Genomic DNA, 126,685 nt, shown 5'->3' on the forward strand with positions numbered 1-126,685 from the left:
CAATTCAAAAGATTATGATTATTTTGGTCATAGTTTCGCTATTGCGTTGAACGCATGCGATCGACGCATTCGTAATGCCTGTGCTCCATTGGCACGCAAGTCAACAGTCATCGGACTTTTTTTCGCGTGAAGCACCCCAACAGACCAGATTCGTTGGATTTCAAACATGTTTGATAATACTCGCTGTGTTCCCATAATTCGTCCGTTAAGGGGGGACATGCTCAACGTACGTCAAAATATTGTATATTATGTATTATATAATAAATAAACTACGCCTACTTATACAGAATCTTAATTAAATATGTTCTTCTTCTTCCTGGTTGAAATTGATGTAGCGGAGCGCTGACGACATCTTTACCTGACAGTATTAGAGATGCAAATAAGAATCTAATGCTGCCCGGTAAGATGTGAACAGCAACTCCTTGAGAGTCGGAGAGTATACTGTCTTGTGATCCATCTTCACGCCACCTCTGCCTTCTTTTGACGAATGACCCTGGAGCAGCCACAGCGAGACAATGTCTTCTTTCTTCTCAAATCCACACATATATCTACTTACTACATTACACTCTAATATATATAATATAATCGAATACAAACAGATAACGAAAAATCAAGTTATATATTATTATTGGGCAAAATTTGAAAGCCAGTACAGTTCGTTTTCATATTGACAATGTATAAGCAAATACATTAGATAGATACCTAGATATTGACATACTGATAACAGTGGTTTCTCCGAATATTTCAACCGATAGTGTCAATCACAGTTTAAAGATTATGTACAAACATTTTCTGTTACATAGTAGTTATCATAACACTATTTACAATAGATGCGTATTATTAATTTAAGTCTATATTATCAGAATGTGTTTCGTGACATTTAATTTAATTAATCACAAATTTAAAGAAACTTCATAACTTATTGACTGATATTAGAATAATTACAGAAGTATGTTGAAGTGAAAGAAGTGTATTGACTAAGTCAGGTACTTGATAGTAAAATCTAATTCAGGACAGCATTATAATATAAATAATATACCATTTGACTGACAATTGTCTTGTAATTATAAATTATATTATATTTTTAAATCTTTTATTTAGTATCAAGGAGCTCAGAAATAATGGGAACTGAAATACCTAACGGGTAAGGAGAAGCAGGCAACCGAATACGGGATACATTCAAACACGTGTCAAAAATACGTCATACGTCGAATACTGACAACTGCTCTCGGTTTATGCATTGACGCTCATTTAATATCGATGTATTACATACACTATTACACGTCTATAATGCGTGGCTAATTTTCGTATGACACATTCAATGCCCTGTGTCAAAATTTACTGTATTGATATTAATATATTATAGCCTATCGGAATTATATTTATTATCTGTTCTGTGTTTAGTATGTACAGTGGCGGTTGTTAGCACGTGGAAACCAGAGACACTGACGGGTTTGAGGGTCGCTTTACGAATATTTTTCCAGTGATATTAACAAAACTGTCATTTTTTCTGTTAAAAATATAGCAATAGTTACATTAATGTTGCCACGTGTTTTTTTTTTAATATTATTGATATTGTAAAAAAGCTGTATCTTTTTTTAAAGTTTAGTACTTTCTCACAGTAACGTTATATTATTATTATAAACATTGTCACTTGTACATGTTAATACCAATCTCTTATACCTACGTGAAGTAAGTATATAATTTTACATTTTCCAAAAAAAAATAAGCCTGAAATGAGGACGGGTCTTTTGCAAAGTTCCAATTTTTTAAATATTGTTTAGAAGTCGATGACAGAATTGAACAAAACAAATGAAAAAATCGTTGTCACTGCCACTCGCATAACGCACTCAAAAAATAGTTATTAAAATTAATTATACGTGGATATTATAATAATTATATTGTGGTGGCTACTTAAATAGTGATGAGGAACATTTTGTAAAGCATGAAAAATTTATTGGAACAATTTTGAAGACACTCAGGCCAATTAGTTGACCCATGCATTAAATTAAATTGAGGAAATAATACATATACAAGCATATTAGTAAAAAAAAAAGTGATAGTGGGAAAAGGGAATTTTTAGGCAATCTTATTCTGTTATTTTTCATGAGGCACGTTTCTAAATTATTAATTTAAAAAATTTAAATAATTAACAAGAATTTAGAGTTAAACAATTAAGTAGGTATCTATACTGAAATCTATAAAATTTCTATAGAGTAATATGTATTTCTAAGGGAAGGTTTTCTATTCCTACATACCTATTTACTTTTAACACACAGATACCTAGTTGTTAACTATTTTATTTTCTATTGGTAAAATTGAGGATACCCCAATGTCCTTGGTATGGTATCATGATGAATAATATCAATAATTAAATAGCTATTTTTATTTAAACTTTATTTGCTACATTCACATAATCTTGATAATGATGTAAACGTAAATTATTTATTATGTAGCTATTAATTCTTTATTGTACAATGTAGTTAGGTACCTAACAAGAAAATAGTGCAGAAATATTTATTACGTATTAACTTCCCTACATGCATAGTTTGTGCAAACGCATGAGCTGTAGATGCAGAAGTCAGTACATATCGAAATTATATATAGGTACTTGATACAATAATTATTATATTTAATATCTAAAACGCCATTTGTAACAGCTAAAACAATAGGTATGTAACAAAAAAACTAATATATTATCATCAGGAAAAAGCGATATTTAAAATTAATAACAGCCGATAAATAAAATATTTGACTAAACTAGAAAAATAGTTTTGGTATCTAATTATGCCGCAGAGGTAACCATGAGCTTTTATATTTTTTTGTTTACGAAAACAGTTTATTCCATGTAGACAATTATAATAAATACATTTTTTTGTCGGCGCATCGGCTTTTCGATCCAAAAATCGTTAATTGAAAATTTGAAATTTTCATAAATTTTGATACACTATTATCACAAAATAAGATTATATGAGGTAATATTAGGTTAGGGTAGGTTAGGTTAGGTCTAAAAAGAAAGTTGTAAAATCGCATGGCCACCTCTGCGGCACATTTAACATCGTTTTTAATGACAATCAAAAAAAAAATGACGCTCGCAGGTTAGAAATAAAATTATGACTTGTTATTCATTAAATTGCTATTATCACACTACTGGAAATTTTATATTAAAGTCATAGACATGTTATGAGACAATAATTAATTATTTTTGTACCCACTTACCTATCTGCTAAGTAATTAAACTATGAACTAATGTGAAATTTCGAGACACTGTTTGTTTAAAATAACGTTTTATTAGGTTAATAAATAGATAGCTATTAAAAGTAAAAAATAAAAATTCCGCCGGCTACTGGGAATCGGTCGAAAGAGTTTTAGAGAATTTAATGAAACAATATTTTCACATATTTTTTTATATCACAGATCACATTTGTGTCATAGTATTATTTTATCCGCCAATTTAATAATTATAATAAAAATATATATATCAAGTAGCGCGAATTATTAATTATACTTGTTCATTTAAAATTAACGGATTTTAAAAAGATAGTTTGATTTACTCACTTGGTCAATTTTGTGTGTTTTTTTTAAAATAACGATTTACTTAACACAGAATGATTTTTCACGTGATTAGGAACAATGGTGTTATACATATGGGATGTAATTTAAATTTTATATAAGTAATACAACCATATTAAAAGTAATTATAATTTTAACCAAGTCAAGTATTTGATGTTAAAATCGTCAATTCTTGTTGTAAAACTCTGTTTTAGTATACATAATAATATATTTATTATCCTAAGTACTGAGTAAAATGTAAAAACACAATTTTTATTGGGTGATTAATTTAATATAATAAAATAATTTTGTCTGATTTTCAAAAATTATGTGGGTAGGTATATAAATAATAAGATCACCATCTAATTCGTTCACCATAAATTGGTTAAATCGTCTAAGTCAATAAACTGATGATTGTCGATTTTTATTATACAATATTACACTATTATTATCATTTTTTTTTAAATAAAATACAATGCTGATATAACGTCTCGAATATTTCTAAAAAATAGCCAAGCTGAAAACCCTTTTTACTTTATATTCTTGGTGAGTGAGATAACAGAATTTTTAAAATATTATATCGTGTTAGATTTTTGAATTGTCACCACGTGTTCATTACTCCTCTTTTCAGGGCGTTTCAGACTCGTTGCAAAGGACATTATCAAGAGATAAAACGAGTCCGAAACGTCAAGGAAACAAGGAGGAAGAACACGCCGCGATAACCCAAAAAAACTAATACAATAACACAATCAAAAACCGTGAAAGTTTCAAAAAATATAATACCTATATTATAAGTATATTGTTACCGTCGCTTGAAAAGATACTCCGCAAATGAATCTATTGAATTAACAGTGTAGCTACGCCCTTTGCTCATGAAAATGTAAACGAACAATAATAAATTGCTCGCGTGTACAATATAATAGTATTTAAAAGCTTAAACAAAAAACTATTACATACCCACTGCAATACTGAAGAAAAATAATAATCACTAGGATATTATAAAACAATAATAATTATTGATCACTTTTTTTCACCACAAATAACGTTCAATATTACGAATAGTGTTTTCTTTATAATTTTCAATAATTCTAGCTTAAATCCAATAAAATGAATTACAGCGGTAGAATTTTTTTATTATTTATTCATGAATAATGCAGGAACCATACAGTAAAATAAGTTTTTAAAAAAATCTAAAAGTACATAAAATTTAACGTTTTTCGTCGGCGTTATAAATTTTCTGTGAATCGACAGTACCCACAGAATAATAAAGTACCTAGATACTTATATTTTATTGTAATTAAAATAATTTCACGAGCCGGTTTTTACAGATTAGAATTGTTAAGTTTAGCCACAGACACTGTACTAATTTAATAAAATTATAATTTATAATAAAAAGTCGTTTTATGGGAGCAAGCGATGTGTTCCCGGCGACGTGTTGTACTTATACGGAAAAAACGTGGGCCACAACGACTGCGATACACGGCGCACGACGAGTCGACCATTCCGGACTGTCCGCAACGCCAAACTGAACAGTGAACTGACTCAAAATATGGCTCGTAAAAAATGATTCACTATCGGTTTCATGACGGCCGTATTACAGCGAACGACGCGACTCCAGCTTCTGGGCGATGATAACGAAAATTAACGATTACATTTTATTATTATTACAGATAACCTATAGTGGTACACAACCCGCGATCCGCATGTGTCCGTTTATCTTATTTATTAACACGAAATATTCGACAAACATTATAGTTTATAGTGCTGGATAAGAAAATGAATTAATTGGCACCACTGATAAATAAAAAGGTTGTGAATTGCTGTAACAGTGTTAATTATATAATACTGTTGCCTACACGTCACCACGGCTATCCAGAGAACTAACCACCCCCTACTCTTTACTATATTATTTCTCTGCGCCGCCACTTCTGACAATTCACACTTCACTGTTACAGTGTGACAGTATATAAGTTGAACTGTGCCAGTTGAAGTTAGGTTACAGTAGTTCACGGTTGGCTTTAATTAAGAGGAATAACAATACAATTGGTAAAAAATATTCAAAAGACTGTCTTGAGTAATAGTCAAATATATGTATCATTTTTGTTTTCTGCACCTATATTATAACCGTGTGATTAATTTTATATTTTCGATATTATCCTAAGATATAAAAAAATCTATTAAATTTAAACCAGTTTCTACGACATTCAATTTTTATGTACATACGGTGAACATTACAAATTATAAATTTAAGACGTTCACAACATGAGATTTAAAATAAAGAAATTATATTAAACAGTGTAAAGAAGAAATAAATATATCCAGTATCACAAAAACAGTATGAAAAGTAATGTAAAAGGTTCAAAAATTATTATGATAGAAGCACATCGAATGAGCCAAGTGGACCCTTTTTTAAAAATTTACCCATCCTCAGGTTGGTCAATATAAATCAACATCCGAACCGATTTGGTTGAACAGAGTTATTGCTCTCCCAATTGGCATCAGCAATGGCAGGCTAGTTCTGCTTCTTGGGAGAACAAACAAGTGATGCTTCTGATTTCTAAGATAGTTATCGGGGACACACAAGTCAATGGCACCAAGAATGGCAGAATTCTCATTTACAACATGTATAGGTCAAAAAAATGCGTGGCTAAATATTGATATCTTCTAGCATTTAAGCTACAGTAAAGCGTCAATTACATTGAGCTTTTTTATGAGCTGATTATTGGCAAATTTAAAAGCGGGCGGTTCAGCTACTGCGATTTCATGATTACACACAAAATTTTCCATTCGCTGATAAGCCACAAGCCAGCGAGCGATTTTGACGGAACGTAGTTCGTTTTTTCACCGGGAGGTCGCTACGCTCCATAACAATGTTTCCATTAAACGTCAAAAATATAAAATTCAAAATGAGTAGTTCGTTTTTCCACCACCATCGCTCTACTGCGCAGACGCAGTAAGCCCACACGCCGGCGTGTAGTGTGAAAAGTTGACCGGCTTTCAACTTTTTTCGGTGGAGTGTTTACAACCTGCTTATTAGCTTATTCGATGATTACACTGGGCGAATTTACAGGCAGATTATAAATTTGCCAATAATCAGCTCATAAAAAAGCTCAATGTAATTGACGCTTATGTAAGCATACCTAAGAGAAAGCCAGTTCACATATTGTATCATAGTGATACAGATAGGTACAGAGTTTCTACCTACTTATGAATTCACGTTTTTTTTTTGATATGCCTCATTAACTATTTTTTTATAGTTTCCACTACTCTAAATAATTCCATTAGAGTGGGTAGGTATCTAATGTATGAGAATTCCACAAAGCTTTCAGATTTTATAGTATTTCTTTACATCTTAATAATAATATTTTTACGATATTTTAATAGATTAATTTGTTATATAATCGAGAATTAACTATACTCTTTGTCAATATACATTTGCAATTGTTGAGTGTGAACATGCAGAAAAGTGCAACATGCGTCGCAATTTTTTTTTAATGGATTAGTACAAAACTTAAATCAATCAGAATTCTAATGTTATATTTATAACTTTGTGTCGTAACTAAAAATTGTTTCGGCTCATTCATAGACACGTGTTTATGACAGAGACTGTATGAGTATATACGTAACCAGACCATACATATTATAATTTAAAAAAATCTAACATCAATAATGTCATTATTACTATAATACAAAATCGCGTCTTCGGGTTGGGTTTGGTTTTGTTTGATCGTACCGTGTAGCACGTATATTATTATAGAGCAGATAATATATTATGAATTTCATTTCAAAATAACTGTAAAACTTACAGCTTATTGCTTATAATTGCAAACATAAATTGTTAATTTTTGGTGTACTTAAAATAAAATAATTATTACCCAATAAACATGTATATAATACAGAACAACTCAAGCCGTGATCATACTATAATAATATATTAATTTTTAACATAATAAATTGAATAGTAAATGTAAATATAATTAAGAATTATATTAGTATTATCCAGACACATCATAATATATAGGTATTTCAGAATTATGATGGTTTAAAAAATTAAGTCGCTGAAGTACTTAGATGGGAACTCAATACTATCAATATTTTTTGAATATGAACCATGTCTGCCAAGTGCCAAAACGCTATTAATTTTATGTTATGTTGTCAAAGGTCGGAGGTGTTTATTCAAGATGGACCGATCACAATATCAAGACTAGTTACCCAACGCGGGTTTTCCACTGACTCACAGTTGCGTTCAATGTTGAGAGTCCTGGATCTGAGTCGTGGTTAAAATTGACGTGATCATATCATCCGAGTCATTATCCTCAGCCTTGACGATGAAGAGTTTTAGACTTACATTGGTTGATAACGATTCTAGTTGTAGTGTTTGGTGAATTACTAAATATAAACAATATGTAAACTGTTGTCATATTCTAGAAAGTATTTCTAAATAAAATGAAAATGTCGACCTGAGTTACCTTAATATCTTAATTAATTAGAGAATTTCTCCAGTTGTAATACTTGTACGCACATAAAAGAAATATATTATATCCACCTACTGAAATGTGTCGTGATAATTTATAATATCATAAAATATTTTAATGGTGTGTTCAGTTAAGTTTGATGGCTTTTGGCTGATGTGAATCAGGTCCACTGCGGAAATAACTAGGAACAGCTATTTTTTTTTTATAGATTTATCCGATATTCATTGAACGAATCTGATGAATGAATATGCTTACTTCCAGCGGGAAAATAGAAGATCGATTCGGATGACGGAATTAGGTACCCTAAGGCCTTTTAATAGTCCAACTAAGTGGAGGACGCCACATGACTCGCCATACTTCAGTCACATTAATAGCAATTCATTATATTAATAACATATTCAAATGCTTCACATTCCTTATTACTACGTTTAAAATTCCCACACCTTACATACAGTCAAGAATTGGACGTTAACGGTGTCCCTGCTTTAGTTTTTTTTTCTGTTTCCTTTTAGTTTAAGTTTAAACAATATTTTATAAAGTTAAACATATTATACTAATTCTTAATTATTCATAATAAATTTTCCAATCATTCAGTATCGATTTATCCTAAAGAAACAACAAGAATTCGCTTCAAAAAATTGGTAACATGAGTCACCAAAAGTCCAAACAATTACAATTTTGTATCATTCAGATTAAGGAATCTCTTTTTACCAGTAATATTAAAACATGCGGCCTTTAAATGTCTTAAACTGACACCATTTACAATGTAAATACATATTTACTTAAATGAATGTATTATCATCTTAAACGAGGCAGAGACAGTGAAAAGTTTTAGAGCATCTGACTCAGGTCATTTTGGGCGTGTGAAGTCTCGTGACAGAATACAGTTTGTTTTGGGAATTGTGACAATACACGGCGTAATTTATATTAATTTGGTTTAGTGAACTGACTAACAACTAACTCTGCTGTGTTAACTAGGGTGACATGCCGTCCCCAAATTAGAAGGGACAGTCTTATGACATTATTAATGGACAAGGCACTCAATACAGTAGCTAGCAAGTAAATTCGCGTATAGCGACATTCGCACATGTATAGCTAGACGTCACGCAATTTCCATTATGTGATATCATGCATCGGGAGTTTATAGCAATATCACCTTTATTGTAATGGCGTTAGAGCAGTGTTTCTATTGTCAATGTTCATTTAAGCGAACCCGTTCGAACCGAACCATTCGGCAGACCCGACAAAAAGCATCAAGAATTTATAGCAATATCACCTTTATTGTAATGGCGTTAGAACAGATTATGCCATTCGGCAGACCCGACAAAAAAGTGAGTGTCATTTTTTTTCCAGATGCTTCATCCATAATATTAATGTCATTGGGACAGTCACAATAAATGAAAAAGTTTTCTAAATTCCCTTAAAAATGGTTCACAAGTTTTAGACTTAATTACGCTCACATTTCGCAAAAAATGGCGGAATAAGATCTAATTAAACTTATCAACCAAATGTTAATACTATCGACCGAGGGTACTTGATGGAATTTGAATTTAATTTCTAATGCATTTAAGTTTTGTACTATTCCATTTGAGTCGTTTTTGCGACCCGGGTTTCGTCTTCCGGCATCTTCTTCAATTATATATTAAACCTAATACTTATTTCACATGATTGAAAAATGGTAAGGACCGGTTTCGTTCGCTTAGAAGGATATTGCCAAATGGTTAACCATTAGGTATTTATAATTTTATACAAATACGTTTTTTCCCAAAAAAAAAATATAAGCAGTATTTTGTAAAACTACAAAACACGAAGAACTTAGGAAACGTTCAACAGACATATGACAAAAATTTAAATTAAGACTATTCATTCAGAGAGAAAAATAGGTTTTTTTTGTACTTTATGTCCTGAAATACTGTTCTTGGACATTTTTAGTATCGTTGAATTGATAACTATAGAAAGCAAAGGAAGAACCTTGACGCACTGGAACGACCCAGTGAAAGAGATTGCTAGGGACAGTCTTCACTCTGCTGCGAGAGAACCAGAGGAGCCTGATGAGTGAAGTCTTAGTCGTACATAAGATAACTGGATTTCAGGGTAGTTATGATCTTCAATCACGAGGGAACGGCCGAGAAAAGAGATACATTAATATTATCTGCTTTGGCAGCATTGAATATTATTATGCTTTTGACGTCATGCTTTGGTGCGATTATCTGCACGATTACGATATTCAAACTGTCATGTTTAATAATGTTACATTTACGAGTAGATTGTACGTATTAATATTTCGCACAATTAACTGCGAGTTGTAGTAACGGCAAGAGATGGGCATATAGCATCGATATAAAAAAAAAATGACTCGTTGTTCGTGGAGCATTGCAGACAGTAATGCTCCAGTTTTATTAGATTCCATTAGAATAATAATTTGATATTGATTTGTATCAAATATCTGATATTATCAGACGTACCAGCACAGAATATTATATAATTAAATTATACGATATGGTTCTAATTCTAAATTGCTCACCTGCCTTTTTTCTTGTCTTTCTCTTGTATTCGGGTTGTAATTATGTATTGCGTATTTAACAAGTGTTTTATTTGAACAATGAATTTGATTTCAATACTATACGGCCATCTATTTACTAAACAAAGGCTCACGGCGAATTGTGATACGGTCAACTGCATACGTACAAATGAACACGTATAAATATAAGTAGGAAAATATTATTTATGATTTATTGACTAAAAACTTCTTATAATATTAATCAATGGACGGTGTTTATATCAGTGCGTCCCTAGAAAGTAAAACAAATTTGAAGCTTGATATAAATGAATCTGAAATATGAAGTAACTTACAGATAATTAAACCCTTTTCCATGGTTATTCGTTACATACATTTAATTAAATAAGAGGTGTGTATTCTTCAACCTTTTTGATTGTGTCGCCTTTCAGTTAACCTAAAAGGTGGTCACATCAGCGTCGAGCTGCTAGCGGGCGAAAGCCATTTAATTAAAATAATTTACATAATGATAAGACTTCGTTAAAACCTGAAAATGTCACCGTCTATTTAATATTATATTATTAGCTCTTAGCTCTGGATTAGTAATTATATAATTAGTATATAATTAGCTTCTTCTGTCTATACCTAAATACGACAGTAAATGTTGGAAGTAGGTAATTATAAATATTATTAACAGATAAACTATATTGTCAAGGCTGTCCAATGATCGCGAAATGGTGACTTATGTTGTCTTTTTTGAGTGGAAGCATAGTTTTTTTTAAATTTATTATCTGGAACAGAAATACGTCTTGCCCAAGGAACTAAAATACCTAACGGGTGTGGAGAAGCAGGCAACCGATCTCGAGTGTGGAAGAATACGGGATAAAATAATTAAACACGTGTCAAGAATACGTCAAACGTCTAATACTGACAACTGCTCTCGGTTTATGCAATGACGCTCATTTAATATTGTTGTAAGTATTACACCCACGATGGCCGCGTGGCTTAAAAGCCGGCCTATTGAGTCGAGGGTCCCAGGTTCGAATCCTGGGTCTGGAAAGTACACATATTGTTTTTCAATTTGTGTATGAGTCAGAGTATGGACCTAATAGGTTGAGCAAGTGGCTGACATCCATTTCTCGTAAAAATAAAATCTGTTAATACAAACCTCCACTACGTGGAGGCCCATATGATCCTATTAGGATCGGACATGGTCGAAGAAGAAGAAGTATTGAAGGTTGCAACACACACTATTGCACGTCCATAATACGTGGTTCATTGTCGTAGGACACTCACACATTCAAAACCCTTCGTCAAAACGTACTGTAATGGGATATAGCCTATCGGAACTGTTTATTAATCTGTTCTGTGGTCCTGTCACTTTGATGAGACTCACTGCGTAATTACGCCGTCATTTACGACAAGGAGAAAATATTGCAATCACCATCTTTCAGTCAATAATGTCCCACCGATTAAATTTTTAAAGAAATAAAAAAAAACAACAAAATAGTTACGTAAATAAAATTATTAAGGTAAAGTAAGAAGGCCCTCTAAAAGAAAGTTCGCTTATATAAATTGAGAGATTGAGACTCTGTGAACCTCAGAGTAATAATAAAAAGAGAAGAGAAGTGTATTTTTCAGCTATATGAAGCCGTGTTTCTTGCGTATAACGCACAGTATAACCTCAATTTTATTATTATTAACTTAACTATGAAACGTTATACCATCATGTTGCTTCTCAGTACGGCTACCGAATTTAAACACAACATAGTCAACCATATTTTCTACTAAATTAACAATACACATAATAACATTAAAATAATTACCACTAACTTTACAATTAACACAAAAACAATAAATTTCAGCAATACGTGCTCGCAGTTTATGAATGAATGGAGTCTAATATATATATGTCTATAAATTTAGGAATTTGAAATTTTGTGTGAGCATAATGTAGATAGAAAACATGCTTTATAAAGAAATACTATCAAAATATCATTTTTGGTCAAAAGTGCAGTAGAAGTGGCAATTTATCATTCTATCATTTACACCCAGTGTGAATTGTAAATTACGCATTAAAAAAACTGTAGATTATGGAATGCGTGCAATTGAATACAGTTATGTACTAGTTCGGCCCTGACCAGACCAGCAAACGAATTTTCAAATCGGAAGACGGTGGTGCGGGGAGGATTGTGCAATCTTTCCATAAAAGTAATTATTGCAGAGGACAGGTCGACGCGGGCAGTGATGTAAAATTTGTCGCTGATCGAATCGAGTAGGTAGCTCAGTTCGACGCATATGTGGTCATCCAGGAACGATATTGTTGTATAGACATGGTAGAAATAATATCTACCATAATTTCATGCAAGTAAGCGATTCGCTTTTTTGAAGAAAACAGCTATATCGCTCAAGCGTGATCGCAACAAATTGATATATTTATTAAATAAAAAACTATTTTACCATGTAAAATTTAGAGCTCGTGTAGTTTTAAAAAAAATATAATATTATGATAAATAGTACCTATCTAAATGATACCTACCACACGGAACGTCACTGCTAGTAGGGTCAATAAAATAAATTATGATTGACTAATAAATTCTAATTGATGATATAAGATAGTTTTTATTTATAACAATAATAATATTCTGGACCCACGTTGGTCGCCAGTTATAGTATGTAATAGTCTTTATAAAATAGAAACACTTCCGGTTTTAGTATTTATTTCGAGTTCACAGAGATTAATCACCAATAACAGAAAATACTTCAAACGGTACACGGAGATAGATTAACAAGATAAGATGACTAGCTCGATCAAATAACCAGATGAAATTGCCAAAGAATTAGTTAAGGTCAGGTAGGTATCACATTTGAAAACTAGATACCACACTTATCACTAGAAATGAATATCGATAGTATAAGGTGCTTAGTCTTAAAATAGTGGAGCTGTGTGATGAAAAGGGTCAGAGCTAATCAGACTAAACTGACTGGCTGTGAGACATCTGGGAAAGTTTATTGAGAGATACTAATTATGGAGATAACATAGAGTTAAATCCTAATTCGTTTACATAGTGCTTGCGATGTCCAGTCAATGAGAAGCGCCGTCTATGAATCTTTTTTCGAAGTTACGCCGCTGTATATAGAGTTAAATCCTACATAGCGCTTGCGATGTCTTGTCAATGGGCCGCGCCATCTATGGATCTCTGTTCGAAGTTATGCCTGCTATACCTAATGATTAATTTCTATTAACACAGTGTATGAATAGCTGTTAACAAATCTCTTTTTGCATTACTAATTATTATGGAACTGACACAGATTAGAGTTACTGTTCATAATAATATATTAAAAGAATATATAAATAATAAAATTAAAATAAATAATATATTAAAAGAATAAATTCACCCCTTCGAAGATTAGGCCGAAACTGGCCTCTGACGATCTATAATATATATATATTATAAGTTGGTTGCAACGCAGACAAATAATATTTACATTATTTATTACGTTGTATTTTACTATTTTAATCTGTTAATGTTTTATATTAATTATTGAATCGGTAGTGTAACTAAGTTAAATATGTTTGTTCGAATCCTAATCGGTCAGATTTATTGTTTCGGAGGTTTTAAAACGCCACGATAGCCGAGCGAGAGAGTATGAGAGTGTATTAGTTGATACAAGAATACACTGAATACAATAGTTAGGATGATAACGTCAGATTACAATCGCGGATAATGATGTACCGGTGAGATCGAGATGATCAAGAGATTAGTCGAGTGAAGAACTCGTGACAATAGTAGTACGTCTCGTGACGGATTCGATGAGTTGAGTGAGGATTCATAGATTGTCCTTCTTAATTATATTAATGCAGTACATATAATTACCAATCAAAACAAACACTACCTACTGATATTGTTATTATTGAGGAAACGCAGAAAAATATTATTGCTCTAATGTTTTGTTTTAACAACAGAGCCTACATATTAAAGTATGACATTCATTTAATGCTGAGTAGTATAATTGTTACACAACCTTCAACACGTGGAGGCCCATTATTATGATCCTCTCACGATTGAACATGGTGAAGTAACTACTATTGTACGAAAAAAATTTCTTGGCTACTCCCATTTAGTAAAAGAACAGCGCCTGGAAGCGTAGCCAAGAAGATGTTTTCGTACAGTACTTTTACATACATAAATTATAATTAGAAAAATATGTAGATCTATATACTATTACAAATTACAATCATAGTAATACTATTATGATAGCAGTTGAACCATTGAGTCATGTTGTTTGTAATCATATTAATTATGCTGTCTTCGATTACCTTAGGTACGCATTAGAAGTAGGTAAGAAGAAGAAATTAATCACAGACGTTGACGTAAATAATTTATACTTAATTAACCAAGTAACTATTCATGTTGTTAAAAAACTTTTTTGTATTAAGTACCCCATGGCCCCCACAAGGGGGGGCTGACAGGGCTCTAGCCTGGGGGTCCAGCGTGACGAGGCGACCAAATAAGTCAGATAAACACACATCACAAATTTGCTCTAATAGTAAAAAAGTCGCCTGCGGCGCTATTTTCCTTCAGTAATAATAATTATATTTTAAAATATGTGATTGTGCGAAGGAATATTTAATTGTGTCATTACTTGATATTAACTCCATAATTCGAGTGGTTGTAGGTAAATATTAAAAATACACTAAATACCCTTAAATTGATGGTGAACGCCATTTGGAAAACTCCACTGTAGAGCGTCACACTGCCTTTAATCTTGGCGATAGGTAGGGGGGCCCGACATAGATCATAGCCTTGGTGCCCGCTTCAGGATGTGGGGGCCATGAAGTACCCTACCTACGTATTAATCAGTCTACATTAGGTTAAATTAATGTATTTTTCAAATGAACACAATATTGCACCGATATTAAGTTGTAAAAAATAAACTATCGCTGCCGTGTGTGCAAAGCAACATAGTAAGTAATAAAGTGCGGTCAATCTGGAAAGGAAACTGGTATACGAGTTACCAACCGCGGTTGCATTTCGACAGGAGCTTTTTTAGTTACAGCTCTGGTTATAAAGTACAATTATTTATTAATATATGAACCATAGAGGAAAAGTGTCGCTTCTGACAACTCACTTTGTATTTTAAACTAAGTTTTTACTATTCTATTGAATGGTAGGTATAATCAAATCCAAAAATGTATTAATAATATTGAAATAGCTACACATTGTCGCGGATACTTGCCAGTTTATTTAATATTAAAATATTATTATTCTCAACGCGTATAGGAACATCTCCTAACGACTGTTTGCTACAATGTTGTATATGCATATTGTTAAACCACTCACTGTCACATTTGATATTGACCTAAAATAAATGATTCATCTTTTATAAAAATATAATTTTTATGGAGGCGAAAAGATCACGTGACATATTAAAATGCAGCTATCAGCCACATGCATAGACTGCAAGGTAGACTATGTATGCAACCCCCAAGGGCAAGAGAAGACCTGGATAGCCGAAACTGAGATGGTGGGACTGCGTCACATGAGGCTTAAGAATTCTCGGTCAAAACAACTGGAAAGTGTTGGCATTGAATCGTCCAGGATAGAGGAAGATTTTGAAGGAAGCCAAGACCCGCCAACGGTTGTAGTGTCATAAATGATGATTACTTCACAGCCAAAGTGTTTTACGGATATCGGATCTGTGGAATATAATATTTACAATAAAACCATACGTTTTTAAAACAACATAGTCATAATGACTATTAATCTTTAATTGCATTTTCGCGTAAGTGTTCTTTTTGGAGATAATGTGGTTAGGCTCTCAGGAACAGATATATAATTTTAAAACTTTTCTTTCTTATATAGTGTACATATGTTGCATTATTTAAGCGGTCAAATGAAGACGTAATGCTGTAAGGACATGACATAGAGTTTATAATGTGCACCGTTTCTTATTGCAATATGGGTAAAGTACATTATTCATAGACATGCCCAAAGTTTACGGGTCCTTTTATTCTCAAGAAATTGCGTACGATAATATTAAGTTAAATAAATATTGTGGGTAATTTTTCATCGACACGTTTGTCTCAGTAAATAATATAATTTTATAACACATTCTGAAATGCAATGGCGGAAAGGATATTCGAACTGGTATCCCACCTACCTTGTTGCAAGGAAAACCCACAGGCTTTTTCCAAAAGATATCTGGGATTCTCTAAAAAGGACAACAAGAAAGAAATCTAAATAAGACAGCGCTATGGTTTACGTTTACAGGATGGTGTCTCAAAGTGGGGGGGTGGAGATATCTTGGGGACATATCTGACCCAAGGTCAAAGGAAGCATTGTGGTGTAAATGGGCAATTAGATAAATAATATAGACAGCAGCTTGGTACCACACCAGGTTCTGGTCTGGTTACCAGGTTAGTGAATCCATTATATCTAAATATTATAGCTTCATCATATTTCAATAGTTTTATAAGTATATTTCAGTTTCAATTCCACACAAGCTTTTCGAAATCCAAAAATTACACTCTACATAAATGATTTGTGAAATGAAAAATTACACTTTCTTTAGGCAGAAGTAGAATTTTTCCGCAGGAGAGGCGCTGAACAAAATATCTTTTTAAATGGGGGAACAATGTTTGGAAAACTATGATCTCCAGCAAGGATAAAAATTATTATGGAGATACCTTCACAATTTATAATTGACATACATACCTAAGTATACTGTTTAACAGGATATTATATTCCGTGTTAATGTGAGTAGTGGGTATATATTAGGTGGCAAGGCTAATTATATTCAGACAGGGGCCCAAAGCTTCAAATTATCGTAGTACTAGAAACTGCGTAAACTGTTTGTTAAAAATGATGATTGTTGTAAAATGATAATATTATATTAATTAATTTGAATGAAATATTGAATCGAAAATCTTTATTTACCGAGAACAGGTTACCGTAGTGCATTCGAAGATAATCAATAACCAGCACTACCGTTGTAACTCGCTATTCAGTGCACCAGCCTGACTATAGTCGGCCTTGATAAGTGAGGTTATGGTTCTAGGCGTAGCGCAGGGTGTAGACCTCTTCCAAGGGTTGGCTGTCTGCTTAGTAAAAATGCGAAATAGCCAAATTAAATATACGCAAATAGCGTACTATTAATTAATGCCATTATACATGGTCTCAGGTGTATCACTGGTATCAGTTATCTCACTGCGACAAATTCAGGTGTGCCGAGCGAGCGGTCAGTCAGTGGTCAGGTGGGAAGGCCGAAGACCCCACCGCTGAACGTTACGTCCTGCAAGTTTTTAAAAACAAACAGGTTTGTTCACCTCCGATCAGCTGGACGGAGCTGGTTCGCTAATTAATGATGCAACCGCTGCAAAAGCACTTGACCAGTTTGCGTAAGGCTAAGGCCACATGGGCAGGTGCCTTGCTTGGTGGCTACGTGCTAGGTGACATATCTTACGGAACGGACGCACACTATCGCAATGGCCACACTGCACGCTTCGTGCCTCGCTATGTGATTATTAGTTACCTAGTGAGTCTCCCGGCGAACAAACGTGTTGGTTATTTGTATTGTGTCACCTAGTGATTTTGCAAGATGGCGGATGTTTCTTCAGTATGACAAACGTCAAACACCGTATATTTTGAGGTTATGAATAATGACGCATAATTGACATTATGCACCCAAGCTCGAATTTGAGACTTGTGAGAAGTAGCTTTCTGGATAGTTTTGAGAGTGACATAATATCGTTGTTGACTTGGGCGCTCCCAAATGTCAAATGAATTAGTACCTAAGCACGTAGCGTGCAATGTGGCAGTAGTGTTTTTAGTAGACAAGCATAGCGCCTAGCTCAGCACTAGCGAAGCACCTACCTATGTGGCCTTAGCCTAAGGGTTAGATGTTACGTAATATTGTGCAGATGAGGATATCTTGAAAAGTTTTTTAAACGATTATACTTAGACAAGGTTTGTTCCCACATGCAAATTATTGCAATACAATTTAAAGCTGTTTTATGCGCGAATCCAAAATAATTTCCTGGGAAACTTATGAGAGATAATTTATTCTTAATTTAAAAAAAAATATCTACACTATTGGTTAGATAATTCAGTGCTGGATAAAGTCAACTTAAGGCTATACTTCAGTTGAGGCATGGTCTAAAAAGATCGTGGCTACGCGATGCGCAGATTGTGCAAATGACGCGAGCCGAACGAAATATAATTTGTCATAAAAATCCAACATGCGTCCATTTAATGTTATGGTTATTGTTATATTACTAATAATAATAGTATATTCATTGACATGTTTTCTTTTTTTAGTCATCTTTACACGATTTAAGAATATTTTCATCCGACGCCATGACAAAACAAATCGACGTGCGGACACCTCTACTGTCCGTCTCCGATTGTCGACTAGTGAGAAATTTCATCACACCTACTTAATTTTTTTTTGCCATTTCACAGCAGATCTTATGATGGGCGTCCTTTGTTTGGTACCTCTTAAATGATTGCATTTGTCCAGCGATTGTCCAATCGCTGAGCGACGTGTTCAGTTCATCACCATTGTATCAGTTTGGCGACCTATATCTAATAATATAATATATAATAATAATAATAATACGCTGCCGCTACGGGAAAACAATGTGTAATGTCGTTTTTCTTGGTGTTTAAAATATTATCACACTGATGCTCCCATCCCGTAGCACATTTTGAACCATTATACAGACACTGTCTGCTTATCATCTGCCGAAATCACCAGAACAACAATGAGGTCATCTCACGCGTACCTCAATGAATCATTTTATACATACCTACACATTTTCAGATCATGTCAAAAGCACGTGTTTTTTGTTTTTAGCGGTTGGCACCATGTATTTTCTATAAGAATGTTGTCTATTATCTATGGTCTGCAGGTTGGGTTCTGTTAAAAATATTATTCAATTTTCAGACTAGTTACTAGGTTACTCCATCACTGAATTTACAGAGACCGTGTTCGTTCAAAATATTCTGCAAAATGACGAAACCATAGACTAAATAATTTGTCGTCGTGACAGCGTGACAGTACTGTCGACGAGCATCTCAATATAATCACAACTTTGTGCGTAAAGGGTCTCAAGTTGTACCTACAATATTTTGGCCGCCCTGCATCATGCTTATATGGGTAAATGCGAATGCTGACGGGCGGTACCTAAAAGCGCTAATGCATAACCAATTACATATATTATTATAATATATATATTATACACAGTCAATATCAGCTGTAAAAAATCAACTCTAATTATAATTAAATTAAAAGTGCATGTAAGTCGGGACTCACGATGTCATACAATTAATTATAATAACAGATGTGTTAAAAATAATTAGTTTAGTTTTAAATCACTAAGGAATCTTGACATTAAGTTTGAATTTTGCTAAACCAATTTCAATAGACAACGGTCTCTACACAACAATAGTATAATATTATTATTATCTTACATACTGACCAGTAAGGGATGGTCTCTCATCATTTGTAAAATGAATATTTTTCAAGACAGCAATTTATTGTAAACTGAAAACGAAAACTAATTTAACATTGTAAGTAAGTAATTGATATAAACATAATAATCCAGCAATACTGACGATTTTTTGGTACAGTTCGGTTATGAGGAATACAGCGGCAAACACGTTTTGAAAATAGCCGATATATTGGATTATTTGTTGGGTTAACGTAACCAAACCTAACCTAACCTAACCTAAACCAACCTGAACTAACCCAATCTAACAAATAATCCAGTATATCGGGTATTTTCAAAATGTGTTTTCCGCTGTATTCCTCATAACCGAACTGTACCGATTTTTTTATATATTTGAAAAATTACACAGGTGCCTACCATTTTATGATTTACAGCGCTTGAAATGGAAAATTTTACGAAAATATTAACCTGTTATAGAAATGAGTGTGTTAGGAACCGGAACGGCGCCCCGGTCAATTTTGAGCCCTGATCATTAATGAATACTAGGTGAGGTGGGTTGCATTACTATAGTCTATTTTATACTCATGTTTATGACTTACCAAGCGAGAAAAGTGAATTTAAGTACATATTATCTCTTTTATTATAATGGTTTATCAGAACTCATATTATATGGAAATATATAGGGCAGCAGATGCGTGGGTAGAAAGAGATTATACTACACAACCTCCTCAATATTGAAGGCGTTTGTTCTGTATTACGACTGGCAGAAGAAATAAAGATGGACCTACTGCAAATTTGTTACCAACTATGTCGCCCCTTAAACAATCATCCCAGTTCTAATGAATTTAAGTTTTGTACTATTCCATTTGTTTATTTTTGCGATCCGGGTTTAGCCTTTCGGCATCTTCAAGTTTAAGTTTATCCCGGATTATTCCTTACTCGAGATCGGTTACCTGCTACTCCTTACCCGTTAGGTATTTCAGTTCCCATTAATTCTGTGTTCCCTTGGTTGAGACTTTGATTAATCACTGAATTATCCATATATGAAAGCAATGTAATAAATGAATAGTTTTTGCAACATTTTAAAGAATCTTTATTATGTTTCTGTTTTAAAATTTAAGGGGTAAAAGAATATCTTCACTTATATCTGAAGATCAGGGTTCATAACAGATTGTTGAGTCCCTGTTGGTGATAATGAGTATTTTTAACAATAAGTAAAACAAAAAAGATTTACTTACTAACTGCTTATTTTTCTGTGGAATTTTTATGCTGCTGTGACTGGTAATTAGACCAAGATGTGTATCAGTTAAAACTAAAACCTGTCTCTAATGGCCAGTTAGCTGCACTCATTACTGGAAGATGTATCATTCATTAGGTACCTACTTCCAGAAATAAGTAATTGCTTCTGTCAAAATAGTCAAACAATATTATTATGTCTGTCGAAAACAACGAATTCCATTTATCTTACTACAAGGGCACTTAACATATTGTGTCTTATCAATTACGATCAGATCAATCAAATGTAATAATTTGTAAACGTATTATTTCCTTTACTATATATTATTTATTTATTTAGGTAGGAAGGTATTTGGAGATAATGGTGTATGATCTAGGGCGCACACAAGGGGTGGGGGTTTCGGGTCTGGACCCCCCCCTAGAAACGGAAAAAATGGAAATCAATTAGGTAAATGTCATATTAATCGTTCTTTTTTTGTCAGGAAGTACGAAGCATTGTTTTTTCCCAATCTTTCCATTTTTAATAATGTATGTGAAAAAATAAAATGAATCGGCAACCTACACATGGGTATAAATCAAACTTCATTCAAACTCAGTTTATTTCTTATTTAGTTATTTTTTATTAAAAGTATTTTTTCTGTTATATTTTCGCTTTTGCAAGACCTCATGACTGACGATCGTGACGCGGATTCGACAGTCAAACACCCTTCTTAAAGGGTCAACCCCACTCCTCTCGGCATTTTTGACACGCAACGAATGTTTGCTTTAATGTTTCGATGCGGTATGTCTGAAAGACAAGACAGCGTGGGTGACACAAATAAACACTAATGACATGACACTCATAATTATGACTGTTAAGCCATGCGCATTCGAAAGCCACTTGTGGATGCGACAATTCGCAATAACACGTAGGTGGACACGCGTAGTTGTACCTTAAGGCCGGTTTTTACCGCTAGATTCAAAGTGTGGAGTTTCTGGGTATGAAGTATGTACCGATAAAATGTTTTTTTTTGTTATTTTGCTGTTGAAGTGGCGAGAATCTATAAGTACCTAGTAGGCGGGGTAAATGCGGAATTCAGTGTCACATGCTACATTTTGTTAACCCCGCCCCTTATGGTGGCCTTAAAAATCAATAATTATGAAAAAAATACTGTCAATTACAATACACACTGACGTGGAATGGGCATAGGTACTACTACATACTAATAACAACTGTATATTATTAAATTCCCTACCAAATCACATTTGCTCTAATAGGAAGCAGTACCGCCCAGATAGTACCTATATACCTACCTACTTATTATATTGGTAGGTACCTAAGTCAGTACTACTCTCTTTTTTATGTTGATTTATAATACACAGTGTACAAATATACTTTCTTCTAAAAAACTACAGTGGGTGTGTACTGACACCCCCTTATTATGACTGCAGCTGGAAGCTGGGCTTAGAGTATTCTCTATAGTTTGACAATAGGTACTGCTAAGTAAAAATAATATAAATATTAGGTGCATTTTCACGATGTTTTAAAAACCAATTTCATTCAATTAAGCAATACTGTTTAAATGCCTTTGTAAGCGGACGGCACTGGTCCTGATCGATGCGAATTAAGTACTTAACTAGATAGTTATTATATTATATGGTGTTTTATTTTAATTAATGAATGCTTACAATATGTAAGGGCATGATTCGCAATATTTGTCTTTTTTTTAAACACGTGTTTTAGACATACAAGTGCAGGAAGCTCGTTGACCGTGCTATGCATTTATAGTTCAAACGACGTACCAAATCATAACTCATCTGTTTACACATAATATCGTCTCTGTTCTGGCAGAACACACTAACTGGAGAATACTAGTTTTGAGTAATTTGACTTTGAAGTTGTTAAAATGTTTGAAAAATGGTCTATCATGTGATTTTATTAAGTAATCGTAAAAAGGATGACTTTAAAAGAAAAACTGTTTATTTATTTAGAAGGTTTCCAGACGGTAAAGTTTGAAATAAGGAACATTTTGGTATAAATAACCCAATATGTCACTTTTTCGAATTAGTGTCTTCTGCCAGAACAGTGACGATATTATGTTTCATACTCGATCGGTTTATCGTTAATCCAAAAAGATGTGGTCCAACACAAGCTGTTAAGTGCGGATTTTATGTATATAGCTACTTATATTACGTATTTATTTATTTATTTGAAGTAACGTTTAAAAATAAGAGTTATAAATATACATCTACATTTAGTTGAGTGTAAAATTAGCCCAACGGTCTCTAAATTCCAAGGCGTGGGTGATCTGGTCTGGAGAGAATAATAAAACTCTCTTATTCAATGGTCCGAGAAACGGAGAAATATTATGTTATCAGTTTTCTGGTGGGTTCATTTTATTATCGCATAATAGTATAAGTCTTGGATAAATTCTGTTGAATGTTATTATTTACACATAAATATGACATTTCAATAACAAAATAAAATAATGTAAGTAAGTATTATAAATATACTGTAGGTATTATGTCTAGAAAAATAGTAAGACAGCAAATTGCCCAATGTATGTATTTAATAAATGTACATAATTATTATTACACATATAATTGTATGGTTTATTAATTATATTAGCTTTTTCTATATTGTTGCATTTTTTTCGTCCGCTGGATAAACGCATCGCAGTGCATGCGGCGTAGCGTGCGCATTGCATGCCTCAAACCGTTTTCAAAATGGCGCTTGTTTTTCATGAGGAAAGTACTAGCTGTACAACAACACGTTCGTTTTCCTGGCTGAATGAAAAATGTAGAATAGTAAGTTATACTATAATTTTATGCCGAATAAGTCAAACATACTATAATTTTGATGGATACAAAACGACAAATGAAGCGCCTAGTTTCAAATCCCCCCTAAAACGGTTTTTGAAAATTTTTGAGTTAGATATATTGTATTTAGATGGATATTTTTGTTACCTATATGATGGCCAAAGATTTAACTTTAAAAAATGCCAAAAACCGTCGATACGTATGATCAAAAATTAAGGTAAATTTTAAAACCCCCTAAAATGATTGGATGTGCTTTTCAAATACCCGTCCTAAAATGTACGAATTAAATAACAAATACATAAAGTTCACAGATATACCTAATGTACGCGAGTTTTTCTCATTTTTCTCAAAACTACCTAAAATCGTTTTAGGGGGCTTTGAAACGAGGAGGTTCAAATATTCTGTATAAGTACTTACTTTAGTGTTTTTTTTTTCAAAATACTTTAATTATTACATATTTGTATTAAAATCAGAATTATAAAAATAATTAAAAAAGAACAAGAACTTTTCATATACAACGTTTTAAAATTTTCTTTTGAATCATATAAACTTGACTAGCTTAAACGATCAAAAAAATTGTATTTGATAGAAATAATGCTGAAATGTCATTTTGACACTCATATTGATTTCCATAGTAACGCACGTATATATTATTATTTCCTAGCAACCAATAATAGTGGATTAGATTACGGATTTCTTCCGAAATACTCGTAACTTTTCATACAAAACAGAATTAACTGAAAATTAATTTAATTCTACTTAAAGATGGCTAAAAGTATTAAAAAAAATGCATTGGCATCGTGTTCTGATATATTCTAATAGTTTCAAATGTCTAGCAAGTCGGGAAGTTAATTAAAAATCGATTGCAAGATTTGTACCGGACAAACAACCACCGGAATAAGAATACGACCTAATAAAAACGTTGTAATATGACAACATTTATTAGTAGACAGTAATACGTGGCGATGTAATTAAATTTTGACCGTTTCAAAGAATTCTAAATAAGTTAATCTAAAATAGTTCTGCATTGTATGGTGTTGACTACTAACTCATGACCAAGCCTGGTGCATCGATCGACTGGCGCCAGGTCAGAGTGCTACATAGTATAGATCAGGTTTTGCGATGTGAATACGATCCAATGCAACTTACGTCAGAATATTTATTCCCGTAGTTAGATTGCGAAATTATATCATCATAATATATAATCGGTTTGATATTGCGACATCGCACAGCCGGCAATAAAAGTATGCGATCTTAATGATATCCGTTGAAAAACACGGGAGACCGTGTTTCACTGTTAGACATTTAGAAACCAGAGGTTACAGAATATAATCTCAGTTTCGATATTCCTTGACGCAGGTGACGCGATCGATTCGTCAGAAGATTTAAAAGGGGGCCTCAAAATAGTGAAAATCAGTCATCAAATTACATTAAATTAGATATACAAAGATTTTTAAAAAGATACGCATTTCTCACAAATTGATTATAAAATATCGTCCTAAACAAAAAAAATCCGGCAAACATATAAAGCAAAAAGAAAACAAATTAAATACTGACATTATTATATAGCACTTGCATGAATATTCATCATCATTTAAGGCACTACAACCCTTGTTAGGTATTGGCCTCCTTGAAAAACTTCCTCCATCCTGAACGAGCCAGCGCCGACACTCTCCAATTGCTTTGACCGAGCATTTTTTAATCTCCCGTGGCACAGTGTAGCCATCCAGGTCTTCACTTCGTCGCTGTAGGATTGGTTTGTCGAATAGACCAAAATGTTCAGGAGACGAAAAACAAATTTCATAATCCTATATTTAAATACACCGAGATATTTAAATTGTTATTTTTACAGCATACGAATGATGTATGTATTACCATTACAAAGTAATTTAAAGAAAAGAATGGCTGTGGTCCATTTAGATACAAAAAAACATTCTGCATTAAAAGGTCGATTTCGACAAAAACGGATATTCGATAAACCAATCCTATAGCGAGACTTGCTATTGGGGGTTGCGTACATAGCCCGCCTCACCGGTATATCCTCCGGCATTTTATTCACGTGGCCGATCCAGCGCAGTCTCTGCATTTTCATATGCCACATGATCTTTTCGCCACCATGAAGTGTGTCATAAATCTTCTTAATAATACACATACAACTTATATTAATTGTTTACATGATGTGATTCTAGGAAAGAGGTATCGACATTGATATTTTTACAAGGAACGTCGAGGTCTCAAAATCGGGCAGTACCTTGAGCCTCGACGTCCCTAAACCCGTCACTGATGACAAAAATTATCTTGAAAAAATGGTCCTTAAACATTCGCTCAACCTACTTATGACCTTGCTCTGTGTTCAACACGCACATTGATTAAAATACGCTAATTGCTGCGAAAAATGGTATTTTACTTCACATTTAAAACAACAATCGATCGTTCGGAATATATTATAATATAATATATTGTACATATATATATATATATATATATATATAACATACACCGTATCCGTATTACCACTAATGCATGCCGCTAAACTGCTTCACTATTGCATTTAATTGTGGTTTTTATAATGCATGCTCACGTCGCAAAAATACCAAAACTGAAATGCAGCACGGACTATTGATCAATAATATGGTCATTTGATTCACTCACATTATAATTTATAATATATTCTTATATATATATATTATATCCGTGTGATTATACGGAATGTTGATAAGCCTCTTAAGGAAAGCATCTGATATATTTATGCATTGTATATTTATATATTTTGCTGCAATTTATCAATAATACAAAACTTTAATGAAATTACCTTCCTACTTATGTAGAGATTGGCGTGGGAGGCATCTGCTTCCACTGCCTCAAGATTTTTTTAAGGATCAATACAGACCCTGGAAATTAGGGTTACATGTAAATTGTACGTAAAACATTTCACCGTGGCACAGTTTGCCGTAAGCTTTCTTAGCTGATAGAGATGACCGTATACCTATTTTTTTTTTTTTTTTTTTTTACCTATACGGTCTCCAATTTTATTAGATTCGATATGAACATTAATTCATTTTTCATAGCTGATTTTGACAAAATTCATGAATTCAAGAATGAAAACGTAACCTAACCTAGCAAATAATCCAGTATATCGGCTATTTTCAAAAAAAAAAAAAAAATAATGCTGGCTTCCTGTAAAGTAAGCCGACAAGAACCGTGTTTTATTTAGACATGAATTTTATGTCAGTACTATACGACCCAAAGAGGTTGGACGGTCTTTAATATACGACCTTATATTTCTGATACAACATTTCACGGTGAAGTGTGATACGGCGAACTGCATATGTACAAGTTTCCGGACACGGGACATTACCCCCCATGCCCCCCACAAGAGGGTCTGACAGGGCTCTAGCCTGGCACCCGGCGTGACGGGTCGACCAGCTAAATGAGATAAACAAACATCACAATATTACTCTAATACTAAAAAAATAATATTTAATTTCTTTAATATGTGGTTGTGCGATGCGATATTTTAATGTGATATGATTATTGATATAGGTAGGTACTTAAATGATAATTTACGTGTACAATAATTTAGGAAAAGCTACTGTAGAGCTTCACACTGCCCTTAACTTTGGTGGTATATACAGGGTCGCCAAAGATCCAGGCCTGAGGGGGCCATGATATTTAACCCCGGCCACGGTCTGACTATAGATAGGATTCATTAATTCTTCATGGTAAATCAACTCTTGCCTCAAAGTGCTTCGAAAATCTTATAATAGATTTTTTCATGTATTCTACTCCCAACTAATTCCGGGTATTATAATGTAGATTGTAGAATTAAGACGATAAAAAACAGCGAAAGTTATTTTATTTCTTAACTCGGGTTAATGTCTCATAGTGTGGAACACTACTGTGTGTATTTTGTACAGTGTGCGGCATTGAAAATGTGGGCAGCCGAAAAGCAAGGCGGGTCAATTACCAGACAATAAATTTGGCGGGAAACGCGTTTTACCACGCGACCGTCCGCCATTAAAACAACGTGAAACATATTCTACAAAAAAAAAACTGGAATTTTTAGGACAAAAGAAACGAAAAGAGATTTGTGTCGAAATGTAATGTCAATCTTACCGCACCTTCTCGTGAATTATCGCGATGGCGGTGTCGGAATTAAAAAGGAAAATAACAAGAAATCAATACAATTATTATAAACGGATGTTCGCCGAAAACTATAAATCTTGTTGGTAATGTCATTAGGTACGTTGATTTAAATTACTAAGTTTATAAGCATTTCTTGTCGGAATTATTCGCAATAATCACAGATGGATCGGTAGTTTAGTGGATAAAAGTACTCACGCGAACAGTGACAGATACGAGCTCAAATTCCACATACATAGTCAATTTTTTTTCTAAGACTTTCTAATATTATGTATGTTACTTATAAGGTTTTTAAAAAATATGTAAGGGCTCGGCAATGACATTAATATGGACGAATCATCTGGGAATAAAAATGACACTCACTTCTTTGTCAGGTCTGCCGAATGGCATAATCTGTTCTAACGCCATTAGAATAAAGGTGATATTGCTATAAATTCCCAATGCTTTTTGTTGGGTCTGCCGAATGTTTCGGTTCGACCGGGTTCGCTCAAATGAACATTGATACTAGAAACACTGTTCTAACGCCATTACAATAAAGGTGATATTGCTATAAATTCCCGATTCGTGATATCGCATAATGGATATTGCATGATGTCTACCTATGCACGTGCGAATGTCGCTACGCGATGCGTATTTACTTGCTAGCTACTGTACTGAGTGCGTCGTCCATTAATAATGTCATTGGGGCTCGGACACACGGCATTGCAGTCGACGTGGGTCGACGCAGTTCTTATTTGATTCCAATTGCATACGATTAGAATCACCAATTCGATAAAACAAATCAATTGCAAAGGATGCAATTGGAATCAAATAAGACCCTGCGTCTACGCACGTCCACTGCAATGCCGTGTAACTGCAGCTTAAGTAGGTATTTTCGTTAAAAAAAAATTTAAGTAGGTACCTACATTATTTTTTGAATACTCTGTATTTACGAAAACAATCTAAAATACGCAAACACAAAAGATTATCAGTATTAAATCCGTAGTATTATAATATATTACACAACGTTGACATTTTTTGTAAACATACGAAAACAATATACGTTATTGCCATGTCAATAAAAAATATACAAATCTAGTATACTGTATCCACAGTGTGTTAATTGATTCAGTTAATAATATTACTTATCTTATAATAATTATTCTATTTCTATTATGCAGTTTTCAAACTTGTATCATTGTATATCAAGTATAATGATGGTCGAATGCAATGTAACGTCAATAATAATTAAGAGTTGTCGTTCTATTTTTGTCTATGCATGTCATTTTTACTATATTTTGATATAACGTAATTCGACATTTTATGGACCTCCGGCCAAGTGTATGTTTTCACAGAAACTGGTAAATTTACTGAAAAGTAATTTCGTTTAATATTTGACGGTAAAAATATCGTGTAAAATAGGTTCATGAACTGTCGGGTGTTACCCACTACGCTTACCGAAAATAATCTAATCAATTAGCGGAGAGAACACGCGAATTCCTCAAAATGTTGCCAGAAACTGTGTTAAAATTCATAAAATGCGATATATTATTCGTGACGTAATGCCGATTCCCGCCCGACACCCCCTCGGAAAGCTGGGCACGGCCGCGAGCTTAGCGGGTGGTGTAGGCAGGGCCGGACTGGGGGACTGGGCGTCTCCCGTCGCGTGATCAGGTCGCGTCGCCCATCACAAACCAAACTGTTGCGAAACGCACGCCACACCGCTCGCTTTGCCCGCAACTGGTTGACCGGCAATTATCGCTCTTTATGAACTTTGCTGTCAATTATGTATTCACGCCCTGGACGTAATTAAAAATATACTTTATTAATTTTTAAAAAATCATCATGAGAATGTAAAATCGAATGACAAAACAAAATGACGAGTTTGACAAGTGCAACGGTGACCATTACTTAAAAACTAAAATCTATGGCTATTATGCTAATAGGTAAACATTGATAATACATTTTCGAAATCCACCTTTTGACAAAGTAGTAAAATCAGTGCTCGAAATGGAAAATTTTACGAACCGGAGCGCTCGATAATTTTACGAACATTTAAACATAGTTATCGAATTATTGTACCTATGCATTTTATAAAAATAAGTGTGCTAGATTTTTATTATATAGCATATTTAGCTCGGACGGTAAATTTAATATTTCTACGAGACAAAGCGATAATCATCATGATTTTATGAACCGGAACGGTGCTCCAGTCCATTTCGAGCCCTGGATAAAATGCGATATTTTCAATTCTAGTCAAAAACTCTATCTTCTTACTCTCGGACATATCGCCTTTTTCGCATATAGTATTTGATGATTGGTGGATAAGAATAAAGAGGTGGGCACATTTTTTTCAACAAAAATTACATAATTTCAGAGATCATCAAATTACATATACCAATACACGACTGGTACAATGACACGTGTGTCTACCGAGAGTTCCGAAGTCCTTTGGCCACATAGCCAGAAGGGAAAACAGTACCTACTTTGGAAAAGTTCATTGTTAGCTGACACATCGGTGGTCGATGTCCACACGATGGTCCAATCAAATGAAAAACACTAAAGACCCACGAATACTTTCGGCTAATTGGAAGGCGGAATAAAGCGAACACTGGATACATATCTACGACGCAGTGGCGAAGATCAAACATAAATAGTGCACACTAAACTTTGTCAGTTATGCGTATTTGTTTTCATTGGACTACAATTTGCAGATGGTGTTAGTTAGTTTTCAAAATTCAATTAAACCCAGCGAAACCAAGCCATAATAGATAATGGTGAAAAATGCTCGTCTATCTATAAAATATCTAAAATTATGCATTTAAATCATACATAATTTTGAATATTTTGAAGATATAACAATATTTTTTATCTCTTATAGTTTGAACATATTATACATAATTTTCAATAACATATTAACTAAAATAATAATAAAATTATAACACAATAACACTTCTGAGAAAATGTATTACAACCAGAATTTATTAGAAAAAATCTTTTTGAAAAAAGTAAGACGGGGTGTCGACCTGCATCTCTCCGGGTATCGCGCCCGCCGCGATAATTAGTTCTAAATTCGTCGTAATTAGTATGGCAGCTTTAGCATAAAATTATGTATATGTTCAATACTTTTAGGATATTACATTCTTAAATCTTGTGAGTTATTGGTTGAACAAAAAAATAGTTTATTAAATATTATTGTTTAGTTAGGCAGGTAATATGTATTATTACAATATGTGTAATATGTATTATTAATACAACGAAAACAAATAAATATGGATGAAAAAGTGTGCACAAGTTTGTCATATCGCCCAAAATAAACCAAAACTAATTTGGTTTGGTTTCGGCAGGGTTTAATTGATCTTTAAAAATTAACCAACATCTGTAAACTGCAGTCTTAGTTCAATAAAAACAATAATTACGGATGGCTAACAAAGTTCCATGTGCACTATTTATGGAAGATCTTAACAGCCTACCTCCACCCTTCGCTACTGCAGTATGACGTTTAAAAGAAGTCAAGATCCTCACCAGTAAACGAAAATAAAAAAAAATACAGCATCCTGACGACTGACTCACGAAGTCATGTTTACTAATCACCGGTATGAACCGACCGGAAGATACAAACTATTTCTCGGACAGACAATGTCTTCCAAAATAGCTACTGGCGGTATAAAAATAGTTTTATTTAATATGTACAGTAGGTAGGTACAACAACTCGCGAACTCCGCGTGAAACTTGAAATGATTTTACATCTGCACCGTGCAATACCTTGTATCACACAGTCTCCTTCAGGTTTTTGCTGTGGTGGTTGACATTTTTTGTGTCAGGAAAGTCGGGTCAGGATTCAGAAGTACATAATAAAAATATTGCCAAACTACGTTATCAGTAATTAATTATTATGCTGCGTGTACACGACAACCACCATGTCACAGAGAAGATTTGAAAAACATTACTGAACATTATCCAGGGAACTCAGAAATAATGGGAACTGAAATACATAACGGGTAAGGCGACAGCAGGTAACCGACTCGAGTAAGGAAGAATCCGGTTTAATCTTACACACGTGTCAAGAATACGTTTTGCGTCGAATACTGAAAACTACTCTCGGTTCATGCATTTACGCTCATTTAATGTTGGTGTATTACACACACTATTGCACGTGCATAATGCGTGCTTCATTTTCGTAGGACACTCACACATTCAAAAGCCTGCATCAACATGCGGCGTATTGAATATAGCCTATCGGTATTCTATTTATTATCTGTTCTGTGACATTATCCGTATAAGAGTACATGATTTTATGCCGGAAGGAAATTGTATGTACGTAGTTGAGCGTAAATTCTCAGTTCACCGTATCGGAAACCGATAGCCGTATAGCATCCGGATCAAATTCATCTCAAAATAAAATACTTAATTCAAAATAATTTATTTTATTGTGTTAACTGTCAATTAATTCATGATGGAAATGGTATTACTGATTTAATTTAATAAAACAAAAAAAAATTAGTACTTTTTCCACTTTTAATAAATAGTTATGGACCGGTTTTGTCCGCCTCAGAGGGACATTTTCAACTACTGAATAATCTTTAAAAAACAGGCATCTATCAAAACAGATTCAAAGGGCGACACAACTCATTTTTTTTGTTTCTTTATTAAACACCACAACATGCCGTGAAGCCCAATAGTATTAATAACTGCCAGGCTTGAGGAATTTACATAATTAGATTACGTAAATATATTTTGACCTCACCGGGATCGAACCCAGAACTCCGGGATGGAAGGCCAGCGCCTTACGCACTGCACCACGAGTGCCAGTCAATATCAATATCTCCCAATACATTGCATTATCCGTCCAATAATACTTAGTCAATAACAATGAAATCAAAATTTTTGATAGATGCCTGTTTTGTAAAGATTACTCCGTTGAAAATGTACCTCTGAGGCGGACTAAGCCGGTCAAGATTTATTTATTAAAAGTGGAAAAACTACTAAAAAATTGCGTTTTATTAAATTAAATCAATAATAATTGAAAATAAAATAAACCACAGTAATACAAGAGAAAGACAAAATAAAATAATATGTAGATAAGTAATTGTAATCATATCGTATATATTTATTACAAATTTCTAATGATTGAAAACTGGGTTAGCAAGTAGGTGCTCGTCATTAGTAGAACGCACTCCTCCACCCACTTGGGTACACTCCTGAGTTTTAATGTCGTATTTTTGTAATCCTACTGTTTTACAATTACAAAAAAATATATACTAATTTACAATGTAATGAAAGCAAATAACCGTAAAACAATTTTAATAATTGTCCTAGTACGCTTATTGATTCTTTAAAATTATAATTAACAAAAAGAATGTATTAAATTGCAGTTTTCATATTGTCAATACGCTCACCCTTAATAAAAGGGTTATATTATGTACATTGTACGTAAAACATTTCACCGTGGCACAGTTCGCCGTGAGCTTTCTTATCGGAAAGAGATGACCGTATAGTATACGGTCTCCAATTTTATTAGATTCAATATGAACATTGATTCAATTTTTATTGCTGATTTAGGCAAAATTCATAAATTCAAGAATGAAAAGCTAACCTAACAAAAATAATCCAGTATATATCGGTTATTTTCAAAATTTGTTTGCTGCTGGCTTCGTGTATGTAAAGTGTAAGCCGACAAGACCCGTGTTTTATTTAGACATGAATTTTATGTCATTAGGTACCTACTATACGACCCAAAGAGGTTGGATGGTCTTTAATATACGACCATAATACCATAACCGTTTCCTCGTGTTCAAACACGCGCGTTAACATAATTTTACTCCCTACTTTAATTATAGTTTGTCAATTTATGGCTACGGCCGTATGTTGTAGCTTAACCACTGGGGAATGACAAAAGAAATGGCGTATTTCAAAAAAACACTACCTTATTCTTAGGTCAATAATTATTATAAAGCAATCATTATTCATAAGATGTTTATCACACTTGAATGGTCAAAGACATAGCTTATAATAAGTATCTTTAGAATCATCTTCAAATGTGTGAATTTTGCCGATTTTTTGAATAATAAAATGCCTAATTCTTGTAAAATTTGGGATCACAGAGATTATCAATATAATTTTTTATCGTGAATATTTTACAAAAATTATCTCGTAATAAATTATACTAATGGTTTTATAAATGCGTTTAAAAATTAATAAATGTAAAAAATCTTAACACCACTGCACAGTTATGTACCGAAATATGACTATATTCTAAAACATTAGAGCGAGAGGTTTAAAAGAATACTATTTTATGTAACAAAAATAAATGTTTAAAATAACTATAAAGGATAATAAGGCTTCACAATTATATAAATAGATTATCTACAACGTTTAAGGAGTGTCCAGGATCATGGTTTGAAAATACAATAAAAACTCAATTTTGACCTTCGACGAGCATGTCCCCCCGTATGTTTTGTTTTAATTTGTTTTTCTGTTATTATTATTATTATTATATTATATATTGTAATATTTGTTATAATGTAAAGCTCATGTTGCGTACGTCTTGAATACGCACATTAATAAAACATCGACGGAATATTACAAAGTTCTTCTACGAAAGTATTTTGTTGCGTTACGAGTTATTGCTACCGAATAAAAGTATATTAATTATTATTACAAGTATAAAAATGTCTGCTATGCCAGCAGTTGAATAAGCGGCCCAAATCACTTTCAAGAATTTTTAGTCAAATTCCAAGAAGAAACGAAATAAATAGTTGGCGATTTATTTCTACAGAATCACGTTCATATAAAAACACTATTATGTACAAACATGCCTACTGTAATTAACACGTCAATTAAGCAAGCATTGATAATGACTTCCAAAAACACTGGACTCTAGATGAGAATTATAGTATCTATAATGTCCATCTTAACAATATTCTTGACTTGGCTAAATACCGGTTCTGACAAAAACTTAAAACTATTTCTTCAGATGAGTTTTGACTATTCTGCCGTAATAAAATAAACAAATTAATAATTAAATACTATTTCTTTCATTCAACGAATAAGACACAAGAATTGAGAATGTGACATTCTATAATACTGAATATTCTTTTTTCTTCTTTCGACCATGTCCGATCCTAATAGGATCATATGGGCCCCCACAGAGTGTAGGTTTCTATTAACAGATTTTATTTTTACGAGAAATGGATGTCAGCCACTTGCTCAACCTATTAGGTCCATACTCTGACTCATACACAAATTGAAAAACAATATGTGTACTTGCCAGACCCAGGATTCGAACCTGGGACCCTCGACACTATATACCGGCGCTTAAGCCACGCGGTTATCGTGGGTGTACATATACACACTAGAAAAAATCATTTTGTAGAAGAAAAAAAATACGACACCCGTATCTTGAACCTGTATCTGCTGGATTCGCGCCAGTATGCTTTTCCAATTAAGCTACGGGCATTTTATTGAACTACGATTTTAACTAGTAGTTGTTGCATGAAATTCTTATCGAATTGCGTTAAAATGTTGGGTATCAGTTTTAGTAAGTATATTAAATTAAGATAGGTATCAATTAATTCATTAATTACTAACCGACGTCGCGGAACAATCAAGCAGATACAGGTTGAAGTCCCGTCGGGTGTCGTATTTTTTCTACAAAATGATTTTTTCTAGTGTGTATATATATGCACATTGGAAGGTCGCTCTTCCAATATGCCTGAAGCGTAAAGTGTTCAACCAATGTGTGCTACCAGTGCTAACGTATGCTTGCGAAACATGGACTCTCAACACACGAGAGATCCAAAAATTGAGAGTTGCGCAACGTGGCATGGAAAAGTGCATGTTGGGGATAACGCGCAAGGACCGCAGAAAGAAATGGATAAGAAAGCAAACAAGTGAGAAAGATGTGATAGAGGTCACCAAATTGATGAAATGGCGGTGGGCCGGACACATTTCACGGCGAATGTACGACCGGCGAGGTACCCGAGGGGCAGTAAGCGACCACAGGGGCACCCCAAAACCCGCTGGATTGACGAACTTGTCAGGTTTGGTGGAAGTAGGTACGTGGCAGAGAAAAACAAGGAACCGAAAAGAGTGGAGGGAGCTGGGGGAGGCCTTCATCCAGCAGCGGATCGACCCCGGCTGAAAATATATATATATATATATGCATGTGATGTCTACAAATTATGTATATTCAAATTGATAATTATTAATACACAAAGGTGCTACAATAATCATTCTAAATTATTTGTCATAAAAATGCTCATATTTCTACAAATACAAAACATAATAAAACAAATTTAATATTAATTGTACAGTATGTAGTTAATTTATTAACTTAATTAAATATTTTAGTCAGGATAATTTCGGTACTTACTTTATACGAAACGACGATCGCATAATATGCTTCATGAAAAACCGCCACAGATCAAAACCGGATGAACACGATTACATTTTAGGAATACCCAGCACTCGATATGGTCCGGAACGCACCGTAGCGTGATATCCCCGAGATTACCGCTCCGTCTCGTGGAAAAATTTACAATGGCGCTCCGGTTCGGGAATTATTATGAAAATCATTACCTACATTAATTTACAATTTTTTAATAAAGTTTAATAAAACACTTAAAACACAATTATTTTTAGAAACAATAAGATGTTTTGTTACAAAGATTTTAGGCGATCTTAATATAGGTAACATAAATTCTGGATAATAAGAGTTTTGTACTATTCTATAGGATTTGGGTTTATTATTCGAGGATTCGCATTCCGATATCTTCAATGTCTGTGGACATTGAATGATATTACTAATTGATACAATTAAACAATCGTAAATAGTATATTATGTACAGTGAAACAGTGACGTCCTGCGGGTGTAGAAAAACTATGCACTGTTATCAATTTTGACAACATATTTCGTAGAAATAAGGTTTTTTTGCCTGCAGCGCTAAAAAACATTGCCTACCCAAACCTTTAGTAATAGTGCATATCGGATCTCTAATGACTGTTATTGCATTTATCCTTCTAAGGTAGGTTCGTAGATAATATAAAAGGTGGGTATATTATAACTTATAACAAACAAAAAGGCACACTTTAATATTTTTGGACTACTTCGGTTCATAAACTTTTCTATTTCGAGCGCTGGAAGTCACCGTTAACACATATTTAAATACATATGGTTGTAAAAAAAACGTGATAACTTGCTTAATATTATTTTAACATTAAATTTATTTATTCCGGATGCCGCCAAAGAGTGCGGCACTTCGTACCCTTGTGACACAGCCTCAATCAAGGGTTCCGTCGCCGTGGCCGGCTCTCCCTCACCTTGCAGCGGTGCTACAAAAGCGACCTACGTGCTGCAGGTCTGACATGGCGGGAGGCGCAGGAGTTGGCAATGGACCGAGGGAAGTGGCGCCAACTTGTGCTTGCCTCATGCCCCAATGTTGGGACGTGACAGGGTGGAAGAAGAAGAAGAAGTACAATAAAACTATAGAAATAGGGTATAGGGTTAAGGCTATTTATTTTACGAGAGTAGGCATTTATACAATCTTGACTATAGAAAAATCCTGTCTTATATTTCGGATTATGACATGTAAAAAGATTTAGTATATTGAAGTTACCACATGGCCACATACAAAAATTGCATTTAAAATCAAAAGCATCTTCATCAGTTACCGAGTAAGTACAACATATTATTATGATACTATTGATTGTGTCGCGAGGATAACTCAGGTGTGACATAATTATATTTTTTTAAAACAAACAATATAACAAAACGAAATCATAATTAGTTTTCAAGTATTTACGTCGTCATATAGCTAAATCAGGCATACACTCCCTGTCTTTTGGCGTATGTAGCATACATTACATCAGTAAATCATGTAGTTTAAGTATGAATTTACGACACTAACCGTTAATAACTAGCTGTTTAACTGATGTTATTATCAGAATACAACCCAGGAACAATATAAAAGAAAAATATAAACTATTACAATTTAAATGTCACCAATGCTATGTTGTTACGTTATATTGTTTATGATGTTACATCGTATTGTCAAATGTTGATATTAGATACCACGTTTTACTGCGCGAGATAAATGCCAAAGCGGGAGAGCATGTATATTCCACTCATATATATGCCATTCTAATTCGGATTGAATATAATTAACTGGATAAAAGGAGTTACCACGACGCATAAATCAATCAAATTGATGTACATACTTTTATAAAACACGCATGCATTTTAGCCTGGTTTAACTTCTTGAAGTCATGAAGAATTAATTAATAATCTATCTTTACAGAAATTTTGTATTTCACTTACGGGATGGATGATATTCAAAAAGTGGTTCTACCACTAGATGAAGGCATCTGCTAACTCTATCCATACATCTCGGTCACCACTTCTTCGCTATAAAATAATTCTGCCGAACTTAGTGAGTATCTCACCCGTCAGTAGCACACTGTGAGTAGTGTGTAGCGCTGCCTTAACATGAGTAGTGGAGATTATTCCAAGCACCTGAAAACAAAAGAAAAACACCTGTTAGCTGATGTTATGTTATATTCTTATTTCCATGTGGTTTAACAATGGTGGTTGAAGTCGGGAAAATTTTATTTCCACGCTGACAACACTAGAACATAACAACACCGAGCGATGCGCCTGCGCACAAGCAACTCGACCGATTCCGGCACTACCTCTGTCTGTGAAATTTACGATTGCGCACCTCTGACTCGAATATTTAACTTTAATTTTAAATAATGTAAATATAATGATAGGTATTTCTAAAACAGCTCAAACCACCTAATCAATAAATCGAACTTCCATGTTTATTAAACAAGATACTTAATTAAATTGGTGTGGTTTTTATGTCATATTAAATTTTCCTCACTAATTAAAAAAACATACCGATTCTTATGAGAGCGTGGTGTCGATATGCTTCATCTAAGAAGTGAATATGGATAAAATAAGATGAAGACTATATAATATTTTGTCTCATTGAAAGTATAGACAAGTACTATCTCTGTATATAGAAAAACAGGACCGAGTGTAGATCTCCATGTTTGAATTATAGTCAGTAATCGAAACAAACCAGGGCTCAAAATGGACCAGGACGCAACGGAGCGCCGTTCCGGTTAATTAAATCCCAAAAATTAGCACTATGTTACGTGGAAAAAATAATTTGACCATCTGAGCTAGATAGTTCATATAAAAAACGTTAATACACTTATTTTATCGGAAAATTATTGAGTGCTCCGGTTCGTACAATTTCGAGGACTGAATCACACTCATAGTAAGCGGGCTTATGTGTTAATTTTTTTTCGACCATGTCCGATCCTAATAAGATCATAATTATGGAGCTCCACAGAGTGGAGGTTTGTAATAACAGATTTAGTTTTTTTTTTACGAGAAATGGATGTCAGCCACTTGCTCAACCTATTAGGTCCATACTTTGACTCATACGCAAATTGGAAAACAATATGACGTGTTCTTGCCAGACCCAGGATTCGAACCTGGGACCCACGGCGCCATAGGCCGACGATTAAACCGTACGGCCATTGTGGGAATAATATGTGTAAAAAACATTCCATAAACGTTGTCATTCCAGATAACGCATAATATAACGTATTTAAAGGCCCTTGTGGCACTAGCCACCAGCGTAAAAAAATTAGACCCGTTTCACACGGGACACGTGTGTGGCGCCACTGGTGTGGTGAGATTCCGCATTTAAACATAATATTATGTTCCTAACCGAAAGGGCGCGTTCAGACGGGGACACACGAGTGTCGCGTTCATTTATATGTAAATGCGGAATCTCGCCACGTCGGTGGTGCCACACAGGTGTCCCGTATGAAATGGCTCTTACTATCTATAATAGAACCATCATATTATATTGGCTACCATTGTATATCGTTGTATTCAGTGTTATGGAATATAGCGGGGGTCGGGGCGTAGATTTATACCTGAAAGTGCGGGGGTTCTGTAGTCCACCAAATCACCGTTATGTTATGACGTCCGTAGCCAAGATAATAATAATATGTAAGGCTATATCAATAAATTAGACATACTAACCAAAGTACGCTCCAATTTTTCAATTGTGTGTGCGGATCACAAACTCATTTGTACAGTAAATTTTGTATGCTTACACAATATTCACCATTTATGGTTAGGTAAATGAACTCGTCAAATTATTATGCCACGAAAGAAAGTAGGTACCCAAATAACAACGACACATTATTACTTATATTATTATCAATTGCACAATATTCCTATCCGATAGTCAATGTATGACGGAAAGACCAAATAACACACAAACTGAGTATATTATTCCACATTATAATTTAATAATGATCAGAACCGGTTTCGTCATCCGAGCAGGACATTCTCGATTTTTACGGAAAATACATTCGTACAGGTATTTATATTTAGTAGGTAACAAAAATATAGACCAGGGTTGGCAAACCTTTCTACGTAAGTACGCGTGCCAAATATTATTTTTTGACTGTATGACATGCCGAGCAGTTTTTCATAAGGAAAAAATGAAGAAAAAAAAATTAAGTATAAGAATTCTATTTAAAAAGTTTAAAAAAAAATGTAACTGAGTTTTTAAGTATTACTATATATTATAGTAGTTTGGTTCTTTACGCACAAATTGACGCCAGAATTGCCCCGATCAGATGAGGCATTCTTTCGCTACAGTGGTCTCAATAAATTGTAAAATTATTGTAAATTGGTCGAAATCAGAGATTCGCGGCGCGGCTTCCCCCGCTGCCTGTTGAGGTCAGTGCGATAATATTATGTGTAAATTAAACTTAATACTTATTCTTGAAGAGTATCTGCCTGCTATTTTTTGTACAATGCGTCTCTCATTTATGCATGAATTTAGTCGTTTCCGTTTGTGATCCGTCATATTATTAAAAACCGAAGAAAGTAGGCATGGCTATGTCGGCATTATTTTACCACGTTTTTCTTAGCTCGTATTCTTGTTTGTCCGGTTGTTGTTTATCCAGTACAAATCTTGCAATCGATTTTTAACTAACTTCCCGACTAGCTAGACATTTGAAACATTTATAATATATGAGAACACGATGCCAATGCATTCTTTTAATACTTTTAGCCATCTGTAAGTAGAATTGAATTCATTTTCAGTTAATTCTGTTTTGTATGAAAAGTTATTTCGGAAGAAATCCGTAATCCAATCCACTATTATTGGTTGCTAAAGGGGTAGTCTTAGCAACTAAATTATTAATATATACGTGCGTTACTATGGAAATCAAAATGACAATTCAGTATTCAGTATTTCTATATTTGTTTGTTTGTTTATTTGTTTTTTATTTACTTCATATCAAGTACAAGTTTGAGCATATTGAGCATAATAATTTAACAGAAAATTTAAAAACGTTGTATATAAAAAGTTCTTTTTATCTTGTAATTATTTAATATTAAAATATAAGTACCTACTAAATGTATGATTACTGTAAAACTTTTAAATTATTAAATCTATTTTTCCCTCTTCAACATAAAACATTCGCGTGCCATAGGTTAGTTATCACTGATGTAGACTAATTAAAATAAATATAATATTCTAAAAAATACTTAGATAAAATTACGTATAATAATTATCATATTTTTTAATTAATAAAATATGTAAGTATAATAATATTCTATTCTGTCAGCAAAAAGACTATTTGAATGGAAAAAAGTGGAATCAATAAAAAAACACCATCACACAGATAGATATTGCTATTATACCTTCCTACGTGAGTCCATAAACTATTAATAAAATGAATAGAAATCCGTTAAGATGTATTTTTCTTTTGATAAAATGCAAATACATTACCGGTTTGGCGATCGAGTTCATTGAACGTCCATGCAGAAGGATACAAAAATATTTAACAAACATTTTTTTTCAATTCTCGTTTTTGCGTTGACATTGATTTAATATTATTATTTCGCTAATTCTATTGGAGCTGCCAGAACGTGTGGGCACACCATTACACAAAGTATATAATGATAATAATTAATAACACGAAAATATCTCGCATTGTAGGAATGTAATTATCTTAATTTGAAAGAAGGAAAATGTAATATACTGAAACATAACGTAAACATTCACAGAAGAACGAAGTATTTTTTTCTATTTTTATTTATTTTAACCGGCAATTCATTTTTTTTTTAAATCTATTCCGTTATGCAAAAAGAATCCAACGTACAGTGATTTTCTCTCCCAATAAGTCATATAATTATGAATTATTTTTTTCATTCGATACTGAATACTTATACAAAAAAATTATGAATGTTAGTTTTTTTAATTTTAGCATTAAATTGAATGGGAAAGGATAACTTTTACGATAATATATTAAACGATCAGTATTTATAGCATTTATTGAATGGTAAATAGTGAATTTTGAAATAATAATATTATATTAAACGATCATAAAAAATATACATGACAAATACATGCCGCAAAATAGTGAATTACGAGTCAATTGCAAACACTAATAATATGTAAATAATATACAGATATTTTACTATAAAAGTAAACGGCGACAAGTCTTAAAAATCTAAAAATTAGTTAAATATGCTAAATGAACCATAAATACATTGAAATTAATGCATAAATGAGGAAAAAAAGAGTCGAATCAACATCTTTGAATTACTAAATTCTACACAGAAACATTGAAGTTTCCATACAAAATGGTCCAAAAATCAATCTTATTTCGGTTCTCCTGAAAAGTAGCGATTTTAAACTTAACGCCTTCTTCTTTTCGCGCACAGTAAATAGATAATATTATTTATTTATAAAATCAAATATATAATTAACGCACCGAAAAATATTGTGTGTAGAACACTTATGAATGTAGTGAAACTAATGAATCCGATCACGCATTTTTTATTCATTGTATAGGTGCTTGATTTAGGTATTGCAATTCCAGTAAATATTCCGTCAATCGTAGTCCACCTCATTCGAACCGTAGCAAACAACTGGTAGATCATCACGATTAAGACAGTCAGACTTAATTCTTTTCTTCCGACATCTATAGTCTAAGCTTCCAACCTTTATCGGGAATCTTTAAATGGAAAACATTGTATGCAAAATTTCATTGAATATGGCGTGGTTTTTTTTTCTATGGCGGTAGTATGTTTTACGTAGAAGTGTTATGCAGGTTCAACCCGATGTAATAACGAAAGAACGTGGAAAAATACGTCAGTATTATTGATTCAAAAACTACCAAATTATAGAGACACATCTTATCAAAATGTTCAATTATTGCATAAAAATATTACGTATTTATAAACTTAATTCGTGACATATAATGATAGAATAAATGCCTGGTATTCACCTACGAATTATTAATCAAAAATTTCCGACTAAAATAACTAAAAGTATTTTTGCAAACCAGTTGCCAAGGCGAGATCGGTGCGATTCAACAACAATTTTATATCATGAGAGGAGGCATTGGACGCAGGGCTCGAAATGGACCGGAGCGCCGTTCCGGTTCATAAAATCCCCAAAAGAATCGCTCCGTCTCGTGGAAAAAATCATTTGACCGTCTGAGTTAGATATGCCATATACCTAACACACTTATTTTTTATAAAATACATATAAAATTAGATAATTATTGATACTTACGTATAATTATTAAGGGCTCCGGTTCGTAAAATTTTTCATTTCGAGCGCTGATTGAACGTTACAAATTGCGTGTTGTAGTAAGATAGTCTTGTATTATTATATAAACAACACGCGGCACACAATTTGAACACCACTGAAGTTGGTTCTTCTAAAACTATACATTATAAGTAAAATGTTTCAAAGAATGCTCGGTCGCTGTTTTACACATATTATGTATTAATGAATAATTGCTAATTATTCCGCCATGTTGCATAACTATTAGTGCGTTATAATAATTTATAATACGTAGTGTATGAAGTTTAATGTTCAATTTACATACTTGATTGTAAACGGCGCTGTACTCAAATACGGTATAATTAATTTTATGAACATAGTAATCGAGGTAACAGACCAGCGTTGCCAACTTAGCGGTTTTCTCGCCAGATATAGCATTTTTAGATAAGCGTCTAGCTTGCAAAAAATGCATCTGGCTTATGGCGTTTTTATAAGCGTTTTTAATGTCTAAATTTCTGACTATCAGATATTTAATGGAGGTAGGCCGGTACTTAGTAGAAATAAAACAACACAATGAAACAATAGGATCATTTTTGGCGTTATAGTGATATCATAATTTAATGTGTGCTTAGGTATGTGACATCGGATTGACGATTATCGGAGATCCCACTCTCTTGTATTATATACCTAATTATTACTTATCGTAGGTTGCTAAAAAAAATTTTTTTGAAAATTTTTAGGAAAATGTGGTGTGATTTTTACACACAATTACACACATTTTGATACACAAAATCTAGCGATTTGTCCTGCCAAATACTTAGCTTGTTTTCGTACCACGTTTGGCACGTTTTTGTCAACGACAGTTGAGAACACTGTAACAGACCCGATGGGCCGATATAATTATTAAATTCAACATAACACTTCTTTGAGAAACTACTTAGCTATTATATTATAATATTGCAATCAACAGCCGACAAATTGTATGCGAGACCCAATATAAAAATCTGTATATCGGAAATAAAGGGTGCCTATACGTTTATTATTACAACGTTTTTCTTAGCTCGTATTCTTATTTGTCCGATGGTTGTTTGTCCGGTACAAATCTTGCAATCGATTTTTAACTAACTTCCCGACTAGCGAGATATTTGAAACTTTTAGAATATATCAGAGCACGATGCCAATCTTTGATGCCAATGCATTTTTATAATACTTTTAGCCATCTTTAAGTAGAATTGAATTAATTTTTAGTTAAATCTGTTTTGTATGAAGAGTTATTTCGATACTATTATTGGTTGCTACGGAGTCCTAGCAACTAAATTATTAATTTTAATATAGGTATACCTACGTGCGTTACTATGGAAATCGATATGACATTTCAGTATTATTTCTATCAAGTACAAATTTTTTTGATCGTTTAAGCTAGTCAAGTCAAGTTTATATGATTCAACAGAAAATTTAAAAACGTTGTATAGAAAAAGTTCTTTTTATCTTGTAATTATTTTTACGATTTTTAACATTCTTTTACCAAAATGTAGAGTCTAGTGTTTCCCAACCAATGTGTCACGACAGATTGGTGTATCGCGATTTTTAAATGTTACATTATAATGAATTTAAGTTTTGTGCTACCTATTCCGTTTAAGTAGTTTTTTTTGTGACCCGGGTTTCGTCTTTCGGCATCTTCAGGCACTATGTGCACTCACCAAAAGATAAAGACACTGACAACGAATGCAGTTACTTCTAAATTATATACTTAATAAATTAATACAATAAAGTAGGTAAAAACTTTATCACCTACCTATGAAGTCAAGGATCACAATAAAAAATATAACAAACAAATTATGTATAAATAGTTGAAGTGTTTGTAAAAAAATCACTATCACTAATAATATAAGTAATCAATAAGCGTAGGTATACATCGTCAAAACTCTAATAATCGATCATTAGAGAATTACACTACATTCATAAGGTGTAAAATCGTCAATACTAGGAAAAAACAATGGCAACGTATTGGGAAACTAATGAGATAAGTATATCAATAATATCAGTCTTTTAAAAGTTATATTAGTTAAACAAATATTCTTATGTTCTACTTCATTATCCCCTTACAAATCCACAAATAAGCCCACATTGCTAAATACCCTCGATCGATAGTATTAATATTATAAAAATGAAAATGTGTTAATTTCAAACAAAAATTATATATTATACCTACAATTTTGATGTCGCGAAATCCCAATTAGTTTTAAAGTGAGCCTTAAAACATCAAAACGGTTGAAAAACTCTATTAGAAGCCCAGTCTGTGCATTTCGACCTGACGGCCGGTGGTTGAATATAACCAACCACACTCTGGATAGATTGTCTATTGTCTGGGTATGAAGAGAGATGAAGCGGGGTAAAGAAGAAGTACCGCTGTGTGAGTAATAATGTGTGGTAAGGTACGCACGGAGGCGAGACGGTATCACTTTGCGTCGAGAACATCTGGTGGTTAGCCCATCTACCGGCTGTTGATGGGCCATTGCATAGCCCCCACAAGGAGGGGGCTGACAGGGATCTAGCCTAGGGGCCCGGACTTAGGAGGAGCTTGGTGTGGCGAGTCGACCAGATAAATGAGATAAATACACATCACAAATTTGCTAAATACTAAAAAAAACGCTTGCGGCGCTATTTTTCTTCAATAATTTTATTATTGAAAATTATGTGCGTGTACGATACAATTTTTAAATGTGTATCGATACTCGACAAATCCACAATTCAAATGGATGTATTAAAACATACAAAAAAACACTAAATATACACACATTAATTTTCCCGCGTGCACCATTTGGAAAACGCTACTGTAGAGCAGCACAGTGCCTTTATCCTTAGTGATAGGTAGGGGGCCCGCCAAAGATCCTAGCCTGGGGGCCCGCTTTAGGATGTGGGGGCCATGGGCCATTGGTTCGAGTTGCGCGGACCGCAGGCTAGACAATGAAAAGTTAAGTCAATTTTCTGTTGTTCAGATACCTAAAACCCTTCAAAATACATGGATTGTAAAGAAACCATAAGATTCAGTCAACAATATTTAGGTATAGGTATTTAACCATTGAGTGTGTTAAAACTATTTAGAGCTTGAAATCAATGTTTTATAGTTAATTCGTGTGATATAAATAACCGAAAAGTAACATTTCAATAATTTAAAGACAATCTACCTCATAATAATGCAAATATTTTGGATTGAAGTAATACAATCTCTTTATTAAATACATATGTGCAATTGTCACCATAATGCTACGATTTCAGTTGTGTTTTTTATATGTAGGTAGGTAGGTACACACAAAGCAGAAGAAAAGGAAAAAAATGCTTACATAAAAAGTAATAATGTGATGATAAAAATAAGCAAACATGTTCCTTGTAGTAAAGACATTGTATTGTAACAAAAAAGTTATCGAAATGTTTGGAGCAAAATTATTAAATATTTAGGAATGCTGAAGTTAGTTCATTTAGCCGCCTTGTGTCTTATTTTAGGAATTTGTTTTCCAGTCGCATGTATGAGAATTCTGTAACATTTGGAATGTTGAATACTAAAACTTCTCAAAATAAGCTCATCTTTATAAAAACGTACATATTTTGACAGGCCGACAGAATATGGAAATTTTTGGAGTATTTTTGAAAGTTAAATAATAATTTATTTTAATCTTGCAGGAGCAATCGGCGATTGCCGACTGTTCTGCTAGGCCATGCAAGCTGCGTCACGCGAAATCATAATTAATCTATAGCTTAATGTGATTCTGAAATATAACAACCCAACGATCGATTATATTATTAAGGGTGCTAAAGACGTAAGATACGTTTTGTTTAAAATGAATGGTTAATGGGATTAAATTGTTTAGAATATCATAATTCATAATCATCATGCCAGATAGATGAAAAATTCACTCTACCTACATTGTAATAAAGGTGTTTTGCAAATTTGCGTTCACGTCTTTGATCTTTTCTGCCAATTAAACTAGTTTAATTTTGAGATTTTATACATTTATTTAGTTATTTAGAAAAAGAGTATTGCGGCATTACAGCGATTGGCCAATGCGTCATAATAAATACAAAAAATATAAAAATGTCTTAATTACAAATAACAACTAATATAACAAGAAAGTAGAAAAGACAGCATGTCTTTATGTAAATATTAAAGAAACATGAATTATATACAATTATAAATTTAACCTATTTAACACGTCCACAAACATTATATAGTTAATAAAAAAATAAATCAACCTTTATGGTGCCATCAAATAAGTTAATCGCACGATACACAGCATCATGAAACATAGCATCTGTCCTGCGACATGTGAGTTAGTTAATGCTTATGTCAAACAATAACTGTACTTAATCATCGACACATGATTTTTTTAAAACTAACTGTATCGACGTACAGTGTGAGATTTAGTGTTTGATGAAAGCCTCTCCTTGTACTATATCTACTTAGTCTTCAGTTGCCACGTAGAGTATACGTTTTACAACTTTGCACTTTTTACTACACTGATACAACGCTTTGCCTGATTACCTCACGTAAAATTAGATCAAATAATGATATTCACTTGTATTGATATATTATGTAGTAGTAAGTAAGTAAATAAATAGATAATTTATGTAAAAAATATATTTTAAAAATATATTACATAATTTTCATCCTAGAGCCGGAGTGCAAAGTTATGAAGCATATACTTCCGCTAAAATAGTTTACCTTATCGAGCCACCCTTAGTCGATCGTGAGTTTTAATATAAATGTCACCAAAATAAAGGTTATCATAAACTACTTTGCAGAATCAAGGGCTACCCTTATCAATGGAGCTTAGGTACTAAGCTCGAGCAAGACTTCAATTATAAAGATCGGTATCTTGGAAATCAAACCGATGGAGGAACTTCTGAAGAAATTGTCCGATGATTATATCTGGGATGGAGTGTATTTGAACGTCTAAATAAAATATTCAAGAATAACCCTCTCACTATCCCTGAAGTGTTTAATTAATTAGCATAGGTACATAATTTGAAAACATCTCATGCATATACCCACTAGAAAAAAATCTTTTCAAATTATGTGTGATCAATATAATTAATATACTTATGGTGTTACATTCTCAAATCTTGTGTCTTATTCGTTAAATAAAAGAAATATAATAGTTTAAATTGGAAAAGCACATTGGCGCGAATCCAGCGGTTACAGGTTCAAGTCCCGACAGGTGTAGCATTTTTCTAAAAACATTTTTTCTAGTGGGTACATGCATGTGATCTGTTAAAATTATGTATGTTCAATATATAGAGCGTTCCATTCTCAAATCTTGTGTCTTATTCGTTGAATTAAAGAAATAGTTTATTTCAATGAGTTCGTCTAGTACTATAATAGCTTATATTATTGTTAGATATCCTAATTCTGTTTGATGGCTGAAATGAAAGACCTGGGCCTCATGATGAGTACAATATAGAGTATTAGAACAAATTAAATTAAATTCTAAGCGATCGAGGAATGCCAAGATCATGGCACCCACAAAGGGAGCTGACAGGGCTTAGGAGGGGCTTGTTGTGACAGGTCAACCAGTTAAGTGAGATAAACATACACCGCAAATTTGCTCTAATGGTTTTAAAAAAAGTCGCCTGTGGGGCTATTAAACGAGTAAAATTTTATTTTATAATTACCTTTTGTAGTGTGTTTTCTGACTAATAAAAATTACTATTCATCCAACATGGCGAGGGGTCACAATATGTTACTTAGCTATCACAAAAGGGGGTCGCGATCAGTACTTCTTAAAATGATGCTGAGTGCTGACAATGCAAGCGGTTTTATTTTAAAAATACCAAAAATCGCTAAAAAAAAAATAATACACGGAATACCCTCTATTTTACACTGAACCCTGGAATTCCACAGAATTTGGGAAACGTAAACAAAATTTATTACACTGCCCTTAAACATAGCGATATGTTGGGAGGGGGGGCGCCAAACATCGTGGCCTGGGGCCCGCTTCAGGATGTGGGGGCCATGGCCAAGATAGCATACTGAAGTCACGAAGAACAAAGTCGGTATACACAGATAACTTTAGGTACAACGTCTAGATTGGGAATACTGTTGCAATAAACCACTAATATCGTTATAGATAAAAAGCTTGGAAACCAGTGTTCAACATGCATCCTTTTTTTCAGCTGGATAGCAACTTAGAAGTTATTCTGGTGTAAATTAGCGTGTAGGAAAAAGCTTTTCCTCGAGTACGAAAGAGACCCCATTACATTAAAAGAAAAATAAAATACAAGAGCATTTGAACGAGAGCAGGAGACCAACGTCCCACTCAAACGCATAAGTTAATTTAAATATGGCTGGCAATAAAAAGCAAAGCATGACATTGTACCAGTCACACAAACCATTGGCAGGTGTATTCAATAAGAGAGGGTTCAGAAGAAATTCTTGAGACTTTACTTGAGGGTGTACGGATACTATCCGTGACTTTTATCCAACTGATTTTCTCTTAAGTATGCTTACATACTGCAGTCTGCAATTAATAAGGGCTGATTTTTATTAAGCTACGTCTTTTTTTCGACTTATAGGTACGAGGTATAAATGAGAACTCTGCCATTCTGGGCGGTTTTGACCTGTCCCTGATAACTATCTCAGAAATAGTGAGCATCAGTTGTTTATTCTCCCAAGGTGCAGAGCCAACCTGCAATTGGCAGTGCAAATTGGGAAGGCGATAACCATGTTTAACCAAATTGCTTCGGGTGTTGATATATTCCACTTGCGTGAGGTGAATTTAGGTGGACGCTTTATAAATTCTTAAAATAGGGTCTCCATAGCAAACTCGGTGTACTTCTTTGAACTTCTATAAGTATATGAATAATTGTTTTTTCACTGCTTTTTTTATGCATTTATATTATGTTCTCTTTTTATATTTTCATTTCTATCGCTTTTATTACTTTTTTCTTCTTTTTATGATAATGATTCATGTCATGTTGTGAACGTCTTAAAATTATAATTTGTAATGTCCACAATATGTAAAAAAAAAAAAAAAATAAGTGTGAATGAGCAGTATCTACACATAAAGGGGCGTACGTGTCAATTATTATAGTAAGGTACGAGTACATAAAAAAAAGTTTGAATATACACACACAAGGAAAGCGTGCATATCAGGCAGATACGCACTGATCAAAACGAGATGTTAGTCGAAGAATTACTCTGATAAACAAACAATACTAATACTACAGTTTAGAGAAAATATTCTTAGAACTTCTCGGCCCACTATTCTCTTTTCAGAAAAAAATACTCAACCCCCTTAGACACCTGTGCGGACGTGTCCGAAAACTTGTACTATGCAGTTTACCGTATCACACTTCAACGTGAAACTTTGTATCGGAAATATATGGCCGTATATAAAAAAAACCCGTCCAACCTCTTTGGGTCGTAATAGCACTGACATAAAATTCATGTCTAAATAAAAGACGGGTTCTTGTCGATTTACACTTTACAGGAAGCCATCAGCAAACAAATTTTGAAAATAGCCGATATACTGGATTATTTGCAAGGTTAGGTTTTCATTCTTGAATTCATGAATTTTGCCAAAATCACCGTATGAAAATTGAATTAATTTTCATATTAAATCTAATAAAATTGGAGACCGTATAATATACGTTCATCTCTTTCCGCTAAGAAAGCTCATGGCAAACTGTGCCACGGTGAAATGTTTTACGTACAAACAGGCACAATAATAATATATTATTTTGATTTGTACGTGGTCCGTCAATATTGAATGATATGATTTAAAATTTATATTTATATTTGTTGCACTTGCAGTATTAATTATTGTTTACTGATGTCGCCTATTTAAAGTATCGTATTGTGAACAAGCAATATCGTGCACATATTCCTGCCGGCATGCTCGCCTTCCAACACTTGCTTTTTAGAACATATCGGCGTATATGAACGCAGATCACATGTTATCAACAGTTTTTCAAATTTTTCTTCTGCTTTCTTTTTTTTCCACCGCCTTATGTATATTCAACACCCCCCCCCCCCCCAATTGCTTCACAATATCATCCATTTTTAATATATATTGAAATTGGTACTTTCGTTATTATGACAGTAGGTAGTCGGATTTGTGTAAGAGAGTTAAGTACAATTTTAGAATTTACAAATACGATAATTGAGAAAATGTGGTTATAAGCACAATATAACGAAATTATACTATTTTATGATTTTGTTTATTTCAAAAGTTTACGACCACTGTCACAGTACATACCTACAAACAATATCATACCCGCTATAGTATATTATTATTGTACGCAAGGTTGGAGCACATTATTGTATTGTATTTTAATTTATTCCTACAAGAAGGAACTGCGTTACTTGTGCAATACTATGCAATATTTATCGACCGACCTGTGTGGAATAACTTAATTTGTTTTGCACTTAGCAGCCCTATTCCAGAAATCGTATTTTTAATACGAAAGATAGCACTATTGGGTTTACACCTAAAATTCACCCTAATAAGCAGGTGTAAAGGATTCGCCATAAATACGTAGTTATATCAGAGTATATCTGAAGTTAATTTTACTTGTTTTAATTTTAATTTTAATTTTTTATTAGGCAATTTTTGAAATTAAATAAATAACTTAAAATTAGTATAAAACAGGCATTACATGGTGACAACTTGTGAAATTGAGTAAATTAACACGTCTCTTGGGTTTTTTGCGAATATTTTTACAGCAAAATCATAAATACTGTTTTATTATTAATTAATAAAGTCACGAGTTAACTGACATATGGCTTAAAGATACATACACAATTTGGCGAGATAACTCGCTGGTGGCACTTTCCGAGTCAAACATATTATAATATGTCTTCGCTCTACAATCTCTACATTAATTCAATCTGTGATTCAGACTGTGTCCGGGGCCTCCACGTACCAGGTGGAATATACCAGTTCTGTTTCAATCATTTTTTTTGCAGGACGCTAATACTAAATTTTTGCTAGTAGTAGTAGTAGCCAATGTAAACACGGCTTAATTTAACATTATGAGTTCACAGTTACTTTGCACAGCTCGATAGAGAGCCTCGAGATGAGATTTCAATTTGAGGTTTTGTCCATTTATAAAAAAAGTTAGAGCCTAACCATGATTTAATTATACAGGGATTTCGCAGTAGTTGCAACAAAGCACGTGATTTTGACTTGAAAAAATAAAAGATGGCAGTTGACTGGTGTCTATGGGGTAGATTCTAGTCATAGAATATTGACACTCAAAAATGAAATGAAATCTTCGTATCAATTATTACAATTTACAATCTCTCGATTCGATTGATGGGGTCGTTTGAGTCACGCGTTCACGATTACCTTGGCTGGATGGTAACGTACCTTTGCAGCCATGACATCATGAGCCAATGAAGAGATTGTATGACTGAATTAAGGGCAGCATTTGACGCATTTCGAGTCAGTCATAGATCAGCGCTTGAAATGGAAAAGTTTACAAACCGGATAGCTCGACAATTTTCTGAAGATATTAACATAGTTATCAAATTTTATTTGTATTTTATAAAAATAAGTGTGCTAGATTTTTTGTTATATGGCATATCTAGCTTAGACGGTCAAATTATTTTTTCCACGAGATGGAGCGATAACTTTACCGATTTCACGAACCGGAACGGCGCTCCGGTCCATTTCGAGCCCTGTCTGCCCGACGCAAGTCTGCAGTACCTATTCCCTCGCCCCAAGAAGATGCGGGAAATATTTACATCATTACCAAAACGTTTAAACACTCTGTTGTACATTAATAGATCTCGCTAGACCGCTGCCATTTTTTTCGGGATAGTATTCGAATTATGTGAGACTTGTTTTTCCCTGAAGATAACTCAGATGAGTTATGTTTATTTAGTCATATTACAGCGTGTCCTAATAAGTAATAATACTTCGATTCACATCCCCTATTGATGCACTATATTGGCAGTAGGTACCTACCATAACTACATTGCAGCATTTAAAATTTAGCATTCTCCGGGCGTGGCTGGTTGGTCATCCAGTGGTTATCACCGCGACATGTTACCATGCGTACCAATCAAGTGACCAGCAGAAATGTGGCAAAAGTGGCAACACCAGTTTGACGTCTTTTTCCTGGCCTGCCGGTCGCCTCCTTAACGACCTGATGCGATGCGATCGGTTGAGTAACACCAAATGTAATACTGATCGAAGAGTATGCATGCAGCGGGTCATTCATGCGGTGCCCGCAGCCTCCGCCGAACCACTTGTTGAATAAAATCATTTACAATTTGCGAAATAATTCTACATTAATTGATTTACTCATAGGGATAGCTGTTTTGGATTATAAACAGGGCTCGAAATATTAGAGTTTATGAACCGGAGAGCTCGACAATTTTCCAATAATATTAAAATGTGCAAGTTTTTTTTGTTATATTATTATACTCTATCAATCTACCTTAGACGAACAAATAGTGCAATAATAGTCTTTAAATATCTGATATGCACTACCTACTACTAAATATTCGGGAAGGCAATATTTTTCAGTGCCGCAGGCGAACAAATCTAGTTTTTTTTTTCTTGAAATATGCTGTTAAAACTGTATTATTATTATTCCTTCCCTTTTCTATCGCATGCAAGTCGTGAATTTGTAATAAAACTTTGTAACATAACAACACAAAATTTTATTGTTGTTTATAGGAATTGGAATTAAATATGTGTATAAGACTAGTTTTTTATTGAACTTTATTTAAAAAAAAATGTAAATTAATATACGTAACGATTTTCATAATATTTCCCGAATTGTAGCGCCATTTTTAACTTTTCCACGAGACGGAGCGGAAGTATCCATGTTTTCACGAACAGGAGCGTTCCGGTCCATTTTGAGCGCTGATTATAAATCTATAGGTAACTAAAACCGAACTGTAATTAAAAGTCAACAAATTATTTATCGAACGCGTGGACCTAAATATAATTTAGAGATCGCAGTGTAGTAATTATTGTAGAACGCTTACCACAAAAGCGACAGATCAAATTCACAGCTTATGATAAATTTACTGCCATGGATAATATTTATCGCTTAAAACCGAGACCAGTAGGGGGGGAATAAGGTTACTTGTAAATTGTACGTATTACATTTCACCGTAGCACAATCGCCGTGAGCTTTCTTATCGGAAAGAGATGACGCAAAGATGACGTGAAAAAAACACGCGTTATTCGTGGAGCATTGCAGACAATAATGTTGGAATTTTATTAGATCCTAACCTAACAAATAATCCAGTATATCGGGTATTTTCAAAATTTGTTTGCCGCTGGCTTCTTGTAAACCGTCAAGAACCATGTTTTATTTAGACATGAATTTTTCCTGGGTCTGGCAAATACAAAATAATATATAAATTTTCAATTTGTAAACAAGTCAAAATATGGACCTTATTGGTTGAGCAAGTGAATGACATCCATTCTCGTAAAAACAAAATCTGTTAATACAAACTTCCACTATGTGGAGGACCCATATGATCTTATTAGGATCGGGCATGGTCGAAAAAAAATACGACTCGGAAAGGTTGGACGGTTTAATATACGACCATATATTTCTCATACAACATTTCACGGTGAAGTGTGATACGGCGAACTGCATACGTACAAATTTCCGGACACGAGAAAACAAAATAGTCACTACACAACATATTACATATTTATATTGAAAACATTATGAAGGATACATCAGTCAAGTGCAACATGATATTTTCATAATTGTGTACCTATATATTTTTTGAGCGAGTGGTTAATATTCAATCACCGTAAAAAGCTGTACACTATATGTGCAGATACTTCTTCACGCAGCGTAAATTGTACTTTACCATAAACAGAGTATTGGCTACTTATTAAAAGTAAGTGGTTTAGACTAAACTGAGAGCCGGTTGTTAAAAAAATAGCCTGACATCACTTAAAGTATGCAATCACTTCACTTGCCTCTGCATAGCTCTCGATGGCTAAGAATAGCAATAACCAGTTTGTTTGTTGGACTGTCGTGAAATAGAAAATATAAATACCTAACGACGATAGCGCTCTGGACGTTAAAGTTGAGTATGGCGATATAATTAAATGGCTCAGAACCAATTCTCGTATAATATCTGAAACAAGGCAGACTATATTCTGACCGTGGCACTAAATTGCGAATTTCCATGTTAGGTGGTAGTTAGTGATCATCTTCGAATACAATACGGTAATCTGTTGGTAATAAATCAGGGGTGCCCAACTCAAATCGTTTGTTGGGCCAAAAAAAATATTACTGAGCTTAGGTGGGCCACACATATAAACAAATAAAACAAAGAACTTATTCAAAATATTTTATTACCTTATAATTAATGTAACACTTGTTATTGTATATTGTTTGATATCTTTTTTACGTCGACAGGTAATTTAGCCGACGCGCATCGCAGTTGATTGGTCGTGCTTTCATCGAGCATGCTGCGACACTTTGTTTTTACTACATTTAGGGCCGTTTCAGACGGGACACCGGTGTCGCGCTCGTATATAATAAAGAGGCCTTTGTATTCGAATAAAGTGGATTTTGTATTATGTTTATGAACGCCCCAGAGATAATGAGTCAACGCGTGCCCAGTACACTTTTTCGTCGGCCGCTACATTCTCAAGCCACCGATACACTTGTTTTTATTACCCGGCCAGTTTTATGTTTAATTTATAATGGGAAATTATGCGTTGACTCATTAGCTCTGGGGCGTTCATAAACATAATACAAAGGCCTCCTATATTATATACGAGCGCGACACCGGTATCCCGTCTGAAACGGGGCTTAATTTCGAAAACAACGATTCGTAGCGATACGTAGTCCCAAATGCTGCTGTAATTCACATTGCCAGTCGTTTTAATTTTAGAAATTTATCTTCGAACAAAATATAGAAAGCTGAAAACTTCAATTGGGCCTTGGGCCGCAAAAAGTCTTTATTTGGGCCGCGGGTTGGGCATGCCTGTAATAAATGAAGATTTTGGATTGCATATTAGTTTAAAACGAGAATATTTCAAAGGAGACACGATCGTCAATAGTGAGGAACACGAAACCGAAGAGTTGATAGGTGCCAATTACTATTTTTTTTATTCGAATTAGGAATAATTACATTTTTTAAATCTTGTGAATTATTCATTGAATAAAAAAAGTTTATTAAAATAGTTAAATGAAATTCTACTGCATAAGCCGTAAGTATTTTTTATTATTACTCATGTAAGAAAGTGTACCTATGTAGATATTATATTTATTTATATGTAAGAAATATTATATTTTCTTTTGTTTATTCAATCCTTTGTAGTTAACTAGTTATTGTGTTTATAAATACATATTATTGTATATTATGTGGAACATTGAATCAGGAACGACCAAACAACAATGGGATCAAACTACTTATTGTGTCACGACATTACGGCACTAATAAAATTACATTGATATTGAATACGGCTCAATAGCCTATCGGACAGCGAAGGAAAACATTTTCTTTCAATTATTTTGTTTTATTTTATTGTGAAAATTAATTTAATTGAAGAGTAGGCATCGCAAAGGGAGCAATGATATATAAATTATGGCAAAGCAGGGCCAAATCAAAATGGATCAAAATGTGCTTATTTACCAAAATAATAAAAAGAAAGACGTAAGATTGGTGATGAGATGTAGTGCTGTAGGCGTTTGGTAATGGACGGATAAGAAGACGTAGGTATGTATAAGTCTGATGATCTAAAATATATAAACATAAATACCACTGGCTCTTCAAAATATGTCTCCAGAACTGCAACAGCAGTTCTTTGGCCATATAGCCAGAAGTAAGACAATAAATAATATGAAACGCTCGTCGTCGGCGGAAACATTGAGAGGAGACGATTTTTACTAATTTCTTTAATGTTGTTAAATGTCTAATTTTAACTACAGTAATTGTGTATGTAAACATGACCAACATAAAGTTGGTTCGATCAACCCATTTTCAAGTACCTAAGCTTCCAAGTAATGCTAATCATAAGATAGGATAGTCCGCGACTAAGGCCGAGATGCAAGGAATATCACGAATTGCTATAGGTACACTATATTAACGTTTATCGGCTGTTTAACAGACAAAAAACAATGTTAACAAACATTGTGCGTGTGAGAATATCTGTCGGTCGAAACAACCAAAAATCCATGGTCACCTTAAAATCATTTGAAATATTTTGTGTATTGACTAACAAATACGTCTTATTATAATATTATCAAAAACGTTGACATTTACTTTCGTAAACAGAACAATATACAAATTTCTTGCCATGTCTATAAAAATATATAATATAGGAACTTATATAATATGAATCAAGTATACCTTACTAGGTATACTGTATCTGCAATACTTACTTTAATTGATTCAATTAACCACTGATAAAGCAACCATTAAATTATTTTAAGTGTATAGGTATCCACTATTAATTTTAATAATAATAAAATATTATTAAATTTATATTATTATGTCGTTTGCATACTTTACCTTTATGATCATTAAAAAAAATATTTCAAGAATTTTATTATTTTGCGGGTTGAAATTAAATAAATGGCAAGAATTCTGACTTCGTAGGTATGCGACATTGTCTGATGACTTTCGCAGCTGTCATAAAATTATTTTGATCATTTTGACGTAGGCATGTCGTTTTGACGTTATTTCGAATTAACGTAACTCGCCATTCTATGCATAGGCTAAAAGTTGTAAATATTGATAAATCAAAAAGTTTCTCCAATAAATTATGCCACACGTCATGAGACGCTGTCAGCTTCAGATAGGTATCAGAGTCAGACAGGCGTCAGAGTGTGGCTAATTCGTGGGTAAATCAGACCAAGCGTCAGACGCGAATTATCTGCGGCCTTTGGCCACGCGTTAAACTGTTAATAAACGGTGATTCATACAGCCAATTGACAATATTATTGAAGTTAAATAATATTGTTTGATCTTATCCATGTAGGTGGTAGATGTTTCTTATTCTATTCATATTCATACAAGGCCGAACGTAGTAGTCCAGCGTTTCCCAAATGCGCCGCGATAAATACATATTAAAATTTAAAAGTTAATGATGTAGTTTCGACGTGGTAACACGCGCTGTACTCACATTATACATTATATACCTGTTCGATTTTGCGAAGTAGTATTTACATCAATGATAAGTGTGTACAATGTAAATATATAGAACCATTGCCGACAGAAAAGGAAAGCCGATACATTCACGACTGGTCCTACCTTTACGCTACTCCCGTTGTCTATGAATGACCTGTCATTGTCTATAGAGTGCTCATACTAATGCGTCTGTCGTGTTCACTTGTCGGAGTATTCTTAGTTTCAGATTTCTTTCAGATTATTCTAACGTATCTTGGATACCTTGGAGTTTATCTGATTTAGTGGTTCTGTGTTATTAATAATTGGAAGTGTCGATCAAAGTAAGTAAACTTCTTCTGTGTATAATAATATAATACACTAGGACGTTTGTCAATGTGACAATCGATTCCAAACGACAATAACTAATAACTTATTTATACTCTTCAGTCATTATAGAATACCAAACTCTGTTTGCAAGTACGTTATCAATAAATAGTATGGCAGTGGACCACTCGTTGCTTGTGCAAAAAGTTATCTTCTTCTTCTTCCTTTCGAATTCGAACGATTCAATAAAGGCATTTTTGATATAATATATTTCTGTTACGGTTTTTAAATATGTACTTAGTCCCATTTCATTACTATAGACAGTAGCGAAGGGTGGCGGTAGGGTATTAAGATCCGCCATAAATAGTGCACATTAAACGTTGTTAGTCATACGTATTTGTTTTTATTGAACTAATACTACAGTTTATACTGTAGTATTAGTTCTGTTTACAGATGGGATTGGTTAGTTTTTAAAATTCCATTAAACCCTGCCTAAACCACCAGAGCAGGCGTATGTTCAACAAACACCTGTTCTTAATCTTCTTCTTATTGTGCCATCCCCTAGCGGAGGTCGGCCACCATCAAGGCGATCTTATATTTGCCGTCTGCTACCCGGAACAGTTCGGTGGAGCTGCACTCGTACCAATCACGGAGGTTCTTAAGCCACGAAATGCGGCGCCGTCCTCTGCTACGCTTCCCATTGATCTTTCCTTGAATGACAAGTTGGGGGATGCTGTATTTTTGTCCTCTCATAATGTGGCCGAGGTATTGTAGTTTCCTGGTTTTGATACTACGTAGAACTTCTCGGTCCTTCCCCATTCGATTGAGAACTTCAACATTTGTCACCCGGTCAGTCCAAGGAATTTTGAGGATGCGTCTATACAGCCACATCTCGAAAGATTCAAGTCTCCGTGACATCTCTTGGTTTAGCGTCCATACTTCCATACCACAGAAAAGAATAATTGAGAGCACATAATAACGTACCATACGCAGTCTCAGACCTAGGTTAAGATCTCGATTGCTAAGGAGGCGTCTCATTTTGAGAAAGGCGCTCTTTGCGATCTCAATTCTAGTTTTTATTTCCTGAGACTGGTCCCATTTCTCATTGACCCATGTACCTAAATATTTATAATGGGTCACACGTTCGATTGGTTCGCTGTTAATGACAAAATTTGTGTTGGTGTCTGGTGTCGCTGTTTTTGATACTAGTAATAGTTTTGTTTTCTTGAGGTTCATTTTTAAACCATAAGAATTACTGACCTCATTAATAAGATATATTAAATAATAATAAATATTAAATTATAAAGTGCAGAACCCCTGAAACTATCTGTGTATCATCGTAAATTATCATAATATTACCCAGCAGATCTTTATCCATTCATCTGACACCAGACAGTAGCGACGGAGATTATGGTATGACGATTATAGATATTATGTTACTACACAATGACTGAGATAACTGGACCTGGCTTTAGCCAAGAATGTCCGATACAGTATGACTATCACGCAGTGGCGAATGGTGATTTTTGGAAAGAGGTAGGCTGTGGAGATCTGATAAAAATAACACACTTGTCAGGTATACTTACGAGAAATAAGAATATAATACAATATTACTACTAATGAGTAGGTACACACTAATGACAACGACACACTAATTTAATGAAACTTCAAAAACTCACTGACGACATAAAATTAAGCGATCAGTTTAAATTAAGTACGTATTTTTTCTAAACATTTATACACATCAAAAATTATTAGATAAGAGACCTTTTTATTATTAAAAACAGTCTATATTTATTCATATTCGATTAAGGGCGGACGTGCTCAGCGTGAGTCAAAATGGAGCTTTTCTTCTATTTTCAAAGCATGATCCTGAACATACCTTAAACGTTTTAGATAATCTATGTATATAATTTTGAAGCCTTATTATCCTTTATATTAATTTTAAACATTTGATGACTGCATAAAGTATTTTTATTACATAAAATAGTATTCTTTTAAACCTCTCGCTCTAATATTTCAGTACATAAATGTGCAGTGGTGTTAAGATTTTTTACATTTATTAGTTTTTAAACGCATTTATAAAACCATCAGTATAATTTATGTCGACATTGTTATAGTGAAATATTTTCGATAAAAATTATATTGATAATCTCTGTGATCCCAAATTTGATAAAAATTAGGCATTTTATTATTCAAAAAATGGGCAAGATTAACACATTTGAAGATAATTCTAAAGATACTCATTATAAGGTATGTCTTTGACCATTCAAGTGTGATAAACGTCCTACTAATAATGATTGCTTTATAATAATTATTGACCTAAGAATAAGGTAGTGTTTTTTGAAATACGCCATTTCTTTTGGCATTCCCCAGTGGTTAAGCTATAACTTAATAAATTGACAAACTATAATTGAAGTAGGGAGTAAAATGATGTTAACGCGCGTGTTTAAATTATTATAAGTCAATATGCAATTAAAAATATTTTTCTTAAGAAGATAGGCTTCAAATAATCGCCTAGTATGGAGTCTTCTCCACTGCTATCACGGTTATGTGATATTGTATTTCGAATTATTCTATTTTTGGGCTATCATTGGGTGTGTGGCATTTTTTCTCATTCTTCTTTACCCGGCATAATTATCTTGGTACATTGAGAATGACAACTGTGACGAGCATGACACGTCAAGATTATAATGCCGGATCATACTATCACCAAACCGCTCGGCGTGACTTTCTCTGATACTATTTTGTTACACAAGGGGGGCTGAGGGTGGTTTCAGCGAGAATTTTATACAGCATAGGAGGAAAATAGCAAAGACACAATAACTGCATTGTTTTAAAGTGAAACCTTTTAGGGCAAAGTAGTGCAATTTCGTTTAATAAAAATCCAAGCATAACGAAAAATGTAACGGAAACGCAATCACGAAAAATGAAACGGAAACTGAACTCCTCCAATGATGCCACGACAGTCGAGCTGCGTGGAATAATAACGGAGTGTTATACTTTTTGTAATACTCACGAGTTTAAAGCCTTCTTTACACAGGATTAGTACTAATCATTAGTACTTGCTACTAGTACTAATACCGACACGTATTAACAGGCTGAATACTAATGCATATTACTAATTCGGCCTGTTTACACCTGGCGGTATTAGTGCGAGTACTGATTAGGTACTAATAATTAACACTAACCCCGTTTACACAAGCCCAATTAAGTGAAGTGAGTAGCTATCGCTCGCATCAGTCTCGGCGGACAAGTGCGCGTTACTTGTTTTCGTTATGCTCCCAGTTGTTTGCTAAGCTTCGAGTGAGACTAGCGTGATTTCGCAATACAGTTGTAATTTGTGATTTTTCATTTTGATTCTTTGGTTTTCACATGGCTTGGTATAGTTGTTATATATTATAAGTATATATATTTTCCGATCCTAATAAGATCATCATAATATAAGGTGTAGGTAGGTACCTATATTATTGACATATTTTAGTTTTTACGAGAAATGGATATTAGCCACTGGCTCACCTTGTCAGGTCGATACTCTGACTCCAAATACAAATTGAAAAACAATAATGTGTGTATTTGCCAAACCCAAGATTATAAACTGAGACCCATGACATTATAAGCCGACGCGTATGCCGCTCGGCCATCGTGTGTGTAGATTTACACTACTTATATATTTGACACTATTAATAACATTGTTACAATATTCACATTTAAAAGTTTTACTTCAAACGAGCGTGGCAACCAAACACTCTTATTTTTAAATAAACAGGAAGATTTCAAGTAAGTACCTACCTGTCATAATGAAAATCAGAAACAACAAAAAAGAAATTGACAATATCAATAAAGTTGACCATAGACTAAATTACCAGTATCAAAAGCAAAATGCATGTCGTATGATAAACAGATAAGGTTTGTCGGTCACGCGTATCGTGACACTGAATCACAAAAACCGCACACCACCAGCAACTGAAATATGTATAACAAAATGCAATTTAAAAGTGAATGCAGTTTGCAACTAACAGATTGTTATGTTATATCAGTCTAGAATGCAGCTGTAAATGCTTGCCGGATAGGAAACTGGATTGCCACCCAAAATGCATTTAAATTATGTCCAGGACACTGTTTAAAAATAGAATCCTAGTGATGAGCAGCCAATTTACGACAGAAAAATAATACGACCAGAAAAACGCGAGATAACACTTGTTTCAGGATTCAAACTCGACACCAAATTTTCTTCTTCTTCGATGGCGCTACAGCTCAAGTCGAGCCCTGGCCTCCTCCACCGCCGTCCTCCAGTCGGAACGGTCCTCCGCACGTCTTTTCCAGTTCCTGCTTTTTAGCAGCTGGTTGGCATCTTTTGTAATGTTATCACCCCATCGTGTGCGTGGATTTCCCACTGGCCTTTCCCTCCTGGGTTTCCTTCGAGGATCTTCTTTGGTATTCGTAACTCAGGCATGCGCTGGACATGGCCTGCCCAGTTTAGCCTCTGGAGTTTTATGAAGGTGGAGAGTTTTAAATCTTGGTATAAGCGGTATAGTTCCGTGTTGTACCTAATTCTCCACTCCCCACCATCATTCATGGGTCCGTATATACGCCTCAGGATTTTTCTCTCAAAGCAGTCCACCATTTCAGCTGCTTTCATATTTAGCATCCATGACTAGCACCCGTATGCAACGACTGTGCGTATGACCGTTTTATAGAGCCGGGTCTTAGTTTTTCTGTGGATATTTCTGGATTTGACTCGACACCAAATGGCATTATGTAATAAAAACAATATATTACGTGGGATTTTGAATGAAGAAATGAATGGCCACCTGATATACATACCTCTTCAATCATGGGTTATCGGATGTTTTACTTGAAGTCTTGGTTGATGGCCTATCTAGGGCCCCGTCTTGAATCCAAGATGGCAGGCGCTCCAGTAATTGATTGATGAAAATTCAATCAACTCTTCAAAGATGTATGGGGCATCATATTAATACAATATACACCTTTCCTACAAAATGTACCTACAGAGTATTTAGGGTTAGCTCCCAAATATACCCCAGATTCTTCAACGTTTCAAAATCCGTTACACGCGTTTAACATGGTTTTGATTTATTATAACTCTAATGACAAAAGATAATTATGAAGAAATACATAATAACATTTTTGTTTATTTTTAATTATCAATAGAATAAATAACCACAAGATTGTCATAAGGAGTTTTGATTGTTTTTTGACATGTACCTACAGAGTAATGTAAAAATGTACTTAAGTTTTTTTTTAAATCTCAAAAGTGGGTGGTGGTTGAAATAAGTTTGATAACCTGTGCTGTAAACTAACCATGCCCTTCAGTGTAGCGATACGCCCCCAAATTTATCATTTCATTTTACGCTCCCTTGGTGTAAGGATCTATTAATTTACCTAATTTGAAGCTTTAAATGACAAAAATATGTCTAAAAAAATCAGGAGTAATGTTACGATTATTTTTACTAAACATATAATTAATTACAAAGAAAATGAGTTGCATCTAAAAGGAAAGCCGATAACATTCCTCTATCACGCGTTGCCGCCATGACAAGTACGTCAAAATGTAGTGTTGCAATACTAGAAATATTTCCTCAAATACTGGACATGATATTTGTATATTAATATCACCGCAAAATACAGTTCGCGTGGGGCGATCCTAAAGTGTGAGAACCGAGTACCTATATTATATGAAGTGGCAAGTGTAACAACTTGACTTACAACTTACAACAACTGAGACATTATTCTTTGTGAAGGCCGTAAACAGCTTACGATTGCATTTCCTACATTTAAATACAAAGCCGAGAGCGTGCACGGAGTATGCATTTACAAAAAAAATAGTTATTCGTTATTTCATACAAATTTACTATAAATCACCTTAACCCAGAGATTGGGAAACTACGAAATTTGAATGCACTTAATGTTTGCATAACAAATCCTTTTATTTGCGTTATTCATTTTTTATTACCTAATACCCAGCGGTCGACATTGACCGAAGCGAATCGGAACGCAGCTCCGGTTCGTAAAATCCTCGAGACTACCACCCCCTACCACTTCGTCTCATATTTTTTTTTAAACTAGGTTCCGATTAGTGAAAGAAAATATTAAATTCATTTACATTACATAATTTCGAAACGCATGGTATGTTTATAACAGAAAAGTCGAACACATTTTAATATCTGAAAAAGCACCTCATTTACAGAATGTGCAAGGCTGTATTCCATGAGAACCAAATATAGCTTGTTCAATGCGTGCGTGCTACATGTGCTCCTGTGTGCAGTGTTTTACCAAGCTTCAATAGTCTCGACTGTTAAGGTTTGAGAATCGATGTCTCCATTAAACCTTAGGTGTACATTGGTACGATTGCGATATAAACAATGAGTTCATGAGCGTAGTAGTTACAAATAAACGCTTCACGTAACTGGGACACGTGTTTTGAATGCCGCCAAAGTGCGACACTCCGTACCCTTGTGGCTCAACCTTAAGGATTCTCTCAGCATGCATCGGTGCTATAACAGCGATCTACACGATGCAAGTTCACGTGGTGGGAGGCGCGAAATGTGGCGATGGACCGTGGGAAGTGGCACGACCTCAATTCTGGGGCGTAACAGGTTGAAGTTAGTATATAAGTAAGTTACAGAATGATGAGAATAGTTAGGTATTTAGATTTAACAATCGCATATGATTTAACTTTGGTTTATAACTTGTATTTCTTCAATCCTCAGCTTCTCGTTTATTATCGTTATTATGGCGTTACCTTGTTTGCACCCGCGATAAAAATACAAAAAATCAAATTCAATTATTTTAAAATTTAACGACGCTTTGAAACGCCGTGTGAATAAATTCAATAAAACACTGCAACGAATGCGCAGAAAATAGGTACCTAATGCAACGTGCAAATACTTATAATGTAGGGGAAGTTAGGGCAAAGCGGATCGCATGAGTAAAACGAATACTAGTTAATGCCATATTATTACATCCTTCAATTTTATCGATCGATAGATTCATCTCTTGTCGATGTAATGTCATTACGGGCTGGTTCGTTTGAGGAATGGTACTATTGCGATGAAAGATTTTTTACAACTTATTCATAGGCCTGAGTTTCAACTATTTACTAGTATGTATCGAGTAAGTCAGCAGTTACGACTATCTCGGACAGCAGGTGTCCATAGACGGAAGCATGCACGATGAAACTGCTCGCAGACCAAAGCTGGGATGGAGTGCTTCGGACGTCTGAATTGTATCTTCAATAATGACTTACCATTATGTCTTAAGCGTAGGGTGTTCAACCAATGTGTGCTGCCCGTGCTTACGTATGGCTGCGAGACGTGGACCCTCAACACGAGAGATGTCCAAAGGCTAAAAGTCGCACAGCGAGGCATGGAGAGGTGTACGTTGGGCATCACGCGAAAGGACCGTAAGAGAAACGAATGGGTTAGGAAGCAGACAGGAGTACGCGATGTCATAGACGTTGCCAAACAGCTAAAATAGAGATGGGCGGGGCACATTGCTCACCGAAAGGACGGCCGCTGGACAAATGCCGTCATCCAATGGTACCCAAGGGGCACGAAACGGCCACAGGGTCGCCCTAAAAGCCGCTGGATTGACGAACTGATAAAGTTCGGCGGAAATACGTGGCAGCAAACGACACAGGACCGAGAGAGTTGGAAGAAGCTTGGGGAGGCGTTCATCCAGCAGTGGATTGACCCCGGTTGATGATGATGATGATGTATCGTAATAACTCATAGTAAAACATTATTATTATTTTGTTACTATATAAGTGTATAGTATAATTTTTTTTTTTTAATACTTCGAATGCAATATACCTACATATTTATTTTTTACCATGTCCAATTCTAATCACAGAATGGATATTTTTGTAGTAACAGAATTTGTTTTTATGAGAAATGGATGTTAGCCACATGCTCAACCTATGTAGTGCGTCAATACTTTGGCTATACACAAATTGAAAAACAATATGTATACTTGCCAGACCCAGGATTCGAACCTGGGGCCCACGACATTTTAGGCCAACCACAGAATAGCTGATTAATGAATAGAATTCCGATAGGCTTTAATCAATACACTACGTTTTGATTCAGGGTTTTGAATGTGTGAGTGTCCTGCGAAAATGAAACAGGCATGATGCACGTGCAATAGTGTGTGTAATACACCAATATTAAATGAGCGTCAACGAATGAACCGAGAGTAGTTGTCAGTATTCGAAGTATGTCGTATTCTTGATACGTGTTTAAGTTTATCCCGGATTCTTCCTTCCTCGAGATCGGTTGCCTGCTACTCCTTACCCGTTAGGTAATTGAGTTCCCATTATTTCTGAGTTCCCAAGGCCAACGTTTAAGCCGTGCGGCCCTCATGGGAGAATGCAATATGGTAAAGGTAAACTGTAGAAAATAATGATTATTTTATATTGCAACATGTTAATTGATATGAATGAAATATGGAATAGAAAATCTTCATTTACTACGAATATGTTACCGCATTGCATTCGAAAGTAAGCAGAAACTACCGCGTATTCGAGTAGAGTATCCTCCACTTAACCTTGCTATTTGGAATATATTTTTTTAAAATTAAAACGTGAGTAAATAAATCAAGTGGTTGGAATTTACTAATACAATTATACAACATACTTGAGTAAACCAATCAAGTGCCTGGCGTTTACTAATACAATTATACGATTGCGTATACACACAAATCCTTGTCACTGTGTACAATGGCAAGGTTAAGTGGAGGATACTCTAAGCCTGGTTTAAACAAAGCTGATCACAAGAATAACAATAAAAATTACAAGATAAAAAGAACTTTTTATATACCACGTTTTTGAATGTTCTGTTGAATCATATAAACTTCACAATTCTATGTATTAATAAATACTTTTTTTTGTACTTGATAGAAATACTGAATAAATATAGAATACTGAAATGTCATTTTGACACTTCATATTAATTTCCATAGTAACGCACGTATATATTAATAATTTAGTTGCTAGGACCCCCTTAGCAACCAATAATTACTTTTTACGATTTTTTTCCAAAATAACTTTCCATACAAAACAGAATTAACTGAAAATGAATTCAATTCTGCTTAAAGATGGCTGAAAGTATTAAAAGAATGCATTGTCGCCGTGTTCTGATATATTCTAAAAGTTTAAAATGTCTAGCTAGTCGTGAATTTATTTAAAAATCTTCAATCGTCCAATACAAAACTTGGACAAACAAGAAAAATTTTGTACTGGACAAACAAGAATACGAGCTAATAAAAACGTGGTAAAAAGCCGTAGTCCGAGGGGTTCGAGCAAGGCGGATGGATATGCATTGTTTTAGTTTCTGTTAATTAAGAGGTTTTAATGATTAAATTGACAGTTTATTTTTCATAACTCCTACATGATTGAATATAAATACAAATATAATTAAAGCGGATCATAATTAAAATGTAGTTTAGTTTTTTTACCATTAATTCTTTGCTAGTATCCGCTTTACCCGGGCTTCCCCTACTTATTATATTTCGAAAAATCCTAAACCTATGGAAGTTAAGTACACATTTAATTTAAAATATTTTAAATCCGTTTTAATTAAACTACAATGTTTTTATAACGAAACGTAATATACCATAAACATATTAGGAAGTACCTACAAGTTCCCAGGCACAAATTTAATGTCTATAATATTGTCTATGATCATGCTAGTTTACTACACGGGCAAGGCACTTTCATTCTACACATACTGCGTCTATATCTATGCGTTTCAAATAAAATGAAGTGTTGTCCAAGTATTGAAATCCGTACAAGTGCTGTGTGTAGGGTGGGCACTGGCCACTGACACCAGACATAGCAAGTTATAATATACCAACTCTAACTTGCCAGTGTTTTTTTCTACGCACGTTTTACAATGTAATGTACTTGGCATTCGCCGGTCAGATTACGTATTCCGCATAACCGCATGTGGTAGCAACGTTTACTTTTATCAGAATTTATCAAATGTAGAAAGTGTTGTTCAACATTTTTTACCAAAGCGACACACTTGACCGTCTGCTAAACTCCCTCGACACACCAAAAATCGACATTATAAATAATTACAAGATAAACATAACTTTTAATATATACCGTTTTAAAATTTTCTTTGAATCATATAAACTTGACTTGACTAATACTGAAATGTCATTTTGACACTCATATTGATTTCCATAGTAACGCACGTATATATTAATAATTTAGTTGTTAGGACCCTAGCAACCAATAATAGTGGATTGGATTACGGATTTCTTCCGAAATAACTTTTCATACAAAACAGAACTAACTGAAAATGAATTCAATTCTACTTAAAAATGGCTAAAAGTATTAAAAAAAATGCAATGGCATCGTGTTCTGATATATTCTAAAAGTTTCAAATGTCTAGCTAGTCGGGAAGTTAGTTAAAAAATCGATTTCAAGATTTGTACCGGATAATTCAGAATACGACCTAATAAAAACGTTGTAAAATTAGATACTTATGCCTATATAATTAACCATCTCAATAAACATACAAAAGTTGGTAAGTCGATAATTTAGGTATTATGGGTATTATCTTTTTAAGTTTTAGGTAACCAACGGATTATGTGTCTATATAAATATGTATGCTAGAAAAAAATCAATTCAATTCCGATATTCACATAAAGCACACATAAATTAACATTATGTCTGATTTTAGGGGGCATGTTTAACTTAAAATTGCAATTACTCCATAATATGATTTTCAGACATACTAACTTTTGGCAGTAACCCCACGAATTTAGTAATAGACTAAGTGGGACTAAACCCAAACATTTTTCACTGTCCAGTTGAGTTTTCTTATTCGTTGTTGAGCTATCGGTCCATTACATGTAATATGTGAATAAAATCTAAAGTCAAAGGATGAGATAACTCACACACCAGTGGAAGATGTGAGGTTCGCGTCCCACGTGGTTTGTCTTTTATTCTAGATTTTTGCGATAGTACCTTGAGTTCGCGGTGATGAAGGGCCCCCAAATTCAAAAAATTGTTGAAGACTGATGTTGTTTTTACAATAGTGTCAACTATGCGGTGAATGAATAGTATACTTATATTATATTTATATTAATGGCGAAGGCTGCCTGTTGAAGGTAGGAACACTGTGGTAGATAACTTAAAGAAATCTTAGGACAGCTTTTTACTGAACAAAAAATATTATATGTTACCTTTCGATAACAGAAATTTCAGGAAAAAAGACAACAAACACTAAATAGATATAAAAAATGCACAACCACAGTTTCGAACTGGTGCTTAAAAATCTACTGTCGGTAGTTCAGTTCAGTGCTTAGTTGAAAAAACCATTTTGGATCAGATCCAGCGCGAAAAAAAAATGAACACAATACAAAACAGGTAAGGCTTAAATACCTAAAGCCTCGGGTTTTTACATTATGTGTGTGTGTTTTTTACTATACGTGTGTAATCGTTTATATTATATTCTATGCGTGAAATGCATTGATATAATTATTTAACTTGGATGAATAATGACTAGCCAATTATTATTGTCAGTTTGTGTCGTACCAACGACAGAAAAGCACAGCATGATATAACCGTCTCTTTTACGAATAGATCTTATAATATTCCATCATGAGTTCCCGAATATCACAATGGTGGAATGTAGCAAATTACTTGAAGCCTTTTGCTTTGTTAGATTGTGTTTGTATAGCTCGTATGTATTTTATTGAATTTGCTACGTTTCATCTGTTGACTAAATCGATAGTCAAATTATAAAACATCTTGGCTAATTATATTTTTTTAATAATTTCATTATTAAGGCAATTAAAAATATTTTTATTAAGAATGTAGGCTTTAAATAATCGCCTAGTATCGACATTTCGTCATTGATATAGTGATATATTGTATACATATTAAAAAATCTTTTTTTACAAAATTGGGACGTCGGAGGTTTAAACAGCTCGACGACGATAATGTTTATTAAAAAAACAATTAACTGAATAAAAATAATACATACTTACATTGGTTATGTAGATGCCTATTACTGCCTCACACAGAACAAGTGGACAAGCAGATATTCGAGTCATTAGCTGATCATAACCAAATCACCAAGATTATCAATATTATTTTGAGTGAAAATTAAAAAAAAAACTTCTAACATTATCTCACGTTAGTATTATCAAAAACTTATATGACACGGCGAATATTTTTTATAACCACTTTAATAAAGACCTTGCCTAAACGTGTGACAATAATATGAACTACCTTTTTTTCTATTAGCATTCGTGAGTTTTCGCAAATAATAAAGCGTTCGGTAATCATCGGAATTGTCGGTTGAGTGTGAAGAAATGAGGTTAGTAAACGCCATCATCATGCATGTTTCCGAAAACATTCGAATGCAATTACATACTAATTAATAATTACTATACTTATATTATTAAATAAAAATCTGCATTTTTGTATATTAGTGTTCCAGGATTTCTCGTAAATGTTGTAAAATTGACAATATTGCTAAGAATCCCTACTTAAAAAGAAGGGAATATTCACGAAATAAATCTTGTTTATATTGAAATAGGTAATATAATTATTTTCAAAAGTCTCTTATGACTTAGATAGCGGATAGCACTATAGATTTATAGGTATCAAAATATGCAGTGTGGGTTGGTCGAATCGCCTCGTGACTGAATACCTAGTCTTGTCTTGTTTTGTCTCGTTTGACAGTGAGAACAGAAATAGACAACGCGGGAGTCGTCGGATTCGCAGGGCTGTCCATAGCACTTGTCAACAGTAAATTGCTAGACCGATTGATTCTGAAAAAAAATAAAAAAAACATTATTGGACATTACATTTGTTGACATAAGATATTTAAATCGAATAACGACGGTTTTTAATAAAAGATAAACAGCAGTAAGTTTTTGGGTATCAGGTCTCGAAATGGACCAGGTCCCGGTTCATGAAATCAGCAAAAATATCGCTCCATCTCATGGAAAAAATAATATGGCCATCTGAGGTAGATAGGTCATATAACAAACAATCGGTGCCTGTACTTATGTACGCGCGTTAGAAGTTATACTTCTTTGGCGTAACAAAACAAAAACAAAACTTGTGATAATTTAGTTCTTCGACTAGCCCTTAATTATCTTGTTAAATTACACACTTAAGAAAAAGGGCCTCTTATTGGAGCGCCGTTGGTTAATTTCTATACACTTTAATTTATATTACTAAATCATATAATAATGTATCGTTGTTTTTATTTGTAAAGTAACAACTGTCACTCTGACGTTTAATCGTTTGTTTACGTAAGAAATTGTAAATGGCCAACAACAATAAATTCGTTGACTAAGCAACGGAACAATTCTACTATCATAGTTGCATTTGTATACAGCTGACTGATTCGCAGCTAACTTCATACTATCGCGCACATTCGTAACGGTGTGCGCGCGCAGTTCTCAATTCACTCTCTACCAAATGCCCCAAAAGTATAACTTCAAAAATCATATCATAAAATACATAAAATTAGACAACTATAGTCTGACATTTTAACGAGTGCGCTCGGAATTTGCCTAGACCGTTGAAACTAAAGATGAAAAAAGACAATTTTAATGTTTTGAATTTTGCACCGCGCGCATAACTAAAGCGCTAATATTTTCGAAAAATTATCATGCGCTCCGATTCGTAAAATTTTCTATTTCGAGTGCTGTTGGGTATACAATTTACCAGTTGTGAAGAGTGACTTTTGGAAGTAGGTAGGCGCAGGAAAAAGAGGTCCGAGCAAAAGGCAAATTTCATGGCTGAGGAGTCTAAAATATATGATTTCATAACGCTCCTTTCACATTATACAGTTTTGACAGTACGGTAAAAAAATCGAACGGCGACATTCTTTTAGTGGCGTGAAGAAGAGCATGGCCCTTTTCACATTAAACGGTGACGGTTAAAAACCGAAACGGCGCCGTATAGCAGCCATCCATTTCCACTGTATGTACGGCGGCCGGACAGGCACCGAGACTCAGTGGTGTACACTGTACGTCATATAATGCACGCTTTCATATTAGACGGTTTTAAATCATACAAACAACATAACACTCAACCACAAATGGAGCTAGTGACGCAAAAAACGCTGCATAAACCGTATAGTAGGAAAAGAGGAACTTGCGGATTTATATCGTTCAATTTTTTCCGTACGGTCAAAACTGTATAATGTGAATGGATTGTAATGGTACGTTTACATTTGACACTTATATTGTCATATTTATGTATGACACCATATTCACTAAGTGTAAACAGTAATTATATTTGTACCAGCCACTTATTTTGCGTGTGTCGACACTCACCTGTCACTTATTCAATCTACTTATATACGCAAATGTTTCGAGTGCACCACGTTATTTTGTCAGCGGTCTCAAATGTGGAGATCACTTTGATGGTTACCTACATTCGTAAAGGAGAAATCACTTAGAATAACTTTAAAAATAACAATCGTTAATATCCAATTTCAGCGGGTTTTCTTTAGTCTGGCAATCACTATATTAATGAAAGAGTAATACACTTGAGTTGGTGCCGACCCTGCGGAAAGGACATCGCGACAGCAATAACTGAAACTATAATATAATTATAGTGGGAGGGGGGGGATTAACGGAATGCCACTGGCTGAACAAAGCTGTCGCTAACTAGCCAAGAAAAAAATCAGATATCCGGCTAAATTAAATTAAATAGCTCACTCACTCCCAGCGGAGCGCAGTTCGTGAAGCATCTTCAATCGAAATTAAATAGGTATCTACTTTCAAACGGCGCTGAAATTTTCTGGCGCTTAAATACCGCAACCGGCGAGAGCTGAGCGATGATATTGAAATAACATTTGAAACAGATGTATTTATTAAACATTCTACGGTTAGAATAAATAGGTGGGTGGGTCTCAGGAATTTTAATATTTGGCGTATTTTCTTACAGAAAAAATGTAACACAACATTTTAAAATTAATAAAGTAAATGTTCGACGTGTTAGTGTTAAGTGGGTACTTAATTCGAACAGCGTTCTACAAACTTCAGTAATTTAATTAATTTAACTCACATAGTACATGACGTGATCTTTGGATGGATTTACGCACCGGAGCGCTTGATAATTTTTCGAAAATATTATTTTACTGAAAATATTATTTTAAAATAATAAATTTACCTAATTGTATGTATATTTTATAAAAATATGTGTGATGGTTTTTTGTTATATCGTCTACCTAGTTCAGATGGCAGCGCTCGAAATGGAAAAGTTTACGAACCGGAGCGCTCGAAAATTTTCTGAGGATATTAACATGGTTATCAAATTTAATGGGTATTTTATAAACATAAATGTGCTAGATTTTTTGTTATATGACATATCTAGCTCAGACGGTTAAAATATTTTAACCACGAGACGGAGCGATAACTTGACAGATTCCACGAACCGGAACGGTGCTCCGGTCCATTTCGACCCCTGTCCGATGGTCAAATTATAATCTCGGAGATTTCATGAACCGAAGCTGCACTCTGTTCCATTGCAAAAATCATCCATCAATTAATTTACACTTTTGTTGTAATGTAGATAAATATTAATGTAATAAAAAAAAAATATTCATCAGCTATTAGATCCAATACAATAGAGACAATATCTTAATATTATTAGATTCAGAAAAGTGAATCTTATCATCGTAATTATTATTTTGAACATAAATATTTTTTCCTGACAAATTACCGGACATAATAGAGGTCAAATTTGACATGTTGGAAAAAATATTACCATTTTACCTATAACCATTATTATTTTGTACTTAAATAATTATAAAAACGCCTATTTTAGGGAATCAAAGGTGATAAAGGTGGCACAGGAAGAGATGGTGCACCTGGTATCCATGGAAACAGTGGACCTCCTGGTCTAATGGTGTTCATAAATTATTAGTACTAGCTTGTTTGCTTGCTGTGCAAGTTTCAGCCATATTGTTAGCTATACTTGAATTATCATATAACTACAGGCATACAGCTGGTAGATACTAACTATTATAACATTAAGCTATAATATATTATACAAGGGTATTTTTTTAGTTATTTGGAGAGCATTTACTTATAATATAAATTATATTATTATTTCACATTTTTTGACAAACCATACAAACTGCATAATTTATAAGCTATGTTGATAATTCAATAAATAAAAGCCACACCCACAGTAGTTGTCAAAGGATACCCTTCACTTATAAAGACAGAGCTGGTACATATTACGAAAGTGGAGTTAATAAACCATTGCTAAGGCTAATGCTTAAATAAGCTGCGAGTCATTTCGCAATGCGGGTTTTATTTAAATAGCAACTATCACACTTTTATCATCCGCATTTGTCCATACATTATCTTTCTAACCCTATCACAGGCCACGAGGCCCAACACCCAGACCTTGAGAACATCACATAAATGTGTATATTTATGACTTCACCCTCTCACTTGGATGAAAGGTCAGCGCCTTACGCACTGGACTACGAGAGCCGCTACAACGTCAGACTCTGTTTTTGACTATGTAGATAGATACTCTCGATCGTTTCAATGAGCCAAATCTATATTTTTTAATACAACTTACCAGTAGCGAAGGGTGGAGATAGGCTGTTAAGGTCCGCCATAAAAAATAGTGCACATTAAACTTTGTTAGTCATACAGACTACAATTTACAGATGGTGTCGGTTAGTTTTTAAAAATCAATTAAAATCTGCCTAACCAAACCATAATCGTTTTGCTATACTTTGGGCGATACAACAAAATTGTGCACACTTTTTCATTCATACCTATTTGTTTTCGTTGAATTAAAAATAGGTATATATTACACATATTTTTGGTTCGTTTTTTTTAAATACATTAAGCCCTGCAAAAACCAAACTATAATAGATAAAAAATATTATTCTATCTATAAAATATCCAAAGTTATGTGTGATTTAATTACATAATTTTAGATATTTTATAGATAGACGAGTATTTGACTATTATCTATTATGGCTTAGTTTGGCAGGGTTTAATTAAATTTTAAAAACTAACCATAACCATCTGTAAATTGTAGTCTAATTTCAATGAAAACAAATACGTATGATTGACAAAGTTTAATGTCTACTATTTATGGCGGATCTAACAGCCTACCTCCACCCTTCGCCACTAGCATCTACCAAGGATCAAGATACAGCATGAAACTTGAGTTTGTGATAAATGAATGTGTGAATCAATTAACAGAATATCATATAAACCATAATAAAACGTCAAATCAGATACGTCACGAAAGACAAGAGATTTCATTGGAACGTTTGGCAATAACAGCCCTATAACACCTGACGTGCCTACAATTAACGTCCATAATGGCACAACCGCCAACGAAATTAGAACGTCTGGAGGACTTACTAAAAAATACGAACTGGAAAATATTCAATAATCATCGCTAGCATATTTGAAATAGGGATTTAAGGATACTCAGTCAAAGCAACTGGAAAGCGTCGGCGATGAATCGTCCAGGATGGAAAATGTTTTTGGAGTAGACCACTAAAATGATGATAATGACCATTATTTTCTACAAGAAAATAATGACGCCGTGGTAGGTATGGGTATCGCTAAAAAATATACAAGTTTTATAATATAAAAAATGTGATGAATACATTTCTTTTTTATCAAAGTTGAGTGGATAATTTATGATATTATGCGAAGGCGAGTGAATAAATTATTTATTATAAAATATTGTAAGTAAGTAGTATGTAATATTATTGTTTTCGCATGACTTAGCATGCACTTCGCATGAGTCGGGTGCAAGCCACTTGTATAATATTTTCTCTTACCGCCTTTTGTTCCGACGCAAACATGCGAGCTTTATGTTTCTGCATAATCACGCGAATGAACACATAAAAATCATTAAAACTCTTGATATTGATTAAAAATTGCGGCTGTTTTACAATCCGCCCCTGTACGGCATAACGTATGAAGCAAAAATAAATCTATTATCCAATGTGATTTTTTTGTTTTCTGATTTTACCGAGGCTTTGACTGCGACTCGCTGTCATATCGCCTGTTCTCTTCTAGAAGGGGAACCGTCGATCAGGTCCTCACTCCTATTCTGTTAAATAACTTTACAGTTTTGCCCAGCTCTTCCGTCTTACCCACCGCCAGGACACCTTTCAATTCGTCGACATTCTCATAGATATCCGCAATTCGCAGCTGTACTCTGTGAAGTTCATATTTAGGGCATTGTAGTGCTATAAGTGCAATGTCCTCTAAAACATGACATTCATCGTAGAGTTGCGATTCGCTTCTTCACATGAGGACATCAAATCTTTTGCTCATTGTGTGCCCTGTTCTTAGCCTCAGTATTAACTTAAGCTCATTCCTCGTCAAAGGAGACTCTACAAACCAGGGCACCTCTCGTGGTGATGGTAGGATAGACTTACTCCATTTCCCCTTTTCTAATGATGCCCTATTGAGAAAATCTATCCACATACTTTGGCCCATTTTCTTTATAGCCTCATTCCAGTCCAGGTTTTCTGGTATCCACTGATATGGTACCCCTGAATGGCCAGCTTCCTTTGCCAGATCATCCGCCCTTTCATTGCCCTCAATACCCATGTTCGACGGGATCCATTGAAGGCATAGATCTCCTCCAATGGGAAATTATATACCTATAATCTGGTCATCAAACGTACAAACTTAACATGACCTGATATTGTCGGGGCCCGGGGACAAAGGTTTTTTTGAATGATTCTGACTCAATATTTTCCCCTGATTATAAATCTGCCGGGTGGAACCCTTGGGCAAATGACGCCATCTTGGTAAAATGGCGACCAAAAACGATTTAGAGACGAGACGAGAACGAAAAAAATTTATTCAGAGATAAAATAAAGATCGTTAAATTATAAACAAAAAATATATGTCACACATTCCGGTAAGTTAAACGGTTTTACCACAATTTGAGAAATTAATATGTATTATCATTGAGCTTTCGACTTGTATTGCTAAAATAAAGCAAACAGCCTTGTTTCAACCATTGCAATTCAAACGTTGATATTCTACTTTATCGATAACTGCGATATCTACATAAATTGTATAGTGCTGGATTTCATGCGGCCCAAGTGGCTATTTTCTGAGCAAAATCTACACTGTTTCCACTGACATTTTAAATTTTTGGATAATTAAAAATGATTTATGAAGTATGGGGCATCTGTGTATTCATTGCAAACATTAAAATATTATAAACAAAAAAACCTGTCTGTGTTTGCACAGTTGAGGAATATGTGAACATATTGTTATCGATGCAATTCAGTCGTTGTACAAATAGACAATAACTTCAATATCAGTGAACTTATTCCAGCAGACTCGATTACTATTAAAGCATTATTTGGTAAGAGTGTATACCCATTGTTGATAAAGCATTTTTTTCATAAAATTTTACCATTTTAGCAATCATACCACTCAGCTTTACATGGGTGAGACCAGGGAACTCAGAAATAATGGGAACTGCAATACATAACGGGTAAGGTGATAGCAGGTAACCGACTCGAGTAAGGAAGAATCCATGTTAAACTTACACACGTGTCAAGAATACGTTTTACGTCGAATACTGAAAACTGCTCTCGGTTTATGCATTTACGCTCATGTAATGTTGATGTATTACACACACTATAGCACGTGCATAATGCGTGCTTCATTTTCGTAAGACACTCACACATTCAAAAGCCTGCATCAGCATGCGGCGTATTGAATATAGCCTATCGGTATTCTATTTATTATCTGTTCTGTGGGTGAGACACTTCAATATGTATGTTTGTAGTCAAAACAAAACAATAGTGTGAAAACGATCGTCAGAATTTCCTCAATCATAACTAGATCGGTAGAGTCTATCATGATTTGTAATTACGAAAATGTCTCTTGAAATAATATATGGACTGCATTTGTATAAATAAAAAGGACAATACATAAATCCTCACTATCGTCACGAGTCCGTTACTCAACGCATCACTCTCACGTTGAGTCCGGTCACTCGACATGGTCAACCGTTATTCCACTCGAGTCCGTTCTCTCAGTTCACTAATATAATCAATCTCTCGATCACATGGATCTCACCAGTGCATCTGTATCCACGATTATAACCTCACACTGTCATCTGTATTGTTGTATTTATTTATTCTTATACGATAAATAAACTCTCCCCTTACAACATCCAAGCAATAACGACATTATATCTCGTCCACCTCATCATTCCCAAAGGATATTACTATAGTTAAGTTTTAAAATTATTTTTAGTCGACAGCTATTTTGGTTGTCCCACCATTGTCACGACTAAGTATCATCAACAATTTTAAAGAACTTGTGGCGTTTGATTATAAACTAATATTAACAGTGCACGACGGCGTCCCGACAAAACCGCTCGAGCAAAAACCGCCCGGACATTGCCGCCAAAACAATTCAGAAATGAGACAATTTTACAACGTTTATTTATTAGGTCGTATTCTTGTTTGTCCGGTGGTTGTTTATCCAGTACAAATCTTGCAATCGATTTTTAACTAACTTCCTGACTAGCTAGACATTTGAAACTTTTAGAATATATCAGAACACTATGCCAATGCAAATACTTTTAGCCATCTTTAAGTAGAATTGAATTCATTTTCAGTTAATTCTGTTTTGTATGAAAAGTTATTCCGGAAGATATCCGTAAAAAGTAAAACACTATTATTGGTTGCTACTGTTGCTAGGGGTATGGGGTCCTAGCAACTAAATTATTAATATATACGTGCGTTACTATGGCAATCAATCATCAATCAAATGACAAAATGACATTTCAGTATTCTATATTTATTCAGTATTTCTATCAAGTACAAATTTTTTTGATCGTTTAAGCTAGTCAAGTCAAGTTTATATGATTCAACAGAAAATTTAAAAACGTATATAAAAAGTTCTTTTTATCTTGTAATTATTTATTTTTACATACTATTATATTTTAACAGAATTAAAAAAAAAAACATACGAATAAAGATATTCCAGGCATTCCATTAGGGAACATCGTAAGTATGTAAATTTCTATCGATACGTAATTCGTAAAACCAAAAAGTACTTGTGTTATATTATATTTTTGTATTTTTTGCGAGCGGTTTTGTCTAGGCGGATTTGTCCGGGCGATATTGACGAGCACTGGTACGAGCGGATTTAGTTTGTGCGACAATGTCCGGGCGGTTTTGTCGGGTGTCGTGTACGACAACTCTTAGTGACAGTAGGTACAGTACAGTCGAATATTTACGATGCAGCCACAAACCTACACGAAGCTCAGTTTTTTTAAATAAACAGAATATAAGTGTATCATAATTAAATTTGCTTTCACGTCCGAGAAGTAAGACGCAATCTGAAAAAAAACATTATCTTTACACGCAGCATCATATTGTAATGTTAAGTTTCCAACATTAAAAACATCAATATTGTTCATCTTGGTACTGCCCTCCCTCTCACCATTTCTCCCCTGATTTATTCTCCATTTTCACGGAGGGTAGAAGGATGTATGTTACTACCTAAGGTCTCAGACAAACAGCACTGCAGGTCTTTCTTGATTCCAAATGTATCTAATGGGAGATTCTAATTGGATGCATTGGGAATCAAGTAAGACCTACATCGACGCGTTGCAACTGCAGTGCCGTGTGTCTGAGCCCTAAGCTAGGTGCATTCACCGAAATAGCTATCTACTAAAAACAGATTTGTAAAAATAACCTAACCTTTGAAACTGTCCTGGGGCCCGATTTCCTAACTATCGTCTCGTGTGGCACCAGACGACATGACGTAATTGTGACGTCAGCCAATACATGCCGCCCGCTCGAGCGTGTATTGGCTGACGTCACAATTACGTCATGTCGTCTGGTGCCACACGAGACGATAGTTAGGAAATCGGACTGCTGCCTATACGTTAATTCTTTTTTATTTTGTGTCAATGACGTATGTGTGCACGCATTAACTGTAAACGCGGCTGTAAGAATGTGCCCTATTCAAGTATAATAATTATTTAAAAACAAATATAAAGAGTATTATATTATAATGTACAGTGTGCATTATAGCACATTATAGTACATTGTACATTATAACACCCAAGGTGGCCCCGCGCGGCTTAAGACGATACATCAGTGAAACGGCAAATAATTTTCAACTATAGGCGCGACGAAATTTTGGACTCGCTGGCATTCGGAGAGCGAACGTCGAGGTGTGAATACGTCAATTTGTTTCGTGATGGCGACGGGGGTATTAATTCTTAAATCGTGTAAAGATGACTAAAAACGTTACCAATTTACTTGAAAAAGAAAACATGTCAATGAATATATTATTATTGTTACTAATAGAACAACAAATAGAACATTAAATGGGCGCATGTTGGATTTATATGACAAATTATATTTCGTTCGGCATGCGTCATTTGCATCCGCGACCCGCAATCCACGCATCGCCTAGCCACGATCTTTTTAGACCATGCCTCAACTGAGGTATAGCCTTAAGCGTTGGACTATAACGCCGTGGGTCCCAGGTTCGAATCCTGGGTCTAGCAAGTACACATATTGTTTTTCAATTTGAGTGTGTCAGGATATGGACCTAATAGGTTGAGCAAGTGGCTGACATCCATTTCTCGTAAAAAACAAAAATCTGTCAATAAAAACCTCTACTCTGTGGAGGCCCATATTATCCTATTAGGATCGGACATGGTCGAAAGAAGAAGTACATTATAGTAAGTTGTATGGAATTGGAATGTCAAAATAAAGCCAACACAGTAAAACGCGGAACACGTCGAATAGAAACCAGCTCTGAAGATAAATCTAATTATAAAAACTCGATTCGCCTCATATACCTTGAATTCGCTTATTATATTAAATTTGACCATTTCATACATTTTCTTAATCTGTCATTGAATTCTCGGATTCAACAGTGGTGGCGACATTCCTCCTAAATCATGGGTGGCCAACCTTTTCAGCAGCCGGGTCAGATTCTAAAAATGAGACTTCCTACCGGGCCGCACAACCGATTTTTTTTTATTATACAAAAGAAAAAATAAATAAGTATATATATTATATATTAATAAAATAAAACAAAAATGAGAATCCAACATATTTATTAGATTAGACTTTTTTTAATAATAAAAAATAAACAAAATAATATATAAATAATAAATTTTAGTGAGATGTTTGATTTTGTGTGGCAGAACTAAGTGCATCAATATCGATATCAGTGATTTGTGTTCTCACTCGGGATTTGATATGCTTCATCCGACTAAAAAGCTCTTCACACGTGTAGGTGTTTCCAAATAGCGAAGTCATCATTATAGCATGTTTGTAAAATGCAGGATATTTTTCCTTGTCCAAATATGTTTTGTAAAACTCTTCCAAACCAACCTGGTGGAATTTCTCCTTCAACTGTTCATCGCAACATATTACACAATGTTCCATTTGTAAATTTCCCGGTAATAAATTCACGTCTACGGAGAATGGCGTTCCAAATGCAGCAAAAAGCACACGGTGCTTTTTAAAATCTTGAGCTAATATCGAATCTCAATTTGCGAAATTAGCACATCTAGAGGCAGCATTTGATATTATTTTTATTTTCTCACTGCTCCACGGGCCACAAGTTGACACCTAGTGGGCCGCGGGTTGGCCACCCATGTCCTAAATGTATTGTATAATTAATTTTAATTTTCGGTCGTCACTGCATAATCAATTTTATTACTAAACTAAAACACTAATAGCTTTGAGAAACGATGTTCTAATAAGTTATTCTAATAACCAGAGTTGATTATTCTTTTTTTTTCATCATTCGATTACTTAACGTTGCATAATGTAGATGTAGTTACCACCAACATATCTGGTTTTGGACTAGGTATAGGTTTCAATTACAACTGCATGAGATAAATTCATTTTCATTCAATTCATTTCGCCTTGATTGATTCCATGGGTGACAACGTGTCCGGAAACTTGTACGTATGCACTTCGCCGTATCACACTTCACCGTGAAATATTGTATAGGAAATATATGGCCGTATATTAAAGACCGTCCAACCTCTTTGGGTCATAAACTTCATTTCTAAATAAAACACGGTTATTGTCGGTTTACACTTTACAGGAAGCCAGCAGCAAACAAATTTTGAAAATAGCCGATATACCTACTGGATTATTTGTTAGGTTTGGTAAGGTTAGGTTTTCATTCATGAATTCATGAATTTTGAAAGTATAAACTATAAAAATTGAATTAATGTTCATATTGAATCTAATAGAATTGAAGACCGTCTAGTATACGGTCATCTCTTTCCGATAAGAAAGCTCACGGCAAACTGTGCCACGGTGAAACGTTTTACGTACAATTTACAGTGACAATACGCACAAATGTCTTCATATTAGGGCTCTAAATGGACCGGTGCGCAGTTCCGGTTTGTGAAATCGGTAGAATTATCGCTCCGTCTCGTGTAAAGAATAAGTTGATCGTGAGCTAGATAAGCCATATAAAAAAATCCAACACATATTTTTTTAAAATACACATAAAATTTGATAATTATGTTAATATCTTCAGAAAATTTTCAAGCGCTCCAGTTCGCAAACTTTGCCATTTCGAGCGCTGCTTCATATTGGAAGAGCTTGTCACCGAACTTCGGCCACATTGTTAGAGGAGATCAAAGCAGCCTGGAGAACGAATGATGGTCACCAGTTTCGTCAATCGAAAAAAGTCGCGATGTCCTGCGCTTTCCAGGACAGACATCAAGGAAGCTGCTACTGACTGGGCAATTAACACTGTTGCCATAATATTATTTCACAGACCAAGACTTTAACGGCAATTTTTATTTATGACTTAATGAGAGGCAAGGTATTAGACGGAAGAAATATGAAGCCCACTGAGTGTCCTAATGTATAACATATAGTAAGACTAAAAGTTTGGAGTGTTTGGGTATGGTGAATACTGAATATACCTACACAGAAAGTGTTGTTGTCTACGATTGAAGTGACGAGATGCTGTGGAAGTGGAATGTGGAAGTCGGTGACATCTGCTAGATTTTATTAACCCCACCCCTTCCGGCGGGTCTCGTGGTGCAGTGCATAGGGCGCTGGACTTATAGCCGGGAGCTCTGGGTTCGATTCCCAGTGAGGACACAATATATTTATGAGATTTTTTTAAACCTTAAATATTTGTGATTGTTCAAAAATTACTAAAAACCACCTTGTACCCCACCCCTTCAAAATCAATAATTTAACAATCGTTTTTCCGTGTGCGCGCCTGATGAAGATTATGATTTCGTTATGGCTTAATTCGTTTGAATTAAAATTTAATCTCACATATTTTATTGAGCAAAAGTTATCGCTCAGTTTCACTTGAATTGTTCGATAAGAAAGAAATGTATTCCAAACTTAACATCTGCTGAAACAGCATGTCTTCTGACACCCGCTGGCTGTTTCAATTTCAAATACGACACCACCACCAGTCGCCAGTGAATACTGACTATTACATTAATTAAAACGACAAAAAATAGTAATTAATATTTCTATGGATACGCGGCTCCATAGAAATGTTCATCAGTGGAGCTAGATAGAATGTTGTTGTATCAGTGTCAAACTGTGATAAAGCGTCAGTGACATTGAGCTACTATACGAGCTGCTTGTTGGCGAATTTACAATCTGCCTATAAAGTCGCCCAGTGTCATCATCTAACAAGCTAACAAACAGATTGTAAACAATCTTCCAAGAAAGGTTGAAAGCCGACACGCTACACGCCGGCGTGTGGGCCTACTGCGTCTGCGCAGAAGAGCGATGGTAGCGACCTCCCGGTAAAAAACGAGCTACGTTCTGTCAAAATAGTCGCTAGCTTGTTGGCTTCTCAGCGAATGGAAAGTTTTGTGTGTCATCATCACAATCGCAGTAGCTGAATCGCCCGCTTTTAAATTCGCCAACAAACAGCTCGTAAATTAGCTCGATGTTATTGACGCATAAGCGCAGTGTTGGCATGTCTACTGAAAAATTAGTAGATTTACAAATATTTTGAAATGCTAAATTTATACGGAGGGTTATTTACAAGGGAGGGGATTATTGTAATGGGGTTTTTAGCCAAGGGGTAATTTATAACAATTAGCTCAACTTTCTCATAGACAGTTAGTAGGCGCATTACACTTTTGATAACAGCCTACTTTGATGGCTTTATGGTCGAGAGGGTTCAGAAGAAATTCTTGAGACTCCTCTACTTGAGGTTGTATGGATACTATCCGTGGCTTTATCCAATTGACTTTCTCTTAGGTATGCTTACATACTGCAGTCTGCAATTTAGAAGAGATCTTTATTTGGCTATGTATTTTTTTAGACTTATACACTGGGCAGTGTTGACCTGTGTCCCCATGATAACTATCTTAGAAATAGGGAGCATCAGCTGTTGTTTATTTTCCCAAGGTGCAGAACCAACGTGCCACTGGTAATGCCAATTGGGAGGCCGATAACTATGTTCAACCAATTGCTTCGGGTGTTGATATATTCCACTTGCGTGAGGTGAGTTTGGGACGTTTAGGTGGACGCTATTTTATAAATTCTTAAAATACGGCCTCCTTAGCAAACTCGGTGTACTTCTTTGGACTTATATAGATGTATGATTGTATGTTCACTGCTTTTGTATGTTTATATTATTATGTTCTCTTTTTATATTTTCATTTGTGTCCCTTTTTTCTTTCTTCTTTATAATAATGTTTCATGTCATGTTATGAACGTCTTACACTTATAATTTGTCATGCCTACAATATGTTAAAAAATAAATAAATAGAATTGAATTGAGCTGCATATACACTAACAAATATTAATGTAAGTACCGTCAAATATTTGCCAAACATATCGACCGTGTTTACGAAAAAGGGCGTAACCCACACAGAACAAATTTTACGGGAGGCAAAAAACGATTTTTGAATGATTTTGGTTCAATATTAACAAAAAAAAATAGACACAGACATTGGGTGTATGATGATTGATGATTTGGTGTAATATCTTTTCGATCTACTAATAATTAAAGAAGTTATTACAGACAAATCATTAAAATTGAGGGTAAATGCTTTTTTCCTTAAATTAAAACTTAATTAAAGCTCAATTAATACCTGAATTTAGATAATAAATCGGCATTTGCGGCTTACTTCCTTTTTATAGAACGTGTATTTAGTTGTACACATTGTTAATATCTAATAAAAGCGCTTTTCGAAAAATCGAGGGTTACGCCCTTTTTCCTAAACAGAGTCGATACAGTAGTGTCAAGTGAAAAATACAATAATATACATAATTAATTAATTCTGTCTGCTATCGTGCGATTGCTGTGCACCAGTCCTTACCTAGAAGCATGTAATTTTCACTACAATAAAATGACAGCGTTGTGATTTTAGTACAGAAAAAATCGCACACGTTATGTTCCTTATCAGTCTTATCAACATTTTAACATGGAAACCAGTACAATATACAATATGCTTGAATGTTTTTTTATCGGAGAGTTTCGGAAATAAACTAAATCGGGTACATAGTCGAGCAGTTGTTCGGCAAAAAAAATGTACGTTTGACATGAAAATAATACACAACATTTATGAAGACATTTTATAAATAATGTCAACTGAAGTTTATCAATAATTAACTATTTCTTTTATTCAACAAATAATTCACAAGAAGATTTAAGAATGTATCATTCTAATTATTGAACATACATAATTTTGAAAAACACTTTCTGAGAGAGTATAATCTAATACTCTAGAGAGAATATAATCTAGTAATAATTTGTTACTCTATAGTCTATAGTTGTGTTACTCTATAGTGGCATATTTTTTTTTATTATATGTAAAAGTTTTTATTTTATTAATTACAGATTCCCTTTTTAATATAATTGGACATTTTAATGAGTATGGACTCTCGTCAGTAATCAAACATTCGCACGATAAACAAAATGATACCGTAATAAATATTGTAACAATGCAAACCATTTTGTAACCCTAATCTTCATTAAAAAAAAAATCTGCGAGCCCTGATAATTGGGTAAAATAAAAAAATGGTCTTTAATACTTAATAAAATGAATAATATGGTACGATACTGAAGTAACACCTAATTTACAACAAAACATTAAGTAATTCTTATCTCGTTGTCTTATTACAAGTATTTTTTTTGCTGTTATTGATAAAGTATTAATAATTAGGCACTTAGAAAATACGTTTACTACATGTTACTTTATAGATAACCATTGAATAATATATTTTTAAATACATACCTAATACTTAGTATAATAGATAGGCACGTATATATAAATACAGGTTATCTTAATATAGATAGACCTTAATAGGCTTAGTTATTGAATTTCGTTACTAAGGAATATTATCTTTTTGACATTTTGGCTACTTATTTTCTTTTATAAATAAGATATAAGTACACAATATTTCTAAATATAACATTTATGATAGATAACGATATGACATAATTATTGGATGGTGTTGTGAAGAAACTAGCTATATCACAAATGCAAACTTTTGATCTAGGATGTAGGTAATTAATACTTTCTAAGAAGGAAGACACAGCTTGAGAAAATGCGACGACACGTCTTACCACTATAATATTATTATGGGTAGGGAATCCAATCCCGGGATCCCGAATCCCGGGATCCCGGGATCCCGAGCTATTTTCGATACCTATGAATCCCGGGATTGATAAACATAATCCCGGGATTTCGGGATTGATTTTTTTATCAATTTTTATGGAAAATATAACAGAAAAAATACTTTTAATAAAAAATAACTACATTAGAAATAAACTGAGTTTGAATGAAGTTTGATGTGTAGGTTGCCGATTCATTTTATTTTTTCACATAGATTATTAAAAATGAGAAAGATTGGTAAAAAAAACAATGCTTCGCACTTTTAACAAAGTAATTCCACCATGATATCATACGTTTTACGGCAGTTTCATATTTGGCTGACTAATTAGATTTATGAAGCGGAAAGGCCATAAGTACGCCATGATTATTTGCTTTACTATTTTAAATCTCCTTGATCTATTCATTATGTCTTTACTATCAGAAATAGCAATCTCATATTAAATTCACATTATTATTTATATTACAATATTATTTACTCCATTAAACTTGTGTATTTCCAAGATTTAACGTATGCAATATTAACAATAAAATGTCTTAAATAGTATAAATTATACTAGATTTATTTTTGACCGATTTTATCAATGTTATTTGTAAATATAAAAAATTTATATTAACAATGGAAAAAAATCCCAATCCCGGGACCAGTCCCGGGATCCCGGGATTGTCAAATTGTAATCCCGAAATCCCGGGATTAGAATTTTGGCTCGGGATTGGATTCCCTAATTATGGGGTTACATGTAAATTGTACGTACAACATTTCGCCGTAGCATAGTTCGCCGTAAGCTTTCTATCGGAAAGAGATGACCGTATAACTATAACGCAATACGGTCTCCAATTTTATTAGATTAAATATGAACTTTAATTTAATTTTCATAGATGATTTTGGCAAAATTCATGAATTCAAGAATGAAAACGTAACCTAACCTAACACATAATCCAGTATATCGGCTATTTTAAAAATTTGTTTGCTGCTTCCTGTAAACTGTAAACCGACAAGAACCGTGTTTTATTTAGACCTGAATTTTATATCATTACTATACGACCGAAAGAGGTTGAACGGCCTTTAATATACGGCCATATATTTCCGATACACATTTCACGGTGAAGTGTGATACGGCGAACTACATACGTACAAGTTTCCGGACACGAAATTATGGAAGGGTCGGATAATTCCAATTGCCATGAAAGTTATGCTTGTGTAAACATGAGTGTTCTTCATATTGTTGTATGGTATCGATTCATGGACCCTGAAGGTAAGGGAGCGGAAGGCAATAATTGATGCATTTGAAATGAGATGTTGGTGCTGAATGCTTCATATTTCTTGGAAAGAGCACAGGACGAACCAGTCAATCATCCAGAGACTACAGATAAATCGACAATATTATGTCTGAGTCACATTCTGCAATTTTTTGGACATATTATTCAGCGCGGACTGGATAACCCGGAGAGACTGGTGGTTTTGGGTAGGCTCCACGGAAATCGATCGAAGTAGATAAGGAGCTGACTGTGGCAGCATTCACTCTCTATGAGAGAAGCAGATGATCGAGAGGGATGGAAAGTCTCGGTCCCTCAAAAGATAATAAAATTCCAAGGTGGTCACGATCCTCAGCCATGAAGGAAACAACTAAGAAGAAGAAGAATTAATACTTTGGTGGCATTTACTGACGTTGGTCGACATTTATTAGAACTTCATATCTCATAAATCTTTAATCTCACTAGAATTACATCTTTTAACTTTAAAAAAAGTATTATTGAAGATTACAGTGATGACACATAATAAAATCAGTGTTTATTTTTAAATTATGTCACGGATCCATTCAATGGTAATTACAGGAACTCTATTATAATTCGGATTGGATAATAAGCCATGTCCACAAGGCGCGTTTTGACTCGCGCGCATTCCAAGTACATGTGACCTCATTGAGCCGTCCACAAACACTCGCGCCGTGAAGAGTGTCACGCGTGATCGAGGTACAGGTGATTGAGGTGTCCACATTCACTCGCGGCGAGACACGCGCCATTTGGACAAGACCTTATTATCGCCCACGATAGCTGAGGAGTTAGGTTAGGTTAGATGTAGATTAGTTATGTTATGTATGTTAGGTTAGGTAGCATGGTCGATATATATATAATAAATTAATTGAACTGTTAACTGACGAATCGATTGCGTCGTTTACGTCAAAGAAACTCGCCGCCGTGTATTCACCTCACTTCAAATCAAATTGTGGGTTCCGTTGGCTTTCTTTCTGTATGTAGGTACATCACTTATTATTTGAGGTCAGAAATAAAAAAATAAATAAAAAAAGATTGTGTGAACTATCAAGAAAAGAGTTCTACAGGGTTTGCTAAAAATATGTAGCACTTACCCGTATTACAGTGTCGTAATGAAATGTATTGATTTTTATATTGCGGGCATCTACTCACTTACCTCTCACATTTAGTAGGGAGATTGCGTGATAAGCAGCCACTAAAATGTTAAAAAAATTACACAAGAACAATGAGGCAAAGTCTAACTAAAAATGCAGTCCATATTCCATGCAAATATTTTGGTTTAAATTAAAGCCTCTTTCTACAAACTAATCACGGCAAATTACAAACAATATTTTTCTATCTGCCCACCAACCAATCAATATAATATAATCGAGTATTTTACAGTGGCGAAGGTTGGACGTAGGCTGTTAAGATTCGACATAAATATTGCACACTAAAATTTATCAGTCATACGAATTTGTTTTCATAGAACTAAGTGATTACAATTTAGAGATGATGTTCGTTGGTTTTGAAATTTCAATCAAACCCTGCGAAACCAAGCCATAATACTCGTAGATACGAGTAATAATCAAAAAATACTCGTCTATCTATAAAATATCTAAAATTATACCATTAAATCATACATCATTTTGGATATTTTATAGATATCATAATATATTTTACTTATTATGGTTTGGTTCGGGCAGGGTTAATTAATTTTAAAAAATGTGTAATATGTATTCATAATTCAACGAAAATAAATAAATACCTATGAATAAAAAAGTGTGAACAATTTTGTCGAGTCGCCCATAGCATACCAAAACTAATATGGTATGGTTTAGGCAGGATATAATTGATTTTTAAAAACTAACCAACACCATCTGTAAAATGTAGTCTTAGTTCAATAAAAACAAAAACGTGTGACTGACATAATTTATTTGTGCACTATTTATGTCGTATATTAACAGCCTACCTCTACCCTTCGCCACTGGTATTTTATAACGTTGACACTGCCATCGCATTATACCTATTATCTTCTTCTGCCCTGTCAGTGCATGAGATCACACCGTGATTGGCCACATTCATTGGCTTCAAACAGTTCAAACATATCATCAAGCGGATAGACAATCACATGTTCCGTAGTTTCCTCGGCGCCACATTCGCAGTTTAAATAATGATCGGAGTATTCCCAGTACTCCATATTGGTTTTAGTTCTAGTTAATCCAGTTCATATCCGATCTATCGTTCTACAAACTGCGAAGTCATACGTGCCCCTAGTTCGCAGTTTCCTAAGACTTGCATTGTGAAGCCACAAATAGATTGAGATTGAGCAGCCGATTGACCCCGGCTAATGAATATATTAAACAACTATTAAACATTTTCAAAATAGTTATATTAGATTAAGTGCTAGAACAAATCTTCTGGATAAAAACTGTTCCCTCGAGTCTTACAGCATGGCCCCTACAAGGAGGAGGGGGCTAACAGGGCTCTAGACTGGAGGGCATGGCTTAGAGGGGCTTCGGCGTGGAGGGTCGATCAGACAAGTGAGATAAACACACATCACAAATTTTCTCTAATAATACAAAAAAGTCGAATCTGATCGTGCGATGCAATTTTTAATTATTGTGTGTCAATACAAGTCCATAATTCAAGTGGATGCATTACAAATCGCTACAAATAAACTAAACACATGTACCCATCTTAGCGATATGTAGGGGGGCCGCTTCAGGATGTGATGGGCATGCTAATCAGTCACCAATAACTATCAAGGATTGCGAGATTAGTCAATGATGATTCATGCCTTTCAGATCCAGTGACTGCAGTCATATAAGATAGGAATCAAAGGTATAGTTTATTGGCTTTCAATTTCAATATTTAAAATCATTCTGATAATTTTCATTTTTGGGGGGTGCCAGGGCCCCTTGCCCCCCCCCCCCCTGGGTAGGATAAGTATATGCTCAGAATATCAGTCCTATGCGACATTTCTTTTACCACGGGAAAAACTCGGCTACAAATCGCAGTCCTCAGTTCCCCATGAATACGACAAAATATTCATCAGAATCACCACCGCCTTGCGCTACAAAGAATTTTCCAGGGTTTTTGTAAGGCGGTTTCATAGGCCCAGGCCGAATTCAAATTAGCAATACCCGATGCGGGTAGAAGAATAGTTTTCAATAAGGCATATCCTCTCAGCCGGCACAATTTTCATTTGACCATCATCAAGTAGAGTTGTTTGCGTGCCAAAGTCCTTAAAGAAACCTCGATAGTAAATGCGAGGTATCCATAAAGGCATCTAGAAAAAAAATGCGCACCCTAGCGGCGTAGATATTTGTCAGTGATGTGCCATGTTTTGTTTTTTTTTCTTTCTTCCATGAATGTTTTGTATTTTTATTAGGTATAACCTGTTCTTTTAAAATCTATATGTTGTAATGTCGTGAACGACTTTAAATAATAATTTTGTTTTGTGCATAATATAAATTTGAAAGAATATTATATATAATAGATTTATATAATATAATATACTTACATACATATTTATGTTTTATTTGAACAGTTGAATCATCTTTTAATCATATAAAATATAGTGTTGACGGAATATTTATTGAGAGATTATAGGTATGTTTTCGTACAACACTTCAAGTTGAAATATTGTCTTTTTCTAATTGGATATATTTTTCAATGCGGAATAACAATATGCTGCGATATACCGTTTCTAATCGAAATTCTATGTAAATATAACCTCGAACTCGAACAGGATTGGCGACATCTTTAAAAGACGTGTCGTAAACATATTTATTAGGTATTTCTCAGTCTAAAATACCGCGACACCTACATATAATAATATTAAATGGAAGATTTTGAAGAAGTTTAACCGTTAGATTAATAAATTATTTCATTTCGTATGCGTTGAATTATTTTTTAAAAAAGCAGCGATGTGAAGAAATGTTTAGTGGTTCTGTGGAAATAGACGCTGCTCGCCTTGTCTAGCCGGGAAGCCATTTTTAATTTTCCGCCATTGTGGCTGTAATAAAAAAAGCAGTTAACTGTCACTGCAGCCAAATTGAAAATATAAACGATAGTTTCTGACAAATTTGTTTATTTATTAAAACAAACACAGGTACGTAAAACAATAATCAAAACGTGCAATTTTATTTTATTACGTCGATTCAGAACTCGAAAATTATTAATTTTTAATGTGTATTTAGATCGCGCGCATATGACGACCACTTCACGGTGCAACCGATCGCAGGCTTCGTTCAAAGCTTGGGAAACATATGCTTATTTAGTAGTACTAAATAAAACAGTGCCAGTTTTAATCTTAATCATACAACAATAATTATACGTTGCGTACCTACTTTACATCCCGTGAGCCGTTTCTCTGCCAGATTGACACCCGACGAACCCGCATCAAATACATATGTCCAAACCGTCCCTGAAATGAGCACCTTGCCTGCGACTTCCCGCACACTGTGAACGTCTATACTGCCCTTCCAAGGAAGAAGGCAGTAACTCGCAAAATTTGTGAAATTGAGTTATGAATGCCAAATTTTACAAAGCTATGTACCTATTCTGTTCACTTTAAAATCAGTATTATCAATAAAAAAAAAGTTAAAATCTTAGTGAGAAAATGGACATCTGCTAAAATAATACATATTTCTTAGTAAAAAGGCAGTAATTGCACCTATTTATTGCAGTTACCGCTTGTTTATTATTACTTTGTTTGTATTTTAACATCCTACTTATATAAAATAGCACCTATTTTATTAATTATTCACAGTACTAAAATTTGAAAAAAAATACATGTCATTTATCTCGAAAGTGTGTGGGAGTCAATTACTTGCCTTCTTTCTTGGAAGGGCAGTATATATCCACTAGTATAAGTTGTCCGCTGAGTGAAGGCGCCACATGTCATGCTAACATTTGACATAGCATTTACCTAATACTTTTTATACTGTGATGAGCTTAGTTCTAAATTCGAACACCTGACGATTTATGATGGCAATATTTTTCTCACAATCTCTTCAGAATCGGACTGACTAACCACTCCTCTAGCATTTTACAGCGTTTTTATTAGCTCGTATTCTTGTTTGTCCAGTACAAATGTTGCCATCGATTTTTAACTAACTTCCCGACTAGCTAGACATTTGAAACTTTTAGAATATATCAGAACACGATGCCAATGCATTCTTTTAATACTTTTAGCCATCTTTAAGCAGAATAGAATTCATTTTCAGTTAATTCTGCTTTGTATGGAAAGTTTTTTCAGAAAAATCCGTAAAAAGTAAAAGACTATTAATGGTTGCTAGAGGGGTGGTCCTAGCAACTAAATTGTTATTAATATATACGTGGGTTACTCTGGAAATTAAAATGAAATGTCAAAATGACATTTCAGTATTCTATATTTGTTTGTTTGTTAAAAATGTATTGTTGACAATTGCCTTATTTGTCCTAAATTATTAATACACTGAATTGTCAAGTTTAAATGATTCAACAGAAAATGTAAAAACGTGGTAGGTATATAAAAAGTTATTTTTATCTTGTAATATTTTTTTTGATTCGGCCCTGCACACAATAAACACACAATCAAAATGAAATGTCAAAATGATATTTCAGTATTCTAGATTGGTTTGTTTTTTATTTCACTTCATATCAAGTACAAGTTTGAGCATATTGAGCATAATAATTGAACAGAAAATTTTAAAACGTTGTATATAAAAAGTTCTTTTTATCTTGTAATTATTTACATTCAGTTTTACTGAGTAAGAAATTACTATGGTATTCGAGTTATCGATATTTTTCCAACTTTAAAATAACGACGACATGATTTAAACAAACGTTATTCAAAATTGTTATTTTCAGTGACGTCCCTAGATAAAATGCCGCCCCTAGCCAGTGCCAAAATGCCGCCTCATTATTTTATACATTATTTTTATCATCCTTTCACGAGTCCAATATCTAAGAAATTAATGTGTTGTATGGACACATTACTAACAAAATATCAGACTAATTATTCGCAAATCTGCATGTGTCGTTTCTGGTCACCAAGGACGTCGAAGGGCAACGGAACTAAACTAGATATCGCGGACCCGACAAAACCTGTGAGTTCGTTTTTTTAATGTTAATATATCTTCGTTATTACATACTAAGTTTAGGTAGCTATTTCTATATATTCCATATGATTTTCCTCGATTTGCCGCCCCCAAGCGACGCTCATTCTGCCTACCCCCACGGGACGTCACTGGTTATATGTAACAATAGAATTAATTAGAACTGTTTGAAAAGGTGTTGGAGCGCGGTTTGGAAAAATTCAAATCATATCAAATCACTTTTTGTAGCCGTTTTCTATAATTTATTTACCTGCTGAGTCTTTTCCCGCCTCGCACAAGTCGAATATAATCGTATAATAACATAATATACTTGCTTCGCTGGGCAAGTTTTATTTGTTTTCCTCTTACGTTATTAATTAACCACACGTAAAATTTTAAATTCGACAAAACCGGATTTGAATTCCCCCAAAAAAGAAACATTATACAGATACCTACCTAAAATACGGCACACTTCACAAAAAAAAATAACATAAAAACAAGAATATTTATTATAATAAAACATTTGATTCATAATCAAGGAAAGCAATTGTCTTATATTACAGAAAAGTGTTGAATTTAAGACGATACATCAGTGAAACGGCAAATAATTTTCAACTATAGGCGCGACGAAATTTTGGACTCGCTGGCATTCGGAGAGCGAACGTCGAGGCGTCAATACGTCAATTTGTTTCGTGATGGCGACGGGAGTATTAATTCTTAAATCGTGTAAAGATGACTAAAAACGTTACCCACTTACTTAAAAAAGAAAACATGTCAATGAATATATTATTATTGTTACTAATAGAACAATAAACAGAACATTAAATGGACGCATGTTGGATTTATATGACAAATTTCGTTCGGCATGCGTCATTTGCACCCGCGACCCGCAATCCGCGCATCACCTAGCCACGATCTTTAGACCATGCCTCAAACTGAAGTATAGCCGAGAAGATGTTTGCATTGCTAATTAATTATTGACAATTTGTTGTATCATAATGCAAAGTTACATTCTTAATTTTCAATAAATACATTAAAACTATAGGTAGGCACAATATAAAGAAGACTGCATAGAAGAAAATATGTCACATCACTGTTTGAAACATTTTTGTCATTATATTGTTTTTTCCACAAAACAAATGAGGAAACGATTGCTTCGCCTCAGAAAGTGCAAAAATCTTGCAATGATGCGTATTTTTAAATCGAAGATTATTTTTAAAGCGTGGCAACATCACTCATTAAAAAAAAGTATCACCCGATGGTTATTATTAATTATCGCACTGGATTGTGTTTCGTAATGAGGCCTCCACACCCGTCAGCGCTTCGGGCCTCCGCGTACCTTCTTAAAACTGACACTGATGTTACCCTTGTAATAATAAGTATAATTAATACTAGTCAACCTCATTGAAATTGTGATATTTTGACACGATTATAGACTTTAATAATTCAATTACTAATTACTGAACGACAATGTTGGTAACCTCGAACATAGGCGTACCAAGGGCGTACCATAATCCCCGGATTGAGGGTCCGTCCCGGATTACCTGCCAGTTTGGAATTGTGTCCTGGTTAAATCAAGGAGGTTACTTACCTCAATCAACTCTCCGTGAATTTTGAACATTGACAAGAAAAATCGATAGCGAATTGAAATCACGTTATGTATGTAGTATATTTTTTATGTCTCACTGAGTTCTTGAAAGGATACCTTCCATCCTAAAGGTCACACCTTTTGGTTGTAAAAAAAAGTTCTTTTGGGAGAAAAGGTACTGTGCGCCTCTATTATATTGACATCTATGTCATAGCGCTGTATGGGATCACAGTATTACGCCATTCGCTTTTTGCATTCTGGCGGTATTGCAATGGTTTTAGATCCAGAAACGACCGCGGTGAATTAGTGTATGCCTCGATATAAAAGCCGCAATCTAGTTCGTTCGCAAAATTTTAGACGGAAATGAAAGTCCACACCTGAACATAAAAACACTAGAGGCGTCTAATTACAATAAGCGACAAGTCCACAATTCAATATTTTCGGGAAACAACGTTTTTATGTTTCAAGCTTCAATTATTTGTTTTAACTTGAGAAAATTTTTCCGTTGTATTCTATGTCGAAATTAGAACCAAATGGCAATTTGTTTCAGCCGAAAAACTCTTAAATGTAATAAATATAGGCAAAATAAAATTGGACGTAGCGCTACTTGTACCTCACTTTTTAATTTATTACGCATAAGGCACATATTTCCGTGGCACTGTCATGAGTTACCAGATGCGACAGCATGGGAGACGCCCTTTTCAATATTGAACGTACCCTTATTGCTTGACTTAAACACGCGCGAAATCAACCAAGCTTTAAATAATATGAAAAACGGACTTGACGCTTTTTGTAATAAATCGAGACTTAAAATATTTTTTTTCGTAGGGTTATGTCGCGTTTTGGAATTTATAGATCAATACATATTGTGTAAAATTATACAAAGAATACGTGCGTATTTTTTTCTCGATTTTGACCAAATGTGGACTTATCACTTTTTGGAATTAGACGCCGCTGTCTACATTTTGTCCGGCGATTAATACAACATTATAGTATTTAAATACGAAATCGAAGTAGCTGAGGTAATATGGCACTGCAAATCCATTTATGTAGCAAGCATTGTCCTTGTGTTTAGAGTTTTATTTTCCATGCCCGCACAAAAGTACAGTATTCAACATTCTTACAAGTCTTTTTGACATATTGTAGCCCGAACTAGAAATGCATAACGCGGTCCAAATAAACTGAACAGTAAGGTGCAGTATTTCTTCGCGGATAGGTATTGGGTGTATAATAACATTAATAACCATGGCGGTGATGTCACGACGACATAATAAAAAGATTATTCTGACAGATTCGGTCGGAAATTAAATCTCTCCGCTCGTACGAACTCATTCAACGCCCCCTTTATTTTATTTTTGATTTTAAAATGTCCATTTTTTTTAATTTAATAAAATATTATTGCCCGCCGTGTGTCAGTGCACCGGGTAATTTATTCAATGTATCCGCAAGAGAATTAATACTCTTAAATTTACCTAATGTTTTTCTTAAACATAATAGAAAAGATTTTTTGACGCAAATGACATAATAATATTATCTTTATGAAACTTCTGTAATTCCGTGATTTATTTAGATTCTACGGCACTGATTTTTGATTTGCCTCTAGATTGAATAATAAATATATTAATTTTAAATGGCAACCGGGTATTTAAAAAAAATATAAAATACATTTTTTTTAATGAATAAAGTAAATTAACTAAGTATATGTTTTATTCAACGAATAATTCACAAGATTTAAGAATGAACCATTCTAATAATTATTAAACAAACATAATTTTGAAAAACTCTTCTAAGAAAATATATTATAACCAATGGACACCCGGCAGGAATCGAACCTGTATCTCTTTTGTTTACGCCCCGCCCCGTGCGCAACCGGAAACCAGTCCAAATTTATTTAAGTGGAATAAGTACAACAACAAAAAATTGCGTTTTATTAAATCAAACAACAATACAATGCAGTTCCACCATGAATTGACAGTTAACAAAATAAAAGAAATCCAAAGTTATGTATGATTTAATTCATTAATTTTAGATATTTTATAGATAGACGAGTATTTTTTGACTAGTATCTATTATGGCTTGGATTTCCATTTAGGATTTAGATATTTTATACATACATGAATATTTTCTGATTTTTTGCAGGGTTTAATTGAATTTTGAAAACTAACAAGCACCACCTGTAAATTGTAGTATTATTTTAACCCTTTCAGGGGCAAATTATGAAATCCATTAGGAAAAATTTTTCTCATGACTATTTCTTTATGCTTGGTGGATGAATAAGACAAAAATATTTTTTTTTTGTTTTTTTCAACATTCGATAATCTAGAAAAATATGTGTCCTCATATGGGGACTCAGCACATGTAAGGTTGTATTTTTTGTTTGTATGCAAGTTTGTCATTTGAAATTAAAATGGAAAAAACGTTCATGGGATATGGAGTATACTATTTATTTTTAAACAAGCAAGTTAAACATTAAAATTTTACATGTTTTAAGTAGGTAGGTATAATAAAAATTTAGTTTGTATGAAATGGTTCCATACATTCTGGGCAAAGAGGCACTTTACATTTTTTACAATTATATCTGGTCTTTTTATGGCAATTTTTTTCATGGCATCTTGATGCAAAATTTGCCGTGGATTTCCCAGGGTAATGCCCTTTATTATCAAACCTCAAATCAAATGGCGCTTTGGATATTTGACGTTTTTTGGGTGGAGGAGTGGTTGAACACGGGCGTCCTTGATTTTTTCTATCACTAGTTGTTTGTCCTTGGTAAATAAGTGACATCGCCACTTCACTTCGGAATTCCAAGAGTTCTTTCTTACTGTTAGGGTATGCTAAGCGCCATAACAGCCAAGCATTAGCAATGGTGGCATTTAACATGTGATAAAAAATTCGCAAGTACCATCTCTTATTTGTTATTGAATGTCTGTATAAGGCAATGAAAAAATCAAGCAAGTCTACCCCTCCCATATTGTATATTGTATATTTGAACTATACATGGTCGTGGCACCTTTTTTCTCCTTGCTACTCTACTCCATCTATCGGCTTCATCTGTGGGCTCGATTCCACAATATGTGGATATAATGTGAACCACGGAATTATCAACCCATTGTACCACACTAACGTTATCGCTAGATGTCGTAATGGTATGTGTGCCTCGTCCTTCTTTTTGTATGTCCGATATGGTCTTCAGTTTACTGCGAGCATCACCGAGTCGATTAGCTCGACAAGTTCCAATACAATATACTCGATTATTTTGGAGATGTTGCATGATGGGTACTGAAGTGAAGAAATTGTCAAAACAAAGTTTGTGGTTCTTATGGTACAATGCTTGAGACAGTCGCAAAATCACATCTCCAGTTGCACCAAATGCTGATGCAGTTGGCTTGTTTGAAGCTCCTTGATAAATTTCAAACTCGTACATATAACCTGAAGCTCCAGCTCGAACCCAAACTTTTATGCCCCAAGGATTTGGTTTTGATTTTTTAAACTGCTTTATAATAGACCTACCTTTAAATGGAATGATCATTTCATCTATAGATTGGTGTTCTTCTGGTGATACAGCATTTGCAAATGTTTCAGATAGCTTTGTTAGTATTGGCTGTATTTTAAATAATTTGTCTGTGGTGCCAGGCATGTCCGCATTGTCGACAAAGTGGATATAACGACGGAATAATTCAAATCGTTTTACTGACATACTATCAGCAATAATGTCACATCGCAGACCTCTTTCCGTTGACCAGTACTGCCTGATCCTGGCATATCTGATATAGGTCATTATTAATTTCATGCCCAAAAATATTTTTAATTCACCAATCGTCATTTTAAAGTTATCATATCCATTTTGAGTAGCATATAAATTGGAATTAAGTACAATAAGATCCATTTAATCGTCTGGCCAAAGCTGTTTGAAGAAGTCAATAGGCCTTTCTCCGTGAAATAACAACTCATGCTTTCCCTGAAATTTAGGTGCGTTATTGGCGTGCATAATTTCCTTGCCTGAATACCATAGAAGTGGTCGATCCGGCATAGGGAATACCGAAGTAGTTTCAAATTGTCTGGTTGCAGATGGTGGGGTAGCTGAGGTCTCAGCATGCTCCTCCTCTTCTTGTGCCGCTGGCTCATCCTCATCAATAATCACATCATTGACATTTCGTATATTCCAATCTGGATCAATAGTATCATCATCATCAGAGACATTGTCATCCTCAGAGTCCTCAGGAAACTCAGTTATAATTTCCTCAATCTCCTTCTGTGTCAGAGGTCTATATCTGTAATATCTTTCGCTGTTATTCATCCTGTAACAACAAAATTAAGGAGTTAAATAATATGTATGAACATTGTTCACATATATGTCCACTTAAAATATATATATATCACAAATACATAGCATTTTTACCAATATGAAATCTATATGTCCTCAAATGTGCACTCAGCACATTAACGGACATTTATTACCATTCATGCTCTGAGTGCACATATGAGGACAGATAGAAAAAACAAGATTTTATATGAAAAAGATGCAATTTTCAACAAAATTTATAAAATAGGTTATGCAATAAACATGTTAACATTATATAAAAAAATACTTACTTGAGTAAAACACAATCCTCATAGAAAAAAACGATAATTAGTTTCACACATTCAGCTTTCTGACAGATCAAGCCAATGGCTGACTTATAAATGGCAATAATAAAAATACAGGGCATATATCATCCATCTATTGATTTAATTAGAAGCTTCAACACTTATATATTCAATTAGTTTGACTACTTACCCATAGATGGCAATAATTTATTATTTAAACATAATTTTACTATGTGTCCCCATATGAGGCCAGATCCCATGAAAGGGTTAATGAAAACAAATACGTATGACTGACAAAATTTAATGTCCACTATTTATGGCGGATCTAACAGCCTACCTCCACCCTTCGCCACTGACAACTACCAAGGATCAAGATACAACATGAAACTTGAGTTTGTGATAAATGGATGGTGAATCAAATAACAGAATATCATATAAACCATAATAAAACGTCAAATCAGATACGTCACGAAAGACAAGAGATTTGGTTGGAACATTTGGCAATAACAGCCCTTTAACCTGACGTGCCTACAAACGTCCATAATGACACAACCGCACTTAATGCCGCATTTAATGTGCACTATTTGTGGCGGATATTAACAGCCTACCTCCACATTTCGCCACTAATAGGTATTACATGCTATATGGGAAATCAATGTTAAGAAATAAAATAAGTTCAATAGACGTTTTTATTTACTTGATACAAGTATACAAATAAAATCTATTTTAAATCAATTTACATGAAACGATAATATGATAGGATTTATTTTCTAACCAGTACAAAACGAATTAATTATATCACCATTCCCGCTGAAACTTTTTTGTTTCGAGATCACGACCAACGATTTTATTTTCGTACGCAATGTTGTGGGTCATGGGTAGCGAACCTATGGCACGCGAGATGATTTTGCATGGCACGCGTTTGAAGAGAGAAAAAATACCTAAAATAATAATAAATGACAGATCGCATTGTATAAAAAAATAATTACAAGATAAAAAGAACTTTATTGTATACAACGTTTTTAAATTTTCTGTTGAATCATATAAACTTGACTTAAACTTGAACGATCAAAAAAATTTGTACTTGATAGAAATACTGAATAATGAAATGTCACTTCATATTGATTTCCATAGTAACGCACGTATATATTATTTATTAATTTAGTTGCTAGGACCCCCTAGCAACCAATAATGGTATCGAAATAACTTTTCATACAAAACAGAATTAACTAAAAATGAATTCAATTCTACTTAAAGATGGCTAAAAGTATTTAAAAAATGCATTGGCATCGTGTTCTGATATATTCTAAAAGTTTCAAATGTCAAGCTAGTCGGGAAGTTAGTTAAAAATCGATTGCAAGATTTGTACCGGACAAATAAGAATACGACCAAAGAAAAACGTTGTAAAATAGCAGGCATTCTTCATGAATAAGCATTTCGTTTAATGTAAATATACAATTGCATAGGTCGGTACTTAGAATTTATGCGTCACATATAATATTATCATACTAACCTCATCAGGCGGCGGGGGATGCCGCGCCGCGAACCCATTGATTTTGATCAATTTACAATGCTTGATAGGTACCACTGTAGCGAGTACTCGCTTGATAGTTACCACTGTACCCTGTAGGTCATCTGATCGGAACAATTCTCATGTCAGTTTGTGCGATAAGAAACAAAATAATTAATACATTAATAAACAATTTCATTTCTACCCACAAAAAATGAATGCACCAAATAAGAAATAAAAACTTGGTGTAGTAGTAATTCTGGCAGACAGTTTCAAAATTGGTGGCGTAATTAAAAAAAGTGATAAGGCTAATATGTCTGCTATGTTCTGTGAGTGGTATCTAGAACATCATTCCTTCATTTCCTCATGAACAAATGCTCGGCACGCCAGAGTTGAAAAATAATATTTGGGAAAATTTGGCACGCGTACATAAAAAGGTTCGCCAACGCTGTTGTAGGTGAAATGTTTTGCCGCCCATTCGCGATAAAGTTGTTCGGATCAAAGGAATTTTTGAAAAATGGTCTGCCACTTGATCAAATACAACATTGTGCATTAGATGGATACTTGGAACATTCCATGTTGATATTATTGGGTACCTACACTATTCCGAAACATTATTAAAACAGATACAAATTATGAGACGTGAACTGTAACAACTGAAAACGGTATGGTTTTGAATGGTTACATGTAAATTGTACGTAAAACATTTCACCGTGGCACAGTTCGCCGTGAGCTTAGATTCTATATGAACGTTAATTAAATTTTATTTTCATAGCTGATTTTGGCAAAATTCATGAATTCAAGAATGAAAACCTAACCTAACCTAACAAATAATCCAGTGTATCGGCTATTTTCAAAATTTGTTTGCTGCTGGCTTCCTGTAAAGTGAAAACTGACAAGAACCGTGTTTTATTTAGACATGAATTTTATGTCAGTACTAAACGACCCAAAGAGGTTGGACGGTCTTTAATATACGGCCATATATTATTTCCGATATAATATTTATCGATGAAGTGTGTATGATACGGCGAACTGCAAACGTACAAGTTTCCGGACACGAAACCAAAGAGCTTGGAACCTTGGAATCTCTCTCAGGGCAGAATGGATGGTGTCCCCAGTCAGCTCTTTCGCTTGGTCGCTCCAGCGCGCAGACGCTCTTTCTCTGCTTCGCTTTGCCTGGAGGCCACCCAAAACCACCAGTCTCTCGAATTGATCTCCACCTTGTCGTGATGAGGAGGCTTGCGCGTTCTGAGTATTCGTAGGGCTGTGCTGGCGGTAGTCTAACTATCAGAAGGGTCTCCCAAGCCAGACAGGTATATGATGAGGAGCCAGACTAAGAGGAGTCCACTGGAGGAAGGCAGTAATTTCTTCAGTACTGACTAAGGGTGGTGATCAAGGGATTGGAACAGCCTTAGAGCAGACACTTGAAAGCGATAATGAATACATTACGAACGGCTTCAATATTGCGATGTGGAAGGTAACGGGAAACCACCACATTAACATCCCACGAAAACCACACTTCACCGTCTGAAACGGGCCTTAGTTCGCAAAAAGTAAATTTAATTTTAATTGTAGGGCGTGCGTGTTGTATAAAGTTTAAGGGCATACATGCTTAAAAAGCGATAAAACGTAAGTGGTATCGGAATAGAGGTAACGTTTCACGCATTATTTGGGGCGTTAACTGATAATAATTGGACATTATGGGACCCCACGTACCTAATTCAATTCATATTATAATACTCAATACTGAACGCACGAAAAAATATACTTTCCCTGCCTTTTATCAACCGTTAATGCTAACGTATTTTTTATTTCACTAACTCTACAATCCGAAGAGAATTTTAATCACCTCATGAAGAAGTTTCGGTACAAGTCGGTTATGTGGAATACAGCGGCAAACATATTTTGAAAATAGCCGATATACTGACTGGATTATCTGTTAGGTTAACCTAACTAAACCTAACCTAAACTAACCCAAACTAACAAATAATCCAGTAAATAGGGTATTTTCAAAATGTGTTTGCCGCTGTATTCCACATAACCGACTAGAACCGAAGTTTCTTAAAACACGTTGGATGCGGACGACACGGCTGCCGTGTCCCCGTTAAACGGCCATTAGATGCAATTAGCATGTTATTTAAATGAGCTAATTAAAAATTAATTAAAACGTACACAGTGATGTTAGCCACTTGCTCAGCCTATTGGGTCCACGCTCTGGATCAAAATTGAATACACAGCGGCGATTTACTTAGATGCAGATGACGCAACCGATTCGTCGCAATAATTAAAAGGGGGCCTAGAAACGGTTCAAACCAGTCATGGTTTAAATCATTCAATTCAATTGTAAAACTATAGATACCAAAATCTCAATGTTATTTTATTATCGGTCTATGAGTTGGACCTTTAAACTAAACTAAACGCGCCACTGTAAACAAGCATTGATTTTTTTAAAACCATAATATGAACAGACCCGGGATCCAAACAAGGAACCCATGACTTTATAAGCGGATACGTTGATATTCATCCATCGCGTGAATTATCTACTTAGATGTTTTCGGGAGAGCAATACAATATATTGTGTTATAAAGCTGTCTTGATACCAATTGAAAATATCAATTTGGAGGAAAAACCAGTCTTGGGTATAATATAAATTAATTTGAAATAAAATTTAAATAATAAAAGTATAACTTCACATTTTGAAATCTTTAAGTATAATATTTTTTTTTCTTTCGACCATGTCCGATCTTAATAGGGTCATATGGGCCTCCACAGAGTAGAGGTTTGTATTAACAGATTTTGTTTTTACGAGAAATGGATGTAAGCCACTTGCTCAACCTATTAGGTCCATACCCTGACTCACACACAAATTGAAAAACAATGTGTACTTGCCAGACCCAGGATTCGAACCTGAGACCCACGGCGTGATAGTCTAACGCTTAAGCTTCGCGGCCACCGTGGGTGTCAAGTTATAATATACAATAATATTATGTCGTTTCATCAAGAATTAAGTGTGAAAAACATAATATAATACCTAATACAAATAACTAATCACAAAACATTAGAAAAAACTATAATTACACGTATTCAGGTGAGAATATACTTAAACTAATTTTATAATGGGTCCAACAACCCCTAACGACTGGTGTTCCTCGCTATCAGAAGCGGCTGCAGATGATAATGTAAAAAATGCCCTCTGTGATGTGTTCATTTTTAAATTGTTTCTTAAAACTTTGTCCTAGTATAGAAAAAAAGTCAAAATATTCGACAGACGCCGTAGGTATTTTGATTGAATATTGACTAGTAAAATTTCGTAAAAGTATTTTTTTATGAATCAGCCAACTAAAGATAATAGCATACATTTCTAGACACAGATAATACAATAGTATATCTACTTATAGATGCTAAGTTCGTTGGAACCGTAGGCAATAAAAAATAATATATAAATTAAATGTCCGTGCGTAGACAGTTAAGTAGGCACTGTAGCCATTTCGGTAAACCACGTGTTTAATTTAGACAACGTCTTTAACGAGCTAGTACGGCGGCACGTTGACAATAATGCTATAATTTGACATCATTATAATTATGCATTTATGGTTCAAACGACAACTCACAAAACATCGCAGATTCTACTAACGCAGCCAAATTTTAATAATCATGATTATTTTGAATTAAGTGCCATATAGTCAGTTTGTATAATTAATTATAATACACAAATTCGTAAAAAAGTCATCTGATCTATGGATGCATAAAATCATCTAATAAAATTGTTGTCCTAGTATTTTTGTAGCATACATACCTACATAATTATTATTAAAAAAAAATACTATCTGACATCCGCAGCAGATAGTATATCGAATGAACTGAGGAATGAAGGAGCACATGTCTGTATAAATTTTTGCCTGTTTTGTATTTTTTAGAATGTGACATTCACATGTCCTTTGTACTACGTGTAAGTATTATCGAAACATATCGTTCTGTGTAAGCTATCAGTGTCAAATTAACAAAAATACTAATGATGTGATAATAAAATATTATTTCATGAAATGCCATTACTTTAGAGTAATTTGATTAATTAATTGCGTAAAGCTATAGATTTAAAACACTTAACTATGTGCGGTGGAAATGCGTTTTATTATTTCATTAAATAGCAGGTTTTGAAGTAATTTATGTAAATTTATAAAATAATTTAATATTTAGGCATTGGAATACTTAATTCAATTATTTATTAAGTATGTCGTTGTGTGAATGGAGGGCAATGCGTTTGGGGAGGGCTACATGATTGATAAGACAGCAGAATATATTTTGTTTTAATACACCGGGAGTCCCTTTACCTATCTTATACTTCATTATTCAGAAGTTTAATAATAACTAGATTCGGTAAAGATGTGACCTCAAAAACGATATGGTGTATTCATCTTAAACCCTATAATCATTTTGTAAATTTCAGTAGCATGCAGTAAGTTCAAAACTTTTAGGAAGTTTAGCGGGGTTATATCATAAGTGGGGAGTAATAATGAATTCTTCACTGCCTTGCTGCCTACACAGAATTTCTTTGGTACATTCGCGTAGGGGTAAACCGCAATGGACTAAAAGGATGAGGAAATAATCAGCTGAAATCTGAGCAGAATGCAACGCCAGATATATTATTACAAGAATTATTAATGCTTGTCATGTTATGTTACATACAATATACATTTAATCAGAGATGGAGATAATTAAAATGCATACCTTTTCGCATGTCTTTCTCTTAATTTATTCTGGCCTGGTCAGGAGGTAGTAACTCGATAGGGCGGCGGAGGATCGGGGTGGATGCCGCCCCTTGGAAGCGGCTCCCAGGGCGGGATGCGGCCTGCCCCACCCCGCTACCGCCCTGCCTACCACAACGGCCGCACTCCGACCACGCGTATGGGGACATTGAGACGAGACCGAACCGGCAACGCAACCGACAGCACGCGGTCCAACGCACATCTTGACAGCGCGAAAGACGGTTCGCGACTGACCATTCCGATTTGGTGCTTGATGACGAGTGGCGCGCGCAAGCTTGCTTCCAATTGGACTCCGGCAGGGCGTTTCCAATCCGACAATCATCTTGTCGAATTGTCGGGTAGGATTATTATGTGATTTTTATTGATTTAATTTAATTTTCATTGTAAATCAATTAATATTATGTTCAATGGTGTAAAAATAATCTTTAAAAAACCCCGTTCACTAAATCATCTTTATAAAATTAAAATCTAACTTCACATAACCGTAGGAATAACATCCAACATATCGACTGTATCTTCAGAATTTAATATAAATTATTGTACTGATTGTGACCGTGATTGTAAAACAGGACTACCTTTATTTATATAGCACATTAGGCGGAATCTAATGGACACGGGTTCAAGTCCCGCTCCGTACAACAACATTTATTCAATCTATATATTTCTGAGGAGTTCCAAAGTGTTTATTCTACCAAGTAAAATACCAACTTACTCGATAATCTAATATACCCGAATTAGCTTCATCCTCCTTGATTCGTTGTCGGTCTCCTAAAAAATATTGGAAGACATCATAAATACACTTACTTTACAGTGAATATACACATTTTATAACTGATACATGATTTTCTTTGACACTTAATAACCCAACTGAGATTATAAGAAAATATAAACTCAGCGCTCGAAATGGGCGGAGCGCACCGGAACGCAGCTACGGTTCATAAAATCCAATAAATTATCGCATTATATAAAGTATTGCATCCCGTTTCGTAAATTACTCAGCGGTAATTAAATGCACATACTTTTTACATACATATTTAAAATTTTAAACGAAACTTTATGACGTGTCGTAAGCGCCGTTTTTAGCCTGCGGTGCTGGCAAATTTTTCAGTTTGCGCTAACACTCGTAAGATAACCTCAATTACTTAAATTCACTCTCATTAAACTAATAATAATATATTATTATGAAACAATCAATATCACTGTATATATTCATATTAAATATTAAACTTTTGCCTGAGTACCTACTGGATAATTAAGCCAGTCCCCAAATCATAAGACGTAATCCAAACTACTAGACATATTGCTGAAATATTTTATGTCTCAACTGTTTGTATTTGTGATATCCAAGTAGCTGCTCTTGGTGATCTTGACGTGGTGAACATCAATATTGACATTGGTTCTTCTTTTCGTCTGGCATTAGTTTCGCCCTGCCACCGTGCCAATGAATATGAATAGTTTTGCTAAACACTATTAGTCGATAATTATATTGTTTATTTAGCCATTGCCCACCCTTATACAACACACCCTCTATTTTTACAGCAATTATTTATACAATTAATTGCATTACTAGCTAGTACGTGTTAATTCAATTCTCAACATACGCGTCACATTGATGGTATATATACCTAAATATAAAAAATATAATATACTTAATAGATTTTTAAATTCTTTGGCTAAAAAATATTTTGCTGAAAATATGTGAGTTTTTAATATAAATTAAAATTTGTTTTAGCGTGTTTCAAATTAACCATACATTATTACGCAATCCGGAAAATAGATAAGCACGAAACCCATCCCTTGAACAAGGCAAGGCGAATGAATTTTTAAATGTCGTGTTAAAATGATATTCTATCATACTTATTTGATATTACGGCAGTCAAGCTCATGCTATTGGGGATGAAATATGAGGTAATTAACGCGGGGTGGAAAACTGGATAACGGGTAGTGGTTTTGTACAGTGCCGCACTCAAAAGTGAATACTAATACATTATACTTATAATCATTGTTTGTACATAATTTGGAATGTTATATTATTAAATCTTGTGTATTCGTCGTTGTATGGCCGAATACTTTCAGAAAAGTTTCGTATAATGGTAAACGAACAGAATATTATTCAAAATGCATTGGATAATTTTACGAGGAACCGTTGATAGTCATTTGAAAAACACACTCTGCCGTTAAAACTTGCTTCTAGAGAAAAATCACATTTGAGGTGATGTTCAAATCCCGCGTCAATTCTGGCACAACAAAATCATCTTTGGATTGTGATCCATATTACGTAGAATAGATATTCTATATCTCTTTATATCAACACGTGTACATTTTTAAAACATGGTGTATTCATCATTAAATTATTATTGTTGAGTTTCAGATAGGTGCGTCACTTAAAGTATGTACTTTCATCTTCATTTATTTAATAATAAAATTGAATATTAATTCACACAGGTTACCTGGTAGGTACCTATAGCCTATCATTGTATCTTGTATATGTATATGCTACTACGACAACTAGTGACAATAAAACATAATTAACTAAAAACAATAAAAATATTTTAAAAAATTAAATAAAAAGAGCGTTTGGTGAATGGTTTCACTTTATTATGACTAGGTACTAGTTTTTTTGATTATTTTTATGATTGAAATGAAGTTGATCACGAGTGAAAACCAATAACGATATGAGTGACGAAATTAATACGAATATCGTAAACACTAACATGCTGACTAAATCCTTTAGAATCCAGAGTCTAAAATCTAGATTATAAAAACACAGAAAAGTTCGTCTACAATCACCTGAACATCGGCAAATTTGTTGACACCCAAATCTACGATGGGCTGGATACGTCACGCGTGTGAATGATCAAGTACCAAAAAATGCCTCACGAGTCACGTTTAATGCCACAAGAGGAAAATATAGTGCGGGATGACCATAACTGACGATGGTCTCCAAGGAGACTAGCCAGCCCTAGGAATGGTTGACTCGAGAAAGAGAACGGAGGACAGGGCAGATTGGAGGAGTCGACCAAGGTCCACTCCGGGCTATAGTGCCAGATAATAAGTCTCGAAAGTCTAGTGTACCTATAATGAATTTTCTATTTTAATAAAAAAAAATGATGTTTACCGAATATACCTAATTTTGAATATACCTAATTGTTTTTTTGCAGAAATCACCTTTTTTCAACTTCCTTATAACCTTCACGGCAGTACAACAATACATCACGAGAATCCTCGTAGAAGTACAGTGTCACATTAGTGTGATTCAGCCAGTGAAACTTTTTACACCTGAACAAGAGCAAAACAAAATACCTATCAATAATTCAATTGGTGTTCTACCAGAAATCTACGCGACAGGTAGCCGCATCTTACAAGCAGTCACTGCAATAATTATCACAAAAGTTCAGCAAGTGTTTGGCCCGCTTTCGATGGTGTATAGTGGTATTAAGGCCCTCCTCCCACGGAGCAACTGAAATCCGACGGAACTGAAACTAAAATTCCAACCAGTGTCTAGCTAATGTATTTCAATGGCGGCTCGCTGACGGTGAGACTGGAATCTCTCAGTTTCAAAACGGTCGCGAAGAGACGCGACATGATAGTCGCGCGGTGTCTCGAGTTTCCAGTCACCGTAAAACAGTGGTACCAATTTCAATAGATTCGGTGAAAAATCATATTTTATTACCAAAATTGGTAGCACTGCGTAACAAGTGTCATACTATAAAAACTATTAACAACCCAAAACGTCAAAAGTACAAGATAAGGAAAATTGAAATAACTTAATTGTAATCGAGTAAACGCAGCAGCGTGCGTGTTGTCGGTTTTTGTACAAAACAGCTGATGGTCCAGTTTGACAGTTTGAGGTTATGTGATTATTATTTCAAGTGTGTTTCAGTCGTTTCAGTAGCGCCGTGTGCGAAGCATCAAATTGGTCAGTTTATGAGTTCCATCTCCAACCAGTTCGGTCAGATTTCAGTCGCGCCGTGGGAGGAGGGCCTAAAAGTGCTCTTAAAATCCGTCAATATGCTGGAAATCTTATCGTTCATAGATAAAATTAAGACTAGTGTACGTTAACCGTTAACCCATACTTCCGCTTTTTCTACCCGACCCTAACCACACAGTCCAATCAAATTTACGATAAGTATTTTAATTTATATCTAATCCCGTTAGTAATAGTCAGAATTTGGGGTATTTTACCACGTTTTTCTTAGCTCGTATTCTTGTTTGTCCGGTGGTTGATTATCCAGTACAAATCTAGCAATCGATTTTTAACTAACTTCCCTACTAGCTAGAGACATTTGAAACTTTTAGAATGTATCAGAACACGATGCCAATGCATTCTTTTAATACTATTAGCCATCTTTAAGTAGAATTGGATTCATTTTCAGTTAATTCTGTTTTGTATGGAAAGTTATTTCAGAAAAATCTGTAAAAACTAAAAGACTATTATTGGTTGCTAAGGAGGTGGTCCTAACAACTAAATTATTAATATATACGTGCGTTACTATGGAAATCAAAATGACATTTCAGTATTCTATATTTGTTTGTTTGTTTTTCATTTACTTCATATCAAGTACAAGTTTGAGCATATTGTGCATAATAACTCAACAGAAAATTTAAAAACGTTGTATATAAAAAGTTCTTTTTATTTTGTAATTATTTATTTTTTTGATTCGGACCTGCACACACATTGAGTTGGTTGGTCATTCCGCATGGTAGAACAAAAACAAACCCCGCTGTTTGTAAAATAAAATTCGAAGGCGTGAGGGGTTGATTGTTTGATATTTACTTAATTAGATGGGCGTATCCATGCTTTGGGATTATTTTGGGAAATTGGGAATGTTTCAATTTCGTGACTTTTTTAAATAGAGAAAATTATCACGAGCGAGTTACCTGGTGCGCCAATTATTTTCATCCACATATCTGTTACGTTTAATGCAACGAAAACATGTAGATACAACATAATAGTTAATTTCGTAAAGAATAATACTGTCGGCTAACCTTCGTCGTGGCTCCCAACAACACGCAAGACCTGGTGTAGTGGAAAATCTTCGATGTGTACTCTTGATTCAGCCTGCCCATCTCTTCTCATTATCCTCTCCGATTTTTAACCGGGCCAGATATTATGAGTTTCTCCGAGTGTTTATCCACTATGTAGACTATGTGGCTGAAGAACTGGAGAGTGAGATGCAGCGAAACCACTGAGAGTCTATCACAAATGTCATGTTACATTAAATTTACTGTACCAAGACTCAATATTCGTCCTCACACTTTCTCACTTGTATACATTCATACATATAAAACCAATTTAGTTTACAATAATTGTCCAGTGGCTCGACTCTGCAGAACCTTGAATCTTCGCAGTGATCGAGTGAATCTGTTTTGTTTTCTTGCCTCTTTTAAATTAAGTTGCTCCAAAATCCACGACTAATTATTGTATCTGGACGACTGGTTATTGAAGTTATACTTCTTTCGGCGAGTTTGGAAAATCAGATCAGACTGTATTTTTGGCATGTGACATGTAACACATAATTTATTTTTTCACACAAAAATAAACGCACTCGATTGGATTCGAACCACTGATTGTTCGGTTATCAGCCGAACGCACTATCATTACGGCACCGGCCACAGTATGATACTCCATTACTCCAATCGTGACGATTATACAGTATAATATTATAGCTTAGAATTGTTCCGTTGCCTAGGCAGCGAATTTATTATTGTCAGCCATTTGCAATTCCTTACGTAAACAAACTATTAAACGTCATAGTGGCAGTTGTTACTTTAAAAGTAAAAACAACGATAAATAATTATATAATTTAGTAATATAAGTTAAAGTGTATAGAAATAAACCAACGGCGTTCCAATAAGCGGTCCTTTTTCTTGAGTGTGTAATTTAACAAGATAATTAAGAACTATTCGAAGAATCTAGGTTATCACAAGTTTTGTTTTTGTTTTGTTACGCCAAAAAAGTATAACTTCTAACGCGTGTACATAAGTACACACACCGATTTTTTTTTATTGTAGGTACTTATTTATTTTTTAAATTGTATTTTACTTTTCTTGTATTGCTAGTCTTATCTATGTACCTATATACTTTTTTAGGTTTTTCTGTTTTTCCCGCTTTTTATTTTTCTTTAACGATTTTCAATAACTCTCATTCATTACAGCTGTACATAATATTATTTGATCTAATTTAATTTGATTTATTATGCTTTTTGTGTCCGACTGTTATTGGAACCATCACATTTTTTTTTAAATATATTATCCCTATGTGATTGATTCTGTTGGTTGACCTAAATAAATAAAATAAAAAATGTCAAACTCGTTGGCTTGTCACGTTTGTCATATTATGAATCCGATCGCAAATAATTATGTATAATAGAAGTGTGGAAAACGTAGGTATTGAAGTAGTTAATTATTAACATTTTAATCAGTAATACAAATACATCATATCGCTTACCTTCCTACAACGGACACTATTCACCATTGATCAAGTAAGTAGGTACTAACTAAACTCACAATATTTTGTCGAATGCCACAAGTTGTCGAATGATGTGCCCTCGCACAATTGCACGTGTGACGTAGTCCCCGCAAAACGAGTGGTTGCAGCGTATTGTAAAAATGTAAACCGTAAGTAAAGTGCTGAAAAACTTGGCAACATAATAATAACATTTAATAACTAAATATTACTTACGTAAAATACAAGTAATGTTCACTCTCGAACTGACGCACCCAACCTGATTCGGCCTATGACCTTAGAATAATTAAATTTTGCGGTAAAGCTCACATTTTTGTTTAGATAGTTGCGGGAGAGAACACGGCGAATATTTTTTTTTATTACCCACCAGTGGCGAAGGGTGTAGGTAGGCTGTTTAGATCCGACATAAATAGTGCACATTAAACTTTGTCAGTCACAAGTATTTGCTTTTAATGAACTAAGACTATAATATTATTGACAGATGGTGTAGGACTGTAGGTTAATTTAAAATCAATTTATTAAACTCTACCTAAACCAAACCATAATAGTTTTGGTATGCTTTGGACGATCCGACAAAATTGTGGACACTTTTCCATTCATACTTATTTATTTTCGTTGGTTGATTTTTTTAATATTCATTAAGGTGATACATCAGTGAAACGTTTTCGTTGAATTTAGAATACTTATTATATTCATTTCGTTGGTTAAGCGTCAATTACATTGAGCTACTTTACGAGCTGTTTGTTGGCGAATTTAATGGCGGGCGATTCAGCTACTGCGATTATGATGATGACACACAAAACTTTCCATTCGCTGAGAAGCCACAAGCCAGCGACTATTTTGACAGAACGTAGTTCGCTTTTTTACCGGGAGGTTGCTACTGCGCTCTACTGCGCAGACGCAGTAGGCCCACACGCCGGCGTGTAGCGTGTAAAGTTGACCGGCTTTTAACTTTTCTCGGTAGGGTGTTTACAATCTGCTTGTTAGCTTGTTCGATGATTACCCTGGGCGACTTTACAGGCATATTGTAAATTCGCCAACAAACAGCTCGTAAAGTAGCTCAATTTATAATTGACGCTTTAGACATTTGAAACTTTTAGAATAGGTATATCAGAACACGACGACAATGCATTTTTTAATACTTTTAGCCATTTTTAAGCAGAATTGCATTCATTTTCAGTTAATTCTGTTTTGTATGTTTCGTAAAAAGTAAAACACTATTATTGGTTGCTAAGGGGGTCCTAGCAACTAAATTATTAATATATACGTGCGTTACTATGGAAATCAATATGAAATGTCAAAATGACATTTCAGTATTCTATATTTATTCAGTATTTCTATCAAGTACAAAAAAAAGTATTTATTAATACATAGAATTGACAAATTTATATGATTCAACAGAAAATTTAAAAACATGGTATATAAACAGTTCTTTTTATCCTGTAATTATTTTACTATTATTTATTGGTTGTCTCAGGGTTTAATTGAATTTTAAAAACTAACCAACACCTTCTGTAAATTGTAGTATTAGTTCAATGAAAACAAATACGTCTAACTGACAAAGTTTAGTGAGCACTATTTATGTCAGATCTTAACAGCCTACCTCCACCCTTCGCCGCTGTTACCTACTATGTTTTTACACAGGAACATTGATTGACTTATTACTGGACACAGTCGCGTAGAAGAGGCCGGCGATCGAAGCAACAGCCGCGGGTAGGGGCGCAGGGGCCCTATGTTATGGTACGTTTACATTTGACACTAATATCGTCATATTTATGTATGACACCATATTCACTTAAGTGTAAACAGTAAGTATATTTGTATCTGCCACTTATTTTGCGTGTGTCGACTCTCACCTACCACTTATTCAATCTACTTATATAGGTACGCAAATGTAAACACCGCGTATTCGACAAGTTCGAACTTGGAGCGATATATCACCGAAGTTGGACCACCGTCTACTTTTATGTCCTGACACAATATTCGTAGTTTGACAGGTACCTAGTGAATTGCATATGTATATTTCTAAAACAACGGACAATCAATAATCATAGGTACACCATAAATGTATGCCCAACGTTTACGTTAATAAATGTACTGTAGCGATCTGTCAAAAATCATAGACAATGAGAAATAAATCGGATGTGCCGTGTTCTATGGATTTTGTTCGAAAATAAAATATCGCTTGTTCTCGGCACATACGATTAATTCTGATGCACTCTGTGAAGAAAAAATGCGCTTCAAATGGTATTACCTAATTCATTTTGGCCCACACCTGCACTCGTATTAGGTACGATAATATTATATTGAATATGCAATGACGATCAAGTGCTAGATATCGCAATGTTACTGTTAATCGTTCTTCTACGCATTTCTGAATTGTGTGTCTTGTTTTTTGGCAAAAGGTCCAATCTTGCAAACCAAAGTTCACAAATTGAGTTGGATCTTCGATTTTAAACTCTGACATTAAACGGAAGGCACCTAGTTCTTCTCGTCGCTGAATCCATTCCCGCACCCATCTAGACCATTTTTTCCTCCTTTTTGTTCCCAAAAGACTTAAAATAATAACACTCGCTGCTTTCTTTTTTAACATTCCCATATTGACAACTGACATAACGTTTTTGAGAAGTATACAAAATAAGTGTCCGAATAAATTACAATATCATATGTAAACACCGCATATATTTATTCCAATGTTGCCATTGAATAAAGTGTCGAGACTTTATTTCAACGAGAAGTATACCAGAATTTTATGTCAGATCCATGCAGGTGTAAACAGTAAATGAAATTTTATGTCCGACACATAAAATAAGTATAACGGTATAAGTGTCAGATGTAAACGTACCATTAGAACTTGCGAGTGTCAGCTGCCCCGTCGACATGACGTCATATGACATCATTGTGACGTACTACCGGAGTGATAATAGCATTCGAGAAAATTACGCTACTCAGACAGCGGCGCTATTCATTGTCACCATACACATATAGTTGTTTCATCGTAATAATATCTACGGCGAGCACTGTGCCGGGCGGCATGCCTCGAGCGTGTATTGGCTGACGTCACAATTACGTCATGTCGTCTGGTGCCACACGAGTCGATAGTTAGGAAATCGCGGTGCAAAATTGGAATTTCGTGGCAAAAATTAAAATTTACAATTTTCGTACATAATAATAATATTATGTCAAGAACTATTGCTTTTCCATTATTTTATCTCGGCTGCAGATATCTTAGCATTTTATAGTATACATTGCATGCCATAGGAAGTTTGTTACTTTGATCTACTATATCAAAGAAACAAACTTGTGTTTCCCAACCTGTTTTACACCTCCACACCGGTGAAAATAGAAGACATATTTCGCGGACCGTTAAATTAAAATAAAAACTATTATTTTTATAGTATTTTGTTTATTAATTTTTAAATCTTATATTGTAACTTATAACTAATTTACACATTATAACAATGTGATTGTGAATACAAAACAATATACAAAGAGAATGTTAATGTTAAGGCGATACTTCAGTGAAACGGCAAATAATTTTCAACTATAGGCGCGACGAAATTTTGGACTCGCTGACAATCGGAGAGCGAAAGTCGAGCTGTGAACACGTCAATTTGTTTTGTGATGGCGTCGGGGGAATTAATTCTTAAATCGTGTAAAGATGACTAAAAAACGTTACCTATTTACTTGAAAAAGAAAACATGTCAATGAATATATTAATATTATTACTAATAGAACAATAAACATAACATTAAATGGACGCATGTTGAATTTTTATGACAAATTATGTTTTGTTCTGCACGCGCGTTTGCACAATCTTCGCGTCGCGCAGTCACGATCGTTTTAGACCGTGCCCCAGCTGAAGTATAGCCTAGAAATAATCAGAAAGCGATCAGCATAATATTATTATTTGTTAATAGTAGGTCTTCTAGAATTTGGAGAAAGCATTTTTTTTAATTAGGACGGAATCTACTGCTGCATGTTTGCTAGAATAGTCGATAACCGTGACATCAGTATTGCTTTTGAAAAACCACTAATATAAAGCGCTGCACTGATATCAATAAAATTTGCTTTCTCAGTTTTTTTACTGACATGACCAAAAAAGTATTCTCAATGAATAGGTTGAAAATGTGGACAATAATTATTTAAGAATGATTTTTCTTCGGGTGATATCCAAAACTGTCTTCGTTATGTCTTGACATCAGAAGACAACTGGAAGGGATTATTAATATATAGATTAACTTTACGAGGATCTTCATTTTCAGGGTAATAGCCAATAGAGTTTTTAACTTAAATGTTGATTTATTATTTATTCTAAATAGCCGTTTGGTTGACGTCAGCAGCTATTAAAAAAATCTTGTAAAATTGAAAATATTTATATATTTTTTTTTACAACGTTTTTTTATTTATTTATTTACAACGTTTTTCTTAGCTCGTATTCTTATTTGTCCGGTGGTTGTTTGTCCGGTACAAATCTTGCAATCGATTTTTAACTAATTTCCCGACTAGCTAGACATTTGAAACTTTTAGAATATATCAGAACACGATGCCAATGCATTTTTTTAATACTTTTAGCCATCTTTAAGTAGAATTGATTTCATTTTCAGTTAATTCTGTTTTGTATGAAAAGATATTTCGGAAGAAATCCGTAAAAAGTAAAACTATTATTGGTTGCTAAGTGGGTTCTAGCAACTAAATTATTAATATTAATATATACGTGCGTTACTATGGAAATCAATGACATTTCAGTATTATTTCTATTAAGTACAAATTTTTTTGATCGTTTAACCTAGTCAAGTCAAGTTTATATGATTCAACAGAAATTTAAAACACGTTGTATATAAAAAGTTCTTTTTATCTTGTACTAATTATTCCTATTACCTATACCCGAAGTATTAAAATCGCTATAAGTATATCTCTTTTTGACGATTTACTTGAATTTTTTGACATATGCATTACGAGATTTGCTTTATTACGAATATTGAATGAGTGTTTCGTTTACGCGACAAACTTTAATGCCTGTTATGACACATACGTGACTATTGAAAATAAAATAAATTACCTATCCATCAACACATGTTTATCCCATATTTCTCCACAGTCGAGATTTAAGCCTTGTTACAGCCTCACCCAGAAGACAACCCACTTTCCATTATTCTTGTGTTCCCGGATTACAACGAAAAGGTTTCATTATTGATGTGGAAGGTATGTGAAGGATGCTTCTGATAATTGTTCTAATTTTAATCCTTTTTAAACAAAGCACATTTTGAGCCCACTTCCCTATATATTTAACATATTAGACCTGTAAAATAAATTATACATAGACTGCGTCTTCATAAACGAAGGTTTTTCTTCGACATCTTTGATAGAGGCATGTTTGCTTATTGAATTCGTCGCGTTTCGAAACGGTTTTATTCATATGAGATGCTAAAAAGGCGACACATTTTTGTATGGAACGACATTTTCGTGGTATCAATTAACGAAGACGGAATGTGTTTCCAAATATTTTGTTAACACCGGCCAATAATTTAAACAGGTGCGTCGATCGAGACGCTATAATATCAGCGATGTCGAACCCTTTTACATGAGCGTGCCAAAATAATGTCATTGACCAATCACCGCTATAATAGTATTAAAAAAAACGATGATTTCTACAAGCAATAATGACCTTTTCAGGGGAGGGTCTAGCGGTAAGCGGACTAAGCGGCCGCGTGGGGCCCCGAGATATTGGAATGTCTTTAAAGAATTGTATTGTCTTACAGATGGATTTGATAATTTCTGATATTTTTTTGATAATTTCTGTGATTGGGTGCAGTTCATCGTGTACTTTATTATATTCTCGCTACGAAACAGTGGAATGCGAACTATTAAAAGATCTATCATTCTGAAGTCATTAGAAAATTGCATCAATAATTTCCGAGAAGAATATGAAAAAGTTGAAAAAGAGGCAACTGATTTATCAGGATTATCCTTTAATGATGAATATTGACGGAAAGTTAATGGATATTTATAAAGAGGACATTGATGTTTGTTCTTTTGAAGATGAATTTGACCATTTTTTAATATTTCTCTAAGAAAACAAGGACACTATTAAAACCACACCAGACATCTATCGAGCCGCCAAAGAAATGTCTTGCACATTCCCAAATGTAGAAATATTATTGAATTTTTTTTAACAATCCCCTTTTCCAATGCGTCAGGTGAAATATATTTTTCTGTTTTAAAGCGTGTAAAATATTATTTGAGAAGTGTTATGATGGGAGAAGAAAGATTAAATAGTATGGCCATTTTGCACTTATATAGAGCAAGAAATTTTAAACCGAATTGACACTGCCAAAATAATTGACGAATTTGCAAGAAATAAAGCAAGACGAAAATTTATTTAAAACATGTTTTTCTTTATTTTATTTCTATTACCTTTGTTATAATTTATGTTAATAAATTAATAAGAGTTTCTACGTATAAAACGTTTTTTTTTCTAACTTGAATTTGGGGGCCCCGAAATTTTTACCGCTCAGGGCCTCCGCTTGACTTGATCCGCCCCTGGAGCTTTTGTGTTATTTTGTTACGAAGATTTTTATGCGTTTTCAATATTTTTTATTTAATTTCGGCCTTAACGTACCTACGTTGTTTTTAATGGGGTGTTCGTCATAAAGACTAAAGTCTGTTACATCAACCCGTGTTAACCATAGCGTCATAATTAGGGAGCGGATTTATATGCAAAGAAAAACATGAAACACTTAAAATCAATAAAATATGCACTAAAACTGAAGAAACATGTAGTTAAAAATTGACATTTTTTATGGGAAAAAAATGTAAATACCCACATTACCCAATATTTCTGACAAAAAATCGAATAACTAGTTAATAATTTTTCAACATAATACGATAGCAGAACAAAACAACACAAACAATGAATATAAAGTTAATCAATTACAATTTTGAAAATAGTTTTTCACAAGTACAAATAATTCAATAATAAATGCAATGTAAACCAAACATAACTTTAAAAAACAAAAACGACACACTTAACTATTTCTAAATACTATTTTGTGTTTTATGCCCGAAAAAAATAATACTAATATTTTTTTCAATATGCTCTGGCATTAAATTTTTCCGCATAGGTATCTGTCAGTACTTTGTTTATATGCGGAAAACGACCTCTCAACGTTCACAGGGGTGATTGGGCAAACTTTAAATTATAGTGCCCGAGTTAGCATTAAAAATGTAAGTGCATCTAAATTATCTCCCTTCCTAACTTAGTTATATTTCGATAAAATAATTTAAAAAAAAACTAAAATTATATTTCAAAAGCTCTAAAATATGCATTTATTTATGAAATGTGCACTAATGTCTCAAATATGCTCTAACGCCTTAAATCTGCATTTATATGCACAACACAATTTTATTTTTGTATTATGTGTCTTTCAAAACAGATTTCTGTGCAACTCTCATAGCTGTGCATACACCCTAACTAAACATGCACTAGCATATAAATCCGGGCTCTAGTCATAATATTAATAATACTTACACGAACCCACGCAAATATTGATTGTTATTATTAATATTTTTAATTCTAAATGTGAGTTTTGTATTATTCCATAGGATTTAGGTTTAGCATCTCGGATTTCGTCTTCCGACTTCTCCATGGTTTGTGATTATAATAATCAATGACATTATTTACTAATACCTATGTTATTACAACATTAACTAATCACACAATCGTAAATAATACATTATTTATAACTACACAGTAGTGACGTGCCAAGTGGGCAAAGTGACGTCCTTAGACAAAATGCCGCCTCTGGGCAGCGCCAAAATGCCGCCCCATTTTTGATACAGTATTTTTTATCACCCATGCACGTGTCGTTACTGGTCACCATGGTCGTCGAAGGGCAACGGAACTAAACTAGACATCGAGAACTCAACAAAAAAATACGTCATGTTAAACCTTTTATTTTACTAAATACATTTTGTTTCCTAACAGTGAGCTGATTTTTTTAATTGAAAGATATTTTCGTTATTACTAAGTTTAGGTAGCTATTTATATATATACGAAATGATTTTCCTCGATTTGTCGCCTTTCAAGTAACTGCTGCCCCCAAACGACGCTCAATCTGCCTACCCCCACGGGACGTCACTGGGGAAGGTAGATCATACACTGCTTATGATCGGTAGATAAACCAGCAAAAGAGAAGATTGCCTCCCCAAATCTTCAGTAGATAGATACATGTCAAAAGTTTAAAGATTATTATTGCATTCTTCTGTATAATGTGCCAAGGCATTGCCGACTCAAGTAGAAAGCCGATACATTCACAACGACTGGTCCTATTTTTTCCGCCCCTCGCATTGATGATTATGGATGACCTGTCATTGTTCTATAGAGTGCTCATGCTGACGCTACTGTCGTGTTCACACAGGGAATGGTTTGATTTCGATAGATGAGTTACAATAGTTACAAAGTTACATGATAAATAATACACTAGCATTAACACACCTTCTACAATAATGTAATGCATAGATCAATGCTACATATTTTTTGGAAACCGATTATACCACCGGTTTTTGTGTGAAGGACTATTCTGAATTTGACAGCTGATGAACAACAGGATTGTGTATTATTTATAAATAACACTGATAGTTAATACATATTTGATTTGAGATTTTTTTATAAATCAATTTGAAACGAGAAAGGGCGAATCAATATGTCAAGCAATCTGGGATCTGATTTTGACAGCTGAAAGGTGGACCACTCGTTGCTTGTGCAAAAAGTTGTGCTCAGGCTTTATTAATCTAAAGATGGCGCTGGCCAAGGTATATAACAAAAAAACGAGTAGATATGCCTACTCCGCTTCGGTTCGTAAAATTTCCTATTTCGAGCGTTATGTAAATTTTATACTGTAGGTAGGTAGACGTAGAGTTGGGTATTTCCCGAGAAAATCTCAATCTCGAGATTCGGGCTTTTCTCGAAATGATGAAATTTTGAATTCTCGAGATTCGGGATTTTCGGAAAAGAATTCTCGAATATTCCCGAGAGATCGGGAAATTTAAAAAAACCTGTAAAATTCCTAAAATCAGTGTAAAAAGAGACAATTTCCAAAAAAATATGATTTTTTTTATTTATGTAAGAAGACAAACAAAACAGAAGTAGGAATACAAAAATAATTCAAAACATTACGTATTAAAATAAAATTTCAAAAAACACACTGTCAATCGCTGCGTCTGACAATCGCGTACGCTTTTGAGACACAAAATTCCCTGATGTTGCAAAAATTGCGCTCATTTTGAGTCGACGTTGGCTTAATTGTGTTAAATGCCCCTATCAGTCCTTGAAAGTTTTGTGTTTTCTGTCGACTTTATTCATATAGAAAACCTTTTTTTCATTTAATATTTGTTGATAAAGAAATCCGGAATCCCGAGAAAAAATTCTCGAAATCCGGGATTTCCCGAAATGTTAAAAATTTCAATTCTCGAGATTCGGGATGGAAAATATCGAAAATTTCTCGACAATTCCCGTCAGGAAAATCCCGAAACCCAACTCTAGTTATACGTATGCGGGTACGACAAACTATAATTTAATTATTGTGGCACGCATATTGTTATTTTACCATTACTGCAGCGTAATATCTTTCTTCTGTAACCCATTTTACATCGGTATCTATGTGGTTTTATTAATTTATTAAGAATACTCACAATAAAATTCTTACATTAATGTTTTAAAAATACAGGCAGTGAGGCAGGTATACCTATGGATGTCCATTACGAAAAATAGGTACACTACTTACGAAAATCTGTTAATATCTATAACCCAGTAGCGAAGGGTGGAGGTAGGCTGTTAAGACCCGTCATTAATAGTGCACATTAAACTTTGTTATTCATACGAATTCGTTTTTATTGAAATAAAACTACAATTTACAGATGTTGTTGGTTGTTTAAAAAAAATCAATTAAACCCTGCCTAAACCTAATAGTTTTGGTATATTTTGAGCGATACGACAAAATTGTGCACACTTTTTCATTCATACTTATTTGTTTTCGTTGGATTAAGAATACATATTAAACATATTGTTGGTTCATTTTTTTAAATTCATTAAGCCCTGCCTAAACCAAACTATAGTAGATAAAAAATATTATTCTATCTATAAAATATTAGAAGTTATGTATTATTTAATTGCACAATTTTAGATATTTATAGATAGACGAGTATTTTTGACTATTATGGCTTGGTTTTCCCAGGGTTTAATTGAATTATAAAAAACTAACCAACACCATCTGTAAAATTATAGTCTTATTTCAATGGAAACAAATACGTAGAACCGACAAAGTTTAGTGTTCACTAAGTATGGCGGATCCAGCCTACCTCCACCCTTCGCCACTATAACCTGCACTCTGTTGAGGCCTATAATATGCCGCGATTAGCTAACATTGTAATTTATAGTCTTTCCACTATAAGAAGTCAGTTAGCTAAATCGGACATGTCCCACTTTGCGATTCCATCCCACCTCCAACCTGTTTTTCTCGCACAATGATTGATTTTATTGGTCAAAGGTGAAATGAAATATCAAGGTGAGACATGTCTGATTTAGCTGTCTTCTTCTAACGAATTAACTCACGTCTTTCACTTTCTGGGTGAGTGAGCCAACAGGATCTTATAATCCATTAAGGTTGGTAAATGATATTGATAAATTTAATAGTAACCGACGTCCGGCGCCAGACAAGTTTGTTATTGACTTTCTTATCATCATCATCATCAGCCTGAATCTATCGACTGCTGGATGAAGGCCTCTCCAAGCTGATTCCACTTCTCTCAGCTTGTGCGTTGCGTTGCCACCTACTTCCGCAGAACTTAATCATTTCATCGATCCAGCGGCCTCTGGGTCTACCTTGCGGAGGTTTTGTACCTCTTGGATACCACTGAATGACTAGATTTGTCCGACGATTGTCCTTTCTTCGAGCTATATGTCCAGCCCATTTCCATTTGATGTTTTTAGCGAACTCTATTACATCGCAAACCCTTGGGGCTGACATGGCTCTGGCCCGGGGGCCCGGGTTTAGGAGGGGCCCGGCGTGGCGGATCGATCAGATAAGTGAGATAAATTGCTCAAATAGTAAAAAAAGTCATTTACTTTTTACTTCATGAATATTAACATTTAAAAATATGTGGTTATGCGAAACAATTTTTCAGTATTGCGTGTCGATATTCGACTACTCCATAATTCAAGTATAATAATATGTTACTAAAAATACAAAAAATCGGTTAATACCCATAATTTTACCTCGAACACCATTTCTGTAAAATGCTTGTTCAGCGTCACATTGCCTTTTAGCGATAGGTACGGGGGCCGCCAAAGATTCTAGACTGGGGGCCCGTTTCAGGATGTGGGGATATGGTGCCGGTTTTCCATGAAACAGTCAATGCGGTCGCTCATTAGAAAGTATCTACATAGTCGAAACATAAAAAATTCTTACAAAATAACTATTTTATTGTATCTATTGCAATACATGTTTTTAAAGTGGGTTATCACAAAAGCAGAATTTTCACAAGGGTGCCTCCAAATCTATCAGCGCCATAGACCTTCATGTATCTAAAACCACCACTGTTCAGTGACGTCCCGTGGGAGTAGGCAGATTGAGCGTCGCTTGGGGGCGGCAGATACTCGAAGGGCGGCAATCATTTGATGTACTTATATAGAAATGACTAAAATTATTTTGTTCACGTGTTGTACAATAATAGCATAGTAAAAATGGTGTGAAAATAATTAATCTGTGTATTGCTAAATGGTACAAACCAAATGTGTCAGAAATATCAACCAAATAAAACCTCAGCTCTGTTGATATGGGTAAATGTCTGACTTAATAAGTTATGTATATAATATTATGTATATTTGCTTTTTATATCTATATTGTATGTTTTAGTGGTAAGTAGGTACTTAACTATATATTTTGTTAGTATTGTATCCATACAACACATTTCTTAGATATTGGAGTCATGAAGGTGTGAAAAATACTGTATGAAAAATGGGACAGCATTTGGCGCTCGCTAGGGGCGGCATTTTGTCTAGGGACGTCACTCCCACTGTTTGAAAGTAGATTACGTGAAAATGCTTCAATTTTCAGTAGATTGCATGTATATCAATTTAAGATTTTTTGTAAAGTCTAAAAACATAGGCGGCCTAAAGGCTTATAATATGTCGTGTAAAGATTTACAATAACGCAAAGTATCTACATTAATACCTAGGTTATTTACAAAATCTAAGAAAAAGTCATACAGGTATGTAGTTTCAATTTATTCTTGAAAGTCAATAATATAACCACTGTGATATTATACTAATACTTACATAATTTATATGTAGGTAGGTACGTTTGTTGGTATAAAATATGTTCAATAATAATTTGTATCAGAGAAGAGAAACGAGGGTTTCGTTATCTCAGCTGACCTGCGTTATCTGCTGTCACCTGATAACCTTGTCTCCTGACCCGACCAAGATTGTGCCTGGCTCCATATTTTAATAATAAATATTGTTCTACCCACTAACAGACTAACACATCTCTACGTAATCATGGTATAATAAATTATTATTGGAATACTGTGTTACATCTTCCACGTA

The 126,685-nt window shown here is 34.3% G+C and overlaps 1 long non-coding RNA gene across 1 annotated transcript; it reads right to left on the reverse strand.

Annotated features, from left to right (window-relative positions):
• Positions 1 to 37,629: 37,629 nt before the first annotated feature.
• LOC147064974 (uncharacterized) lies at positions 37,630 to 107,840 on the reverse strand. The gene is made up of 3 exons (XR_015071964.1): positions 107,572 to 107,840; positions 71,207 to 71,995; positions 37,630 to 38,648 (listed from the first exon to the last, which is right to left on the reverse strand). It is a non-coding gene; the product is annotated as an uncharacterized LOC147064974 (long non-coding RNA).
• Between the last annotated feature and the right edge of the window lie 18,845 nt (positions 107,841 to 126,685).

Source organism: Rhyacophila brunnea, unplaced genomic scaffold (assembly GCF_057557595.1).
Source record: "Rhyacophila brunnea isolate RB1 unplaced genomic scaffold, BYU_Rbru_1.0 scaffold_7, whole genome shotgun sequence".
In the NCBI taxonomy this organism is placed as follows: domain Eukaryota; kingdom Metazoa; phylum Arthropoda; class Insecta; order Trichoptera; family Rhyacophilidae; genus Rhyacophila; species Rhyacophila brunnea.